Raw genomic sequence first — 104,394 nt, forward strand, 5'->3', positions numbered from 1 at the left:
CATCCTTCCCTCTTTCCTTCCTTCCTGCCTCCTTCTTTCTTTCCTGAGCTGTTCCAGAAAAGGATAGAACTGTGTTACACACTTTAGAATGGTGAAGAGAGTATAGATGTGGGCAACGCACACCTGCAATCCAAGCACTCAGTAAGCTGAGACAGGAGATCAGGAGTGTGAAACTAGCCAGAGCTACAGGACAATATCCTGTCTCAAAAACAGAAAGTTGGGGTTGGGGAGGTGGCTCAGTGGTAGAGTGCTTGCCGAGCATGCACGAAGCCCTGGGTTCCATTCTTTAGTGCCACATACACAGAAGAAGCCAGAAGTGGTGCTGTGTGGTTCAAGTGGTAAAGTGCTAGCCTTGAGCAAAAGATGCCAGGGATAGTGTGCAGGCCCTGAGTTCAAGCTGCAGGACTGGCAAAAGGAAGGAAGGAAGGAAGGAAGGAAAGAAGGAAGGGACGGAGGGAGGGAGGGAGGGAGGGAGGGAAGCAGAATTTTTTTATAATTTAAAGGCTAGGATGGTAGATTTTATTGTATGTACATTTTACCACAACTGAAAAATAAACACAATATATGTGTGCACACACGCACAGATACACATGTGTATGCCAGTACTAGAACTTGAACTCAAGACCTGGGTGCATTTTATTGTTGTTGTTCAAGGCTGGATCGACTTTACCACTTGGGCCACACCCCCACGTCTGGTTTTCTGGTGGTTCATTGCAGATAAGAGTCTCACGGACTTTCCTGCCCAGGCTGGCTTCAAACCTTGATCCTCAGATCTCAGCCTCCTGAGTGGCTGGGATGACAGGGGTGAGCCACGGGCGCCCAGTTCACAAAATACTTAATGCAAAAAAGAAAATACAAGCCCGTCTTATTGTTTTTCTGAAAAGCAGTGCACTAAGCACAAGTTTGCATTCGGGTTCTCTTCTGCACCGATGTGTGCGCCTTGGAGGCTGTCTGTGATGGCTTCGCATGGGAATCCCCCCTTGCATAGCACGCATCGTGGTGCAACGTGGGGCTGTGTGGCGCTTTGTGTCTGGGCCTCTCCTGCCAGGCCTGTGGTCAGCCGAGGTCCTTGGGGTCTAAGTGCAGCCATGACTAGCTCTTGCACTCATTGCCTCACACGTGTGCAAGGACTCTGCTCACAAAATGCCTCTGCCAAAAAAAGAGAAAAAAATCTGTGTATTTGTCATCGTGGCGAATGTGACCGAATTCATCCCCAGCATTCAGAAGAGCTGTGTCCACACCCTAGCTTGCTTCACACCCTAGCTCGCTTGCTTTCCTATAGCCCTTGTGACTCAAGTGTATTTTCCCCGTGTGTGTGTGTGTGTGTGTGTGTGTGTGTGTGTGCGTGCACGCGTGCTAGGCCTGGGCCTTGAACTCAGGAGTTGGGTGCTGGTGCCTTACCACTTGAGCCACAGCTCCACTGCCAGCTTTTTGCTGGTTCATTGGAGATAAGAGTCTCAGGGGTTTCCTGCACCGGCTGGCTTTGAACCATGATCCTCAGGTCTCAGCCTCCTAGGCTGACAGGGGTGAGCCACCAGCACCAGATATTTTCCCAAACTACAGGAGGAAAGGTAGTGTCCCAGTGAGGTTTGAACTTGCATTTGTCTTATTATGAGAGGGGTTGAACGTTTTCATAAGTAGCTTCATAGAATCTATAAAGAAATTGAGTGATTTAATGGAATTTTGTAACATTTAAAAATGAGAAATATTTGAGAATTAAAGATGAGTAATAAAGTTGATTTAGTAAATACTTAAAAAAAAGAAAGAAAGAAAGAAAGAAAACCAGCCAGGCACTCAAGCCCCAGGTGCTGGTGGCTCAGGCCTGTCATCCTAGCTACTCAGGAGGCTGAGATCTGAGGATCACGGTTCAAAGCCAGCCTGGGCAGGAAAGTCCCTGAGACTCTTATCTCCAATAAACCACCAGAAAACCGGAAGTGGCACTGTGGCTCAAGGGGTAGAGCGCTCGTCTTGAACTGAAGAGCTGAGGGACAGTGCCCAGGCCCAGAGTTCAAGCCCTTCAACTGACAGAAAAAAAAAAGCTGTGCTTCAATTGTGCGATCATTTTGCCTAAATATTTTTATTGCATTGTTGTTATTTTTATTAGTTCTTAGAAACCCTTTACATAGTAAGGAGACCAGAAGTCTAACCTCCTATTTTGAAGTTCAAACCTTTACTTCCCAATTTGTTTTTTTTGGGTTTTTTTTTGGGGGGGGGGGGGTCTGGTCGTGGGGCCTGAACTCTGGGCCTGGGCGCTGTCCCTCAGCTCTTCAGCTCAAGGCTAGCACTCTACCACTTGAGCTACAGCGCCACTTCCGGCTTTTTTTTTCCTTTTTGGTTATGTGGTGCTGAGGAATGGAACCCAGGGCCTCATGCATGCAAGGCAAGTGCTCTACCACTGAGCCACCTTCCCAGCCCCCAGTTTGCTTTTTTTTTTTTTTTACTTTTTGCTGGGGCTTGAATTTAGGCTCACTTGCTTACTGAGATAGCAACCTACTATTTGAGCCATGCTTCCAGTCCAGCTTTTTGCCAGTCATTGAAGATGGAATATCACTATGGCTGACCTCCTGGGCTCCAACAATCCTCCTGCCTCAGCCTCCAAAGTCGCTGGAACTACAGACGACACCACCACAGCCCACTGAGGCCTCATTCACTGAGATTCTCTGGTTTCTCCTATGTACCACCTCTTCCAGGAAGACTTCCTTGACTGCCACGCTAGATGAGCCATGCATCAGCTACATGATCCAGGCACATAAGGAATACTACTGTACACTTGGCACCCAAGGTGACTTGAATGTTTTCTCTGGGTCATCCACAGACTTAAACATTCTCCCTGCCAGCAGCCCTCCCTGGACCAGGAGGGCTCCAAAAGCAAGACTTCCAAAAGAAAACAAATGTGCTTGGCACCAGCGGCTCACACCTGTCATCCCAGCTACTCAAGAAGCTTGAGTTCTGAGGATCAAGGTTCAAAGTCAGCCCATGCAGGAAAGCCTGTGAGACTCCTACCTCCAATGAACCACCAAAAAGCCAGAAGTGGAGTTGCGGCTTTGAGTAGCAAAGCTCAGAGACAGGTCCCAGGGCTTGAGTTCAAGTCCGAGGACTAGCACACACACACACACACACACACACAATCCCTTGAAGCCTATGGCCAACAGCTCACATCTGTAATTCTATATACCCCTAAGGCTGAGATCCAGACGATTGTAATGCAAAGCCAGCAAAAACCTGGACTGGAAACGTGACTCAAGTGATAGCACACCAACTAGGCAAGCAAGCCCAGGAAATGTGAGGCCCTGAGGTCAAAACACACCAACTAGTACATCCTCCCCCCCAAAAAAGGCTGTGTGAGAAACTGGGCCCAACAGACGAGAACACCAGCAAGTCTCTGAGAAGTGGGTGAAAAGGTCCCTACTAAGCGCTGCTAGGTGTCTAATAAACACCTAAGACACGCTAGAATGTATTTAATTAAAAACAAAACCAGCCATTGGTTTATGAGTCGGGTTTTTGGTATCATCTTTGGGTCTCTTGAGGCCTAGCTCAGCCTTTTCCTAGGAAGTTCTGGGCTCCAAGCCCTGGGCGAGGTGGGAGACACCCCAGGCCACGCATCCCTGCAGGACGCTGGGAGCCAGCGGCCCCGCCCTCCCGCCGCTCGCATTCCAGCGGAAGGGGCCGCGCAGGAGCGGGCTCCCTGCGCGCCCTCTGGTGTCCAAGTGCGGAATGACACTTGACCTTGATCTTGAACAGCAGAGGCTGGGGGCCGGAACTCAGCTCCATCCTTAAACCACTGTGTGGCCCTGAGCAAGATCTCTCTGCGCCTTGGATTCTGAGGTGCAAAATCTGGAGCTAGAACACCTTCCCCCCGTTTTCTTTTTCTGTTTTGTCAGGCGCAGGGCTTGAACTCAGGGCCTGGGCTCTGTCTCTGAGCTTTTTTTTTTTTTTGCTCAAGGCTAGTGCTTTACCACTTTGAGCCACAGCATCACTTCTGGTTTTTCTGGTAGGTCACTAGAGATAACGGTCTTGTAGTCTTTCCTGCCTGGGCTGGCTTCGAACCATGGACCTCAGCTCTCAGCCTGAGTAGCTAGGATGACAGGTGTGTGCCACCAGCACCCAGTTCTCCTGGTTTTTGGGTTTTTCTGTTGTTGTTGTTGTTTTTGCCAGTCCTGGGGCTTGAACTCAGGGCCTGGGCGCTGTCCCTGTGCTTCTTTTGCTCAAGGCTAGTAGTCTATCACTTAAGCCACAGCGCCATTTCGGCTTTTTCTGTGTTTGTGGTACTGAGGAATGGAGTCCAGGGCTTTATGCATGCTAGGCAAGCACTCTACCACTAAGCCACATTCCCAGCCTCTTCTGTCTTCCTTATTTGCAAATTGACCCAAAAAATTTTAAAAGAGTTTTGTCTGTCCAGGTACTGGTGGCTCACGCCTGTAATCCGGGCTACTCAGGAAGCTGGGAACTGAGGATCCCTGTTCAAAGCCAGACAGGGCAGAAAAGTCTGTGAGACTCTTACCTCAAATGAACCACCAAAAAATAAGCCAGAAATGAAGATGTCGCTCAAGTGGTAAAGCATTAACCTTGAGTCAAAAAGCTCAGGAAAGCTGGGTGCTGGTGGCTCACGCCTGTAATCCTAGCCTATTCAGGAGGCTGAGATCTGAGGATCATGATTTAAAGCCAGCCTGGGCAGGAAAGTCCATGAGACTCTTTTTTTTGGGGGGGGGGCGGTCCGGTTGTGGGGCCTGAACTCTGGGCCTGGGCACTGTCCCTCAGCTCTTCAGCTCAAGGCTAGCAGTCTACCCCTTGAGCCACAGCGCCACTTCCGGCTTTTTTCTTTTTGCTTATGTGGTGCTGAGGAATTGAACCCAGGGCCTCAGGCATGCAAGGCATGCGCTCTACCACTGAGCCACCTTCCCAGCCCTCCATGAGACTCTTATCTCCAATGAACCACCGGAAAGTGACGCTGTGGCTAAAAGTGGTAGAGTGCTAGCCTTGAGCTGAAGAGCTCAGGGACAGCACCCAGGCCATGAGTTCAGGCCCCACAACTGACCGCAGATGCAAGCAAAGGGAAAGCTGGGTGCCGCTATGTCTGAAGACAGAAAGACCAGGAGCCTGAGCAGAGGGAAGGAGCCCTGGATGTCTCCACAGGCTGCCAGCTGGGCAGATCAGGGGTCCCAGAGGTCTGAGAGCCACGTGGCTTCTCACATGGAAAATTGGGAAAGGGGAAGAAACACCAGCTCTGGCCCTGCTGGAACAACTCTCCCGAGGGCAGGGAACATGCCATCCAACTAGGAGCCAGGGGCTGCTTTCTGCTTGTCCCTACCTACCAATCCCAAGGGCTGTCCAGGAGCTTTTTGGTTCAGTGCTCTACCACTTGAGCCACAACACTTCACTTCTGACTTTTTGGTGGATCACTGGAGATAAGAGTCTCACAGACTATTCTGCCCAGGCTGGCTGCAAACCATGATCCTCAGCAATCAGCCTCCTGAGTAGCTAGGATGACAGGCGGGAGCCACCAGTGCCCAGCCCATATATCAGTACCAGGGATCATGCGTCTCTCTGCCAGGAGATATGGGGTTCCCTCAGGAAAAGATTCCCTGTAGATTCATGGGAGTCTTGGAGACACCTGTATCCACAAGCCCCCTGCTTGGAGGAGCAGCCTCCCCACTGCTTCTCATTAGATAATTGGGGATCCCTCTTACTCCTTCCTGTTAGATTTAACCAGATCAGCACAGGTCAAGGGAAATGAACGTGGCTTAGTGGTAGAGATGTTTGCCTAGCATGCATGAACCCCAAGGTTTGATTCCCCAGTACCACATAAACAGAAAAAACTGGAAGTGGCACTGTGGGTCAAGTGGTAGAGTGCTAGCTTTGACCAAAAGAAGCTCAGGGACAGTGCGCAGGCCCTGAGTTCAAGCCCCCAGACTGGCAAAAAAAATAAATGTATAGTAGACAATAGGTCCTGGATTCAAGCCCCAATACTATCAAGAAAAGGAAAGTTCTAGCAAAGTGATCATATTTAAGGGTTCTCATTCCAGAGAGAGATGGAGAGGAAAGCAAGAGGAAAATGTGAGGCCACCAAAGGGAATATGGTGCTCGATTGGCCCTCTACCACTCAAGCCACAGCACCACTTCTGGTTTTCTGGTAGTTCATTGGAGATAAGAGTCTCATGGACTTTCCTGCCGGGGGCTGGCTTTGAACCACAATCCTCAGATCTTAGCCTCCTGAGTAGCTAGGATGACAGGCATGAGCCACCAGCGCTACGTTTTTTGGGGGGGCGGTCGGTCTTGGAGCTTGAACTCTGGGCCTGGGTGCTGTCCAGCTCTTCAGCTCAAGGCAAGTCCTCTACTACTTGAGCTACAGCACCACTTCCGGCTTTCTAATGGTTTATTGGAGATAAGAGTCTAGGGACTTTCCTGCCCAGGCTGGCTTTGCACCGTGATCCTCAGATCTCAGCCTCCTGAGTAGCTAGGTTTGCTGGCGTGAGCCACCGGTGCACTGATCCCTGGTACTTCTTCCTCTTGAGATTTGCACAGTGGATGTGGACTCTTAGAGCTTTGCAGGTATCGTTGGATTCAACTGGCCTTTAGAAGGAAGAAAAGGAGGGAGGGAAGAAAAAAGAAGGAAGGAAGGAAAAAAGAAAAGAGGAAAGGAGCCAGGCACCGGCTTACACCTGTCATCCTAGCTACTCAGGAGGCTGAGATCTGAGGATCACCGTTCAAAGCCAGCCCGGGCAGGAAAGTCCGTGAGACTCTGGTCTCCAATTAACCACTCGAAAACTGAAAGTGGTGCTGTGGCTCAAGTGGTAGAGTGCAGGCCTTGAGCAAAAGAAGCTCAGGGGAAGGGTCTGGGAAGGTGGCTCAGTGGTAGAGCGCTTGCCTTGCATGCATGAGGCCCTGGGTTCGATTCCCCAGCACCACATAAGCAAAAAGAAAAAAAGCCGGAAGTGGCACTGTGGCTCAAGTGGTAGAGCGCTAGCCGTGAGCTGAAGAGCTAAGGGACAGCATCCAGGCCCAGAGTTCAAGCCCCACGACTGGACCCAAAAAAAAAGAAGAAGAAGCTCAGGGGCAGTGCCCAGGCCCTGTGTTCAAGCCCCAGGACAGGCCAAAAAAAAAGAAAAAAGATGAGGAATAAAAGAAGAGTGGGAGAAAAAAAAAGAAAATAAGAAGGAGGGAAGGAAGTTAGGAAGGAGGAAAGGAGGGAAGGAGGGAAGGGAGGGAGGGAGGGATTCCAGATGTGAAAGGCCCTGGGCATTTCCTCATGGGGAGAGCGTGGTGTGGTGTGGTGGAGGGCGGTGAGGATCTGGTTACAGGCAGTCTCGGCTTCCCAGGCCCACCAAGACCCCACATCCCATCTTCTCTGTCCTCCAAAAGCCGTGAAGAACAGTGAAGCAGGAAGGAAAACCTACTTATCGTAGATTGGAAGGACTGCTTGATCCCTCAACACCCCATGTCTAAAAGCTTCCGAGTTTTGTCCTTTAGGCTGTTTATTTTGTTTGTTTGGTTTGATTTTCTGTCAGTTCTGGGGCTTGAACTCAGGGCCTGAGTGCTGTCCTTGAACCACTTTGTGCTCCAAAGCTAGTGCTCTACCACTTGAGCAAAGTGCCCCTTCTGGCTTTTCTTTTCTTTTCTTTTCTTTTTTTTTGAGTAATTTACTGGAGATAAGAGTCACAAAGGGCTGGGAAGTTGGCTCAGTGGTAGAGTGTTTGCCTAGCATGCATGAAGCCCTAGGTTCGATTCCTCAGTACCATATACACAGAAAAAATCAGAAGTGGTGCTGTGGTTCAAGTGGTAGACTGTTAGCTTTGAGCAAAAGAAGCTCAGGGACAGTGTCCAGGCCCTGAGTTCAAGCCTCAGGACTGGCAAAAAAAAGAGAGTCGCACAGGCTTTCCTCCCCAGGCTGGCTTTGAACTGTGATCCTCAGATCTCATCCTCCAGAGTAGCCAGGATTACAAGCATGAGCCACTGGTGCCCAGCGCTAGGGTGTTTTGTTTTGTCGTTTTTGAGTCAGTCTCTCCGTAGCTCAGGCTGATCTAGAACTCATGATCCTGTAGCCTCCCTCCAGAGATCTGGGACCACAGACCCGTGCCTCCACCTTGGCTTCCGTGCGTAATTTCGAGCTGTCCACCTTTGCAAAGATACTTCCTATAAAGTCTATGCAGCACAAAGCGCCTGACAGAGAAACGGGGCTGGGGAGCGGAGGATGACGAGGAGGAAGAGCTCGCTGCGGTGTCTCCTACAAAACCCACTGGCCGGGGGCGAGCTGGCCTCCCTGCCCGTGGCGGAGGCCCAGCCTATGCGCTCATGCAGAGAGAACATGGCTCAGCGGAGGCCTCAGCTTGTGGGGAGGCTTGGGGTCCACCCAGGTGAGCAGTGGAGCCTAGGGCCCCAGGGGCAGGGCGCTGTCCGTGGTGCTGAAGGGACTGGTGCTGCTGTCCGTGGTGCTGATTTTGGATTCTCTCTCTCTCTCTCTCTCTCTCTCTCTCTCTCTCTCTCTCTCTCTCTCTCTTTCTCTCTCTCTCTCTTTCTCTCTCTCTCTCTGAGGCAGAACTCCCCCTCGCCCACCCTCCATAGGATGCTGCAGGCTGAGTTCCTTCAGGCCACCCTGGTCATCGGACATCTGGGAGCCTTGTGAGCCAAGGTCTGGGCGCACAGAGGCCTGAGACCAGGGGACCAGGCCTTCAGGGGACAGGGCGGTGGCTGGACCTGGATGCTCATACAGGGCGTGGCCTGCCTGATGCTAAGTGGGCGTGGCCAGGAAACTGCAGAACCAATGGAGATTGAACTTGGCCTCCTGGCGTATGGAGCAGGACAAGAAGGGCGGAGCTTCCAAAGAGGTGGGGCCTGCCAAGGGTGCCTGGGCCGGCAGGGTGAGAACAGGGACAGGAAAAGGGGTCAGAGTCCACGAAGGAGGAGCCTGATAGGGGGTGGAGCCAGGAAGGGGCATGGCCAAAGCCTGGTGGGCGGGGCGATATAGAGGCATGGGACCAAGAAAGGGATAGGAATAGTCTGGAGGGGTGGAGCCTTCTGGAGGCGGGGCCAGTAGAGGGGCGGGGTCAGTAGAGGGGCGGGGTTAGCGTCAAAAGGTGGAGCCTGGAGAGATGGAGCTTGTTAGAGGCGGGGCCACAAAGGGGCAGGGCCAGAGTCTGAAGGGTGGGGCCTGTTGGGGGTGGGACCAGGAGAGCAGCCAGCTCCAGGAAGGCTGTGCCCAGCCAGTCTTGGGCACTCTGCCCACAGGCCCCAGGTTCAGTACTTTCCACAACTTGCCCAGCTAGTGATCTTCCCTGTGAAAGGTCTGCCACAAAGACATCTGCAGATGTGTCATGAGTGGGGTCAGGCCACAGGGCTGGGTGGGAGGGAGGTAGAGGGGGAGGCCAGGCTCGGGGTCCAAGAGATCTTGGCCACCTCTTGGCTGTCCTGGAGGCTGAACATGGACAGAAAGGCCAGGACAGAGATGGTGGAAAACACTGAGGGCCTACCAAAGATGAGAGAAGGAGACAAGTCCAGCCCACGATAATGGGAGCTCAACACCGGGAGGCTGAGGCAGGAGGTTCAAGATCCAGGAGGATCTCAGGTTCCAGGCAAATCTGGGCTACATAGGGGAGAGGGAGAGGAAGCCCACTTACCAGTTGAAAACATTGGTGGCCTTATACTTCTCCAGCCACTACAGCACGTATCTCCAAGCCATCATCAAGACTGATATGTGATGGGATGGTGGGGGGCCTGCCCTTGGGGGGGGTCATAGTGTAGTATCCCCTCCCACACTGAGTCTCTTCCATGGATGGGCAGTATTGTGCCCTTGGAGCAATGTGTCTTCTATGCCCCCTGCCTGTGACAGACATCCTGGGGTTATAAGAACAAGAGCTTTATCTCGGTTATGCACTGCACAACTAACTCCAGGAAATCTCATTCACAAGACTACGTGGGCATTTATTTATTTAAATATTCATTCATTCATTTTGGTCAGTACTGGGGCTTGAACTCAGGGCCTGGGTTCTGTCTCTTAGCTTTTCCCCTTAATGTTCGTGCTACACCATTTGAGCCACAGCTCCATTTCCAGATTTTTTTTTTTTCCAGTCCTGGGGCTTTAATTCTGGGCCTGAGAGCTGTCCCTGAGGTCTTTTGCTCAAGGCTAACACTGTACCACTTGAGCCACAGAGCCACTTCTGGCTTTCTCTGATTAATTGGAGGTAACAGTCTCATGGACTTTCCTTCCCGGGCTGGCTTTGAACCTTGATCCTCAGATTTCAGCCTCCTGGGTAGGTAGGATTATAGGAGTGAGCCACTGGTGTCAGGCTTCTGTGCGGATATTTATTATTACCTCTGTTTTCCAACAGAGGGCAGTAAAGAGTCTGGGAAAGGGACATTTTGATTTTTACTTTTTTTTTCCCCCTTAATCTCCAGAATGAGAGACTAGAAGACCAGAGAAGGACTTAAACTTGTGAACACTCCAAGCAGGCCACCAAGCAGGGCAGAGGGACACGGAGAGGAGGTCCCCCAGCGCCACAGATACCAGGCTCTCCTCACCCACTTACCTATCTCCTGTCCACAGTTCTCCCTGTGTCCTGGGCAAACAGAAAGGGAACATGGGCAAGGAAAACTTGGTGAAGCAGCTGAAGGAATTCTCAGACTACATAAGCAACCATGGCCGTGAGTCCTGAGACCCTAAGATCTCTGGGAAGGAATCTTTCAGAAGGCAAGGCTCCTGGGTTCATCCTCAGATAAAAGATACAGAATAACACAGCATAGTAGACCCCCAAATCTGGACATTCGTTCCTGCTCCAACTTTCAGCAGGGGCCCGTGAACAAACAACCTACCCGGATACCTGTCACTTTCTTACACAGTTCTGATCAGAACTCTCATTGGCCTCCTTTGTGCCTTTCCAGCACCCAAGTTGAGTCCTACACCAGGAACCTTTGCACTCACTGCCCCTCTACCAATTACACGCCTTCATTGAGTTATTTACTTTGGTGTTACTGGGGGTTGAACCCAGGGCATCCTGCTTGCTAGGCTGGAGCTCTACCAGTGAGCCACGCCCCCACCTCTAAGCCACGCCTCCAGGGCCCCCCCTCAGAGCCATGCCCCCACTGCTAAGCCAAGCCCGCTACTGCTTAGCCCCGCCCTTACATCTGAGCCACGCCCCCACCATTGAGCCAGGCCCACGGCTGAACCACACCTCCATGGTAAGCCACGCCCCTGCCACTAACCTATGACTGTACTGCAAGCCTTGCCGCCTACGGCTGAGCCACGCCCACTTCTTAGCCACGCCCCCACTGCTAAGCTAGCCTCTATTGCTGAGCCAAGTCTAAGACTCTTAACCACGCCCTCTACGGCTGAGCCACGCCCCCACCGCTGAGCCACACAGCCACCCAGAGTATGTATTTGGGACATTGCAATTTTCCCGGTTCATTGAATCCCAGACCTTAAATAGGTTTGTTTACTTTCGCACAGACCTGTATTCCTGGAAAAAATAGAATGCAGCAACTGATTTCACGAAGCTGGAACAATAGCGTTCTGTCCTGCAAGGAACGTTCCTCAGACGTCTGGGCTCCGAGGGGACGTTCTGTAACCAGCAAACCCAGCCCGCTTCTCAGCGTCTCGGCTGTCATCTCCGATCTGTTCCCAGAGGTTCACCCGTGTTATTGTCCTTTCAAAAAAAAGGGGGGGGGAATATGCAGTCGAGACAATAAAGGTGAGGGTGGAGGTTTACACAGCTCAAAAGCTGGGGCTGGGGGCGCGGCCTGATGCCGGGCTGCGACTGCGAGTCGGGGGCGTGGCTTGTGGGGGCGTGGCTCGTCACCCTTTGTGTTGGGCGTGGCTTATCTATAGTACCAAGAATTCAAACCCAACTTTAAAGGAGGAGGAGGCGAGAGGGAAGGAGGGAGGGAGAGAGAAGAGGGAGGAAAGGAAGGGTTGGTTCAGCAGCACTTTACTAACACCGCTAGGCTCTCATGCACACGCCAGTCTGTGTTTCATAGACATGAATGTGTATATGAATACATGTATGCATGTTATCAACCTTAATAATATACGTTCTATGCAATCTATACACATACACGTTGCAGTGCTGAGGAGGGAAACCAGGTCCTCATGCTAAACAAGTACTTTACCACTGACCTAAACATCTTTTAGTCTAGTTTACCTTTCTTTCTGTCTTGTATTTGTTTGTTTGTTTCTTCTGCAGTACTAGGAACTGATCTCAGGACCTTGTATTTGCCGGGCAGGTGCACTACTACCTGAGCCACGGCCTTCAGCCCCTTTTCTGTTGCTTATTTACTCATCACACAAAATAACGAAAAGATGGATCGAATCGATTCCATCTGTAACTCGGTCATACTGAAGTGTTATCGGCTGCCTTTCTTACTGGTGACTGCATTTACTCCATTCCACAGCTCCTTATAAAAATAGGTGAAGCTGGGTGCTGGTGGCTCACGCCTGTCATCCTAGCTACTCAGGAGGCTGAGATCTGAGGATCAGGGTTCAAAACCAGCCCAGGCAGGAAAGTCGTGAGTCTCTGATCTCCAATGAAACACCAGAAAACCGGAGTGGCGCTGTGGCTCAAGCGGAAGAGTGCTCGCCTTGAGCTGAACAGAATTCAAGCTCCAAGACCAAACAAAATGATATATAATAAAGATAGAAATTTACATATTACATATTACACTGACATTTTGGCATTATATATCATTGATCCTTTTAGTTGTAATTTTTTTTTTATTTTTCTCCCCCAGTATTGGGAGATTCAAGCCAGGGACTCTTGCATGCTAGGCGAGCATGTTACCACTGAGCCACGGGCTCGGCCCTGTTGTATTTCTATTTATTATTGATTATAAGGGCAGATGTTGTGAAGGCAACATCTGGCAGTGTATCAAGCCATGATCGTCCTGCCTCAGCCTCCTACATACTGGCATTCTAGCTATGTGCCCTTATGCCAAGCTTAAAAGTTATTATTCAGCCAGGGGCCTGTGGCTCTCACCTATAATCCTAGCTACTCAGGAGGCTGCGATCTGAGGATCATAGTTCAAAGCCAGCTCGGGAGACTCTGGTCTCCAATTAACCACCAGAAAACCGGAAGTGGCGCTGTGGCTCAAGTGGTAGAGCGCTCGCCTTGAGCTGAAGAGCTGAGGGACAGTGCCCAGGCCCAGAGTTCAAGCCCCCACAACCGACAAAAAAAAATAAATAGTGCTGAGGTCTGAATGCAGGGACTCATAATTGCTAAGCAGGTGCTCTATTACTTGGTCCCCTCTGCTGACCTCTTCGTCATTGATTACCTCCCCTCCCCCCATTCACCTTTACTTCTATCCTCTGATTTGTGCTTCTCAGATTCGCTGGGATGACAGACATGCTCCACTGTGCCCAGCCATTGGTTGAGGTGAAGTCTTTCAAACATTTTTTCTCTTTTGTCCAGTCTAGCCTCAACACTGATCCTAGATCTCTATTTCTCAAGTAGTTAGGATTGCAGGTGTGAGCCACCAGCAATGGGCTATTCTTAATGTATTTATTGTGTGGGTGCCAGTCCTAGGGCTTGAACTCAAGGCCTGGGAGCTCAAGACCAACGCTCTACCATTTGTGCCACGTCTAGCTTTTTGCTAGATAGCTGTAGATAAGAGCCTCACAGATTTGTCTGCTTAGGCTGCTTTCAAACTTAAGTAGCCAGGATTACAGGCGTCAGCTACTAGCACAGCAATAGCTTTCTTCTTCTTCCAGTGCTAAGACTTGAACTCAGAGCTTGGGCGCAGTCCCTGACCTTTTTTGCTCAAGGCTGGAGCTCTACCACTTAAGTCACAAACTCCACGTCTGGCTTTTTAATAGTTAATTGGAGATAAGTGACTTATTGATCAGGCTAGCTTTGAACTGTGATCTTCCGATCTCAGCCTCTGGAGTAGCTAAGATTACAAGTGTGAGCCACCAGTGCCCAGCTTTATTTTTTGGTACTTGACTTTAGTTCTCTCTCTCCCTCCCCCTGGCTCTCTCTCTCTCTTTTTTAGTCAGTTGTGGAGCTTGAACTCAGGGCCTGGGCGCTGTACCTGAGCTCTTCAGCTCAAGGCTAGCGCTCTGCCACTTGAGCCACAACACCACTTCCAGTTTTCTGGTGGTTGATTGGAGTCTCACAGACCTTCCTGCCCAGGCTGGCTTTGAACCATGATCCTCAGATCTCAGCCTCCTGAGTAGCTAGGATTTACAGGCATGAGCCACCAGTGCCCAGCTTAGCTCTCTTTTTGTATGTCACAAAATCCTACAGACATATGGTTACACTGTAATATGTTGATAGAAGTATACATTGTGTCATGATCAAAGTAGGCATTAGTGTCTCCATCTGCAACAAGCACCGTTTCTTCAAAACATGTATCATTTCTCTGTGCAGACACAATTTCAAACCTTCCCCTCTGGCTATGGCAAAATAGCACAGCACAGCCTTAACTAGTCACCTTATACTTTCCCAACCATACTACAGGACTTCCTGTCCCTTTCACTACTCTTTACTTCACTGAGCAGAACTTCTCAGTATGTGTGTGTGTACATGTGTGCACACATGTATGTGTTTTTGTGTCTACACACATGCACACACCAGTACTGAGGCTTGAATTCAGGATCTGGGTTCATCCCTGAGCTTTTGTGCTCAAGACTAGAACTCTACCATCTGAGCCACAGCTCCATTTTTTTATTTTAGGCTGGATAATTGAAGATAAGAGTCTTCTTCATGGAGGAAGTGGCACTGTGGCTCAAAGTGGTAGAGCACTATTAGACTCGAGCAAAAGAGCTCAGGGACAGTGCCCAGGCCCTGAGTTCAAGCCCCATGACCAACCAAAAATAAATAAGAAAGAAAAAAAACAAGCTGGCTTTGAACCACAATCCTCAGATCTCAGCCTCCTGAGTAAGTAGGCTTACAAACATGAGCCACCAGCACCTAGGGAGATTAACATTCTTAACTTCTACAAATAAGTGAGACCCTACGTTTTTTTGGCTTCTGGGGCTGGGTTTATTTCACTTGACTTAGTTACCACTCCAGTCTCATCCAGCTGGTTGCAAACAAGAGGATTTTTGCCTTTTCCTGGCTGAGTAGTATTCCCCTGTGTGTATGGTTTCCATTTTCTTAATCCATTCATCGGTTCATGGAGCCTGAAGTTGAATGAGCATCTGTTGGCAATTTTGAATAGTGTAGCAATAAACAGGCTTATCGATGTCTCTTCTACAGATTAATTTCCTTTTTATTGGGTATTCAACCCAATAATGATTGACCAGTTCCATTATTGGGTACATATGGTAATGTATTCTTGCTGTCTCAGTCTTCTGAGTTCAGGGATTACAGGCATGCACCACTGTGCTTGGGTCTGTTTTCAATTTTTTTTTTTTCATAAGAGTATCTATAGTATATGGACACCATCATTTTGAATATAGCTTTCAAATTATCTGGGAATGGGACTTTAGGGTTTGGGGTGTTTGTTTTGTTGTTGTTTTTTAATTGATAGGGGTACAACATTGGAGGAAAAAAATTAGATTCTTTTTCCTCAGTGGATTTGGCCACAACAGACGGCATTAGCAATGTCTGGAGACATTTTTTTTTGGTTGTCGTGACTGGGAGAAGGGACAGCATTGGGGGGTGGGGTGCAGTCCATCCCCCCTCTTACCCATCAGCCACAGGGCGCCAGCTGCAGGGCTCTGTCCCAAGCCCCCAGAGTCTCTCCTGCGTCCTTCCACCCTCTATTCTTCACACACACACACACACACACACACACACACACACACACACACACACCCCGCCACTAAAACCTCAGACTCCACGGCCTCTGCACAAACCTCCTCCTTGCCTCCAAGAAGCCATCTCCAGCTGTGCGCCACCCCCAGGCTGCACGCTGGCCATCATCTGCTGATCCCGGAATTCGGAGATTTGCCTCTTCTCCATCATCGCCAGCACCCCGGTCTGCCTGAGCTGCAGGTCCCATAACCATGAAGAATCGATTGGCAGCTGGGCTGGGTGCCTCATGTCTGTCCGTCCGTCGGTCTTCCCAGCTACTCAGGAGGCTGAGATCTGAGGATCGTGGTTTGAAACCGGCCCAGATCGGACTCCTTCTTTCCAATTAGGCAGCGAAGAGTCAAAAGTGGAGCTGTGGCTCAAGTGGTAGAGCGCCAGGCCTTCAGAAGGGGGAAAAACACACTCCAGAGGGACAGCGCTCGGGCCCTGAGTTCCAGCCCCGGGACCCCCCCCCAACCCCCGAAAAAAGAACGAACTTAATTAACCAAGGAGCACAGGATCCCAACCACGGGGTGGAGGGGAGTTCGTGACCCTGGCCAGCCCCTTTTTACAGGGCGGTAAACTGAGGCGCGGCAGTCCTGGTGAGGGGCTCAGAGCCTGAATGGGATGGGGGCGGGGCCGCGCTGGGGGGGGGTGTAGGGGGACCGGCGGGGGCGGGCAGCGGGGGTGAGGCGGGGGCGGGGCCGGGGCCACTCTCTGGGGTGGGGGGCGGGCAGCGGGGGCGGGGCCTCGCGCGGGGGCGGAGCCGGGCAGCGGGGGCGGGGCCTCGCGCGGGGCCAGGCCTGGGGGCGGACAGCGGGGGCGGGGCCTCGCGCGGGGGCGGAGCCGGGCAGCGGGGGCGGGGCCGCGCGGGGCGGGGCCTCGCCGGAGTGTCGGGGGCCGTTCCCACGCGTGGGGAAGGGGGGGTCGCGCGCCCCGGCCGCGGCGTCGCCGGGCGGCCCCGCCCCCACGCGGGACGCGGGGGTCACGTGACGGCTCGGCGCCCGAGCCGCGCGCGCCCCGCCGCCGCAGGGCGCGGACCCCGCATCCCCGGGGCCGGGCAGCGCCGGGCGCCCGTCTCCCCCTCCCCGTCTCTCTCTCTCGCTCTCTCTCTCTCTGCACCCCAGGAAACGAAAGCGAAAGGGGCCGCGGGCGGCGCGGGGCGGAGCCGCGGGGCGGGCGGAGCCGGGCCGGGCCCGCCCCAGCTGCGCGGCGCGGCGCTCCGAGGGCGCGGCCGGACCCGGGCCGCACCATGGCCCAGGACGGGGTGGAGGTAGGCCGAGCTCGGGCCGGGAGGGGGGACCCGCGCCCCCGCCCGCGCCCGCGCCCGCGCCGGCCCCGGGCGCGCTCCGCCCCCGCGCGCGCACCCCGCTTCCTCCCTCCGGAAAACAGCCCCGTCCCGCGGCCTCGGGGGACCCCTGCCCCCTCCCCGCAGGAAGAGCGGGGCGCGGGGCTCCGGGGGCCGCGCGTGGTCAGGATGCCCCCTCCCTCCTCGGACCCCCCCCCCCCGCACCCCCGGAGGCCGGGGCCGCCCCCCCACTCCGCGCCCCCCCACTCCGCGCCCGCCCCCCCACTCCGCGCCCGCCCCCCCACTCCGCGCCCCCCCCCATGCCCAGCCGGAAGACTTTGGCTTTTTCCAGGAAATGCCGCGCCGGGGTAGGAAGAGGGGGGGAGGGGGACCCCAGCAAGCCTGAGAGTCGAGTTCCAGCCGTCGGGGCGGGGGCGGGGCGGCCTCTCCCTCCCCCAGCCCCCCCACCCCCGCCTGCTCCCCCCGCAGTTGGAGAAGAGCGTCAGGCGCCTGCGGGAGAAGTTTCATGGCAAGGTGTCCCCCCAAAAGGCGGGGGCTTTGATGAAGAAATTTGGAAGCGATCATACGGGGGTGGGACGCTCCATCGTCTACGGTGAGCCCTTCAGGGGGACCCCCCCCAACACACACACCCCTCCATCCCGAGGGGGTGTGGCTTTGGAGGAAGTGGGGGAGGAGGAGGAAGACCCCCCCCACCTTCCAACTCCTATGCACCCTTCTAGAGCCCTTCACTTCTTCCCCCCAGGTGTGAAGCAGAAAGATGGACAGGAACTGAGTAAGGACCTGGATGCCCAGGTAACCTGACCCCTCTGCGTAAAGAAGGGGGGGAAGGGGCGCAAGGGCAGAGGGCACTCCGGCCAGCCACGGACCCCGAGGGCACAGCCCGCCCTCCCGCCCACCTGTGTACAGCTGATCAGCCGACCTCCTTGCTCTTTAACCTTTCCATCTGCTCCCAGCGTGAGGGGCCTGCAAACAGTAGGTGCTCATTACTGTGCTGATTGAACTAAGGCGGGAAGAAAGGAAACCAGAATGGCTTTTGAAGATCGCTTTCCACCCAGGCAAGGGGGGGCTCAGAGAACCACTTTGGTGGTTGGTGAACTGGATTTAGCCTGCCTGAAAAGCTCACCGCAGTTAATAATTAAATACTATAGCCAGACGCTTGTTGGCTCTCGCCTGTAATCCTAGCTACTCAGGAAGTTGAGATCCGAGGATCACGGTTTGAAACTAATCGGGACAGAAAAGTCTCTGAGACGCTTATCTCCAATCCGATGTGGAGCTGTGGCTCACAGTGTTAACAGTGATGTATAGTTTCGAGCAATAGACTTCAGGGACAGCGCCCAGGCCCTGGGTTCAAGCCCCAAGACGGACAAAAAATAAAAATAAAGAATATGATCAAGTATGTGTTAGAATAAGATTGTAAAAACAGACTGGGCTCCAGTGGCTCACATCTCTAATCCTAGCTACTCAGGAGACTGAGATCTGAGGATCACAGTTCAAAGCCAGGCTGCATAGGAAAGTGTGAGACGAAACCAGCAAAAATAAGTCAGAAGTGGAACTGTGGCTCAAGCGGTAGAGCGCCAGCCTTGCATGGGGATTAAAAAAAATCCAAATGAGAGATTGAGGTCCTGAGTTCAAGCCCCAGTACTAGCACACACAAAAAGGACCAAAGAAAGCATTGACTGAGCACTGTCACAGTTTGCTGGGACTCTGGGTAAACTGTTTGGTTTCCACCCCAGGACACACTCATGCAGACTGGGAAACTGAGGCCCAGGTCACTTCCTGAGGCAGGAGGTGATCAGAGCTGGGATTGGAACCTGGTCAGCCTGATTCCACATCCCAGCCCTCAGCTAAAAGCAGAAAGCTCCCAAGACGTGTGTCACATGTGGGCTTAGCCAGAGGGGAAAATGGGGTGCAGCTGCCCAACATCAGGGAGATCTCAGATTCAGAAATGGGGTACCTGGTGCCCACCTCTCAGGGCTGTTTGGATGGCTGGGGTCAGAAGCAAGTCCTGTTCTTTGGGAGAAGGGGGGAGCTCCTGGTGGTTTGGGGTCCATCCATTTCAGAGGGAGCTAGCTAGGGCCCCGTCTCCCCATTGGGAGCCCCACCAGCCTTCCTTGCAGAGGATCCTTCTTTTGGGAAACAGATCAGAAAACCATCTCCAAGCCAGCCTCTGTGGCTCACGCCTGTAAACTACTCAGGAGGCTGAGATCCAAGGATCACAGTTCAAAGCCAGCCCAGGCTGGCCACCTGAGAGGTGCTTATCTCCAGTGAACAGGCAAATGTGGGTCAAGTGGTAGAGTATCAGTCTTGAGCAAAATTAAAAAAAAGCTCAGGAACAGTTGCCTGGGCCTTAAGTTCAAGTGCCAGCCCTGGCACACGCACGCACACACAAGCTGACTCCACATTCTCTGCCCCCAGGACCCACCAGAGGACATGAAGCAGGACCGGGACATCCAGGTGTGTGGGTATTGGTGCTGGGGTGGCCAGAGTGCCAACTCAGAAAGGGGTGTGTGTGGTGGATTGAGGGGGTGACCCCCCCCCCTCATCCCCCCCTCCCCTTCCCGCAGGCAGTGGCCACGTCCCTCCTGCCGCTGACGGAAGCCAATCTGCGCATGTTCCAGCGCGCCCAGGACGACCTCATCCCCGCCGTGGACCGGCAGTTCGCCTGCTCCTCCTGTGATGATGTTTGGTGGCGCCGCGTACCCCAGCGGAAGGAGGTGACAGCTCCCAGCCTGACACCTCTGGGGGATGAGCCATTTGGGAAGGTGTCAGGGCGTAGGCCAGCTTGAGGGGGGAAAAAATTCAAGAGACCCCATGGCAACCAGTGAGCCCAGTGTGGCATCTCACTCCTGTATAACCCCAGGTGTGCAGGTGAACACACGTGTATAGCTGGCCAGGGGTTAAAGAGAAAGAAATGGCAAGATCCTATTTGAAGGATAACTAAAGCAAACAAGGCCGGGGCCGTGTGGGCTGAAGGCCAAGCCCAGTGCTGCCTAGCAAACACGAAGTCCTGCTCCAAGGCTGACCTTCAGTCCCCACCCCCACCCATCCACACGACCCCTGACCCCTGACCCCCACCCGAGCCCACCCCTGACCCTCGGCTGCGTGTGCCTTCCACTTACTTGGGAAGCCAAACTCTGTGCCCTGGCCTTTGATGGTCAGAAATCACACCTGACACCCACACGCCCAATCTGGCCTCTGAACCCGACCAGTGAGTGTGCTTCGGGTCAATGTCTAGCTCGTCCTTGGCAGGGAGCGGGGCGCAGCCCCGGTGTGGTGGGGTCGATCTTTACGGAAGGTGGGGGTGGGCAGCCCAAGCAGGACCCCAGACACCAGCCACGAGCACCCCGATCCCCACCCCAGGTCTCCAGATGCCGCAAGTGTCGCAAGCGCTACGATCCGGTGCCACCGGACAAGATGTGGGGCCTGGCCGAGTTCCACTGTCCCAAGTGTCGGCACAACTTCCGGTGAGGGCGCGGACCCCGCCCACCCGAGCCCCGCCCACCGCCCGACCACGCCCACCTCCAGGCCCCGCCCGCCTGCCACGCCCACCTCCAGGCCCCGCCCTCCCACCCGCCCCCTCCCCGCCTCGCACCCGCCCGCCCCCCTCGGCCCTCACCGCCCTGCCCGCCCCCCAGGGGCTGGGCACAAATGGGGTCCCCGTCCCCCTGCTACGGGTGTGGCTTCCCCGTGTATCCAACGCGGATCCTACCCCCGCGCTGGGACCGGAACATGGACCGGCGGAGCTCGCACACGCACTCCTGCTCGGCGGCGGACTGCTACAACCGGAGAGGTGAGGCCCGGGGAGCGGAGGCCGGGGAGGGGAGGCTAGACTCAGGGAGGCCAGGGAGGGGAGGCCCTGCCCAGGGAGGGAAGGCTGGGCTGGAGAGGTGAGGCCGCGGGGAGGCCACGGGGGCAAGAGGGGGGGCTGTGGAGGGGAGGCCAGGCCCGGAGGGGAGGCCTGCGGTGGTCCCTGCTGGGGGATCCTGTGTCCGGGCCTTCAAGGGCAGGGGGCTGGGAAGGCGGCTCTGGTAGCGCCGGCCTCGAGCTGAGGAGCCGGGACAGCGCCCAGGCCCCGAGTTCAGGCCCCAAAACAAAAAGGACAGCCGCCACACTGCGGCCGGCCCGTTGCACGGCCTCCGAGGCCTCGGAGGCCGCCTCGCCCGCCCGCGCGCCCGGGCCCGACCCCCGACCCCCGGCCCCCCAATCCCCGGCCCCCCGGCCCCCGGCCCCCAACCCCCGGCCCGCGTCTGCCGCCAGCCCTGCGGTGTGGGCGGGCCCGGCCCCGGCGCTCTGCCCCCTGGGCCGCGGCGCCCCTTCTGGCTTTCTGAGGGTTCGTTGGGGATCAGAGTCCCGCGAGGTTCCTGCCCAGGCTGGCCTCGCACCGCGATCCTCAGCCCGCAGCCTCCTGGGCCGCGCCGACCCCCGCCCCGACCCGACCCCCCCCCCCCCCGGCCTCGCCCGCCCCTGACCCCCCCCCCCGCCCGCCCGCCCTGACCCCCCCCCGGCCCCCCCCGGCCCGCCCTGACCCCCCCCCGCCTCGCGCCCCCGGCCCGCCCTGACCCCCCCCGTCCCCCCCCGGCCCGCCCTGACCCCCCCGTCCCCCCCCGGCCCCCCCGCCCTGACCCCCCCCCGCCCTGACCCGACCCCCCCCCGCCCGCCCGCCCTGACCCCCCCCCGGCCCCCCCCGGCCCGCCCTGACCCCCCCCGTCCCCCCCCGGCCCCCCCGCCCTGACCCCCCCCCCCGCCTCGCGCCCCCGGCCCGCCCTGACCCCCCCCGGCCCCCCCCCCGCCCGCCCGCCCTGACCCCCCCCCCCCCCGCCTCGCGCCCCCGCAGAGCCCCACGTGCCCGGGACGTCGTGCGCGCACCCCAAGAGCCGCAAACAGAACCATCTGCCCAAAGTCCTGCACCCCAGCGCCCCGCACGTCAGCAGCGGCTCCACCGTGGCCACCTGCCTGAGCCAGGGCGGGCTGCTGGACGACCTGGACCGCCTCATCCTGGAGGACCTGCAGGAGGAGGAGGAGGAGGGGGAGGGGGAGGGGGAGGGGGGCGGGGAGGGGGGGGCGGGCGGGGGCGCGCGCGCCTGACCCCGCCGGTGACCCCACGCCGGTGACCCCGCGCGCGCTCCTCCGCCTCGCGCTCCCCACGGACACAGATCCGCGCTCAGCCGGGACCGCGGGCGCCGTCCGAGCCGGGGCGCCCGGCCCCCCTTTTATTTTTGGTGGGTTTTCGTCTCTTTTTTTTTTTTCCTCTTTTGCTAACTCACACAAAAGGGACGGCGGCCGGGTGGCCGGGACGGCGGGGCCGGGTCCCCCCACCACACGCACAGCCCCCGCCGCGGCGTCACGGCCCCGCGGGCCGGAGGAGCATGGCGGCCTTGCGGAGCGAGTAGGCCCCTCCGCGGAACGCGGCCCAGTACACGCCGTCCTGGTAGCGGCTGCGGTAGTGGCCGCCCCGGTGCCACACGCCGTTGAGGTTGGAGTGCGCGCACGCGTGGTACCACCAGCCCCCGCGCTGGTACAGGGCGCAGTTACCTGGAGGGGCAGAGAGAGGCCGTGTTCTCCCACCAGAATACAAGCCCGCTTCCTAGCACTTTCAGGGGGGCAAAGGCTTTTCTTAGCCCGACCTCCCCCATTCCCCTCCTTCCCTCCCCCCCCCCCCCAGTTTGCAACCTGATGAAGCCTGGTCTCCCTCCATCTCCTCACCAAAATAAAAGCCCTCGTGGCCCACTTTTTCCTTCAGCGTACCAGCTTTCATGTTCCCTCTCTTCACCTGAGTCATGCCCTCTTCCCACCTTTTCTGCGGAGTAGGGGAGTCCTTCACTGTTCGTTAGGGAAATTAAATTTCGCACCACTTCCTAGAGAGCTAGCCTTGAGTGGGGGGGGGGAACCTTCGGAACAGCGCCCAGATATTGAGTTCAAACCCAAAGTACTCACGCACTATATGAATATACAGACATGTAGATGTGGATACTCCAGCCCCCGAGGTGGGGCTTGAACTCGGGGCCTGAGAACTGGCCCTGAGCTTTTTTTTTTTTTTTGCTCAAGGCTAGAACTCTACCACTTGAGCCACTGCACCACTTCCGGCTTTCTGGTGTGAACCTGGACTCCCAGTCCTTCATCTTACAAGGTCCCTGGCTCCCCACTGCTCTTCATTTTCCCCCACCAGAGTAAGCCCCACCTCCCCCGCCCTCCCACCAGAATAAAAGTCCTCCTTACCAGAATAGGAGTCTCGGTCTCTATCCACGGTGCTGAAGGGTTTGTCATTGTGCCAGGAAAGCGAGTCCCCGGCATCGCCCCGGTACTGGCCCAGCCGCAGGCGGTAGTGGTCGCTCTCGGGTTCCAGGGAGAAGCTGTCGTAGTGGGCGCGAGCCCCACGCCCCCCCCAGTCCTCCAGCAGCACCAGGAGCTCGTGGTCCCCGCGGCTGGTCAGCTGATAGATGGGCTCGAGGCCCAGCCAGTATTCCCCATCAGGCCGCCCAAAGCCCACCTTGTAGTGCTGCCAGGTAGTGAAGAAGTTGACGGAGCCATCCTGCCTGCGCTGGATCACCGTCCACCCGCCACCCTCCAGCTGCTGCTCACACCACGCTGCAAACCCGTGGCGGCCCGGCCGGAGCTCGTACACTCTGCTCTGCCTGTGTCCGGCCTCGTGGGCCTCTGCGCAGTCACGCCAGGGACCTATGGACACAGAGTTGGCGGTATGTCAGGACACCGGGACCAACCATTCCCTTGTTGGAATTAGAATTCAGGATGTATTGATCCCCTCATCCAAATAAGAGTACTGTCTCTTCACATCCCTCACCCTAAATAAGAGCACCAGCAGCCATTTCCTAACCTAAGGAAGATCTTCCAGTCTCTCTTCTCTCACCAGGGCAAATAGGAAGTCTGGGATTCTCAAACGACATCTGGGGTCTCCTTACCAGAGTAGAAGTCCTCTCTGAACCAACTCACCAGAGTAGCAGTCCTAAATCTTCTGTGCCCTCGCCGAAATAAGATTGACTCCTCGAATTCTTTTTTTTTTTTTAAACTATTCACACCCTAGAAACAAGTCTGATCTTTGTTGGGTGACTTGTACCACTCACCTGAAGTCCTAGCTATTCAAGAGTCTGGAGATCTGAGGATCAAAATTTGAAACTAGCCCAAACAGGAAAAAAAAAACCCATTTAACAGCAAAAACAAAAGCTGGATCCAGAGGCGTGGCCCAAGAGATAAAGTGCCGGCTGGTGGGAAAAGCCAAGTGAGTGCAAGGGCCTGAGTTCAAACCCCAGTACTGGTGTAGACGCAGAGAGCTTAGCTGTGTGTGTGTGTGTGTGTGTGTGTGTGTGTGTGTGCGCGCACGCGCATATGTGGTAATGAAGATGGAGCCAAGGCCTTGTGTACAGGCACTCTACCACGGTGCTGTATTACCAGCCTGGTCTGTTTATTTTTTCCCCCTTTTTATCAGAATAAGAGTGCCATCTTTTTGTCCCCCCATTAAAATAAGAGGCTCATTTCCTCAAATCCTCTCATGATGAGTGGAACCTCCCCTTAAAATTCGGACTTCCATTTCTTCCTACCCACAGTGAAGTCTAGGAATCTCCCAGAAGTCTCTAGACACTCCCCAACGCCCCCCCCCCCCCCATGTTACCTGCTGGTCTGGTGGGGGCAGCAGGGTTCCCTGCGGGCATGGGAGAGGCTGGGGGTCCCTGCAGTCTCAGACTGTCTTCTCTCCTGCTGAGGTTATTGGTACTGCCCACGAGACTCAGGGGTACCACAGGCACCAGGGGTGGCGGCAGGACCTGGGGTAAGGAAGAAAGCCAGACTGGAATCCGCCTCGGTGCCAGAGGCTGCGTCTCGGGGGCCCTGAACTAACATGCCTGATCTGGTGCTCAGAGCTTAACTGGCCTCTGCCTCAGTTTCCCTCTCTTCAAATAGGAATACTAGGAGACCTCATCCAGCGTTGACTATTAACTTACCAAATTCTCCCTCACCTACTCCTTAACGTAAGTAAGGACCAACAGCACAACAATCTCGAACCCGAAAGTTAGGAACAGGGGTGAGGTGCGGCTGTATGGTAGAACAGTGGCCTAGCATGTTCGAGGTGCTAGGTTCCAGCCCTGGCACTGCAGGAAGAAAGGAGGGGAACCCCAAAAACCTGGAGAATCATGTTACAGAATAGAACAGAAAAAATCCTGTCGGGCGCCTGTGGCTCACGCCTGTCATCTTAGTTACTCAGGAGGCTGAGATCTGAGGATCGTGGTTCAAAGCCAGCCCAGGCAGGAAAGTCCATGAGACTCATCTCCAATAAACCACCAGAAAACCAGAAGTGGCTCTGTGGCTCAAGTGGTAGAGCACTAGCCTTGAGCTGAAGAGTTGAGGGACAGCGCCCAGGCCCAGAGTTCAAGCCCCAGGACCAGAAAAAAAAAAGGAAAAGAAAAAAATATCCCATCTCCAAAGTAACCAGCAAAAAGCAGGGCTGGAGGTGTGGCTCCAGCGGCAGAGCACCATTAAAATCTTGACTGGTGTTCCTGTCTACCCACAAACTGAGCAAAGCTCAGCAAGTAAGTACGCAGAGGCCTTGAGTTCCACAACGCCGTTTAACAAGGCACAAAGAGACACTCCTTGGACTTTCTGTGGTGGTGATAATAATATGCCTGAATATTTACATCAAGAAGCCGCTCATATATATATATATATGTATACATATACATATATATACACATATGTACATATATACAAGTACATATATACATATATACTTATATATTTGTTATTGTATTATATGTAATATGCGTTACATTTATATATAGTTATATATGTATTTATAAGTATACATACTATACATATAAATATATATTTATATACACTATGTATATACTATATACTACTTATATATACCATATATTTATATATACTATATGTTTATATATTTATATACACTATATTTTATATATACTATATTCATATAATTACACTATATACCACATATGTGCTATATTGATATTTATATATTACATATTGTATACTATGTTTATACTATAGTTACATATTACATATGTACATATATATTTACATATGCTGTGGTTATATATGTTATAGTATATATGACATGTATGTATATATTAGTTATATATGTACTTATGTATTTATGTATTATATAGGTGTGTTTGTATGCCATATCATCTACCATTGTACTCTATATTACATAGACCATGTCCGCACATATGTGTGCAGACAGTTCATATTTACATTTATGCATTTACTTCTCTTTCGGATTTTGGAATTGCGGATAATGGACAGGGGTCTGGCTGCCCCCGTGGCCGGCTCCCAGGAAAGGCTCCAGGCGCTTACCTGCTGCTGCGCGGCGGCGCCCGCGGGGCACAGGCGCTCCAGGCGGGCGATGAGGCCGCCCTGCCGGCTCACCAGCTGGGCCAGCTCCCGGAAGCGGGCGTCCAGCAGGTGGAAGCGCGCGGCGGCGCGCTGCGCCTCGGCCGAGGCATTGAGCACGCGCTCGCCGAGCAGCTCCAGCGCGGCGGCAGGCTCCGCCCCGGGCTCCGCCCCCGACGCCGTCGGCCCCGCCCCCGGCGCCGCCTCGTCCTGCAGCTGCGCGCGCAGCTGGCCCAGGCGCGCGCTCAGGCCGCGGCTCTCCTTGCGCAGCGCGCGCACCTCGCCGGCCACGGCGCCGTCGGCGGCGGCCAATCGCTGCAGCTCGCGCAGCTGCTCCTCGTGGCGCCCCAGGCGCACGCGCAGCGCGGCCAGCTCGCCGGCGTTGGCGGCCTCGGCCGCCGGGCGCGCGGGGGCCGGGCCTCCGCTCCAGCACACGGCGCCCGTGAACTTGTGCGCGGGCAGCACGAAGGTGTAGCTGCAGCGCGGGGCGCTCGCCCGCGCGCACCACGCGCCCAGCGCGAGCAGCAGCTGCAGCCGGAGGAGCGTGCACACGGCCAGCCTGCAGGCAGAGAGGGAGGGGGGTGGTACCCCGACGTCCGCCTGCAGCCCCCCATCTGCGCCCACACGCGGGGGATGCCCTGGTGAGGCGCCTCCCCGTCCTCTTACGGGGACCCTGCCCTGGTCTTTTAGTCCTCTGGCTGCCCGGGGCTAAATTCATCAAGCTTTGGGGGAGGAGGTGTCAGTGCTGGGGCTCGAACTCGGGGCCTGGGCGCTGGTCCCCGAGCTCTTTTGCTTCCCCCCCACTTGAACCACGGCTCTCCTTCCGTCTTTTACTGGTGGTTCATTGGATTTTTCCTTCCCCGGGCTGGCTTCGAACCAGGATCCTCTCAGATCCCAGTGTCCTGGGAGCGGCTAAGATGAGAGGCGTGACCCCCCCTCCGCTTCTGCCATCTTCTTGCCCCAGCAGATCTAACCCCCCCCCCCCCAGGCCCCTCTCCTGGTTAGACCCCGATTCCCCCCTCTTCCCCCACCCCACCCCTCCCTCTCTCTCTCCCTTGCTCCAGGCGCCATCCGGATCTCCTTACAGCTGATGCCTCCCTGGTTTCCAACCTTTTGACCGCAGCCTCGGCCTAGTCCCCACCACCGCCACCGCCATAGCCGCCCGGCGGCCTGTGAGCGCCTCTAAGGCCCCGCACACCCCTCTGCTCAGAACCTTCTGGTGCCCGTGTTGGCCTGGTCCGCTGGCTCTGCCTTCCCAGACCTTTGTTGGTTTCCTGAGTCTGGAACATTCTCCCTAGACATTTATTTTCTGATGGATGGGACGCAGGGCCTCCCACAAGCCATGGAAGAGCTCATCTTTTTATATTTGAGATGGAGGGGTCTCACGATGGGAACCCCCACCCCCGACTGTCCTGGAACTCAAGATCCTCTTTGCCTCTGCCTCCTGATGGTGTGGCTGTGGCTACAGGCATGCACCACTATGCCCAGCCCCCCTGTCTATGCTTCCCGACACTTGGAACTCGCATGCACCCATCAGCCCCAGATGCTGCCACATTCAAACTCACGCGGCCTGCCAGGATCAGGGATCTGCCCCCCACCTCCTCCTGGGCCCCTCTCCCTCACCTCTCACCACCGAGACCCGCCATGATCCAGCGAGGTTCTCTGCAGACGCAGGAAGTCCCAGGAAGAGCGGAGGGTCCAGGAGCACCTCTGAGCTGGGGAATGGCTGAGGCGGGTAAGAGAGAAGGAGCAAGAGGGCTGAGAACCCCCCACCCCCAACCCAGCGCAGCAATTGTAAATATTTAGCATTTCCTCCATGAGAACTGAGGCCCAGCTGCCAGACTCTCCCAACCCAGGGCTCCAGAGCCTGATAAGACAGGTCACTGCCCCGGATGCCTCTTTCGCTTCTTTTCCTCCTAGCAGAAGGCAGAGAATCAGGCAGTTAGGAGCCTAGACTCCCCCACACCCACAGCACACACAGGGGGACCAGCGATGGGGACCTTCACCAGGCACCTGCTGCGTGGCAGGTCTCAGTAACCTGTACACCTTTTTTCATAACTAAAGTTCAGAGAGGGTGAACGACTTGACTATGGGTCACACAGCCAGAAAGAGAGGTGACAGAATTCATTCCAGGGAGCTTGGCTCCTGAATGCACAAAGTAACAGACAGGAAGACACATTCAGGAGGTTGCATGCAGGGCTCAGTGGTAGGGGTGCGGCTAGATGGAGAAGCAGGGCAAAAGTAGTGGAGGAGCCCAAGCTGGTTGTGGGTGTGGCTCAAATGTGGGGCGTGGCTAGGGTAGTAGGCGGTACACCTACATGGGGGGCATAGATCAGGACAGGACGGGACTGATGGTAGGGGCGTGGCTCAAAGAACGGGAGGTGTGGCTACCTGGTGGGCAGAAAGCAGAAGTGGGCGTGGCTCAAGTAAGATGTAGCTGCAAGTGTAGAACGGGTGGGCGTGGTTCAGGGGTGGGCGTGGCTAAAATCGTAGGTGCAGCTATGTGATAGGACATGGGAGGGGGGTGGGCCTGGCTCAGATGCAGGGCGGGGCTAAAGTAATAGGAGGTGTGGTCACATGGGCACAAAAACAGAGTGGGCGGGGCCCGGGGCGGGGCTTGGAGGTATGGGCGGGGCTAGAGTGGGAGGTGCAGCTACTTGGTGGGGCAAAGGACTGGTGGGCGTGGCTCCCTAGTGGGGCGTGGCTTGAAGGTAGGGGCGTGGCTCCAAGAAGAGTTGTTGCAGGCCTGTGGCATCTATGCCCAGCAAACCCCCCCCCCCCACACACACACAAACGGAAGCGTGATACGCATTCAGGAGCAATGAAGAACATCATGGCAACCCTCCATAGGACACCTCAATATTTAAGAGAAAAATACCACACACACACACACACACACACACACACACACACACACGGAGTCCAACTTGGAGATACTCCACGGTTCGAGCGTCTAGATCTGTGTTGCACACTTACGATCGGTGATCCACACACCCAGCAACACCCATCAGCCCCTGGCTGCTTGTTCCAGATATCTTTCTTTCACACACCCGGCCACAGAGTCCCACCAGGCTCAGCCCACAGGGACGGAACGGGAAGGAAGACTCCTGCGGCCCATTTCTCACCGATCATGCAGAACCCCTGGTCCCCCACCCCGTCCCCAAGGCCAAAGCCAGGTTCCCCAACCTGTGTGAGGAGCTGCTGAGCTCAGGCGCTAGTCCTTCCTCCTCCTTTCCACCGTCTTGAACTGGGGAGTAACCCGAGTGCACTCCAGGGCTCAGAGAGGAAATGGTCGTCCCGGATTTGAGGGGAGAAAGGCTGCCAGGCTGGGCTTCAGGCCTGAGGCGGGCCTCCCCCCCTTCAGCCCCCTTCCCAGCCCCCTCCGGCTTCCTCATTGGCAGAGAAAGGAGAGATGGGGGACATAGAGATCTGCCAGGAGAGCCTGGGAGCTGGGTGGATGGGGACAGGGACCAGAGGGCGATGTCAGCTTGCAGCAGATGAAAAGGATGATGGGTGAAATTGGGGAGGGGGGGAGTTTCAGACAGGGAGGGGGCAGAGAGGTAGAACTGGAGGAGAGGAGAGGGAATTGGGGAGAACGCATGGTGGAGGGGGGACTGGTGGGAGGGGATAGAGATGTTCAACCCAGCGAGGGGTGTCCCTCCCCCACCTCCTCTCCCCCCACCACAAGGTTTTGGGGAGGAAGCCAACCATCTTGAGGCCAAGTCAGGGGCTTGGAGTGGAAAGAAAGAGGAGGTGAGTTATTCACCGAGTGTCTGGCTTGCCCAGAGTTGCCAGGAGGTGATGTGGACTTTCCATGTCTCGCCTCATGAACAGACAGGGCCCTGGACAGAAGAGGAAAAAGAGGCAGTGGCTTCAGGCCCCGTCTGGTCTGTATCTGGCTGCATTGAGCATTGCCTTTTGGTCTCTTTATTTGCAAATAAATAAAGTCATGGAGACACCCCCACAATATGGGTTTTGTTATCAGCCTCCAAGCCACAAAACGGCAGAAGCAGAGGCAGAAGGATGGTGAGTTCATATTCAAAGCCAAGCCAGTACAAGCTAATAGAGAGGCGTCATCTCAGAGACAGAGAGAGAGCTGGGTAGGTTATTTCTGCGGGAAATATGGTACATGCATATCTGAAATGCCATGTAAAAAACCTTGGTGCGGTGGGCACTTACAAAAAATAATATAGGAGCCAGGAAAGTGGCTCAGTGGTAGAGTGCTTGCCTCGCATGCTTGAGGCCCTGGGTTGGATTCCTCAACACCACATAAAGCAGAAAAAGCTGGAAGTGACACTGTGGCTCAAGTGGTACAGCGCTCACCTTGAGCTGAAGAACTGAGGGACAGAGCCCAGGCCCAGAGTTCAAGCCAACGACTGACTACTACTACTACTAATAATAATAGAAATTCTAGCTACACAGAGGCTGAGATCTAAGGATCACAGTACAAAGCCAGCTCAGCCAGGAAAGTCCACAAGACTCTTATCTCCAATTAACCACCAGAAAACCAGAAGTGGTACTGTGGCTTAGTCATAGAGCACTAGCCTTGAGTGAAAAAGTTCAGGGACAGCAACCAAGCCCTGAGTTCAAGACCTGTGACCAAAAAAAAAAGTGATGGACTGGTTGGTGGCTCACACCTGTAATCCTAACTACTCAGGAGGCTGAGATCTAAGGATCACAAGTCAAAGCCAGTCAGGGTGGGAAAGTTTATGAGACTATTTTTGTTGTTGTTGGTCCTGGGGCTTGAACTCAGGGCCTGGGCACTGTCCCTGAGCTTTTTCAAAAGCTTAAGGCTAATACACTACTACTTTGAGCCCTTATCACTTCCAGTTTTTATATGGTTAGAGATAAGAGTCTCAGGTACTTTCCTGCCTGAGTCTCAGGTACTTTCCTGCCTGGGCTGGTTTCAAACTGTGATTCTCAGATCTCACTTTCCTGAGTACCTAGGATTTACAGGCATGAGCCACCAGTGCTGGCTCATACATCTGCTATTTTTATTTTTTATTATCTTTTTGGTCATGGGGCTTGAACTCAGGGCCTGGGCCGTGTCCCAGAGCTGTCTTTGCTGAAGGCCAGCACTCTACCACTTTGAACCACAGCGCCACTGAGACCAATCTCTAACCACCAAAAACCCAGAAGTAGAGGTGTTTCTCAAGTTGTAGAGTACTAACTAGCCTTGATCAGAAAAAGAAAGAGAAAAAAGAAGGAATGAAAAAGAAAAGGGAAAAAAAGAACAAAAAGTTCAAGGACAGGAGATAGTGCACGCGCACTCGTACACACACACACACAGAATGACAAAGTAAAATAGGCTGGAGGGAGGAGCTAGCAATGAAGAGGTACAGGAATGAATATGACGTGAAAATAGGACGTAAGGTGGCTCAGTGGTAGAGCGCTTGCCTTGCATGCTCAAGGCCCTGGGTTCAATTCCTCAGCACCACATAAGCAAAAAGAAAAAAAGCCAGAAGTGGCGCTGTGGCTCAAGTGGTAGAGTGCTAGCCTTGAGCTGAAGAGCTGAGGGACAGCGCCCAGGCCCAGAGTTCAGGCCCCACGACCGGACCCAAAAAAAAAAGAAACTAGGACGTGAGGCCTGTTGAAATTGTTTTGGAGTGGGAGTGCGGAGCTGTTAGGAAGAGTGACGGAGTTTCATCAGGAAAAATAAAAATTTAGCAGGTAAAAAACAGTTTCAGCTGGGCGCCAGTGACTCAGGCCTATAGTCCTAGCTACCCAGGAGGCTGAGGTCTGAGGATCATGGTTCAAAGCCAGCCCTGGGGGTGGCTCAGTGGTAGAGCGCTTGCCTTGCATGCTCGAGGCCCTGGGTTCAATTCCTCAGCACCACATAAGCAGAAAAAGCCAGAAGTGGCGCTGTGGCTCAAGTGGTAGAGCGCTAGCCTTGAGCTGAAGAGCTGAGGGACAGCGCCCAGGCCCAGAGTTCAGGACCACGACTGGACCCTCCTCAAAGCCAGCCCGGGCAGAAAAAGCTCTTGTGAGACTCTGATCCCCAATGAACCACTCAAAACAACAACAACAACAAAAACCCTGGAAGGGGTGCTGTGGCTCAAATGGTAGAGCACTAACTTTGAGCACACACAGGTTCAAGGACCGTGCCCAGGCTCTTGGTTCAAGCCCTGAATTGGCCAAGAACTAAAAAAGTTTTTCAATGGTAGAGCTGGAGGAAATGGACCGAGGAGGGATTCGAACCCGTGTACCAGATTCTCTGACCGTCTCTGGCAGCAGAGCCCCGCCCCGGTTTCCTTAGAAACAGGCACGCCCACCATCTCCATAGCAACGCTTCCCATCGATTTCCCTCCTTCCCCCGCCCCGCCCCGCGCGCGCGCGCGGTGACGTCACCGGAAGGGCGCCGGAAGCGAGCCTCCCGGCGCCGGAAGCGGTCGCGGAAGCGGCCTCGTGGAGGAGAAGGCAGCATGGGGCAGTCGGGGAAGGTGAGTCCGGGCTCCCGGGCTGGGGGAGGGGGCGTGGGGCGGGGTCCCCGCCGGCTCACCCGCGTCTGTCCCCCGGCTCTGTCCGTCTCCGCAGTCCCGGCACCAGAAGCGCGCGCGCGCCCAGGCGCAGCAGCGCAACCTCGAGGCCTACGCCGCGCAGCCGCACTCGTTCGTGTTCACCCGGGGCCGCGCGGGCCGCGGCGTGCGGCAGCTCAGCCTGGACCTGCGGCGCGTCGTGGAGCCGCTCACCGCCAGCCGCCTGCAGGTGCGCGGGCCGCGGGGAGCGGGAGAGGCCGCGGGGAGAGGCCGGGGGGAGCGGGAGAGGCCGCGGGGAGCGGGAGAGGCCGCGGGGAGAGGCCGCGGGGAGCGGGAGAGGCCGCGGGGAGAGGGGCCCCGGAGCCCCGGAGGCAGGGCCGCGGGGAGAGGGGCTCCGGGATGGCTCCTTCCCTGCGTCCAGCCTGGGATCTGCTCCACGCGCGCTACGAAGTTCTCTCCCAGGAAGAGCCTGAATTAGCCGTGGAGCCCGGCCCCCGCGGCTCCATGTTATTAGTTACTCAGGAGACGCGGAGTGTCGCGGTTCCCATCTGAAATGACCTCTGCTCGATGTGGGATCTGCTCAGTATTGATCCCTTTCCCTTTTTCACAACGTGTAGGTTCGCAAGAAAAATTCCCTGAAGGACTGTGTGGCAGTGGCCGGGCCCCTGGGGGTCACACACTTCCTGATTTTGAGCAAAACGGACACCAGCGTATACTTTGTGAGTGGGCTCTCTTCATGTTTTGTTTCCCCACTAACTCCTCCCCCAACCCCTCACCCCCCCATCCCCAGGCGGCCTCCTCCCATCTCTCATGATGAACCCCTATGCCTCTGAGCTGCCATGATTCTGGCTTCAAAGTAAACGCTCTGAAGAGATGGGACAGTGGTCCCACAGCCCAGGCCCCTGCCACCCGGCTGGATCCTGCCACATTACTCACCCCCTGTTTTCCTGCAGAAGCTGATGCGCCTTCCTGGAGGCCCGACACTGACTTTCCAGGTCAATAAGGTAAGGAGCAGCAGTGGGGGAGAAGGAGGGCTTGGGGACACAGCCCTAGGCCCAGGTCACCTACTCACCTCCTTGCCCTGCAGTACACGCTGGTGCGTGACGTGGTCTCCTCGCTGCGCCGGCACCGCATGCACGAGCAGCAGTTTGCCCACCCGCCCCTCCTGGTCCTCAACAGCTTCGGCCCCCACGGCATGCATGTGAAGCTCATGGCCACCATGTTCCAGAACCTGTTCCCCTCCATCAACGTGCACAAGGTGGGTCAGGCATCTTGTGGGCACAGGGTGGGGTGGAGGTATCAGGTCTCACGGAGGGGCTGGGACAGTGGCTCAGTGGTAGAGCACTTGCCTCGAATGCCTGAGGCCCTGGGTTCAATTCCTCACCACCACATAAGCAAAAAAAAAGCCAGAAGTGGCGCTGGGGCTCAAGTGATAGAGCGCTAGCCTTGAGCTGAAATGCTGAGGGATAGCGCCCAGGCCCAGAGTTCAGGCCCCACAACCGGACCCCCGTCCCCCCCCCCCCCCCAAAAAAAAAAAAAATCTCACGGACTTTCCTGCCCAGGCTGGCTTTGAGCCGTGATCCTCAGATCTCATTTTCCATTTTCCTGAGTAACTAAGATTAGAGGCATGTGCTACCAGGTTCCAACTGAGCTTGTTTTTTGTTTTGAGGCTCCGTTGTTTAACCCAGTCCCGCTTTGAGCTCAGAGGCTTCTTACCAAGTGATGAAGTCAGGAGCCCCAGCTTCCACCCCATGACACTGTGGGTGTTGGGTTAGCTGTGTAACGAGCTGGGGCTTGGTAGAAATCTGATCTGTGCGTCCTTGGTAAAGTGCAGAACCAGTGGGCACTGCCCACAGAGGCCCGGCCTCCCCCCCCCCCCCCCCCCACCGCCTGTGAACCCTCACCGGTGTGTGCTTGATTGACCCTGGTTCCCGTGGCCCTGCCGCCTTTCCCTTGCAGGTGAACCTGAACACCATCAAGCGCTGCCTGCTCATCAACTACAACCCTGACTCCCAGGAGCTGGACTTCCGCCATTAGTGAGTGCTGCTGGGGGGGGGGGGGAGGGCAGGGCAGTGGTGCGGTTGGCCCAGAGGTGCGGCTGATGACGCTGATGCTGCTGAGACCCCGTGATGGCTCAGCCTCAAAGTAAACGCGCTGACGCACTGTGGGGAGGGGGGGAGGAGTGGGGGGGTCTGCCGTGCCCTCTGATCGCAGCCCTGACCGCCCCCCCCTGCAGCAGCATCAAAGTGGTCCCCGTGGGCGCCAGCCGCGGGATGAAGAAGCTGCTGCAGGAGAAGTTCCCCAACATGAGCCGCCTGCAGGACATCAGCGAGCTGCTGGCCACGTGAGCAGGGCGCGGCCGCGGGGTGCTGCGGTGCCCGGGGCTCCAGCTCCGGGGTCGCCCGGCTCAGTCCTGCCTGTCCCCCCCCCCCCCCCCCGCAGGGGTGCTGGGCTGTCGGAAAGTGAGGCGGAGCCGGACGGGGAGCACAACGTCACGGAGCTGCCCCAGGCCATCGCGGGCCGCGGCAACATGCGCGCCCAGCAGAGCGCAGTGCGCCTCACGGAGGTGAGGGGGGGCGTGGGGCTGCCCCCCCCCCCGCTGCCCCCAGCCTTGCATAAGGGCTGATTTTCCTGTCCCCCCAGATCGGTCCCCGGATGACCCTGCAGCTCATTAAGATCCAGGAGGGCGTGGGCGCTGGCAATGTGCTGTTCCACAGTTTCGGTGAGGCGCGGCGGGCTTGGGGGGCCCGGCGGGGAGCGGCGCCCCGCCGCGGGGACCCCCCGTAAGCCGGTGCCCTCCCCCCTGGCAGTGCACAAGACGGAGGAGGAGCTGCAGGCCATCCTGGCCGCCAAGGAGGAGAAGCTGCGGCTCAAGGCGCAGCGGCGGGAAAAGCAGGCGGAGGACGTGCTGCGCAAGCGCGAGCGCCGCGAGGCCGACAAGTCCGTCCTTGGCCGGGCGCGGGGCGGGGCGGGGCGCGGGGCCGGCAGCGGGCTGACCCTGCCCTGCCCTGTCCTCCAGGAAGAAGAGCCTGGCCGGCATGAAGCGGGCCCGGCTGGGGGCCGGCGGCGACAGCGATGCGGAGGACCCCGGGGCGCCCCCGGAGGAGGCGGAGGAGGAGGATGAAGCCGAGTACTTCCGCCAGGCCGTGGGCGAGGAGCCAGACGAGGGTGTGCGCCTGCGCGGGCGGGGGGGGGGGGGCCGCGGGCCGCCCCCGGGCCTGACCCACCCCGTCTCCCCGCAGACATGTTCCCGACAGCGGCCAAGCGCAGGCGGCCGGGGCCTCCCGGCGGGAAGCGGCAGCGGCAGCATCGGCGGCCGGGGCCGGGCCGGGGCGCAGCGCGGAGGCCGCCCGAGCCCCGGGGGGCGCGGGCCAGGCCGGGGCCCAAGGCTGCCGGCCGGGGCGGAAGCCGGGCCCCGAGGAGAGGCTCCTGAGCGAGCGCCGCCGCACGGCGGAACGCCCCACATTGGGGCCCGGGCGCCCCGGTTTCCTTTCATAAAGGAGCTGTCCCTCATCTGCTGCCAATAAACGCTGGAACCGGCTCGTCCGCCTCGGGCACTGCCGCCGCCGCCGCCCGCTGACGCGGGGCCGGGGGAGCTGGGGGAACCCGGGGCCGGGGCCGGGGGATCGGAGCTCGCTGTGTGCGCCGCTGTGTGCGCCGCCCCGCCCCCGGCCGTAGGGGAGGATGCGGAAGGAAGCGGGGGCGGGGCGGGGCGGGGCGGCCCTGCCGGCGAGGCTGGAGCCGAGCGCGGGGAACCAGAGCGGGGCCATGGCAGCCGCAGGCCCAGGTGAGGGCGGGCTCCGTGCGTGGTGGGGACGCCTGGGCGGGTGGTGGCTGTGGGGCCAAAGGTCAGGTTGACCAGGGGCTGGATAGAACCTTCCAGGATGCGGGCAGTGGCAGTAGAGCGGCCCAGAGGCGGGCGCGGGGAGGCCCAGCAAGGCACCGTGTTGAGCAGCGCCGTGCCAAGGCCCTGGGGCGGGGCGGCCGGGGCCGGGGCGGTCGCTGCCGGGCTGTAACCGCAGGCTTTGGGCTCCCACGGTGCGGTGCCACTGCCCCCCCTCCCAGCTTTACCGAAGCAGGGCACGGAAGGAAGGAGGGGCGAGTGACGGGGGCCACAGATTGAGGAAGCGAGGCAGCGGGCACGGCTGGCGGGGCGCGCGCCGCGGCTCAGCCGTCCCCCGTCCCCCCAGGCGCCAGGCCCTGCCCGGCCAACTTCTCGGCCGCCGCCGCCCGCCACCTGGCGGGCTTCCAGGAGGCCTACCTGTGGCCCATCCTGGTGGCCGAGTTCCTGGTGGCCGTGGCGGGCAACGGCCTGGCCCTGTACCGCTTCAGCCGCCGGGAGCGGCGGCCGTGGCCGCCCGCCGTGGTGTTCTCCGCGCAGCTGGCCGCCAGCAACCTGCTGTCCGCGCTGGCGCTGCCCCCGATGGCCGCCTACTTCTACCCGCCCAAGAGCTGGCGCTACGGGCTGGCGGCCTGCCGCCTGGAGCGCTTCCTGTCGGCGTGGAACCTGCTGGGCGGCGTCCTCTTCATCACCTGCATCAGCCTGGCGCGCTACCTGGGGGTGGCGCACCCCTTCCTCACCCGCAGCCGCCTGCGGCCCAGGCACGCGTGGGCCCTGAGCGCCTCGGCCTGGGCGCTGGCCGCGCTGCTGGCCGCGCCCTCCCTCGGCTTCGCCCACCTCGAGGGGCCGGAGGGGCCGGCGCGGGCGGCGTGCGGCGCGGCCAGGCCCCAGGCCTGCGTCCGGTGTCTGGGCGCAGGGGCGGCCAGCCAGCTCCCCGCCTTCAGAGCCTACAGCCTGGCGCTGGCGGCGCTGGGGGGCGCGCTGCCCCTGCTGCTCACGCTGCTGGCCTTCGGCGCCCTGGGCCGCGCCGTGCTGCGCAGCCACAGCATGTCGGCCGCCGAGAAGCTGCGCGTGGCCTTGCTGGTGGCCGCGGGGGTGGCGGTGTACGCCAGCTCCTACGTGCCCTACCTGGTCCTGCGCGTGCTCAACGCGGCCGCCCGGCAGCGCTGGCTGGCCCGCTGCCCCAGCTTCGCGGACGAGGCCCAGGCGGTGCGGGCGCTGGAGCTGGGGCCCTACCTGGGCTTCCAGGTGACGCGGGGCCTGGTGCCCCTTGCCATGTGCACCCACCCGCTGCTCTACATGGCCGTGGTGCCCAGCCTGGGCTGCCCAGCCTGCAGGGCGGGGCGGGACCAGCGTCCCGGCCAAGACCAGCCTCTCCCCGCGCTGGCCAGCCCCGAAGCCCGGCCCAGCCTGCTGCTCACCACAGGCCCCTGCGACAGTGACACCGCAGGGTGACAGGCCCTGGGCCCTGACGTCGCCCTTCAGCCACTTCCTCCCCAAGACAACCAGAGCACCCCCCCCACCCCATGCTCAGACCCCTGGGCTGGGACGGGGGCAGGGAAGGCCACACCTGTCAGCCACTCAGGCTGAGGACGAAGGCTCACAGCCAGCTGGGGAAAGGAAAGCTCGAGACAACTATCTCCAATTAATGACCAGAAAGCCGAAGTGTGGAGCTGTGACTCAGACGGCAGAAGCGCCAGCCTCGTGCAAAACAGCTCAAGGACAACACCAGGCTCTGGGTTCGAGCCCCAGCAGGACTGGCACACCACCCCACCCTGCACCCCCACACAATAAAGCCAAACACACACAAGCTGCTTTGTGCCTTCTTTACTGCCCTCGGTGACCGCACGTGCGCAGGCTTTCTCATCCAGGGTCCAGCGGAGCCGTGCCTCAGTTGGTGGATGGCCTGGAGGAGGGAAGGATGAGATGTGGGGTCAGAACCCCTCAAGCTCCCCCATTGCGGGGCTCCGTGGACCCCAAATAGGCAGTGTGGTGACCAAGGGCACAGGGGGAGCCGGGCCACGTCCCAGGCAAGGACCCGGGAATCTGGGACAAGCAGGTTTGGCGGCTGTTAAGAGCTGGGAGGTTCAAGGCGTGCAGTGGCAGGAGATTGACGGGAGGGGCGTGGCCCGGAGGCGTGGCGCGCACGGCCAGGGGCGGAGCCGCCGAAGGGACTGCGAGGGGGCGTGGCGGCGCCTGCGGGGGGGGGGGGGGGGGCGGGGGGCGCCAGAGGGCGGGGCACGCGGGCTATAGGCTGAGCAGCGGCGGAAGGGGCGGGGCGGGGCTTACTTGGCCCACTCCACGTTGAGGATGAGGTGGTCGTAGCCGAAGCCGGACACCCCGGCGATGGCGCGGGCCGCGTCCTCCCGGCGGTGGAAGCTGATGAAGGCGAAGCCCTGGAGGGGGCGGGGGGAGGCGGGGTGAGGGGCGGGCGCGGGCCCGCTGCCCGGCTCGCCCGCTGCCCGGCCCGGGCGGCCCGCGCACCTTGGACTGGCCGGTGGTCTTGTCCTTGGCCAGGTAGATGCGGGAGATGGAGCCGAAGGGCCGGAAGAGCTCCTGCAGGTCCGTCTCCCGCGTGTCCTCCGACAGGTTGGTGACGCGGATGGTGGCGTTGTCGTCGGCTGCGGGGGGGGGGGGGTGATGGTGGGGGGGCGGGCCTGGGGTTCCCCCCCGCCCCGTGCCCGCCAGCCCCGGGGCGCCGGGCCTCACCTCTGCGGTTGGGCTGCATGGACTCCCCGCGGCGGCTGGCCCCGTCACGCAGGCTGGGCGGCACGTACTTCCCCGTCTTGTTCTGCGCGGCCTGCACCGGCTCCAGCTCTGCCAACCAGACGCCCCACAGGGCCCGCTCAGCCCCCCCGGGCCAGGGCGCCCCACAAACCCCGGCGACCCCAAGGACAGAAGAGGCGCTCGAGCCCTCGCTGGCAGAGCAAGAGCCGCGGGACAGACGCCCCCCCATCCCACAGAGCCATGACCCGGGCAACACCTGCCGCGCGACCCCCAGGAAGCCCGGGTCCCCAAGCATGGCAGGTGACACAACGCAGCTAGCAGACAGCTCTAAGGACGGAGGCCGCCACTGGGGCTGCAGGCGCGCATGCGCAGACAGGCCACACACTGCACCCTCAACTCCCAATGCTTAGCCACCAGAGGAATGGTGGCAAAACAGAGGCACGACTGTCCCCAGCAGCACTCAGGCCGTGGCCCAGGCCAGTGTCCTGCTGTGTCTCAGCGCGCATGCGCAGCCAACAGCAAGGGACCAGACAGGAGCCAGGCGCTGGCCAGCAACCTGGGGGGGGGGGACAGGAGAGGAGAGCCACAGGCACCCTGCCCCGGAGAGCCACGCACCTCCAGGCAGCTTCTCCTTCTCGCCGGTGGACAGGCCCAGCTGCTCGGCCAGCTCCTTCTGCATGGGCCCCAGGGTGTCCTTGTAGGGGCAGCGGGTGGTCCAGTGGTCACCCTTGCAGATGCGGCAGGACACGATCTTCTGGCCCTTGAGCTTGTTCATCGGGTCCTCCTCCTCCTGGCAGTTCAGGTCCTGGTGGGGAGCAGGAGTGTGGGGTGAGGGCTCAGGGACCCTGCCACCCCGCCTCCACCCCCCCCAACCCCGCACAGCCCCACCCCCAAGCCACCACCTCCCCCCCTTACCTCTTTGCTGGTGATGAACGTCATGGAGACGTCATCGCTGACTGTGGTGGTGGCCACGTTGGGCCCTGGAGGGTCAAACTCTGAGTTTCCAAACTTCTTCCAGTTCTGGGTTCAGGGACAGGCAAGGGACAGGGAGGGGGAGGGGGTGGGGAAGAGTTACAGGTCAGAAGCTGGGTGCTGGTGGCTCACGCCTGCCATCCTAACTACTCAGGAAGGTGAAATGTGAGGATCTTGGTTGGAAGCCAGCTTGGGCGGGGAAAGTCTGCCAGTGAGCCACCCGAAATGCCAGAATTGGAGCTGCGGCTCAAGTAGTAGAGCACTAGCCTTGAACACAAAAGCTCGCTTTGAGCTTTAGGACCAACACAAAAACAGAACAAAACAAAGTTTCAAGTTAGAAAAAGGAGACTTAGAATAGGGCAGAGGTCACAACGGCCGGCCTGCCAACAACTCTGGCACTGTGCAGGTGGCAGTGCTCAGGGCATGGGTCTAGGTGAGTCAGCTGAGGAATTCCAGCTTCACTACCTCCTCGAAAACAGGGACTACATCCGTCCCCCTCACCCTACACCCCAACCCCAGGCCACTATGGAGGTCACCAGTCACAGCTCCAGCAAATGCCTGGTGTGAAGCCTGGCACGATGTGTGCCACTGAGACTCTTCCAGAAGCCCTGTGTGGGTGAATACAAGTTGCTTCCTCTGCCTCAAGGGAAGATTTGGTTCTATTTCACCAAGCAGACAAGCCAAAAGGACTAAAATCTAAACCAGCCTTGACTACAGCCCAGCTCTCAGAGGCATGCCTGTACTCCTGGCACTCGGGAGGCACAGGCTGTGGGGGCTACATAATAAAACCTTGTCGCAAGAACATAAAAACAACCAGGCCAGGCTTTGGTGGCTCATGCCCGTAATCCTACTCAGGAGGCTGAGATCTGAGGATCATGGTTCAAAGCTAGCCTGGACAGGAAAGTCCGTGAGACTCCCATTTCCAAAGAACCACAAAATGCCAGAAGTGGTGTTGTGGCTCAAAGTGGTAGAGCCCTAGCCTTGAGTGAAAAGAGCTCAGGGACAGCACTCAGGCCCTGAGTTCAAGCCCAATCAGCGACTGAAAACAAATAAGATGAACAAATAAATACATCTGTAACAGTGAGCTGAACTTCTATCTCAAACTTTCCCAATTCTTGTGTCCCAGTCCTGGATGAGCCCCACAAACAGGCAAAAGAGGGTCTCACCTTCCTTCTTGCAACGGCTTTGGACGCCTTCCGGGTCTCGATTCTAAAGGTGCGGACGATCTGCGGATGGGAGGAAGACAGGCCAGGCTTCCTGGGACCAGCAGCCCTTCCTGGTCCACCCCTGAGTCCCCACAGCGCCGCCCCCGCCTCACCTTGAACTTCTTGCCATCCTCGTCTATCTTGTACTCCGTCACCGTCTTTATGTCTCCATTGATGACCTCCTTCGGAGGTGGCAATGGTGCTGAAAAAGAGCAGGGAAACTGAGTCCCGGAGGAGAGGGCTCCCCGGAGGCCAGGGGACGGGGTGAGGAGGCAGCCACTCACCTCCAGGTACCAGCTCAGGCTCGGGGCTGGTGTCGCCAGTGGCCAGAGGAATCCCTTTGAGAAGCTCGCTGGTGACACATTTATCTGCCGGGGGCAGCCATGGAGAGGAAGGGGGGGTCAGCTGGAGGGAATGGAGGGGCCCGGGGTGGGGGGTGGGGGTTGACACCCCCACCAGGAACTGGGGGAAAGAGAGACAGAGAGCGATCGGGGCGACCTGGAGCACTGGGCAAGGCTGGGGGGACCCCATGCATGAAGGGGGGGGTCAAGCCACGAAGCCATCTTGGGGTGTCAGGAGTTCCTTCCTCCAGGGGCCTGTGGGAAGGGGGGTGGGGAGGGGCCCGGACGCTGACAATGCAACAGGTTGGCGCCAGGACGGCGTGGGGCGCAGGGGAGGGGACCCCCAGATCATCGGGCACGAGCAGGCAGCCGGAGGCGGCAGGGCGCCGGCGCGACTCACCATCCTCTCCCTCCTCCTCCACCTGGTCGGCCCAGCTGGGCTTCGAACTGCGGAGAGAGGGGCGAAGGAAGGGCTGGGGCGGGCGAGGCCCGGCCCCGGGGAGCCCCGGGCCTGCCACTCACCCCCAGACCCGCAGGTCGCCCCTGCAGGCCCCCCGCGGCCCCCCGCGCTCACTCGAAGTCGCCGGTCGGCATCGTGCAGGCCTCTCCACGCAGCCCCAGCCAGGGCCGAGAGAGCGGAAGTGGGCGGAGAACGAGACTTCCGGCGACGCCGCCGCCGCGGCCCAGAGCGGCCCTGCCGCGCTGCTCGCGCGCGCCCCGTGGCGGCAGGAGGCGGACACGCAGCCTGTGGCGCCCGCCTTCCCAGCGTGGGGAGCTCGGGAGCAGCTCAGAATATATTCTGTATGTCTGTCTGTACTTGTCCCAGAATCCCAGGACTCGAACTCGGCGCCTGACACTGCTGCTCATGGGCTGGCGCCTGCGCCACGCCTTCAACCGCTCGGAAACTATTTTCTGACTTTTTTTAAATCATCCTGAGACAAAGTCTTGCTCCATCTGCGCAAGGCGGGCCAGGGACGCAGGTCTTGTCGTAAGCTCGCCATCGCTAGGACTCCAGGAATCCACCCTGGGTGGCTCCCACCTGCAATCCTAGCTAATGAGGGGGCTGAGATCTGAGGATCAAGGTTCAAAGTCAGCCTGGGCAGGAAAGGCTGTGAGATTCTTTATCTCCAATTCACTAGCAAAAAGCCAGAAGTGGAGCTGTGGCTCAAGTGGTAGAGCACCAACCTTCAGAGAAAAAAAAAAAACAAACTCAGGAAGAGCACCTAGGTTCTGAGTTCGAGCCCCAGGACTGGCACATAAACACACAGAGAACAATTCTTTCATGACTGGTCACTTCTAAAATAGCAAATGTTGTTGTCCTTTCTCGTTTCTTTTTGTGCCAGTACCAAGGCTTCAACTAATGGCTGCATGCTCTCATTTAGCCTGGAATGGGTTCCAGGCCAGCACTCGACTCCTGAGCCACACTTTCTGTTCTTGAACTCAGGGCCTGGGTGTTGTCCTTGCGTCTCTCTGGGCTCCAGGCTAGCACTCTACCACTGAGTCACAGCCCTCCAGCTGTGACTTCCAGCCCTCCAGCTTTTTCTGAGTAGTTTATTGCTATTAAGAGTCTCCTAAGCCAGTGCCAGTGGCTCACGCCTGTCATTCTACCTACTTGGGAGGCTGAGATCTGAGGATCATGGTTGAGTACCAGCCTGGTACTGAGATTCTTATCTCCAATGAACCACCAGAAAGCAGGAAGTGGCGCTGTGGCTCAAGTGGTAGAGCACTTGCCTTGAGCTGAAGAGCTGAGGAACAGCACCACGTAGGCCAGAGTTCAAGCCCCACAACCAACAAGAGTCTCATGGACTTTTCCTGCCCTGGCTGAGTTTAACCATGATCCTCAGATCTCAGCCTCCTGAGTAGCTAAGATGACAGGGGTGAGCCACCAGCACGTGGTCAGTTCTCATTCTTTCAAGCCAGCATTTTATATAGTCCAGGCTGGCAGCTGGGATGAGCCTAATTTTTTTTTTTTTTTTTGTTGGTCGTGGGGCTTGAACTCTGGGCCTGGGCGCCGTCCCTCAGCTCTTCAGCTCAAGGCGAGCGCTCTACCACTTGAGCTACAGCGCCACTTCCGGTTTTCTGGTGGTTTATTGGAGATAGGAGTCTCACGGTCTCTCCTGCCCGGGCTGGCTTTGAACCGCGATCCTCAGATCTCAGCCTCCTGAGTAGCTAGGATTACAGGCGTGAGCCACCAGCGCCCGGCTGGATGAGCCTAATTTTACCTATCGAAGTCACTTGACTTAACATCAGGGGTGAGGCGTGGCTTAGTAATAGGGCATGCACTAAGCTTGTGCAAAGGCCCTGGGTTCACTGCCAGGCTCCTCCTCCCTCCCCCTACAAATATATAAAGTTCTAGCCTAACAGACAACAAAAAAGATAAGAGGGTGGCTGGGGATGTGGCTCAGTGGTAGAGTGCTTGCCTCGCATGCATTAGGCCCTGGGGTCGATTCCTCAGCACCACGTAAGCAGAAAATGCCAGAAGTGGTGCTGTGGCTCAAGCGGTAGTGCTAGCCTTGAGCAAAAAGCAGCTCAGGGACAGTGTCCGGCCCTGAGTTCAAGCCCCAGGACTGGCAAAAAAAACAAAACAGAGGGTGGCTGATGATCCATTTGACATGAAATTATTCAGATCAGGCACTCCACTTTCAACCTTTTTTTCTTTGGGGGGGGGGGCAGTCGTGAGGCCTGAACTCTGGGCCTGGGCGCTGTCCCTCAGCTCTTCAGCTCAAGGCTAGCGCTCTACCACTTGAGCCACAGCGCCACTCCCGGCTTTTTTCTTACATGGTGCTGAGAAATCAAACCCAGGGCCTCAGGCATGCAAGGCAAGCGCTCTACCACTGAGTTACCTTCCCAGCCCCCTCAACCTTTTGTGTGTGTGCTGATCCTGGGCTTATACTTAGGGTCTAGGCACTGTCCCTGAGCTTTTAGGCTCAAGATTGGCACTCTATCACTTGAGCCACAGTTCCACTTCCAGTTTTTCATAGCATATTGGAGACTTCCCTGCTTGGGGTTGGCTTCGAATCATGATCCTCAGATCTCAGCCTCCTGAGAAGCTGGGATTCCAGGTGTAAGCCACCAGCCCCAGGCTCATATTAAAGGAATGTATAAATTGTGTATTCCAGCAGGTTACAGTAGTTCATGCCTGTAATCCCAGCACTCAGGAGTAGAGGCAGGAAGACTTGGATTCAAGGCCAGCCTGGGTTACATAACAAGACCCTGAACAACTCTCAACCTCTCCCGCACCCCACCCCCAAAGTCCAAGAAGAGTTGTTTGCGAGAGCTGATGGCAATCACAAGAACTAAGTATCTGCCGATCACGGGGCAGAGTCCATTCAAGTGCTGCAGTGTCGAAATCCACCACTGAACACCGGGTATTCTCGGACGAAAGCACGTGATGTAAACCCCAAGTTATGGTGACCATAAGGAAACCTGGGCCTGAGCTGGACACCAGTGGCTCACAGCTGTCATCCTAGCTACTCAGGAGGCTGAGAGCTGAGGATCGAAGTTCAAAGCCAGCCTGGGTAGGAAAGTCTGTGAGACTCTTATCTCTAATAAGCCACCAGGAAACCAGAAGTGGTGCTGTGGCTCAAGTGGTAGAGGGCTTGCCTTGAGCAAAAGAACTCAAGACAGGGACCAGGCCCCAAATTCCAGCCCTGCAGCTAGAAAAAGAGAAAAAGTCAGGCTCAGTGGGTAAAAGGGAAGTTTATTCTCTTGCAGTTCTGGAGGCCTCGGTGCGGAATTCGGAGTCAGTAAGCAAGTCTTCTGCGTCTCTCCTTAGCAACCTCTTCTGAATCCTCATGACATTTGAGCTTTGTACTTGTCAGCTGTAATCCCTCCAAGGACACCTGTCACACTGGATTAGGACTCACCTTAATGACCTTGTTTAAATCCAACTATTTTTTTTTACTTTTGTGTGCTGATCCTGGGGCTGGAACTTAGGGCTGAGCACACCTGTCCCTGAGTTTTTGTGCTCAAGGCTAGTGCTCTACCACTTGAGCCACAGCTCCATTCAAGCTTTTGAGTGGTTCACTGGAGCCTAGAGTCTCATACACCTTTCTGTCCAGGCTGGTTTTGAACCATCATCCTCAGATCTCAGCCTCCTGACTAGCTAGGATTGCAGGTGTGAGCTATTAGCACCAAACAATACTGAGCAATTTGAAAGTAAAACCCTGGGCTGGGCACGTGGCTTAGAGGTAGACTTGCCTAGTATGCATGAGGCCCTGGGTTCGATTTCTAGGTACCACATACACAGAAGCCAGAAGTGGAGCTGTGGCTCAAATGGTAGAGCACCAGCCAAGCCGGAGCACAGGGTGTCAAGTTTAAATCAAGCCAAGAAGAAAAACCAACACAGTGTGGGTGCACCCAAGGTAGCTCAGATAAGCAAATCCAGAAACCAAGTAGGGGGGGGCAGTGATGGAGCTGATAGAAAATAAATAGAAGTACGTACTGGGGATCAGTGCACAAGCCCTGGGCTGCTTTGGCTCCGGAAGCCCCACCGGCTGGCCCAGCCTGTGATCCTCCACCCCGCTCCGTGCTGGGATTCATTCCAGGCCGCATTCCCTTGGGTACTTCGCGGGTCTCAGGGCCCGGTTGAGGACAGGGGGCTAGGGCGCCCTCTAGTGGTCACCCACAGAAGCGCACCTACGGCCGCCAGGGTGGGCGTTTCCCACTTCTGTGGCCTTCTGGGTGATTGACACGGAGTGGCTTTTTAAAATTTTGCTGTCCAGTCTTGGGGCTTGAACTTGGGGCCTGGGCGCTGCCCCTGAGCTGCTTTTGCTCAAGGGTAGCGCTCTACCACTTGAGCCACAGCACCACTTCCAGCTTTTTCTGTGTATGTGGTCCTGAGGAATCGAACCCAGGGCTTCATGCATGCGAGGCGAGCACTCTACCACTGAGCCACCTTCCCAGCCACTTCAGTTTTTAAAAGCACTTCCTAGTAAATCCTTTCACAGATGAACTACATTAGTTAGGGTTTGTGGTAGAATCTAGAGCGCTTGTCAAGCTGGGTTGACTGCCAAGCCCAAATAAGCCTTTTCCCCTTTGCCAGTCCTGGGATTTGAACCCACGGCCTGCGCACTGTCCCTTAGCCCTTTATGCTCAAGGTTAGTCCTCCTACCGCTTTGACCCCCAACACCACTTGACTTTTGGCTAATTGGAGATAAGGGTCTCCAGACTCTCTCCTATCCCAATTAGCTTTCAAACTGATCCTCAGATCTCAGCTTCCTACGGAATTAGGGTTACAGGTGTAAGCCACTTGCACCCAATTTCATCTAACAGTCTTAAGCTGGAGAGGCCCATAGCTCGGCAGTGAGTTCTTGTCCCGTGATCCTCTGCCAGTCCCCATGGTCACAAGACAGCTGCTGTATCACCAGGCATCACAATTCCATTCCAGACCAAATAAAAGCAAAAAACATCCCGGAAGCCACATTTCTAAGTTCCATTTGCACCTCAGTGGCCAGAACCAGAAGTCCCAGGAGTTAAAACCCGCGCCCCACACAAGGCCAGCTAGCTGAGCGGGGCTCAGTTCAGCCCCGAGTCAATCAGTCCGGTAGTTTCGATGCTTTATCGGAGATTTATTTGAAGAAATATTACAACATACAAAAACTACATAAAGTCTTGATTTCCACCCGGGAAGTGGTCGCTTGGATATAATGCCATTGTAAAAAAGTTCCTTTTTTTAAAATTGAGAGGGTGATCACTGCTTTGCTAAGTCGTGGAGAAGCAAAAAAAAAAAAACAAAAAAACAAAAACGAAGGGAAAGAAAGTCACAGGAAGAACTCAGCTCCGCCAGGGCGCCCAGGGCGCCGCGTGGACACCATCCAACTGACACAGACATGTCAAAAGCACAACACCGGCAGCGGGCGCGGGCTCCTGGCGGCAGGACGGGCACGCGGCCGGGCGGCCTAGCCCTGGGTGGCTTTCTCCTCCTCTTCCTCTTTCACTTGCGCTGCGGGCGAGGAGGAGGCTTTGCTAGGGACGGCGTCCACCCAGCACGGGCCCGCCACGCACGCGCGACCGGGCCCTCGCCGCCCCGGCTCGGAGGAGCCCAGGCGGCCTTAGGTGCGAAGGTCCGCGACTTGCCAAGCAAGTTGAACAGGAAACGGATCCCGTGCTCACAGGGCAGCCGGGCTGTGACCCCCTCCCCCAGCCCCGACATGGGTCCGGGAACCCGGTCCCCGATCCCCGCCACCCGAGCATGCGCGGCCCGCGTACCTGAGGCGCTCTCTCGAGCCTTGGCCAACAAGCACTGCTTGATCTCCAGGCCGATGGCTTTGGCCAGGGGCGGCGGGACCGCGTTCCCCACCTGGGGGCCGGGAGGTGGTGCGTGAGGGCGCAGCCCCGCCCTGCCGTGACCACGCCCTCGCCAACCATGTTCCCAGTGGACCAGCCCTTCCGTGACCACGCCCCCCGAGACCGCGGGCACGCCCCGCCGTGACCACGCCCCCGCCAAGACAGACACGCCCACCCCGCCCCCGCCCCCGCCCCGAGCCCCCGCCGCGCCCTGACCTGGCGGTGCCGGTCCAGGATGTTGCCGAACAGCCGGTAGGTGTCGGGGAAGCCTTGGGAGCGCGCGCACTCCCGCACGCTGACCACGCGGTGCTGCTCGGGGTGCAGCACGCGGCCCTGGGTGGAGGCAGGCGTGGGGTGAGCGCGGGGTGAGCGCGGGGGGGGAGGGGGGGCGGGTGCTGGGTCCCCAGCGCCCCCAGCGCCCCGGGACGCACCTGCTTGCCCATGGGCTCGGGGTTGGTGACGGTGGTGCTGAAGAAGCCGTCCCACTCCAGCCGCCCGTACAGCCCGGCCCAGTGGTTGTGGCGGTTCCCGGTGTGCGGCAGGCACCAGGGGATGAGCGTGTTGAACTGCCGCGCCAGCGGGTCGCAGGGGGTGCCGGCTGCGAGAGGGGGCGCTGAGCGGCGGGGCGCTGAGCGGGGGGCCCCGGCGGCGGGACCCCGATCGCTCACACACTGCCCGCGGGGACCCCCCACCCCCGGCCCCGGGGACCCCGATCGCCGTACCCTGCACGCAGGAGCACGCGCCCCGCGGGGACCCCCACCCCCGGGGACCCCGATCGCCGTACCCTGCACGCAGGAGCACACGCCCCGCAGCGCCCCCGAGCGGCTGCGGCCGTGCTTGCGGTCGTGGTAGTTGTAGCGCAGCTTCTTGGTGATGGTGTTGTCCGACAGCCGCACCTCGATGTTGGGCAGGTCCCGCCAGTCCGAGCCGGGCGCCAGCGGGATGTGGCGCATGCGCGCGGCCACCAGGGGGCTCATGTCCTGCAGGCGGTGCGGGGTCAGCCCGGGCCGCCAGAGGCCCCCGAGGGGGGGCCGCACCCCACCAGGGGCCCCAGGGGGAAGGGCACGGGGGCGGGACGGCAGGGGGGAGCCGCAGGCCGGCGCTACCTTGCAGATGTGGTCTCTGAGGATGGGCTGGTAGTGGGAGCCCCGGAGCTGCCGCTGGAACCAGGACTGGGGCTCCCCGTTGTAGGAGATCTCGGAGGCCGACGCGCCGTTCTGGATCTCGGGGAGGTCGGACATGGTGTCCCGCACGGTGATGGTGCGGTAGGGGCCGGAGCTCAACCTGCAGCACGGCGGGGAGCCTGAGTGCCGGGGGGACCCCGCGACCGGCCGCACCCCGGGGGGGGGGGGGGGCTTCCTACCTCGTGATGTTGCTGACAAACTTCTTGTCGTCCACCACGACGCTCAACTGGCAGGCCCGGGGCGCGAACACGTGCAGGGGCTCGGGGAACAGGGGCAGCTGCTCCCCGGGGGCCGCCGCCAGGATGATAGCGCGCCTGCGCGTCTGGGCCACGCCGTACTGCCCCGCCTGCGCCGGGGAGGGCCGCACCCCACGATCAGACACCCCAAACCCCGCACCCGCCTGACGCTGGGAGCGGGAGGGGGGCTCCACACAGATGGGGGAGAGGGTCCACCCCTCCCCCACTGCCGCCGCAGTCCAGAGCCAACATTTCACCAGAGGCGCCCCGATTCCCTCTGGTCACCCCAGCCCCCTTCCTGCCAGGCCCCCGACACCCCCACTTTGACAGGCTGAGCAGTGGGCAACCCTGTGCCCTGGCCTGCCCAGCCCTCTCTGGACGGGAATGAGTGGGGGGGGGGGGCACATCAGGACAGGGTGAAGCACACACCTGCAGCACCCCAAAAGTGCACTGGTAGCCCATGCGGACCAGGCAGCGCAGCGTGAGCTTCAGCACCATGGAGCGTTTGAAGGACACGAAGTTGCGCACGTTCTCCAGGAGGAAGAAGCGGGGACGGTAGTAGTCACAGTAGCTACAGGGGAGGAGACGTGGGATGAGGGACCTTGGCGGGAGAGCGGGCAGGGGCCCTTCTGCCCCCGTCCAGCATGGGGGGGGGGCAGCCGGGCACCCCGCTCCCCTCCGACCCGTGACTACCTGAGGAAGGAGACCACCAGCGAGTTCTTGAACTTGGAGTAGGTGCGGGAGTTGAAGCGGTTCATGCCGCTGAAGCCCTGGCAGGGCGGCCCGCCGCACAGCATCTCCACGTCGCCCTTCTGGGGGAGCCGCTGGCCCAGGGCGTTGGCCACCTCCCCGGCCATGACCAGCTTCAGCAGCACGTTGCAGTCCTCGGTGAACACGGTGGACGCGGGGTTGTTCAGGCGGAACGCCTGCGCCGCCGGCTCCCACATCTCGATGGCCCACAGCGTCTCCGAGATGCCTGCGTGGGGGGGACGGCATGGGAGGGGGGGACGGCATGGGAGGGGGGGACGGCATGGGAGGGGGGGACGGCATGGGAGGGGGGGACGGCATGGGAGGGGGACGGCATGGGAGGGGGGGACGGCATGGGAGGGGGGGGACGGCATGGGAGGGGGGGACGGCATGGGAGGGGGGGACGGCATGGGAGGGGGGGACGGCATGGGAGGGGGGGACGGCATGGGAGGGGGGGACGGCATGGGGGGCACCGGGGGGGTCAGGGGGGCATCGGGGGGGTCAGGACGGCATGGGGGGGAGACGGCATGGGGGGGAGACGGCATGGGGGGCACCGGGGGTCAGGACGGCATGGGGGGCATCGGGGGAGGCAGGAGGACGGCATGGGGGGCACCGGGGGTCAGGACGGCATGGGGGACATGGGGCAGGAGGACGGCATGGGGGGCACCGGGGGGTCAGGACGGCATGGGGGGCACCGGGGGTCAGGACGGCATGGGGGGCGGCCAGCGTCCCCCCAAGCAGCCCCCTACTCCCCACGACTGCCCCCTCCCCGATGGCGCCTACCGGCCTGGTGGAATCCCTCGGACAAGCCCCCGCAGCCCGAGAACACGTCGAGGGTGCGCAGCTTGGGCAGCCTCCCGGCCTCCGGCTCGCTGGGCTCCGGCGCCGGCGCCGCCTTCGCCTTGCTTTTCCCTGGAGGCCACACAGCAAAGCTGGAGGCCGCGCGCAGGCGCAGTGCGCACCAACCAAGGGGGCGGGAAAAGGGGGACTTCCCGTCACTCCGCAGCGCAGGGGGCTCCCGCCTATCACCCTAGCTACTCGGGAGGCTGAGATCTGAGGATCGCGGTTCAAGGCCAGCCCAGGCCAGGAGAGGCCATCAGACTCTGATCTCCAATAAACCACCAGAAAACCAGAAGTGGCGCTGTGGCTCAAGGGGTAGAGCGCCCGCCTTGAGCTGAAGAGTGGAGGGACAGCGCCCAGGCCGAGTTCAAGCCCCATGCCCCAGGGGTGCACCTCCACACCCCAAGGTGGGAAGAGGTCTTTTTACCTTTGCCTTTTCCTTTCCCTTTATTCCCGGGGCTGCGGGCATGGTTTGGGGGGTCTTCGAAGCTTTTGCTCTTTGCATTGTAGGCCTGGAAAGAAGCGGCCGTGAGGCTCGGGGGGGACGCGGCCCTCGGTCCCCGCCCCGGCACACTTCTAGGGAAGTTCATTTGGGATGGGCACCCGTGGCTCCTGCCTGTAATCCCAGCTTCAAGATTGGAGGATGGCAGTTCGAAGCCAGCCTGGCAGGAAAAGTCTGTGAGACTATTTCCCGTGGTTCACTCAAAAACCGAAGTGGAGCTATGAGTCTTAGTGGTGGAGGGCTAGCCTTGAGCAAAAGAGCTCTGGGACAGTGCCCAGGCCCTGAGTTCAAGACCCACCATAAAGAAAGTTAGCTAACTTGTCGCTAGAATCATAGCTAATCGGCTGCCAGTATGGTGTAATTGTTTTTTAACCACACTGCAAAATGCCAAACCAAATCCCACTCCTTTGTGTTCTGTGTGCGCTATTACTGGGACTTGAACTCAGGACCAGGGGCTCGTCCCTTACAGCACCAGCCACGAGTGAAAAATCCATCACTGGCGCCACAGCTCCACTAGCAGTTTTGGAGATTTATAATAATAGTCTCATGGACTTTTATGTTGGCCAGGGCTGGCTTTGAACCACCTATCTCAGCCTCCCAAGTGGCTGGGATTACAGGTGTGCGCTACCGGTGCCTGACTTCCCACTTTTCCTTGGAACGCCAGAGATGACCGCCAGCCCCATGGGGCGGCAGTTGGGGGGGGGGGGGGGCGGCGCGTGCCGTGGGGGCCGCACCTGGATGGAGTAGAAGCGATCGGGGCAGTTGGGGGGGGGGGGGGGCGCACCTCAATGAAGTAGAAGCGGTCGGGGCCGCGGGCCGAGTACTCCTGCACGCACTCGGGCAGGTCCTCCCCGTACTCCACCGTGCAGCGGCCCTGCGCCGCCTTGAAGTCCACCACCGCCTCCTCGTCGCTCCAGTACAGCATGTTGATGTCTGCGTGGTAGCTGGCGGGCGTGGCCTTGTGCGTGTTCTCCGGCCTGTGCGGGGAGGATGCTTGCTTGGCGGGGGAGCTCCCAAGGAATCACAACATGCAGCACCCCCTTACCCACAAGGAGGGCCACTGGAAGGAAGCGTTTCCCAGTTTGGGGGACACTGGGGTGTTGGCCATGTCATGCAAGATCTTGGGGGGCTGGGGAGCGGGGTTCAGGTGTTATATGGCTCGGCAAAGGCAGTAGGGATCCACTGAGCTCAAAGAGCCAGGCCCCGTGTGGTGGCTGATGCCTGTAATCCCAGCTACTCAGGAGGCTGAGAACTGAGGATCGTGGTTCAAAACTAATCAGGGCAAGAAGTTCTATGAAGACTCATCTCCAATGAACTACCAGAAAATCAGAAGTGGCGCTGTGCCTCGCAGTGGTAGAGCACCAGCCTTGAGCAAGAGTTCAGGGACTGCACACCCAGGACCCAAGTTCAAGTCTCATGACCAAAAACAAAACCCCAAAAAGCAAGACACATTTCAAACAGCTCTCAACATCTGTTTTTGGCAGCACTCCATCGAACCCCGCGTCCCTGGCCCTTTTGTAGGGTCTGGCATTCGTGTCCAAGCTAGCCTGAACCAAGATCCAACTGAGGCCTCGTTCAGAGCTGGGATGACAGGAGCACCTCACCCCACCTGGCCGACTGGTACACACGGGGTCTCAACACGCTGGTCCATGGGGATGGCTGGGGAATGCAGCCGCCCCATCCCTGCTTCCTGACCGGCTGTAGTCACAACCAAGACTAGAAAACCAGCACTGGTAGAAGCTTCTGGAAGGGGATCCGCCCACCTACCTGTAGAACTTGTTGACGCGGATCTTGATGTCTGCTTCGTTGGGCTTGCCGTTGCTCTTCTTGGTGCAGAAAATCTCCTTGATGCGGCCAATGCGGTAGGGCTCGGGGGCGTCCAGGTTGCTCCCTTTAATGTAGTCCGAGTACTTCCGGTAGTGCTCGGGATACAGGTGCTCGTTCACAGGCTCCTTCTTCGGGCGCTTCACAGGGCTGGACAGCTTGATGCTGCGGAGAAGTGGGGGTCAGGCCACGTGACCCTGAGGCTACCGTGTGTGTGTGTGTGTGTGTGTGTGTGCGCGCACATGCACCAGTCCTAGGATTTGAACTCGGGCCTGGGACGCTGAGCAGAGGCTGGAGCTCCACCACTTGAGCCACAGTCCCACATCTAAGCTTATTGGTTCATTAGAAATGAAGCTGTCTCAAGACTTGGCTGCCCGGGCTGGCTTTGAACCCTCAACCCTCCAACCTCAGCCTACGGAGCAGCTGGGATTACATGCATGATCACCACGCTCGGCTCCCGCATTCTGCAGCAACATGGGGCAGCTGGCAGCCCAGCAGGATCAGCCCTCACCCACTGGCTACCTCGTCATGGGTCTGGCACAGAGCTCAAGTGTGATCTGAGGGGCACAGAAGTTGGGGGGCCCGCTGGCAGGGAACAAGGGGGCTCACTTGAATGCGAAGGCCTCGGGGGGCAGGTACACCCCGTCGCCCACGCGGTACACAACGCCATTCTTGGTGGCCGAGCTGTAGAAGAACCGGTTGTCCAGCTCGTCCACCTGCTCCAAGACCCTGGGAATCTCCTTCTGTCTCATCTCCGCCAGCCGGGCACAGCTCACGCAGAACCTGCAGGAAGCAAGCACAGACCCAAGGCACTGAAGACTGCCGCCACCCCCCCAAAGGCCATCCCCCACCCCCCCCAAATACCCAAAGACAGAACCCAAGAAGACAAAGCCAGCCATAGGAATGTGGCTGAGAAGAGCTCAGCATGGTGGCTCACACCTGTAATCCCAGCACTAGAGAGGCTGAGGCAGGAGGATTGAAGTGTGAGGCCAGCCTATGCTATAGACAAACACCAGACCTCAAAGAACGAAGAGCTAGGCCAAGCTCGGTGGAGTGTACCCGAATAGCAGCTACGCAAAAAGTGGAGGTGGGAAAGACTGGGCTAGGCTAACCCGAGCCAGAAACATAAAACCCTGTCTGAAAAGTGACTAGAGAGCAAACACCAAGCCATCCCAGCTACTCAGGAGGCTGAGAGCTGAGGATCGCGGTTCAAAGCCAGCCCGGGCAGGAAAGTCCGTGAGACTCATCTCCAATGAACCACCAGAAAACCGGAAGTGGAGCTGTGGCTCAAGTGGTAGAGCGCTGGCCTTGAGCTGAGGGACAGCGCCCAGGCCCAGAGTTCAGGCCCCACAACCAACCAAAAAAACGCCACAAAGCTGGTATGGCAGAGACACCTATAGTACCAGCTACGTGGGAAGCAAAACTGAAGCAAGAAGACCCCCTAACCCAAGGAGCTCCAGCCCGGGAGATCCTGGCCCACCGCTTTTCCTACTGCTGGGTGCGGGCAGTGCACACGTGCAATCCTGATGCTCAGGATGCGCAGGGCAGAGGAGCCAAACCGTCCCAAAACACCTCTAACTCACCAGCCTAAACCCTGGAAGTGAAGGCATGGCTCAAGTGGTAGATCACCAGCCATGAGCGTGAGAAAGCCAGGTGGGAATACATGGCCCTAAGGTCAAGCCCTACTACTAACTCTCTCCCCGCCCCAAGACTTCTCATATCCACCAAGTCAGCAAAGGGCATGAGTGGGAGAGGCAGTAAGCGAGAGCGGAGGCCCGCGAGCGGAGGCCCGCGAGCGGAGGCCCGCTCCTGACACTCACTTGTGCTTGTTTTCCTCGGTGGGCTGCATCTTGGGCGGGGACTCAAACCTGGCGTAGTCCTGGTCGTACCACAGCTGGTAGAAGTAGGTCTTGCCATCATTGACTTCGCCCAGTAGCATGTCCTCGGGCTCCAGGCCTCCCTTGGGGGACAAAGGTGCGGGGGGGGGGGGGGGGGGGGTCAGCCTCTGCCCTGAGCCTGGGGTGGTGGGGTGGGGGCACCGCGCACGCTCACCTCCATGGCCCAGTTGGGCGACGGCGGCTTGTGGATCACCGTGACCTTGCTGTGCACGTACGACAGCTGCATGTCCTCGCACTCGTCCACGAGGAACAGCTCCCGCGGGTCCGACGTGGCGCCCAGGACCGTGTCCGACCCCGCGCAGAACCAGTGTGCGTGGAACATCTTCCCGCTGCCGTCCTCCCACAGCGCCGTGGCCCTGCGGGCAGCGACAGGACAGCGGGTGTGTGACACGCGGGCGTGACGCTGCGGCCGCAGGAGGCGCATGCGGGAGGTTTGGTTTTGGAGCCCGACGTCTCTGCTCGGGGCCGGCGCTCTACCCAGAAGCCACAGCGCCACTTCGGGCTTCTGTGATTCATTGGCAAGAAGAGGCTCCCAACCTTCCCGCCCAGGCTGGCTTTGAACCACGAGGGTCCCCTCGCAGCCTCCGGAGTGGCTGGGATGACAGGCGTGAGCCACCTCACCCAGCACAGGTGTTGGGCCACGCACCTCGCGAGGTAGAGCGGCTTGGAGGAGTCATCAGGGATGACGGAGACGCAGTCGCCCACCTCCAGGGTCTCCTCGTCGATGCACACCTTCTGGTAGAAAGTCTTCTTCCCTTCAGCCTGAAACAGGTGACAATGGGGAGCGGCCCAGGGCGATGGTCCCTAAATTCATGTATCATCCCTTGTGACGGGACCAAGACCTGAGGATCGAGGTTCAAGGACAGCGTAGGCCAAAAAAAAAAAAGAAGGCCAGGCACCGGTGACTCACGCCTTTAATCCTAGCTACTCAGGAGGCTGAGATCTGAGGATCGCGGTTCAAAGCCAGTCTGGACAGGAAAGGCCGTGAAACTTATTGCCAATGAAACACCAGAAAACCGGAAGTGGCGCTGTGGCTCAGGTGGTAGAGCGCTCGCCTTGAGCTGAAGAGCTGAGGGACAGCGCCCAGACCCAAGAGTCCAAGCCTCATGACCAATAAAAACAAAAAAAAAACGGCCAGAAGCTCTACCATTAAGAAACCAGCAAAATGCTGGGCTGTAGGTATGGCTCAAGCAGTTAAGATCCAAAAAAAAAAAGCTAAGTCAGAATTCAAGCCACAGTATCAGCTAAGAAAAAAATTAAAAGTAAAAATGATGTGGCTGGGAAGGTGGCTCAGTGGTACAGTGCTTGCCTCCCATGCATGAGGCCCTGGGTTCAATTCCTCAGCACCACATAAGCAGAAAAAGCCGGAAGTGGCTCTGTGGCTCGAACCGTAAAGCACTGGCCTTGAATAAAAGAAATTAATGAACAAAAAAACCAAACTCGGGCTGGGAAGGTGGCCCAGTGGTAGAGCGCTTGCCTTGCATGCCTAAGGCCCTGGGTTCGATTCCTCAGCACCACATAAGCAAAAAGGAAAAAGCCAGAAGTGGTGCTGTGGCTCAAGTGGTAGAGTGCTAGCCTTGAGCTGAAGAGCTGAGGGACAGCGCCCAGGCCCAGAGTTCAGGCCCCACGACTGGACCCAAAACAAAACAAAACAAAAAAAAACTCAGCCCTCAGGCCCCGAGTTCAAGGCCCCTCCGGACTGGAACCAAAAAACAAAACCAAAAGTCACCCAGCTGTCTGTCAGGCCCTGGGCCAAGCTCACCTTGATGGCTGGACCAACCCAGGAGATCCGCGCCTTGTTCTGCTTCTTCTTCTTGGCCTGGTGCATCTTCTTGGGCGAGGGCATTTCCGGGATGTTGTCGTCCACCTCCTCATCTTCCTCGGCCTCCTTCATGGCCAGGTTGGGACACCTGTGCGCCCACGGGGCAGAAAACGTGTCCACCGGCAGGGCCCCGCTAGCCCAGGCCGCGGAGGCCACGCGGGTCCTGTGCTCTGCCGCCCGGCCGGCAGGGGGCGCTTGCCACCTACCTGCGCTGCACGCACGCCTGCTTGCTCCGCCCACTCCCGCCAAACTTGACCATGTCCATGCACGCCCTGCACACGCCACACTCGGGCTGCTGGCACACCTTCAAAGGAAAGCCCAGGGCACCTCAAGTAGCCATCCTTGGCGGGGTGCTGGGTGTGTGTGTGCCAATAGTGGGGCTTGATCAGGCCTGGGCTGCTATCTCTTAGCTTTTTCCACTCAGGGTGGTGCTCTACCATGTAGACCACACCATGTAGACCACACCTTCACTTCTGGCTTTGTGCTGAGCGCAGGAGATGGGGCTCATGGATTTGCCCTGCCCGGGCTGGATTTGCGTTCTTGAGCCTCCGATCTCAGTCGCCTCAGTAGCTTGGATAACAGGTGTGAATGAGTGCAAGTACCTGGCTGTACTTTTCGTTTTGGGGGTGGACTCGTTTGAACTCAAGGCCTCAGCCACTGGGCATGCCTGCAGCACTCCCCTTTTGTTTTTACAGTTTTTATGCTGTTCCTGGGGTTTGAACTCAGGGCCTGCTATCCCTGAGGTTTTTAGCTCCAGCCACAGCTCCACCTCCGGCCTTTGGGCAGTTTAGTGCAAGCAAGAGTCTCATGGACTTTCCTGTCCGGGCTGGCCTAGAACCCACACTCAGATCTCAGGCTCCCGAGTAGCTGGCATGCCACCGGCAAAACAGCTCGCACTGGACTGCGATCCACCTACTTCAAGGGACCTTGTCATGGCTGGCGTGACAGGCGCTTGCCCAGGTGCTGAGAGACAGGGCGTGGCGGGGATGCCCAGGCTGACCTGGAACCCACAGCCCTGCGGGTAAACGCGGGGCCACTTACCCAGAGCCATCTGTCCCCAGCTACAGAGCCAACAGGCGGCTGGCAGGGGGTGTGGCTGGGGCAGGATGAGAGGTGGGCGTGGCGGGAGGGGGCGTGGCTACCTCGCAGACACCACAGCGGCGGCGTTTGGAATTATTCTCCTTGTCCTCCCGGTCGGCCCTCTCATCCTTCTCGATCTGTTCGGCAAAGAAGGTGTCGAAGATCTGGTAGACCAGCTTGGTGGTGGTGGCCTTCGTGGGGCCCTTGTCTTTGTCCTTGGCAGGGGGTTTCATGGAGCGGCTGCTCACGGCTCGTCTGAGGGCAAAAGAAGGGGCAACCATCTTAGGGGGGAGCGGACACAGAGGATAACGGTCAGTTGTGGGGCTTGAACTCAGGGCCTGGGCGCTGTCCCTGGGCTTTCATTTCACTCCAGGCTAGCGCGCTACCACTGAGTCACAGCGCCACTTCCTGTTTGTAGGGGATTCATTCGAGATCAGAGTCTCTTGGACTTCCCTGCCCGAGCTGGCCTCAAACTGCGATCCTCAGATCCCAGCCTCCTGACCCAGCTGGGGTGACAGCCATGGATGAGCCGCCAGCGCCCGCTATGGAGGCCGCGTGGGCCTTCCCGGCTGCGGGGGTCCCTACCTCTGCCCCAGCGTCACGCCGCACAGCTTGATGAGGGCCCTCATGCAGGGGCTCAGGTAGATGGGCTCCTCGTCCGTGTCCTTGGCCCTGTCGTAGCTCTCCACCTGTCCCACCACGAACTGCGCGTGGCGCAGGAGCGAGTCCTCCGTGAAGTGGTTCAGGTTCAGGCCGGAAGGAGGCACTGTGGTCTTTGGGCAGGAATTTTAAAAAAAAAGTGAAATTACAAAACACAAGGCGGTAAAGCGTTTGCCTGGCATGTACAAAGGTCCTGGGTTCCATCCCCAAGTAATAAAACAAAACACAAAAAACCGGTGTTTCCTATATTCTGTGTTTGCCCTGAGGTGTGGGATGGAGACCCGGCAGTCTTGCTCAGTTTTGTTGTTTTGGGGGGGGGCTGGTGCTCTACCACTTGAACCACGGCTCCAGTCAAGCATTTCGGTCACCAACTGGAGGTGGGGAGTCTCTAAGGGCATTTCCTGGCAAGGCTGGCTTGAAATTCTTGGTCCTCAGCCACTTGAGGATCTGATAGGTGTAAGCCACTGGTGACTGGATTACCTTACTTATGTATTCCATCTGTATCTGTTTTTGGGGTAGTACTGGGGCTTGAACTCCGTGTCTGGGCCTTGCCCTGCAGTTTTAGTTTTTCTCAAGGCTGGTGCTCTACCACTTGAGCCATACGACCACTTGCAGCTTTGTGCTGGCTCCTGGGAGCTAGCACAGGTCACCTCACCTCAATCTTGTTGATGAGGTCTTCATACGTGGCGTCAGGGTTCCCCAGGAGGAATTCCACCACTATCTTGCTGATGTACACCTTCTCCTGCATCTGCCCAAATATGGGGGCGTACTCTGGGCTGGGGTCCATGAGGATGTATTCAGCAAACGCTGAGGGAACACAGCTATTAGAAAACGGCACCTGCCTTTTTTTTTTTTCTTTTCTTGCCGGTCCTGGGGCTTGAACTCAGGGCCTGAGCACTGTGAGCTTTTTCACTCAAAGCTGTCATTCTATCCCTTGAGCCTCGGCTCTATTTCCAGCTTTTTGGTGGTTATTTGCAGACTAACATCTCAGGCTTTTCCTGGTGGGTCTGGCTGTGAACTGCGATCCTCAGATCTCAGCTTCTTGAGAGGAGCTTGGATTACAGGCGTGAGGCACCAAGCTCTGCCTTGACCGACTCAAACATGAGGCTCAGTGCCACGGCCATTCCTAACTACCACGGAGCCTGGGTCCCATGCGTCACCCTAGAAGCCCTTCCCCCGCACCAGGGCCCCGACTGCTCCGTTACCGGTGCTGAAGCCCATGAGCACTTTCTCCCCGCCGTCAAAGCCTGTGATCCACCACTCGTTGATGGGACCCAGGTGTTTGCCGTTCACGCCACCTGTGCGCAGAGACAGGAACCAGCTTGGCCCCAGGATGGAACATACACAGAGTATTTTCCCCAACTGGGTTGGTTTGGAAACCAGCTCCCCCCAAGATCCCCTTCTGGAACTTTCCACGTACCTTCAAGAGATGGGTTGTCCTCATAGATGGCTTTGGCCGACCCAGAAAAGAAGAGCTCCACGTTCTTCTCGATCAGGCCGGTGTCGATGGGACACAGGTGGCCGCGCTTGCAATACACACTAGACAGACGGTCAGGGGACATTTTACAGCTGAGCCACCGTGGCAGGTCTCCATGCACAGAGAGGCCCAGGCCCACGCGATGACAAAGCCCCAGGCCCGTGCCGGGCACTGTCACCCAGGCCGTGAGCGCGGCCTTCCAGAACCGTCTGCCAGCTGGGCTACCTCATCAATGGTCAGCCCGCTTTGAAAGCTGGCCAGAGCCAGGGCAGGTGGGGAAGCGATTGCTTTTCTAGGCAAGCGAGAGAAGCATGGTGAGGGCTACTGGAAAGTTCCATGCCGACCTCACGTGGACAGGGAGCCGAGGCCAGGCACAGGCGGCCGACAACAAGAGACCCTATTATAGAGCAGGTCTGTGATGAATGTGATGGGAAACTATTTCAGGACAATTAGATACATACCAAGGGGGGGGGAGGAGGGGGGAGGGGAAGGGCTGGTTCCCAGCTAGCCCAGGGAAAAGAAGTCTGGGAGACGCTGCTCTCCAATAAACCAAAAAAGCCGGAAGTGGCGCTGTGGCTCAAGTGGTAGAGTGCTCGCCTTGAGCGGAAGAGCTGAGGGACAGCGCCCAGGCCCGGAGTTCAGGCCCCACAACCGACCAAAAAGGAAATAAAAAAGCCAGGTGTCAGTGGCTCACGCCTGTCATCCTAGCTACTCAGGAGGCTGAGATCTGAGGATCGTGGTTTGAAGCCAGCCCAGGCAAGAAAGTCTGTGAGACTCTTATCTCCAATTAATCATGGAAAAAGCTAGAAGTGGTGTTGTGGCTCAAGTGGTAGAGTGCCTAGTGTTAAGGCAAAGTAGCTTGAAGACAAGGTTGGGGCCCAGAGTTCAAGCACACACACACACACACCCTCATGTGTTTAGGGCCCAGAGTTCAAGCACACACACACACACACCCTCATGTGTTTAGGGCCCAGAGTTCAAGCACACACACACACACACCCTCATGTGTTTAGGGCCCAGAGTTCAAGCACACACACACACACACACACACACACACACACCCTCATGTGTTTAGGGCCCAGAGTTCAAGCACACACACACACACACACACACACACACACACACACACACACACACACACACACACACACACACACACACACACACACACACACACACACACACACACACACACACACACACACACACACACACACACACACACACACACACACACACACACACCCTCATGTGTTTAGGGCCCAGTATCCAGACTTGGGCAAGGTTTGCAATGTGATCAAAGTGTCAAAACAACTACAGCCACCAAGATGGTGCCACTCAGCTTTAGCGGAGGTCCAGGATGCCCGCATGGGGGCAGGGATGCGGGTGGCAGCTGGCTGGTGGTGGCTGTGGCGATCGAGGCCCGAGCCCAGCCCATGCCCGTGGGCGTGGCTTACCTGAAGCCCCAGCCCAGCCCATGCCCGCGTGGGCGTGGCTTACCTGAAGCCCCAGCCCAGCCCATGCCTGTGGGCGTGGCTTACCTGAAGCCCCAGCCCAGCCCATGCCTGTGGGCGTGGCTTACCTGAAGCCCCAGCCCAGCCCATGCCTGTGGGCGTGGCTTACCTGAAGCCCGTCAGCTTGTGCTGGGGTAAAGCCTCATAACTCTCGAAGCCCGATTCGTTGGTGTCATCGAAGATGGAGAGTTTCTCGTTGGTCAACATCTGGGGCTCCTCCAGCTGAGGGACCAGGGTCCATGTGAGGCAGAGGCACTGGAGGGGGGGGGGGGGGAGGCCACGGGATGGGAAGGCAGGACCGGAGAGCTGGCACTTACGGCATCGTGGGGGTGCTGCTCATACTTGAGGTCCAGGTCGTCCAGGTACTGCCCACACTCCGAACACCTGGGCTCCTGTGGCTGTGGGGGGCAGGGGCATCAGCGGGGCGCATGCGCAGGGCTCCCTCTCTCCAGCCTCCTCCCTGCGCATGCGTAGTTTACCTTGAGGTTCAGCATCGCTTTGGTCCCGGTCTCTTTTTTCTCAGTTCTGCGCAAAGAACACAAGGTTGTTTGTCAACTGGGAACGGTGTCACAGACCCCAGCGGACCAGTGTCCCCCCCATCCACACAGGAGATGGCAGTTTATGAGGACGCCCCCAGGGCCCCGAGTTCAAGTGCCAGCACTGGCACAACAACCATGACAACAGAGTTCTTACATTTCTTTGGTTTTGCTTCTTTTCTCATCCTAGAGGAAAAGAGGAATAGTACGTTAAGAAAGTTAAGTCAATACTCTGCATCCAGACCAAGAAACCAAAGGTGATCAACCCACACAGCAACACTGTCAAGAGGCGGGATCTGACCCAGCACCAAAAATCCCACACTCCTCCATTTTATGCCCAAGTGGGGCATGGTAGTACATGCCTGCAGTCCCAGCACTCAGAAGGCTGAGGCAGGAGGAGGGAGAGTTCCAGGAAAGTGTGGGATGTAGGTAAGATCCTATCTCAAAAGTTTTATGGCCCAACACCCCAGAGTTTTACAAGGAGCACTGGGCGCCGGTGACTCACGCCTGTAATCCTTGCTACTCAGGAGCCTTAGATCTGAGGATAAGAGTTCAAAGCTAGCCCAGGCAGGAAAAAAGTCATGAGATTGATCTTCAATTAACTACCAAAAAATCCAAAATGGTACTCTGGCTCAAGTGGCAGAACACCAGCCTCGAGTGAAACAGCACCCAGGCCCCAAGTTCAAATCCCACAACTGACCATCCCCATCCAAAAACAAGTTTCACAAAGGCTAGAGACATGGCTCAAATGGTACACCACCCCTAGCAACTTTGAGGCCCCGAGTTCAAATCCCAGTCCCACAAACATGAAGGTTCACAGCAGGCCAGGGGAAATCAAGCGTTACCTTTAGGAAAAGCCAGTGAGCTTGGAAGGCGGGTGCACAGCAAGCCGTGCCCCAGTACAGATAAATGTCCACACAAGCCCTCGGTCCCCATCTCTCTAATGGGCACAGGGATCCTGAAGGCCATGCCAGTGTGTCCAACAGCTGGGACATTCTCGTGAGGGGAGCCCCCGGGAAGATAAAGAGGGGACGGCCATCTGGGGTCCCACCTGCCTCGTAAGAAAGTAACCAGGAGGTCATTGTGAAGAGATCAGGGACATGAATCTTCCCTGAATGCCGGTCCATGGGGACTGGGCATACCGACGCGCAGGGACAGCGACATTCACAGTGAGCCAATTCTAATGAAGTACTGTGCAGAAGGAATTGTCCACTTAATGAGGGCTGGGTGGGGCTCAGTGGTAAAGCACTTGCCTAGCATGTGCAAAGGGCCTGGGGTCTTCGAGAAAAGAACTCAACCAAGTGAGATCAGGCAGGTGAGCTGATCAAGCAGATGGCAGGCGAGGGTGGGAGCCATGTTAATACAACAGAGACTCTCAGGTCTCCTATGAAAACCGATCACCTCCAGAGTTCTCTAGAAAATACTCACCCCCAATCCCACCACCTCACCCAACCCTACAAGAGACAGAACCGAAGGCGGGGAAGACCAGGCAAAATGGAGAACAGAAAATAAAAGCGCCTTGCACAAGCTAGAGATCTGGGCTGCCTAGTGGTGTTTGGGTCACCAATGAACCCCATATGTGACAATGTGACATTCATGTGATGGTCACACTCACTGTGCTCGTGTAAAAGCCAGCCACAATAACCAGCTCATAGAAAACTCGTTTCCCAGAACATGTTCCTAGGTTTAAACACATGACCATACATTTATCTAGATCTTGTGCAGGGCTCGATTCAAAGGAAAGCCAGGGGAAGCCGTGCACAGTAGTGTATGCCTGTAATCCCAGCTACATGCAAGGCAGTGGTGGAATAAACCATGTCGGAAACCAGGCCAGGCTCTCTTATCAGAAGCGAAAGCACGAAGGGCTGAGTGTGAGGTTCACGGGGCAGAGCACTTTTCTACTAAGTCCAAAAGGCCCGAGTTCAAATCCCTATGCTGCCAAGATTAAAAAAAAGAATCAAGAATGTTGCCTTACACTCTCACGGGTGGCTCTTGATGCAGATGTGTGTGGAGTTGGTCGCTTTTCCGGTCTCGTTTTCCGTTTGGGAGTCCTGTCCAAGTGAGCAAATACTTAACTATCTCGCTATCAACAAGCAAAGCAATTGGGACTGGGACTGTGGCTCAGTGGTAGAGTGCCGGCCTTGCATGCATGAAGCCCTGGGTTCCATTCCTCAGCACCACAGACAGAAAAAGCCGAAGGTGGCGCTGTGGCTCAAGCAGTAGAGTGCTCGCCTTGAGCAAAAGCAGCTCAGGGACAGCGTCCAGGCCCTGAGTTCAAGCCCCAGGACTGGTGAAAAAAAAAAAATAGAGCAACTCGCTGGGGAGGTGAGGGTGGCTCACGTCTGTAATTGGACCCAATCAGAAGGCTGAGCTCAGAGGATGGAAGTTCAAAGCCAGGCTGGGGCAGAAAAACTGGGACTTCATCTCCCAAAATAACCAGCCAAAAGCCGGACCGAAGTGTGGCTCACGTGGCGGAACATCCAGCAAGCGAGCCAAGCCAAGCTCAAGGCTTAGTTCCAACCCTGGTAACTGCACAACCCATTCCCTCCGCCCCCAAAATACGTATGGTCTTTCCGGCACCCTCCCAGACGTGGAGAAAAGAGGGTCCTCGGGTTGCGGCACCCTCGTGACTGCGCAGGCGTGGAGGGAGCAGGCGCGAGTACCGCTCGGTCCTGCTTCACCCTCACAGCACTACCGTCATTCCCAGAAAACTCCCATCGCCCCACATTTCCAGAACGCCAAACAGAGCAGCCCGATCACTTACACGTCCCTGAGTTGACTCTTAGGCTTCTTTTCATCCTGCCAGGGGAAAAGGGAGGTGGAGACAGAGGAAAAGGTCAGATTCCAACACAGCGGAGAACTGGAGGCAAGGAGAGCAGAGGCCTGGGAGCCTCCGGCTGAGCACCGGGCTCCCCAACGCCCTCCATTAGTCTCCGACCCAAAAAGCAACTAGAACCTTCCACGATCTCCAACACTGCCAAGAAGTATTAGTTTATTGCCAGTCCTGGGGATTGAACTCAGGACCTGGGTGCTGTCCCTGAGCTTTTGCTCAAGGTTAGTGCCACTTCCAGCTTTTTCTGTGTATGTGGTACTGAGGAATCGAACCCAGCCAGGAAGTTTTTAAGAGTTCTGCGCTGGGCACTGGTGGCTCTCATCTAATCCTAGCTATGGAGGAGTCAGACCTGAAGATCACAGTTCAAAGCCAGCCAGGGCCCCAAGTCTGTTAAGATTCACTGGGCACTGGTGGCTCACGCCTGTATCTTAGCTACTCAGGAGGCTAAGATTTGAGGATCGCAGTTTGAAGTCAGCCAGGGCAAGAAAGATCACGAGACTAACCACCAGAAAACAGGAAGTAGTGCTCAAGGGGGTAGAGTGGCTCAAGGGGGTAGAGTGCTAGCCTTGAGCAAGAGAGATCAGGGACAGTGACCAGGCCCTGAGTTCAAATCCCATAGCCAACAACCACCACCAACAAAAAAAAAACTGAATGCATTTACGAAATTAAAAGTCAATGGTAGGCAAAAGGCCAAGATGGACGCTCACAGTCCTCCACCGCGAGACAGGACTACCAGCTGCATCGATGGCCCCCAGATGTACCAGCTGTGGCCGGAGCCCAAAGCCTCCCCAGCCTTGGGGGAGAGGCTTAGAACCCTGGAGAGGCCTCCGGCTCTGTCCTCTTCATGCTACCAGCTGAAGACCACGGGGAGCAGGGGGCGTAAGAGAGCAGAACCCCCCGGCTCTGAGGCCGCTAGGGCTGCGAGCTGACCACACTAGGTACGTGGGGCACCGACACCCACAGGACGGTCCCCAGTGACCCCGGGGGACATCAGGTGAACCATGTCTACAGCTGCCACCACAGTGTACGGGGCTAGAGGTGAACACAGAACCCTGCCCTACAACTTTTTTTTCCTCCCAGTCAAGTAAGAATCTCTATAAAGCAGAGGGAAGGGAAAACAAAAGCCTCCAACCTTGACATCCGGGTCATCTTCCTCCATCTGTGCGTCTGTTCCTGGACTCGCTTCTCGGTCTGGCTCCTCCAATTTAGGCGTTCTGCAGAAACCAAGAACACGAGGCAGCGAGTGACTCAGTGGGCTCCTTCCTCATCCATCTCGTCCAAGGAAGCCCTCGAGCTCTCTTGTATTACGACTCCATCATAGAGATCACAGGATGATTAGTGTGGTGCTGGGTTGTTTGTTCTGCCAGTCCAGGACTTGAATTCAGGACCCGGGCGCTGTCCCTTAGTTTTGTGCTCAAGGCCAGCAATCTACCACTTGAGCCACAACACTTCTGTTCTTGGGTGGTTCAGTGGAGGTAAGTCTTACAGGCTTTCCTGCTCAGGCTGGCTTTGAACCAGGGTCCTCAGATCTCAGCCTCCTGAGTAGGATTACAGGCATGAGACACTGTCACCTGCCTAGAGCCCCAATATTGCTTCAGCCAGTTTTAACAGAGGCTCAAAAATACATGTGTAGGCTGAGGTGGCGGCTCAGTGGTAGAGCGCTTGCCTTGCATGCATGAGGCCCTGGGTTTGATTCCTCAGCACCACATGAGCAGAAAAGGTCAGAAGTGGTGCTGTGGCTCAAGTGGTAGAGCGCTAGCCTTGAACTGAAGAGCTGAGGGACAGCGCCCAGGCCCAGAGTTCAGGCCCCACGACTGACAAAAGAAAAAGGAGATAGTGGCATAGTGGCGCAGGCATCATGGTGCACCCCTGTAATCCCAGCACACAGGCGGCGAAGCAAGGAAGATCGCCCTAGCTCACCTCAGACACAGTGCTTCCATCTACAGCCACTCATGTGGCTGGGATGACAGGCATGCTCCACTACCTAGTCCAGCCAGTTTTGGTTGAGATGGTTGAGATTTGCCCCAGCTGGCCTCAGAACCACACTCCTTCCAATCTGCCTCCAAGTAGCTGGGTTACAAGTGTGAGCCCCGACTCCTCCCCCTTCTCCCCCCCCCCAGGGGCTGCTTAGAACCCACCCATCATTTTATCACGTTAGCAATGAAACCTCCACAAAGCACAATGCTAAGCCAAGTGCTGGGGGCTCCCGCCTGTAACCCCAGCGGCTCACGAGGCTGAGATCTTAGATCTGAGAACAGCAGCGTGAAGCCAACCTGGCTAAGAAAAGTCCACGAGACTCAGCTCCACGACCTACGCCAAAAAAAAGCTGCAAGTGGAGCTGCGGCTCAAGTGGCAAAGTGCCAGCCTTGAGCAAAAAAGTTTAGGGACAACACACAGGCCCTGAGTTCAAGCCCTAGGACAGACACAGACCGCGGACAGACCCGCGGACCGCGGACAGACCCGCGGACAGACCCGCGGAAGTAGGTTAACTAGACTTACAGCTGTTGGACAGGACTTTCAAGGCTTTCCTCCTAGGAGAAAAGAAAAGGCTAGATAAGTTTCTTCCATTGCCAAACTGACCCATGGAAACAGGACCCAAGTGTCCCTGTCCTCTTGCTGGCAGTCAGGACTAACTGCCACAAGACAATCTTTTTTTTTTTTTGGGTCCAGTCGTGAGGCCTGAGCTCTGGGCCTGGGCGCTGTCCCTCAGCTCTTCAGCTCAAGGCTAGCTCTCTACCACTTGAGCCACAGCGCCACTTCCGGCTTTTTTCTTTTTGCTTATGTGGTGGCTGAGGAATGGAACCCAGAGCCTCAGGCATGCAAGGTAAGCGCTCTACCACTGAGCCACCTTCCCAGCCCCACAATCCTCTTTTTTTGGTGGGGTGAAATGGACAATTAAAAATATTCTTAGATGGCTAGAAGCTGGTGGCTTCCGCCTCTCATCCTAGCTGCTCAGGAGGCTGAGATTTGAGGAACTCGGTTCAAAGGCAGCCTGGGCAGGAACGCCCTTGAGATTCATCTCCAATGAGCCAGAGAAAACTGGAAGTGGCGCTGTGGCTCAAGTGGTAGAGCGCTAGCCTTGAGCTGAAGAATTCAGGGACAGCGCCCAGGCCTGGAGTTCAAGCCCCATGAATGACCCAAAATAAAGAAAAGAAAACCTGACTTTGCCCCTGGTGACCTTGAATGGCCATCTGACCCAGTCATACACCATTCCCAGCCATCCTGAAGGTCACTTCCTCCCACCCTTACTCCAACAGCCCAAGGGGGCATGGAGGACACTCAGGTGGGGTGGACAGCACTTGGGGGCCAGGCTTTACTTTGATGCTCATCTCCGGGTCCCCGGCGGCTTCTGGAACAGTCTCCGCTTCTGCTGCAGCACTCTCAGCGCCTCTGAACACAAAGCACCAAGCACTTGTCACACTTAGAGCACCCCCAGAAAATGCACCCCATCTCTTCCCAGCGGTCATCCCAGACCCCCCTCCCCTCCCCAGGAGTCTCAGGGCTCGTATGCAGCAACCGTTCACTACCCTCGGCCACCTCGCTTCTGACCACACATTCCCCTGGGACACAACTCCTGCTTTGCAACCAAGGGGAGGAATGTGACCCCAAAACTCAGCTTATTAGCAGGCCTACGATGGAGAAACTCCCTAGCAACCCTCGCAAACTGTCCAGAACATTTCCATACCCAAAATGATACAATGCACAAAATGAAAACAAAACAGCCAAAGAAAAGGAATGATCCTTACGATTCCACGGATGTAACTCTACGCCTCTTCTCCTCCTGTGCAGAGGGGGAGGGAGGAGGGAGGGGAGGGGAGGAAAAACAGAAAAGAAATTGATTTTAAAGGAAGAGCAGGGCCAAAAGCAGGAGTTGAATGTAAACGAAGCTGGAAGCTGGGCAGAGTAGTGCATGCCTTTAATCCCAGCACGCAAGAGGCGGAAGGAAGGTAGGAAAATCATTTGGAAGCCAATCTGAACTGATCCAACGACTATTCAGGGAATACACATCATGAGGTTAGGAACATGGAGAGGAGGGGTGTGTATACACTAAAGCTATCAGCCTGGGTTTTACTCATTTTTTTTGGTGTTTTTGGTTGCTTTTTTTGAAGGTGGTTCATGGGGCTTGAACTTGGGACCTGGACGCTGGCTCTGAGCTTTGGTGCTCAAGGCTAGTGCTCTACCAACTTGAACCACAGCTCAACTTCTTGTTTTTAGAGTTCACTGGAGACAAAGAATTTCCTGGCCTTTCCTGCCTAGGGTGGCTTCAAACCAGTGACCCTCCGATCTACAGATGTGAGCATCAGTGCCCAAACTTCCCTCAGAGTCTTGACCTCGGGTGTCCTGGGTGAACTCATGGGTAAAGCTGAGTGGGAGCTCAGTGGTTGGGCACATACTTAGCACACACAAGCTGCTGGGCTTCAATTCCCAGAACCCCAATAAACAAGCACTGTTATGAAGAGCCAGAGCAATCCTAGGCTGGGGGCGCAGCTCCAGCAAATGAGCAGCGACTATCAGGTGGGAGGCCAGGAGTTCAAGCCCCAGGATCACCACGAGAATAAAGGGGAAGCCGGGCGCTGGTGGCTCACGCCTGTAATCCCAGCTACTCAGGAGGCTGAGATCTGAGGATCCAGGTTCAAAGCCAGCCCGGGCAGTAAAGACTGTGAGACTCTTATCTCCAATAAACCACTCAAAACCCGAAGTGGCGCTGTGGCTCGTGACTCAGGGACAGTGCCCAGGCCCTGAGTTCAAGTCTCATAACCTACCAAAAAAAAAAATTTTTCAATTGGTCCTTCAGACTGAGCTATGCCAGCACTCAGCTCTCCCTGGCCCCAGTTCAAGCATCCAGGTCTGCCTTGTGCACCGAGCCCGTCCACTCCCCAGAATGCCTTCTCTGCACATACCCCCAGATGCACATGCGCGCCCCGCGCTGCCCTCCCTGGGGAAAGCGACCGCATGCTGGCCTCCTGGCCAGACCCCGCACAAGAAGCACCCCGAGTGGACAAGGACAGCGCACCTGATCGTGTTCCTCTTCTTCCATTGACTCGGGTTCTGATTTCAGACTTTCAGATTCCTCCAGGGGTTTCCGCTTGGTGGGGCTGTGGCAAATGTGCAGTGATGAGCTCAGAAACCCCAGCCCTCCACTGAGCCCCACCACCAACCCCCAAACCCATGTCCTGAGCCTCTGTCAGCACGTGCAACACGCCTAGTTAACCCTTCAACGGCAGGCTCGCTACCATCGCCGTGTCCCAAGTGCCCAAGTGAGCGTGATAAAGACCTCGTGGGAGCTCATGCCTTAAATCCTAGCTACACAGGAGGCTCAGATCTGAGGATCATGGATTCAAAGCCAGCCTGGGTAGAAAAGCCTGGCACTAGTATCTGCTATAAACTACTAAGAAGCCTGAAGGGCAGGTGGGGCTCAAATGGCAGAACGCCAGCCTTGAGTGAAAAGGCTAAAAAGAATAGCAGGAAGGGAGCACCAGCGGCTCACATCTGTCATCCTAGCTACTCAGATGAGATCTGAGGATCGCGGTTCAAAGCCAGCCCCAGCAAGAAAGTCCATGAGACTAGTCTCCTATGAACCACCAGAAAACCCGAAGTGACGCTGTGGCTCAAAGTGGTAGAGCACTCTCCTTGAGCAAAAAGAGCTCAGAGACAGCTCCCAGGCCCCGAGTTCAAGCCCCACGACCAACATGAAAAATATAGATGAGCTGGGACTGTGGCTTAGTGGTAGAGTGCTTAGCAGCATGCACAAAGCCCTGGGTTCGATTCCTCAGCACTACATAAACAGAAAAGGCCAGATATGGTGCTGTGGTCCAAGTGGTAGAATGCTAACCTTGAGCAGAAAAAAAATGCTCAGGGACAATGCCCAGGCCCTGAGTTCAAGTCCCAGGACTGGCAAGAAAGTCTCAGATAGCATCTAGGCCCCTAGTTCAAACTCCAATACAAGCACGCAGCATGCACACATGCACACACACACACACACACACCACCCACACAGAAATTCTGCACAGTATGGAAGTCATCCATGCTGATTACATCCAACAAGGCCTAAGCAATCAATGCCCCATTCAATCAATACTGACGCCTTTGAGAAATGAGATGTGATCGAGGTCTGCCTGGTAGTCCTCCTTGTAACCACGGAGCTGGATGGGGTTTCCGCTATGTAAAAGAACGCAAGGAAGAAGACACCGTTAGGAACAGACAAGTGCACAGGCATGGGCTACTTCAAGACCAAGCTACTGCAGAAAACCAGGAACCTGGCCAATAAGCGGTCTGAAGAGTTAGGTTTTGTGTTTTTAAGATTAAGGGTCACAGTGTGGCCCAGGCTGGCTTTAAATTTGTGATCCTCCTGCCTTAGCTTCCCAAGTGCTGGGATTACAGGCATGTGCCACCAAGCCCGGCATACCCTTCCATCCCTACCCCACCCCCACTTCTAGCAATCAGTTTACCAATTCCTGAGCTGAAATTCACTAACCCTGGGTCTTCCCTACGCCCATCCTTATCCTCTACCACCCAGAGTCATTCATCCCAGGCTGACTGTCCGCTCTGAGCCGTAGCCTGCGAGGGCAAGAACAGGTCAAGTCCTTACGCTTCGTCTCCAAATCGGTCTTGCTTCTACGGGGTGTCCGAGCTTTAGAAGTGGGAGTTGGGGGCGTATTTGGCTCAGTCATTCCCCTTCTCCGGCCTTCTCGATTCCGATTTTCTAGATAGCCATTCGTTTGTCGACTGAATGTGTGAGCTCCGTTCTCCAAGGACAAATCTTTATTTAAAAGGGATTTGACTTTAGCCAGGTAGCCCTCCTACGGCGGGAAAGGATAATTTAGCAGTGAATGCAAACAAGCGACGTCACGAGGAGACACCTCGCTCCCTTAGAATTCGCCGGTAGCGGGGCGAGCGCGGCGCTTTCTGCCTGTCTTGGTTTTGGGTCAGTCATAGGGTGTCATCTCAGGGCCTGGGCGCTGTCCCTGAGCTTTTGTTCAAGGCTAGCACTCTACCGCTTTCAGCCATGGCCCCACTTCCGGTTTTCTGGTGGTTAATAGAGATAGGAGTCTCACAGACTTTCCTGCCCAGGCTGGCTTCGAACCTTGATCCTCAGATCTCAGCCTCCTGAGTAGCTTAGAGGTGTGAGCTACCCAGTACCTGGCCAGGGAGAGCTCTTGGTGGAAGCCAGGGCCCAGAACACACTCTTACCTCAGATAATTCTTCCTTATGCAATTTGGTTTCCAAATCACACAGCTGATTCTTTATTTCGGTTTGCAGAAATTCGTGCAAGAGACTCAATTTCTCCTTCACGCACTCCTAAGGGAAGGACACAGGTGTGAGCAGTCCTCAACTGCTAACAAATCCTTGAACAAGATGCATACGCAAGAAACTAAGCTGCCTTCAAGGCCAGTGACCTAACAGGAGTTAACATCGTGTCAGCCACAAAATCCAATGCAGGCCCAGCAACGGTGGCTCACACCTGTAATCCTAGCTACTCAAGATTAGATCTGAACATGGCAGTTCAAAGCCAGCCCCAGTAGGAAAGTCCGTAAAGCTTATTTCCAATTATCAACAAAAAGCCACACTTGAATCTGTGGTTCAAGTGGTACAACTCCAGCTTTGAGCAAAATAGCCAAGGAAAAGGGGTCAGGCCCCAAGTTCAAGCCCCGGTACAGGCACATGCACACACACGTGCACACATACACACACTCAGCCCCTGGAAGAACAACCAACTCATATGCAAAATAGTCTAAAAATTGTGTTTGTATTCCAAGTTTTCTGGTCCTGGAGCTTGAACTCGGGGCCAGGGTGCTGTTCCTGAGCTCCTTTTGCTCAAGGCTAGCACGTCACTTGAGCTACAGTGCCACTTCCAGCTTTTCTGTGATTAATTGGCGATTAGAGTCTCAAGAACTTTCCTGCCTAGGCTGGCTTCCACCTGTGATCCTTAGACTTCAGCCTCCCAAGTTAGCTAGAATTACAGACGTGAGCCATCGACTCCTAGCCTAAGTGTCTGGGTGCTGCTTAACGTTTTTTGCTCAAGACTAGTGCTCTACCACTTAGAGCCACGGCACCACTGCCCTAAGTCTTTTTCTTGTCCTTATTCCCTAAAACCACAGCAGAAAGGGACATGAAATTTCCATTATACGGTGTGTTTAAGCAATCACCTAGAGATGAGTTTTTTAAAGTATACAGGAAAAAGGGCAAGTATGGCCAAAATAGAATGTTCCTATTTTCACATATGTTGACAATGAGCCCAGTGCTGTGGGCTCATGCCTGTAATCCCAGACACTTAGGAGGCTGAGATCTGAGGATCAAGGTTTGGAGCCAGTTTGATCAACAAAGTCCATGAGAATTCACTTAACTAGCAAGAAGCTAGAAGGAGAGCTGTAGCCTAGAGTGGGTGCCAGCAATGAGCTAAAAAACAGCAAGAACACGAGACCCGGAGTTCCAGCCCCAGTGTTGGCAAAAGAAAAAAAGAAAATGTATGGGGCTGGGAAGGTGGCTCCGTGGTAGAGTGCTTGCCTTGCATGCATAAGGCCCTGGGTTCGATTCCTCAGTACCACATACACAGAAAAAGCCAGAAGTGGTGCTGTGGCTCAAGTGGTAGAGCGCTCGCCTTGAGCGGAAGAGCTGAGGGCCCAGAGTTCAGACCCCACGACTGACAAAAAATAAGTAAGTAATTTTTTTTAAAAAATAGCTTACCTTTTCTGTTAAGCTGTCTCTTTCCAAGTCTTTGAGCCTGGGGGAAAGGAAATGGAAAAACACTGGTTACCAACTTCATTTATCTTTGAGAATCAATACTACAACTTTCAAGACTTTCCTGGTTTTGGAAGAGGGGTACATCCCACTGTTGGGGTCCTTCTACCAGTGGATATCAATCCGACCTACTGCGGCTTTTTCCTGTTAGGTCTGATAAGCATGCAAAAGGCTGTGGCTAGTGTTACGAGTGCACTAGCGCCACCCTGAGGGGATGGAAGGAACTGACAGCTGACCGCGGCAGAACCACAAGTATTGAGATGGGCAAGTCAGGCCTCTAGGGCCAGCAGTTGGGTATGCCGACGCACAGGGGAGCAGGAGATGAAGTTACAAAAGGTGGCTTGCGCCTGTCATCCTAGCTACTCAGGAGGCTGAGGTCCGAGGATCGCAGTTCAAAGCCAGCCCAGGCAGGAAAGTCCATGACTCTTACCTCCACCAGAAATCTGCAAGTAGTGCTGTGGCTCAAAGTGGTAGAGCGCTAGCCTTGAGCCAAAGAGCTCAGGAACAGCGCCCAGGACTTGAGTTCAAGCCCCCTAACCAACAACAAAAAGAAAAAAGGTGGTTTGCTAGATCTGAGGGCAGGAATATAGCCCAGTGGTAGTGACTTGCTTGCAATCACAGGCCACAAACCCCTATCCCTGCTGGGGATGGATTGAATAGCTAGCTTCTCAGTAAAGGCTCATCTTTTGGTTTGTACCTAATCAAAGCTGTTTCCTGTGGGTGGCTCACACTTGTAATCCTAGTTACTCAGGCCCAGACCTGGAGGACTGAGATTAAAAGCCTGCCTGATCAGGGAAAAAAAAAATTCTAAAAGCTATTCCATCTTAGCCAGGTACCTGTGACTCACGCCTGTAATCCTAGCTACTCAAGAGGCTGAGATCTAAGGATTGCAGTTCAAAGCCAGCCCGGGCAGGAAAGTCCATGAGATTCTTATCTCCAGTGAACCACTAGAAAACCAGAAGTGGTACTGTGGCTCAAGTGGTTGAGCGCTAGCCTTGAGCTGAAGAGCTGAGGGACCATGCCCGGGCCCAGATTCAAGCCCCATGACAAAAAAAAAAAAAAAAAGAGATTCTATCTCCAAAGCATCTGAAGGTATGGGTTCAAGGGGTTGAGAATCTGCCTAGGAAGCTTGACTCAGAACCACCCAAAAAAATAAGCCAGGCACTGGTGGCTCACACCTGTAATCCCAGCTACTCAGGAGGCGGAGATCTGAGGATCACAGTTCAAAGCCAGCTAAGGAAGGAGAAGTCCATGAGACTCTGATCTCCAATGAACCACCAAAAGCCAGAAGGGGAGCTGTGTATCAAAGTGGTAGGGTGCTAGCCTTGAGTGAAAACGCTCAAGGACAATACCTAGGCCCTGAGTTCAAGTCCTGGTGGGGAGGGAATCAATGCAGTGTTTTTAGTTAGATTTGATTTGTAAGGGAAAAATAGAGAAGGGGCAGACAATGAGGAAGAGACATAGGAAATGGCAGAAGCTGCCTGCAGACAGTGCAGCAAACAAGTCTAACCAGCTGGATTGGTGTCTGGTGTTTGGAATGAAGGTGCCCTGGGCAGGGACCAGGCTAGTGACATCTCTGGATCTAGGGCCCAGCAGCCACACAGACCAGGAGCTCAGTGATCTTTTGCTGAAGGGCAGCGAGCTCTGGCTGGCCTTTGTAGACGATTAAGCACCATCGGCCAGGTCAGCCTGGCACCTGAGGAAGCCCAGGGTCCGTGCCAGGCCAGCGTCACAGCGCGGACCCAGCTTCCTACTTCCTACTCACATTTGTGCCCGTCTACCGTGTGCCCGGTCGTTTCAGACGGCAGGCTGGGAGGCCGGATGTGGTGCCACCAGGAAGGGACCTTCTAACTTGCTGGGTGGCTGGAGAAATAGTCAACTATAAACCACGTGATTACCTAGACTGCGTATCCTGGAGTCCGGAAGCCCCACAGCGACTTCCAAGAGTAGGAGTGCTGGGGGCCGCGCCCCCCAGGGGTAGAGAGCTGACCTCATGTCCCAGGCTCAGATCCTGGGCTCCATCCCCAACACCCAGGAGGAAGGGGGGAAAAAATGTTAAAAAAACAACTGCAAGAAGGACCTGGAGCACGTGGCTGGCAAAAAGTCATCGCAGCCCTGCGGCGAGCCTGGAAGAACAGCTGCACCACGCCACCCCTCCAGCCAGGGGCATGTCAGACTGAAATCCCACGCAGAGCAGAGCGGCTGGCGGGGTGTGCGCACGCGCAGTGCTGAGCCTCAGCACAGCCCTGCCTCTCAGGGCAGGGCTCCGAGGCGAAGCCACGCCCCCTTGCCTCCAGGCCACGCCCACCAAGGTGGGGTAGGCCGGCCGGCCACAGCTTCTCCCTTAAGTGCCTAAACAGTGCTTGGGGATCACCAAGTTCCCCCCCACAAAGGTCAAGTCCACTCCTCTCCCAGTGAGATTTCCGTCCTCCACCTCATGCCCAGGAGTATTAGCGGCGGAACAAAGAGAAGGATCAAATACGGGACAACATGAAAACAACCTCAGCTCTCTCCACAGGGCCTGAGACCTCATGACTCAATACTTCCTCAGACATTATTAGTCATTTAAGAGGTGAGATAAATAGGTATAAATGGGGGGGGGGGGGCGTGAAGGGGGCTGGGAATGAGGCTTAGTGATAGTGTTTGTGAAGCCCTGGGTTCAATTCCTCACCACCACATACACAGAAAGAGCTGGAAGTGGTGCTGTGGCTCAAGTGGTAGAGTGCTAGCCTTGAGCTTGGGACAGTGCCCAAGCCCCAACCAAGCCCCAGGGCTGGCCCAAAAATGAATATACCTAGGCGGGCACTGGTGGAGCACACCTATCATCCTAGCTACTCAGGAAGCTGAGATCTGAGGATGGGAGGTTTGAAATGAGGTCAGGCAGCAAAGTCTCCAACAAGACTCTAATCTCCAAATGAGCCAGCAAAACGCTGAAAGTGAAGGTTGTGGCTCAAGTGGTAGAGCACCAGTCTTGAGCCAAAAGGCTAAGGGGCAGGCCCTGAGTTCAAGCCCAGGACCAGCAAACAAAAAGTTGTGTATATATGTCTGTGTGCACATGCGCAGACATATATACACACAAAAATTGGTAATTTACAGTTAAAGGCTGCCCAAAACAAAGGGCAATGTGACAAAAGGCACAGGGCAGAGACAACCACGTAGGCATACCCCAGTGCAGAAGCTGGCCCAAGAAGCAGATGCAAGCACCGAAGGCGGGACAGCAAGGCCAGAGACAGGGAGAGGGCGACAGGCTGAAGCATAGGCTTGATAGTCTGGGGTTTGTTCCACAGCCAACAAGCCAACAACAGCATCCTGCTTTAGGGAAATTAATCTGGCCAAAGCATATAGTATTAGATAGGAACAGATTACAAAATGGCAAGTCAACTCTTAACACCCTTAAAGCCAGCAGTACAGCTTTGAAATGTAGTCTGAGAACGGGATGGAAACCAGCGTCTCTGGCAAGCTAAGTGCAGGTTCTAACATTGAGCTGTACACGTCCATTCTCAACCCCTGCTTAAGTCTGGCTGCCAGACTTGGGGCTTGATGCAAACGGTAGAGGACCTACCTAGAAAGCTGAAGGCCCTGGTTGAAATTCCAGTGCTTACCAAAAAAAAAAAAAAAAAGGTCCAGGTGCCAGTGGCTCACGCCTGTCATCCTAGCTACTCAGGAGGCTGAGATCTGAGGATCTCGGTTCAAAGCCAACCCAAGCAGGAAAATCTGATGCTTACTTCAATAAACTACTCCAAAAGCAAGTAGTGCTGTGGATCAAGTGGTAAAGCGCTAGCCTTGAACACAAAGAGGCTCGGGGACAGTGCCTAGTCCCTGAGTTAAAGCCCCAGGACCAGCAAAAAACATTCTAGAGGCATTTCAAAAGAAATACAAGTGTGTAGTAAAGATGGAGCAGTGTGGGCTGAGAAGGTGGCTCAGTGGTAGAGCGCTTGCCTTGCATGCATGAAGCCCTGGGTTCAATTCCTCAGCACTACATAAACAAAAAGAAAAAAGCCGGAAGTGGCGCTGTGGCTCAAGTGGTAGAGCGCTAGCCTTGAGCTGAAGAGCTGAGGGACAGCGCCCAGGCCCAGAGTTCAGGCCCCACAACTGGACCCAAAAAAATAAAAAAGATGGAGCAGTGTGTAGTTGAAAGGTGGAGGAAGGGGAGAAAAAAACCTTCCCAAAGCCAGGACCAGTTCTCAGCTTTAATCAACAAGAGATGAGACCAGAGCTTCCAGTCATTGCCAGAATCCTGCTCACACCCGGAGAGAACAAAAAACACCCTGTTTTTTGCCGGTCCAGGCTAGCCCTGAGCTTTTGCTCAAGGCTGGCTCCACTTCAGCTTTTTTGTTACTTCATTGGAGATAGTGTCTCAGGACTTTCCTGCCAGGGCTGGCTTTGAACCATGATCCTCAGCCTCCTGATTAGCCAGGATTAAAGGTGTGAGCCAATCATGCCTTGGAAGAGACATTCTTTCTAGGGTCTCTGCAAAGGAATGAAACCTGCAGACACTTCTATTCAGCTGCTGAGACCCACGGAGGATTCCTGACACAACTGTAAGGTAACAAATACACATGATTATTTCCGAGTAGAGGGTATGGCTCCCTGGTAGAGTATTTGAGTAGTATCTCATCATCCTCAATGCCCCCCCCACCAACACACACAGACAGGTATGGCAATGTTGATCTACAATCCAGTATTAGGGAGGCTGAGGCAGGAGGACCAATTTAGAGCCAGCCTGAGCAACAGAGTGAGACCCTTCTCAAAGAGAAAAATCAAACAGTAATGTACACCTCTGCTCAACACCGTAACAGTAGAATTATACTAAAAAAAAAATTTTTAAATGCCGGGCCCTGGTGGCTCACACTTATCCTAGCTACTGAGGCGGCTGAGATCGAAGGATTCCAGTTCAAAGCCAGCCTGTCAACCTGGGCAGGAATGGTCTTGAGACTAATCTCTAATGAACCACCAGAAAACCAGAAGTGGCACTGTGGCTCAAGTGGTAGAGTGCTCTCCTTGAGCTGAAGAGCACAGGGACAGCGCCCAGGACCCGAATTCAAGCCCCACTACAGACAGAAGAAATAAATAATGAGTAAAAGGGCTGTGAAGGTGGCTCAGTGGTAGAATACTTGCCTAGCATGCATGAAGCCCTAGGTTTGATTCCTCAGTACCACATACACAGAAAAAGAAGTAGAACTGTGGCTCGAGTGGTAGAGTGCTAGCCCTAGCAAAAAAAAAAAAAGGAAGAAGCCGGGTGCCAACGGCTCACGCCTATAATCCTAGCTACCGAGCAGGCCTAGATCTGAGGATCATGGTTCAAAACCAGCCTGGGCAGGAAAGCCTGGGAGAATCATCTCCAATGAAGCACCAAAAGAAAAGTCAGTAGTAGGGCTATGGTTCAAGTGGTAGAGCACAAGCCTTGAGCACAAACGCTTAGGGACAGGGCCCAGACCCTGAGTTTTAAGCCCTAGGATTATCACACACAAAAGAAAAAGGACTAACATACCTGGACACAAAAGCTAAGGAAATGAGCCAGGTGCTGGTGGCTCATGACTGTAATCCTAGCCACTCAGTTGGCTGAGATGTGAATTCAGCCTCGGCACCACTGGAAAACCAGAAGTGGCGCTGTGGCTCAAAGTGGTAGGTCATTAACCTGGAACACAAAGAGCTCAGGGACAGTACCCAGGCCCTGAGTTCAAGCTCCATGACTGGCAAAAAAAGAACAGAACAGAAAATGGCAGGCCTCGGTGGCTCACACCTGCCATCCTAGCTACTCAGGAGGCTGAGATCTGAGGATCGAGGTTCAAAGCCAGACTGGGCTTGGGAAAGTCCATAAGACTCTTATCTCCAATAAACCACTCAGAAAACAGTGGCACTGTAGCTCAAGTGGTAGAGCGCTGGCCTTGAGCTGAAGAGCTGAGGGACAGCGTCCAGGCCCAGAGTTCAAGCCCCAGGACCAACAAAAAAAAAAAATACACCGCTGACCATGAGGTTGCAGGTGATGACTTCTGTTCAGGGCAGATGGGGACAGTCGGGCACTAACGGGGACACTGGATGGGGTCACTATCCCGGCGGTGCAACCAGGTGGTCCAGGCCATTGATGGGCATCTAGAGGCAACAGGCACAACAGAACCGGTTACAGGCAGCTCAGGATTTCATCTGCAGTGACTGTGGTCCTCTAACCGCTACCTCGGAGGGTAAAGGTAGAGAAAGTCAAGTCAGCTTTGCCCTATTCCACACCCACTCTAGTGGCAGGAGAGGTAGAGTGCAAGGCTTTTGAGACCCAGCTTAAATCTCACAGAATGACAAGAAAGCTGTAATAATCGCAAAGGTTAAATCAGCTGTATAGAAAAGACAGTAATAAGCAGGGTAGTAATAAGCCCGGTACTAGTGGCGCACACCTGTAATTCTAGCCACTCAGGAGACTGAGGATCAGAGGATTGCCGTTTGAAGCCAGCCCAAGGAGAAAAGTCCCTGTGAGGACTGCAAATGTGGCTTAGTGGTAGAGTGCTTGCCCAGCATGCATGAAGCCCTGGGTTCAATTCCTTAGTACCACATCAACAGAAAAAGCCGGAAGTGGCGTTGTGGCTCAAGTGGTAGAGTGCTAGCCTTGAGCAAAAGCTCAGGGACAGTGCCTAGCCCCTGAGTTCAAGCCCAAGAATGGAGAAAGAAAAAAAAAGCCTAATGGGCCGGGGGGTGTAACTCAGTGTCAGAGTGGACACCTTCAAAAGACTCCATTTCAAGATTAAGAGGAAATAAAAAGATCTGGCCAGGCACTGGTGGCTCATTTCTGTAATTCTAGCTATTCAGGAAGCTGAGATATGAGGATCACAGTTCAAAGCCAGTCTGGGCAGGAAAATCCATGAGACTCTTATCTCCAGCTCACCACCAAAAAAACCAGAAGTGGTGCTGTGGCTCAAGCGGTAGAGCAGAGCACTAGCTTTAAGAAAGGCTCAGGACAAAAAAAAAAAAAATCTCCTGTGTAGCTTGGTGCTATAATGCTTGCCTGGCGTGGACCAGGCTCTCGGTCAGAACCACAGTATGTTAAGAAAAAAAGTTTAAACCAAAATACCATCCCCACCCCCACTTCATTCCCCAAGGCCCAAACCAGAGCTAGCCTGGCACAAAGACAGCCACCATCAAACTTAGGAAAAGGGTAGAAAATAGGTGCGGTAAGTACGGTGCAGGGCTATCCAGACCCAGGCAGGACTCTGACTAATGCACCAGGCTCTGGCAAAACAAGTCTCTAGGACTGATTTGTAAGGACAGGCCAGATCCATCTTCCCGCCAACTCTTCGGCCCAGAAAACCCCCCACAGAAACCACACTTGCTAAGAATTCGAAGTGGGGGGGCGCGGGGGGGCGGGAGAGGAAGCCATGATGGTGGAGGGCACCCTCTCCCCCTCGATCTGCCCACTGAGAACATACTGAACAACAGCTGCTGGTTCTCACAGGTTTGGCTTCCTTGGGATCCCAAGGAACGTGGGCCCCCATTGACTAGAAGGGCCACTGGGCCTGCAAGCACCATGCACCGTGCATGCACCGTGCCTGCTCCAGGCACAACCCTGCTCCCCTGGAAGGGGTGCAAAGATCGCTGTGCCATGGGGGTACAAGGAACCCCACCCCTCCCACACACGCTGCCCCGGGGTGTGGGGGGGAGCCAGGCCAGGCACCGGAAGTGGAAGCCCCGAGGATGGGGGCTCCAGGGGACTGCAGAGCTGCCCACTTCCTGCGCGTCGGGGCAGGCGAGCCCGCACGGCAAGCAAATCCCCTCTCCCACACCCCCAGTCCCACGGCAACCAGGTGCCCGTGTTTATGTTCTTTTTGTTGTTTTGCTTTTTTGGCGCCAAATGGCCAGGGAGGGAAAAACGGCGGGACCGGAAGCTCCATCCAGCGCGCCGCCAACCGCTGCGCGCCTCGCAGCGCCACTCTGCGCATGCGTGCCCGCCTGTCAGCGGAGGCCGCCGGCCGCGGGGAAGGGGGGGGAGAAGACCCCCCCTTACACCGCACCCCGGCCCGGCCTCGGCCTCTTCCCGTCTCCGCGTCCCCTCGACCCCCCTTTTCTTTCTCCCCTGCCGATCACCTACCGCCTACGGACATCTTCGGGGAGTGAGATGGCCGGGGTGGCCAAGGCGGGCACTCGGGCCGGGGCGGTTCGGGCCGGCATCTTCTCCGAAGCTGCAGGGACGCGACAGCAGCGGCGGCGGCGGCGGCGGCAACAGCGCTGGAGGCCTGAGCTTTTTTCGCGCGGAAACCAACTGGGAGGGGCGGCGAGCGGAGGCCGCCTGTACCACCCGGGCCCCGAGCGCGGGGGGGACGGCCGGACGTACCACGCCGGAGCCGCGCGCTGTACTACATAGGGACTGACTGGGAGCGGAGTCGTGCGCATGCGCCGAATGGGCGCGACTCCCCCTTCCCAGCGCAGCGCCTTGGTTTCGCCCAAGCTGTGCCAACACTGTTGTCTATGGGAAGGGGAGGGGGGCGGGGAGACACACGCCTGGGCCGCCTGAGACATTCATTCATTCCTTTGCTCCTTCTAAACCTAATACTGGAAGCCCCAGCCGCTGGGGAGGGGAGGAGGTAGCCTCCAAAGCCCTCAGTTCCAATCCACCTTCAGCCTCTGTGTTCAGCATCTGACCTTGAGCAGGTCCTTGGCACTGTGTAAAAATCTAGCCTGTTAAATAGAACCTCCACCAGAAAAGAGATGGATCTCGCCCTGCAGGGGAAGCCGGGGACCACGCTCACGGTCAGTGGGTCGAGTTTCACGTTAGAACGGGAGATATGCATCACTTCCAATACAAAACTGCATATTCGGATTGAGCGCTGTAGGTCCTGTCTGTAATCCTAGCTACTCAGGAGGCTGAGATAGCAGGATTGTTGTTCAAATTGTGTGGTGGTGGGGATCCGAGATTCTCATCTCCAGTTAGCCACCAGAAAGCTGCAAGTAGGGCATGGTTCAAGTGATGAAGAGCTAATAATTGAGCAAAAAAAAGGGACATTGCCCAGGCCCTCGATTCCAGACCCTAGACCATCATAACAAAACCATACTATCCAATTCTTTTTTTGGGGGGGATGGGGGGAGTAGTCTGGTCGTGGGGCCTGAACTCTGGGCCTGGGCACTGTCCCTCCACTCTTCGGCTCAAGGCTAGCACTCTACCACTTGAGCCACAGCGCCACTTCCGGCTTTTTTCTTATGTGGTGCTGAGGAATCGAACCCAGGGCCTCGAGCATGCAAGGCAAGTGCTCTACCACTGAGCCACCTTCCCAGCCCCTATCCAATTCTTTTAAACATACATTCCTCAGCCCAGTCGGAAGAAAAAAATCCCCTCTACCCTACCCACACCATTCTGCTTACCTTGTGGCTCTATAGCATTCACTAATGTCCAAGGTCCTTTTTGGTATGTGAGCCAGTACAGGGGCTTGAACTCAGGGCCTCATACAGAGCCCTTAGCTGTTTTACCTCTTGAACCACACCTCTCCTTCCAGTTTTTTGTTTTGTTTTGGGCTGATTTATCAGAAATAAGTGTGTCAAGGACTTTCCTGCCTAGGCTGACTTCCAACCAAGCTGGGTCATATCTCAGCATACTGAGTAGCTAGGATTATAAGCCTGAGCCACCAGCACTTAGCTCCAAGACTCTTTCATCCACTCTTTTTATCCTGGTACGGAGGAAGACAGACTTGCTGCAGAAGACCAGACAACCATCTCAAGCTATGACTTTCAATAAAACTTTATTAACTAAAAGCCAGATGTAGTTAGTTACCAGTTCAATTACTATCTGAGCATGGAAAGGGCCTGATACTGGTGAGTTAATAAAGCTGTTCTCTCTAGCTGGGAAGGTGGCTCAGTGGTAGAGTGCTTGCCTTGCATGCATGAGGCCCTGGGTTCCATTCCCCAGCACCACGTAAGCAGAAAAAGCTGGAAGTGGTGCTGTGGCTCAAGTGGTAGAGCGCTAGCCTTGAGCTGCAGAGCGGAGGGACAGTGCCCAGGCCCAGAGTTCAGGCCCCACGACTGGCAAAAAAAAAAAAAAAGCTGTTCTCTGCCTCCACCATAGTGTCATTTCTCTTCTACATAGGGAAACTGAGGCCCAAGTGGATCAGGTTGCAAAAGTAGGTCTGTCTTCAGTCCCTGTGTTGCCTGCCTTAGTTCATTCATCTGACCAGTAGAAATTCCAAAGGTAAGAATAAAACTCCATGGTAGGGGCATATCTCAGTGGTAGAGAACTTGCCCTGCAGACCAGAGGCCCAGAGTTCTAACCCCAGCATCCTAAGACCATAGGTGTGGGAGAAGAGGGGAAGGGGAAGGAGAGAAAGGAGGGGAAGGGGGAAGAAAGGGGGGAGGAGGGCGGAGGGGGAGGGGGAAAGAAAGCAATGCAATAGAGACAAACATTCAAACACTGGCAGACCCAGAGAAAGGCAAAGGAAGAGAGTCAATAAGAAAACAAGGGCCTGGGACATCATGGTTCAAGTGGTACAACACTTTTCTACAGAATGGGAAGTCCTGAGTTCAAATCATTTAAAAAAGAAAAAGCAGAAGTGACAGTCCCAAGTTAATGGCTCACACCGGTAGTCTTAGCTACTCATGCAGCTGAGATGTGAGAATTGTGCTTTGAAGGCAGGATGGACAAGCCAAGCCTGTGAATAATCTTCCAATTCACCAACAACCAAAAAGCCACAAGTGACGCCAGGTGCTGGTGGCTCACGCTTGTAATCCTAGCTGCTCAGGAGGCTGAGATCTGAGGATCATGGTTCAAAGCCAGCCTGGGCAGGAAAGCCCTTGAGACTCGTATCTCCAATAAACCACCAGAAAATCAGAAGTGGCGCTGTGGCTCAAGTGGTAGAGCGCTCGCCTTGAGCCGAAAAGCTGAAGGACAGTGTCCATGCCCAGAGTTCAAGCCCCATGACCGACCAAAAAAAAAAAAACACAGAAGTGGAGCTGTGGCTGCAGTGGTAGAGCGCCAGCTTTGAACAAAGCTCAACGACAGTGTGCAGATCCTGAGTTCAAGCTCCAGGACCAGCTGGGGCATGCGTGTACACACACACACACACACACACACACACACACACACACACACACACACACACACACACACACACACACACACACACACACACGAGGTGGGGAGGAGAGAAGCTAGAAGAGAAAGGAAGGGAGGCGAGGGCAGTGTAAGTGCAGCCATGTTTGTCTTCTGGCATAATTGTCTCAGCCAGCTACCCCTCCCCACCATAGCTAGGACCCACCCTTCACAGACATGACTAGAACCTGCGCGATTACCACCAGCACCCTTTGTAGGCATTCACTGCTCCACCTGACCTGCAATCCCCCCCCTCCTCCCCCCCCCATTACTGCTTCCAGCTAGATCCCCAGCTGACTGAAGTCCAGGCTCCCCAAATTAGGGATTGAGAGCTGACAGAAGGCTGGCCACGTGTCCTGAGCCCCAAGCAGGCCAGGTGATCCGTGGCTGTAGCTCAATCAGCTACTAGCTGGTCTCTAGTACCCCAGGTAAGGCTTGTCATGGCCCTGGAAGCGAGGTCCAGCACCAAGGCCCTCCCCGCCCCCCGCATTTGGGTCTGACTCAACCATCTTCTACTTCATCTCTAACCCTTCAGCTGTACCCCAGAAGTTCCCCCAGGCTCAGCTGGACACCTTGTAAATCTGGCCTACCTACACAGGAGGCCGAGATAGGAGGATCATGTTCCAAGCCCGCTTGAGCAGCCAAGTCTGAGACTCTGCATCTCCCCTCAATCACTTAAAAGCCAGTGGCAATAGGGCTCAAGTGATAGAATGCTAGCCTTGAGCACAAAGAAGTTCAGGGACAGCACCCAGGCTCTGAGCTCAAATCAAGGCCCAGGTCAAACACACACACACTCTGAGCTCAAATCAAGGCCCAGGTCAAACACACACACACAAACCTCCATACTCCCAAACTCAAGTGCCTTGCCCAAGCCACAAATTCAAGTTAGGGAACCCCCAACTCCTCTGCAGTATGCTGGGCACAGCCAGAGCTTTGTGGGGCCTTTGAGCCAGCCTAGGGCCCCCCATAACCACAATGGATGGTAGAGAGCCCGTAAGTGTCCCCTTCAATGTCCAGGCCCAAGGCTCACAGCCCTTCCCCTGAACCAGCCCTGCCTCCTTCCCAAATTCCCACCTTCTTCCTCCCGAGATCCTCCACTCCTCCTCCTCTTTACATCTCACGAGGACCCCTCCCTCCTTCCATCACCCCCACAGTGCCCCCTAGATGACTGCTAGATGGCTCCCCCAGAGCCTAACAAGGAACCCACACCTACCAGACACAAAAGAGCTTCCTTCCTTTGCTACAAGGCCCTGAAATCCCTATGGCTATTCGGTGGACAAAGGAGTTGACAAGACACTTAACCAAAAAGGAATGAAGTGAGCCAGCCTGTCTGGAAAACGGCTCAAGTTCCTTAGTCAGAGGGGAAATGCGGAAAGAAAGCCTCAATTCCCCCCCTTTCCCTACACACACACCCAATTCCCCGCCCCCAGCTCCCAGGCTTGTGACCATGCCGGCCCCACCCCAGGCCTCTTGTTTTTTAGTTTTTTAGATAAGGTCTAATAGGGGTATAAGATCTAGTGGTTATTATGTTTTTGCTTTGGGGTGTTTGTATGTGTACAAGGGCTTCAACTCCGGACCTGGATGCCTACCCTCAGCTTTTTCCACTAAAGGCTGGTGCTCAACCCCTTAAGCCACGCCTCCCCTTGTAACATTTTGGTGGTTAATTGGTGAGTAAGTGTTCCATTGACTTTAATTGGTGATTAAGAGTTCCATTGATTTATCTGCCCCACTTGGCTTGGAACCTCCACCCTCACATCTCAGCCTCCTGAGTAGCTAGGATTACTGAGCTCCTGGTCTCTTTTTTCAGGGCTGATCTCAAACCACGACTTTCCTATCTCCTCCTAAGCAGAAGCAATTACAGGAATATGCCACCATGTTTGGCCTTTTTTGCTTTGAGATAGTAACATCTCCCTAAGTAATCTAGGCTGGCCAGGAATTCTGGATCTTCCTGCTTTTATTTTTTTTCCTTTTTCTTTTATTTTGTCGGTTGTGGGGCTTGGACTCTAGGCCTGGGCACTGTCCCTCAGCTCTTCAGCTCAAGGCTAGCGCTCTACCACTTGAGCCACTGCACCACTTCTAACCTTTTCTGTTTATGTGGTGTTGAGAAATCCAACCCAGGGCCTCAGGCATGCAAGGCAAGCGCTCTACCACTGAGCCACCTTCTCAGACCACCACTTCTAGTTGGTTTTTTTTTTTTTTTTTTGCCAGTCGTGGGGCCTGAACACTGTCCCTCAGCTCTTCACCTCAAGGCTAATGCTCTACCACTTGAGCCACAGCCCCACTTTTGGGTTTTTTCTTTTTGCTTATGTGGTGCTGAGGAATGGAACCCAGGGCCTCATGCATGCAAGGCAAGCCCTCTACCACTGAACCATCTTCCCAACCCACCACTTCTAGTTTTTTAAGTCATTACTTGAAGGTAAGAGTCCCACAGGGACTTTTCTGCCCTGGCTGGCTTCAAACTGTGATCCTCCGATCTCAGCCTCCTGAGTAGCTGGGATTACAAGTGTGAGCCACCAGCACTCAGCTCTCCTGCGTCTTTAGAAGTGTGTACCACCACACTCAACTCACGCTTATAGTATTCACTGTTGTGAATACTACATACAAGGCTTTTGCTGTAAAAAAGAAGAAATCCAGAAAGTAAACATGTTTTTACAATTTGTTGGCCCTCCAAGCAACCACTGAAAGATAGCTGAGTGGGCTCATGTATACTAATAAAACTGTACTAATATGTACTAATGCTCATGTATACTAATAAAACTGAGCATCGGGGGCTGGGAAGTTGGCTCAATGGTAGAGCGCTTGCCTTGCATGCCTGAGGACCTGGGTTTGATTCCTCAGCACCACATAAGCAAAAAGAAAAAAAAATAAAATAAAACTGAGCATCGGTGCTCACGCCTATAGTCCTAGCTACTCAGGAGGCTGAGATCTGAGGATCATGGTCTGAAGCCAGGCCTGGCTAGAAACCCTGGGACACGATCTTCAGTTAAGCAGCAAATGCTGGCAGGGAAAATTGTGGCTCACGGGTCAAAAGCACCAGCCTTGAATAAAAAAGTTAATTGACGGAGGCTGCAATGCTTGGTAAGAAATGTATGCATTATCCTGCCCATGTAATTGTAACCCCTCTGTACAGTATGTTCTCAAATAAAATAAAATAAAATTTAAAAAAAAAAAAAAAAAAAGTTAATTGACAATGCTCAGGCCTGACACACACACACACACACACACACACACACACACACACACACACACACACACACACACACACACACACACACACACACACACACACACACTACTGCATAATACCATTTATAGAGGTTATTATCTCTCCCCACTTTCCTTCTCCATTTCGGGGAAGGGGCTCCTCTCCTCTTCCCAAATCCCTTGTACAGATAGTCTGCCTCTAGGTCTGCTCAGACCCGGGGTCCCCCAACCATCGCCCACAGTGGCCCTAGAGAAAGCCAGTGGTTACACTCAGAAAGGAAAAAGTTAAACAGAAGAAATTACCTACCTTCCAGGAAAACAAAGTGAAGTTACGACATTCACTTCTGAAACTGCCCAAAGGGAAAGTGTCAGTTCCCCGCCCCAGGGGGGTAGAAATACAAGCTGGGCCCACCCACATCATTAAACCCCAAAGGGTTTCACCTGAGATACCTCCAAATTGACGCCCCCCGCAAACACACACACCCAATGAACCACAACTGAGTCTCCAACAAGCAATCTCCAAGTTATTCAGATTACCTGGGAAAGCTAGAGGCTCAATCTTGATTCAGGGCATGTGGGGATGTTTCTAGAACTTTCCATCACCTTCCCAGAACCTAGACTGGGAACTCAGGATCATGGGAATGGAGAGATAGAGACAGAAAGAGATCCAATTTTCATTTTCTGCTTAGCCTGGGGCCTGTTGACAATAAGAGTTGAATTTGAGGGCTGGGAAACCGTGGCTCAGTGGTAGAGTGCTTGCCTAGCACGCATGAAGCCCTGGGTTCCATTCCTCAGCACCACACACACACAGAAAACCTGGAAATGATGCTTTGGCTCAAGTAGGAGAGTGCTAGCCATGAGCAAAAGAAGCTCAGGGACAGTGCCCAGGCCCACAGTTCAAGCCCCATGACCAACAACGACAACCAAAAAAAGAGTTGAATTTGAATTCTCTTTGGTCAGGGGGAGGCTTTTGCTGTGCATTGTGGGAGGAGCATCCCTACCTCTGATCACAGGTGCCATAGCAACCTTCCCCCACCCCCACAGGACCACTAGAAATGTCTGCAGGCATCACCAAATGTCCCCTGGGCAAGGGAGCAGAATTGCTTTAACTATGTGGAAATGTCATTATATAAAGTATCCAAGGCTTACGCAAGCCACATTCCCTTTGCATACCTCACCCAAAGCGCTTTCAAAACAGCACTTGGAGGGGCTGGGATGGGGAGGGCAGTTCCTCATGCCTGCTCAGGAGGCTGAGGATCTGAGGATCGTGGTTCAAAGCCAGCCTGAGCAGCAAAGTCTGTGTGACTTCATGTCCAGTTGTTGTTGTTGTTGTTGTTGTGTGCGTGTTTGCAGCAAAAAAAAGTTTGTGGGTTGGAGACATGGCTCAGCTGATAGAGTGCTAGCCAATGAACAAAAGCATCCAGTACTGAGCTCAAAATCCCAGTCTCAGACCTTACAAAAAAAAAGAGGGCTGAGAAGATAGAGCGCTTGCTTCACACGCATGAGGCCCTGGGTTCAATTCCTCAGCACCACATAAACAGAAAAAGCCGGAAGAGGCGCTGTGGCTTAAGTGGTAGAGCGCTTGTCTTGAGCTAAAGAGCTAAGGGACAGCACCCAGACCTGAGTTCAAGCCCCACGACCAACACAACAACAACAACAAAAAGAATAGAGAAAATATAAGGGTGGGTTGGTTTGTTTTAGTTACTGGAATTTGCTAGAAAGGCACTCTACTGCTTGAGCCATACCAACCAGTCTTTTTTCTCTGGTTATTGTTGAGATAGGGTCTCTCTTTTTCTCCCAGGCTGACCTGGTAGACCTTTTTTCGCTGTTGCTAATTATTGTTGGCCATTAGGCTTGAACTCAGGACCTGGGCACTGTCTTTCAAGGCTAGCACTCTACCATTTTAAGCCATTGTGTCCCTTCTGAGTACTTTATTGGAGTTTGGAGTCTCATGGATTTTCCTGCCTGGGCTGGCTTTGAACCATGATCCTCAGGTCTCAGCCTCTTGAGTAGCTAGGATTACAGGTGTGAGCCACCAGCACCGGCCTTTGATCCTCTTATTGACATAGCTAAAGAGGCCGGTGTGAATCACTAGATCTAGCTTTTTCTGTTGAGATTGGGTCTCAAGAACTGTTGAGGGTTCTTTGGTTTTTGTTTTGTTCAAGCTGGCCTCAAATTGCAATCCTCACAATCTCTGCCTCACAAGTAACTGGGATGACAAACTTGAGCCACCTGCACTCAGCTTTTCTCCCTCCAGCTTTCTTCCTCCTCCTTCTCCTCCCCTTCCCCTTCTCGTTCTTTTTCTCCTCTTCCTCTTTATCCTCCTTCTCCTTCTCTTCCCTCACCTCCTTTTCTTTCAGCCTCCTTCTCCCCCTTCCTTTGGTACCAGTCCTGGAGCTTGAACTCAGGGCCTAAGAAGTGTCCCTCAGCTTTTGCGCTCAAGGCTAGCACTACACCACTTTGAATGACAACTCCAATTCTGACTCTTTGGTGGTTCATTGGAGATGAGAGTCTCGTGAACTATACTCCTGCCTGGGCTGGCTTCGAATCTCAGTCTTCAGATCTCAGCCTCCTAAATATCTAGGATTACAAGCAAGTGGCTCTCCTCCTCCTCCTCCTCCTCCTCCTTCTTCTTTTAAATAATGGGTTAAGTGCAATGATCAGGGGGTCTTGTGTGGGAGGATGCTTTGTTCCTCTTCATGGCTACATATTACTTCATTGTAGGTTCCATGTTTTTCTGGTCTAAGTGAATAAACATCTGAATTGTTTCTACTTTGGAGCTATTATGAATTCACCTGAGATCTCCGTGGAGACATACATTCCTCTTAGGAAGATGGCCCTGGAGGCAAATTGATGGGTCTTCTGGTAAGATTATAATTGCCTTTGAATAATACTTCCAAGGCAATGTCCAAAGAGGTGCTATTTTTTGCAATCAAGATTGGATTTTTTTTTAAATATTTGTAGTCCTGGGGATTTGAACTCAGGACCTCGTGCTTGTTAAGCAGGTGCAGTGCTATACCCACAGCTGTACAACTTGAGCCATGTCCCCAGACCTTTTTTGCTTCCGTTATTTATTTATATTCACCAGTCCTGAGATTTGAACTCAGGGCCTTGTCCCTGAGTTGTTTTTGCTCAAGGCTAATGCTCTACCACTTGAGCCACAGAGCTACTTCTGGCTTTTTCTGAGTATGTGATACTGAGGAATCGAACCCAGGGCCTCATGCATGCTAGGCAAGCACTCTACCACTGAGCCACCTTTCCAGCCAGACCCACTTCAGTTACTTTTCTGGTGGTTGTCGTGGGGCTTGAACTCTGGGCCTGGGCGCTGTCCCTCAGCTCTTCGGCTCAAGGCTTGTGCTCTGCCACTTGAACCACAGCACCGCTTCTGGTTTTCTGGTGGTTAATTGGGAATAAGAGTCTCATAGACTTTCCTGCCTGGGCTGGCTTTGAACTGGGAAGGCAGGCATGAGCCTGAGGCCTGGCTTCAGCTACTTTTTCAAGCAGGGTCTTATGTTCTCCTTTCAGACCAGCCTTGGATCGAAATCCACCTATCATGTCCGCCATCCAGATGGGCGACAAGTCACACACCACTCCCACCTGGCTTATTGATTGAGATCAGGGCCTTGCTAACTTTTTCCACAGGGGATTGGCATCAAACTAATCCTTCGGATCTCTTTCCTCGTGAGTAGGTGGGACTTGTAGACATGCCCCATGCCCCTGGTACCTGATGGTGAACATCTGGGCGTGGAAGCCAGTCCCAGAGCTTGAACGCGGGACCCCCATTTGCTCAGCTTTTTCAGCTTGCTTCTTCCTTCCCTCCTTCCTTCCTTCCCTCCCTCTCTCCTCTCTCCTCTCTTCTCTCTCTTTCTTTTTTCTTGTTGGTGTTGGGATTTGAACTCAGGGCCCAGGTACTGTCCCTGAGCTCTTCTGCTCAAGGCTACCACTCTGCCACTTGGAGCCAGAGCGCCGCATCTCAGATTTTTTTTTTTTCTTTTTCTTTTTGGTGGTTCATTAGAGAGAAGAGTCTCATGGACTTTCCTGCCCGGACTGGCTTTGAACTGTGATCCTCAGAGCCCAGCCTCCTGAGTAGCTAAGCTTATAGGTATGAACTACTAACGCTGGCTTTGTTGTTGGTTTGTTTTTGCTTTTGTAAGTGTGGCGGTCTCACAGATAGAAAGTAGAACAACTGCAGATGAAATGATTTGGGGAGATCTCAGATTTGCATCAAAATATCCAGTGAGTCATAACTTAACTGAGCAAAAAGAATGAAAGTCTGCTGAATAGTAAGATGAAGAGTTAAAATACTTCCCCCATAACTACTTAATCATTACAAAAGAGGAAATATTGGGGAAGATAAGGGGTGAGCAAAGAAATGGAGGGACAAAAAGTGAACAAATGCAGCCGTGGTATTCACACTAGACACTGTTGAAAATGAACCATACAATTTCGGGTTGGGGACAGGAGGGGAAAAACTGGGAGAGAGGAAGGGAAAGAGGTGACACTATTGTCAAAAAGAAATGTACTGGGAGGCTGGGAAGGTGGCTCAGGGGTAGAGCGCTTGCCTTGCATGCAGGAAACCCTGGGTTCCATTCCTCAGCACCACATAAGCAGAAAAAGCCAGAAGTGGCGCTGTGGCTCAAGTGGTAGAAGAACTAAGGGAGAGCGCCCAGGCCCAGAGTTCAGGCCCCACGACTGACAAAAAGAAAAGAAAAGAAAAGAAAGGTACTTATTCCTTGACTAATATAACTGTAACTCCTCTGTACATCACCTTTCTAATAACAAATTTTAAAGAAAAAGCAAGCCGAGTGGCTCACACCTGTCATCCTAGCTACTCAGGAGGCTGAGATCTGAGGATCATGATTCAAAGCCAGCCCGGGCAGGAAAGTCTATGAGACTCTTATCTCCAATAAACCACCAGAAAACCAGAAGTGGGGGTGGCGGGGGGGGGGGGGGGGGGAGGGGGAGGTTGGGAAGGGATGTGAAGGGTAAACAAAGGAGGAGGCTGCAATGCTTGATAAGAAATGTACGCATTATCCTGCCCATGTAATTGTAACCCCTCTGTACAGTATGTTCACAAAAAAAAATAAAATTTAAAAAAAAAACGGAAGTGGCACTATGGCTAAAGCATAGAGCGCTCGCCTTGAGCTGAAGAGCTGAGGGACAGCACCCAAGCCCAGAGTTCAAGCCCCACAGCCTACAAAAAAAAAAAAAGCAGAAGAAATAATTATTTTATGCTGGTCCTGGGGCTTGAACTCAGTGCCCAAACACTGCCCTGAACTAGTGCTCCTACCCCTTGAGCTACAACTCCACTTCCAAAACTCTTTGGTAGTTTATTGGCAATAAGAGTCCCACAGACTTTCCTGCCTAGGCTGGCTTTGAACCTTGATCCTCAGCTCTGAGCCTCCTGAGTAGCTAAGATTACAAATTCAAGCCACCAAACTCCGGTGAAAGTAGTAACTGTAACCAGAGAAAACTTATAGATACCGCCTTAGCCAAGGGAATCAAACAAAATAGGCTTTCCTGGTGCTAGGATTTCCAAGTGATGAAAAACAAATTCAGTAATGAAACTAATTGTCTTCAGGTGACTCTGGTAAGATTCACAGAAAAGGATTCAAATGCCTTTTGAGGATCTTCCAGCCAAAAATGCACTCTTTTTTTTTTTCTTTTGGGGGGGTGGTCAGTCATGGGGCTTGAACTCAGGACCTCGATGCTGTCTGTGAGATTTTCTTTTTTTTTTGGTCCAGTCGTGGGGCCAGAACTCTGGGCCTGGGCGCTGTCCCTCAGCTCTTCAGCTCAAGGCTAGCGCTCTACCACTTGCGCCACAGCGCCACTTCCAGCTTTTTTCTTTTTGCTTATGTGGTGCTGAGGAATCGAACCCAGGGCCTCAGGTATGCAAGGCAAGCGCTCTGCCACTGAGCCACCTTCCCAGCCCTGTCTGTGAGATTTTCTGTTCAAGGCTGGCATTCTACCACTTGAGCCACAGCACCACTTCCAGCTTTTTCTGTGTATGTGGTACTGAGGAATTGAACCCAGGGCTTCATGCATGCGAGGCAAGCACTCTACCACCAAGCCACCTTCCCAACCCATCCTTGAGATTTTCTTTCTTTTTCTTTTCTTTTTTTTGTTGGTCATGGGGCTTGAACTCTGGGCTTGGGCACTGTCCCTCAGCTCTTCAGCTCAAGGTGAGCACTCTACCGCTTGAGCCACAGCACCACTTCCGGTTTTCTAGTGTGGGAGGGGGATTGGAGTTCATTGGAGTTCATTGGAGATAAGAGTCTCACGGACTTTCCTTCCCTGGGCTGGCTTTGAACCTCGATCCTCAGATCTCAGCCTCCTGAGTAGCTAGGATTATAGGTGTGAGCCACCGGCGCCTGGTTATCCTTGAGATTTTCTGTTCAAGGCTAGCACTCTAACACTTTGAGCCACAACTCCACTTGTTTTTTGTTGTTGTTGTTGTTGTTTATTTTTTTGTTTTTTTTGTCAGTCATGGGGCTTGAACTCAGGGCCTGGGTGCTGTCCCTGTGCTCTTCAGCTCAAGGTTAGCACTCTACCACTTGAGCCACAGCACCACTTCCGGTTTTCTGGTGGTTTATTGGAAATAAGTCTCAAAGACTTTCCTGCCTGGGCTGGCTTTGAAGGGCGATCCTCAGATCTCAGCCTCCTGAGTAGCTAGGATTATAGGCGTGAGCCATCAGCGCCTGGCTCACGTCTGCTTTTCTGGTGGTTTACTGGAGAAAAGAGGCTCACAGACTCTTGCTCAGGCTGGCTTTGAACTGCAGTCCTCAGATCTCGGCCTCCTGAGTAGTTAGAATGATACGCAGGAGCTACCAGCAACAGGCCAAAAATCACTCTGGAGTCCAGTGGGAGGGAGCTACAGAGAATCCTATTAAAGGACACTCTAGCAAATAACTAATCTCCATGGTTCAGGAACTCTGGGCTGTAAGAGACACAGGATCAGAACATACAGTGGATAAAGACTCGATTTGAGCTGGTGGGTAATGAGCTCATTGGTGAAATCTGATTGAGATCTGGAGCCTTCATGCTTCTGCTAGTTTTTCATTTTGCTTTTATCTTCTAATAGGTTCCTTGAGGTTATATAAAAGAAGGACTTTCCCTGGAGAAATTCGCTGAGCAATTTAGATGAATGGATGGAGATGGATGAATGGGGTGAGTAAGTGAATAAAAACAATGAATGGACAGATGAATGGATGTGGGTGGATGGATGATGAATGGATGGCAGGATGGATGAATGGAGGGTAGGATGGATGAATGGAGGTTAGGATGAATGGATGGCAGGGTGAGTGGGTGGATGGATGAATGGATGGATGGCAGGGTGAGCGGGTGGATGGATGAATGGATGGATGGCAGGGTGAGCGGGTGGATGGATGAATGGATGGATGGCAGGGTGAGCGGGTGGATGGATGGCAGGGTGAGCGGGTGGATGGATGAATGGGTGGATGGCAGGGTGAGCGGGTGGATGGATGAATGGATGGATGGCAGGGTGAGCGGGTGGATGGATGGCAGGGTGAGTGGGTGGATGGATGGATGAATAGATGGTAGGATGAGTGGGTGGTTGGTTGGCTGTGTTAGCATTCCCTCCACTTCAGGTCCTCAGCCCCTCCTACTTCACTTCTGGCCCACCAGCTGCATCAGCAAAATGTCCCCAGCTAGGGACAGGTGCCATTTTGCTCCCTCTCCCGCAGGGGAGATAGCCATGTTAGCCCCTCTGATAAACCTCCTTCTCCTGTACATGACTGTGTCCGTGTGGCCTTCTGGGATGGCCGCTTACAGGATGGATGAGTGGGTGGTAGATGGATGGACAGATCATGGGAAAGTAAAGAAATGGATCATTTCATGGACAGATGGATGGACAGATAGGAGCCCAAAGGGCTCGCAATTGGGCATCTGTCCTTCTGGCCCTAGACAAATCTCTGAAAGCTTTTTTTCTACCACTTGAGCCATAGTTCCGATTCTTTTTTTTTTGGATCAGTTGTGGGGCTTGAACTCAGAGCCTGGGCACTGTCTCAAGGTGAGCGCTCTACCGGTTGAGCCACAGCACCACTTTGGTTTTCTGGTGGTTCATTGGAGGTAAGAGTCTCACAGACTTTGCTGCCCTGGCTGGCTTTGAACCATGATCCTCAGATTTCAGCCTCCTGAGTAGCTAGGATGACAGGCGTGAGCCACCAGTGCCCGGCTTCCATTCTGCTTTTTGAAACGAGGTAAGTCTCATGGGCTTTCCCACCCATGCTGGTTTTGAACCAAGATCCTCAGATCTCAGCCTCTCGAATAGCTAGGATTATAGGTGAGAGCCATTGCTCCTAGGCCTTGTTTTTTTGAGCCATACTTGGGCTTGAACCCAGGGCTTCTCTTGTTTGCCATTCTGGCTTACAGAGGGTGCTGTACACCTGAACATCACCTCCAGATAAGCTTTTTTGCTGGTTAATTGGAGTACATGGACTCTCTTGCTCAGGCTGGCTTTGAACTAAGATCTTCTGGATCTCAGCTTCCCAAGTGTGAGCTACCAGGGCCCAGCTGTGATGATGGCCTTTCAGATGAGCATCTCTGGGCTGGGAAGGTGGTTCAGTGGTAGAGCACTTGCCTTGCATGCTTGAGGCCCTGGGTTCGATTCCTTAGCACCACATAAGCAAGAAGAAAAAAGCCGGAAGTGGCACTGTGGCTCAAGTGGTAGAGTGCTAGCCTTGAACTGAAGAGCTGAGGGACAGGGCCCAGGCCCAGAGTTCAGGCCCCACCACCAGACCCAAAAAAAAAAAAACCAGATGAGCACCCTTCAAACACAGGCCTCTCCTCACACATGCTACTTGACCTAGAGCAGCTTACTTGAGGTCTATGGCTCAGTTTCCTTACCAATCATACAGCTGACAATAACACCTACTCTATAGGGTTGTTTCAAATAGTCAGTTCATGGATATAATATTCTTCTGACAGCTGGGCACTGGTGGCTCACGCCTGTCATCCTAGCTACTCAGGAGGCTGAAATATGAGGATCATCGTTCAAAGCCAACCCGGGCAGGAAGGTCCATGAGACTCTTATCTCCTATGAACTACCAGAAAACCGGAAGTGACGCTGTGGCTCAAGTGGTAGAGCGCTCGCCTTGAGCTGAAGAGCTGAGGGGACAGCGCCCAGGCCCAGAGTTCAAGCCCCACGACCGACAAAACGAAACAAAAATTCTTCTGACAATTACAACTTAGGGCCTGGGCGCTGTCCCTGAGCTCTTGTACTCAAGGCTAGCCCTCTATCACTTGAGCCACAGCTCTACTTCCAGTATTTTCTGCCGGTTGATTGGACATAACAGTCTCATGGATTTTCCTGCCCAGGCTGGCCTTGAACCTCAATCCTCAGATCTCAGCCTCTGAGTAGTTAGGATTAGAGGGGTGAGCCACCAGTGCTGGCCAGTTTTTACTATTATAATTAGCTTGCATCACTTTCGCATCACTTTGGCTGAGAGCAGGCCTCTGTGCAAGGCCCCGAGTTCAAATCCCAATACTGCTAATAATAGTAATAGTAATTATTATCACTGTACTATATATTACTACAATATATGACATATAATTAAATGTAATACTATATTATAATAAGGCATTACAGATCATATAATAATAATTACTATTATTAAATTATTATTAGCCATTTGTCCAAACAACTAGCCAATGAATGTGCTGTATAACTTGTCCAGAGATTTTCTCTGGCCTGACTATTTAAAATAGCCAAAAATATCTTTTTTTCTATTTAATTTATTTTGTGCTAGAACTGGGGCTTGAACTCAGGGGTTTAGCCCTAAGTATTTTTGTCCAAGGCTCTACCACTTGAGCCATATTTCCACTTCTGGCTTTTTACTAGTTAATTGGAGATAAAAGTCTCAGGGAGGGGCGGGAAAGTGGCTCAGTGGCAGAGTGCTTGCCTTGCATGCCTGAGGCCCTGGGTTCGATTCCTCAGCACCACATAAACAAAAAGAAGAGCCGGAAATGGTGCTGTGGCTCAAGTGGTAGAGCACTAGCCTTGAGCTGAAGAGCAGAGGGACACCCAGGCCCAGAGTTCAGGCCCCACAACCGGACCCCCCCCCCCGCAAAAAAAAAAAAGTCTCAGGGACTTTGCTGAGCTATATCCGCAACCCCCTAATTTGTACTAAACACTCACCAAAAACAACCACTATTTGCCTTTGCTTTTTTCATTCAGCACTGATTAAGCACCTACTGTATTTAAGTCCAGGAAGAGGAGACAGAAGTTGCAAAGGTCCTGGGGTAGAAACCCATGAAGTAGTCTTCCTTCCTTCCTTTCCTTCCTTCTTCCTTCTTGTTCTCTTCAGCATTATGAATCAAACCCAGGACCATGTGCCCAGCAGGTGCGCACACTAGCACTCACCCACCCCTCCTTATTTTCTCCCCAGAATTGTTCAAGGTTTTAGATACACATGGGTGAACAAAACAAGTTAAGTCCTATCCTTAAGTTTTTTGGTTCTTTTTTTTGGTCAGTTGTGGGGCTTGAACTCTGGGTCTGGGTGCTGTACCTCAGTTCTTCAACTCAAGGCTAGTGCTTTGCATCTTGATCCACAGCACCACTTCTGGTTTTCTGGTGGTTTACTGGAGGTGGCCTCATTTGCACCAGGCCTGGAGGAGGAGACAGAAGTGTGTTTGGGTTGTGTGTTTGGGAGAATTGCATGGACTTGGGCCCATGGTATTTCCCCAACCCACACTAACCGCTACCCCGGAGCTAGCTTCCAGTGGGGCCTCGTGTCCACACAGGGGACTTCCAGTGGGAGCTGGAGGCTTCTGTCTCTGCCTCTTCTTGCTGGCCCTTTGCTGGCCTTCCTGGGAGCAGCTCCAGTTTGGAGGGGGGCTGGAATCCCCCCCCCCGTTCTTTTTTTTTAATCATGGGATTACACTGAGGACCTGGGGCTGTCTCTGAGCGCTTCAGCTCAAGGCTAGCGCTCTACCACTTTGAGCCACAGCGCCACTTCGAGTTTTCTAGTGGTTCACGTGGAGATAAGAGTCTCGCAGGGATTTTTCTGCCCGGGCTGGCTTTGAACTGCGATCCTCAGGATCCTCAGCCTCCTGAGTAGCTAGGATTAGAGATGTGAGCCACCGGCGCCCGGCTCAGATTTGTCCCTGAAGAAGCCACCAGGCTCTGATCTCAGGGCCTGAGGAGAGTATCTTCCAAGGAACACAGTTAGGGCCCGAAAACCCAGCTAATGCTGCCTCATCCCGCTTCTAGGGGAAGACTTGTAACCCCCTTCCCAAGCACGGAGGGACTGGAGGGGGCTTCTGTGCCGCCTGGTAGGAGTGGAGCCTGTGGGAGGATCTGGAGTCATCTTGCTAGGTTTCCAATCTGGCAATTTTCTGACCTGGAGCTGTGTGACCCTGCACAGCTCACTCAACCTCTCTGAACTCATCTTTCCCCCACTCCTCCCCAGCAAGAGTTTAAATTTGGTTCTACCAGCAGAAGAGTTCAGGCCTGGAAGGTGTTTGACAAAGGTGAAGTCTTCCTTGGGTTGGGGGGTGGGGGTAGTGAGATGGGGGGAGAGTATCTGGACCTACAGAGGAGCACCCCCCCACACACACAATAACCCTCTAGGTTCTCTCTTTGAAGTAATGCAGGCGCCCCGCAAACTCCCCTAGCAGCTCAGGGAAAAGATCAAGGTTGCTGGTATTTTCTCAGAAGCAGCTGAACGCCCAGCTCAGACAAGGGGGCGGGGCAGGGGCGGGGCCTGAGGGTGGGGGAGGAGCCAGCAGAAAGCTTGGGGCGGGGCGGGGGCAGGAGGCGGGGCCCCACTGGCAGAGGGCTGGCCAATGAGCGAGAACGTGCTCAGGTACCAGTTTGAGTTCCCTTCTTGGACCTAAAATAATAATAATAGTAATAAGTAAAGCTGGGCCAGGCACTGGCCTAGTCATCCTAGCTACTCAGGAGGCTGAGATCTGAGGATGGCAGTTCAAAGCCAGCCCAGGCAGGAAAGTCCATAAGACTCATCGCCAATAAACCACCAGAAAACTGGAAGTGGCGCTGTGGCTCAAGTGGTAGCGCACTCGCCTTGAGCTGCAGAGCTGAGAGACAGCGCCCAGGCCCTGAGTTCAAGCCCCACGACCAAACAAAAACAAAACAAAGCTAAATAAATAAAGCTGGGGGTGTCTAAGCACCCTAAAAGACACAACCACTACCAGAAAGAAAAAAATGGAACCGTTTATTAGGCCGGCTCTGGGTCTCCAAGGTGGGGCTGAGGGGTGACATCTGGGAAGCTGTATGAGGGGAGCTGAGCTCCCAATTGGCTCCTTGCACCCCCAAAGCCCCCCCCTCCCCAGCCTTTGCATTCACAAGAAGTTACTCAGCGTGGGCACACACACATGTAGAGACGCGGAACATCGATGGGGGGAGCAGGAAGGAGGAACAGCACACACCACACACAGACACATAAATAGTTTGTACCGTAACTGCCCTACAATTTATCCACATGATGTTTTGCAAAGTCTTTGTTTTGTTTTTTTTAAATTGTGCCCGTCCCGGGGCTTGAACTCAGGTCCTGAGCGCTGTCCCTGAGCTTTTGTACTCAAAGCTAGCGCGCTACCACTGGAGCCACAACTCTATTTCTGGCTTTTATGTTTGCTCTGCTAGTTCATTAGAGATAAGAAGTCTTATGGACTTTCCTGCCCAGGCTGGCTTTGAACCTGGATCCTCAGACCTCAGCCTCCTGAATGGCTGGGATTCCAGGTGGGAGGCACGGTGGTGGGTGCGGGCTTGCAGAGTCTTTGTGGGGCAACAAAAGGCCCATGTCCTTGTGCACCCCTCTCCCATGCTGTGTTCTAAAACAGCCTACAGGGTGCTCGGTGGGTTCGAGGCTTCTCTGCTTGGGGGACCCTCGGCTGGGAGGAAAGTATAAAAATGGGACTTACTGCGCGAGCTGCTGCTACATTGTCCCCCCCCCCAGAACATTCTCAAGTATTCCCTCGCTCTTCGAAGAGGCCCAAAGCCTTTCCCCAAGCAGGTTTTTCCAGTCTTTGGCAATTCCTCTGCACCCCAATAGTGCAATTGTCTGGTCTGAGAATGGGGAATGGGGCTCAGTCACCCCCCAAGCGCGCCCCCCCATGATTGGCATCGGAGAGGGAAGGGGAGGAGGAGGCTGGCGAGGAGGAGGAGACCGGGCAGACAGAGGATCCGGGCTCAGGAAGCAAGAAAGCAGCTCCCTACGCCTGCCTCAGGTGATTCAGAGACATTTCTAGAAGGGAGCTGGGGGCAGGGGAGACCGTCAGGCAGGAAGATGGTGAAATCCTTTTTTTTTTTTTAATCAGTGGGGAACTATTTCTGCTTAGTCCTCCGTCACCCTAGACTTGGCTAAGTGCTCTACCGCTTTGAGCCACAGCGCCACGTCACTCTTTGGTGGTTCATTGGAGTTAGATTCAGAGTCTCACAAACTCCGATCTTCAGCCCTCCTGAGTAGCCGGGATTACAGGCGTGAGCACCGACGCCCGGCATCACCTGGTCATTTTGAGTCTCACACGGTCTCATCCTTGCCTTGGGACTGGCCGGTGGCTTCCAAAAGTCGCCCCAGGCTGTGGATGAGTGATGTTCCTTCTGACCCAGTTCTGCAGAATTGGGGGGGAGGGGGCTTCTGGCTGGACAGCCCCCCCCCCACACACACCTCGTTCCCCGGAATAGGCGTGTTGGTGGTGACCCGCTGTGGCCTGAGCATCGGTCAGACCACAGTGTTGCTTTCGAAGAACGTGGGGGACGTGGGCGCGTGCATTGCTCTCTCCAGAGAGCTGGAGCTGCGTAAGGGAAGCAGGCGATGGCCCGGGGTCCCCCCTCGCCGTCCTGTGACCCCCGTGGCCCGACGCCAGCACTGGAAGGGGCGCAGCACCTCCCGCCGAAGATCCCGGCTGCGCCAGGTATAGATGACTGGGTTGAGCAGGGAGTTGAGGGTGGCGAAGGCAAAGAAATAGTGGGCTTTGTAGAGGACGGGACAGGCGCGCACGGGGCAGGCATAATCCAAAAGGAGAATACTAAAGGCGGGCAGCCAGCAGATGATGAACACACCCAGCACGATGGTGACCGTCTTGAGCAAAGCCAGGGTCTGAGGACCAGCCACGTCCGCGTGGCTGGACCGGACCACGCAATAGATGCGAATGTACAAGGCCACGATGGCCAGCAAGATCACGGAGAAGATCGTGACCACACACAGCACGTAAGGCTTCGCGTAGAGGGGCAGCACCGTGGAACAGGCCTCCAGGTGCCCCAGACAGTTCCAGCCAAGGATGGGCAAGCCCCCCAGGATGAGCGAGATGAGCCACGACGCCCCGATGAGCAACAGCATCCGGCAGCTCTTGTCGCTGCCGTACACCTTGACCTTGGCGATGGCCACGTGTCGTTCAATGGCGATCGCCAGCAGGCTGAAGACGGACGCCGACAGCGTGATAAAAGCAGAGCCCTCCCGGGCGAACCACTGGACGGGCGTCAGCCACAGGGTGACGGGACCCGAGAGCAAGGTGTTGGCCACAAACGCCACCCCGGCCAGGAGATCGGAGGCGGCCAGATTCCCCAGGAACAAATACATGGCCGAATGGAACTTGCTGTTGCGGGCCACGGCGATGAGGACCAACAGATTCTCCACCACGATGGCGCAGCAGAGGACGATGATGAAGGCGGAGGCTACCTGGCGGGACGGCGTCTCCTGCGTGTCCAGCGTCTCTTTGGTGTAGTTGTAATGGTCCACCACTTTGTTGGGATTGAGGTATTCAGAATAGTAGCTGCCCATGGTCTCAGTGGCCGGCTGGGGCCATGAGGCTGTTAGAACTGCCAGACAGGACAGACAGGACAGACAATAGGTTAGAACTATGACTGCAGCGGTGGGACGGTTTTCTTTTTTGTCAGTCGAGGGGCTTGAACTCAGGGCCTGAGCGCTGTCCCTCAGCTCTTCAGCTCAAGGCCAGCGCTCTACCACTTGAGCCACAGCGCCACTTCCAGTTTTCTGGTGGTTCATTGGACATAAGAGTTTCACAGCTTTTCCTTCCCCGGGCTGGCTTTGAACTGTGATCCTCAGATCTCAGCCTCCTGAGTAGCTAGGATGACAGGCCTGAGCCATTGGTGCCCGGCTGTTTTGTTGTTGTTTTTTTTTCTTGCCGATCCTGGGGTTGAACTCAGGGCCTGGGCGCTGTCCCTGAGCCTCCTTATGCTCAAGACTAGTGTTCTACCACTTGAGCCGCAGCACCACTTCTGGTTTTTTGAGTAGTTGATTGGAAAACGAGTCTCACGGGCCGGGTGCTGGTGGTTCATGCCTGTAATCCTAGCTATTCAAGAGGCTGAGATCTGAGGATCACAGTTCAAAGTCAGCCCAGGCAGGAAAGTCCGTGAGACTCTTATCTCCAATAAACCACTAGAAAACCGGAAGTGGCGCTGTGGCTCAAGCGGTAGAGCACCAGCCTTGAGCTGAAGAGCTGAGGGACAGCGCCCAGGCCCAGAGTTCAAGCCCCACAACCGACCAAAAAAAAAAAAAAAGAGTCTCACGGGGACTTTTCTGCCCGGGCTGGCTTTGAACCATGATTGTCAGATCTCAGCCTCTTGAGTAGCTAGGATTACAGGTGTGAGCCACCAGCGCCCTGCTGGGTTAAGATGCCAATCATGGATGGTAGAGGTTTCGATTCCAGCTCTGTGACTCATTGGCTGTGAAATCAGATGTACCCTCGCCCCCACTTTACAAATGGGGTAACCCAAAAGGTCAATTCACTTTAAAATGTATTCATTTTTTCCTGTCGGTCGTGGGACTTGAACTCTGAGCTTGGGCACTGTCCCTGCGCTCTTTAGCTCAAGGTGCGCGCTCTGCCGCTTGAGCCACAGCACCACTTCCGGTTTTCTAGTGGTTTTTATTGGAGATAAGAGTCTCACGGATGCCCGGGCTGGCTTTGAGAGCCTCGATCCTCAGATCTCAGCCTCCTGAGTAGCTAAGATGACAGGTATAAGCCACCGGCACCTGGCTTCCTGGTGGGTTTTGAAATACAACCCT

General features: G+C 55.4%; 7 protein-coding genes and 2 non-coding genes across 10 annotated transcripts in view; 5 read left to right on the forward strand and 4 right to left on the reverse strand.

Annotated features, from left to right (window-relative positions):
- Nucleotides 1-16,916: 16,916 nt before the first annotated feature.
- Shfl (shiftless antiviral inhibitor of ribosomal frameshifting) lies at nt 16,917-22,068 on the forward strand (the record flags this gene model as incomplete). Its single annotated transcript, XM_042693592.1, has 8 exons — nt 16,917-16,989; nt 17,494-17,617; nt 17,768-17,817; nt 19,441-19,479; nt 19,590-19,739; nt 20,386-20,489; nt 20,661-20,815; nt 21,860-22,068. Coding segments are annotated over exons 1-8 (852 nt in total), but the record flags the coding sequence as incomplete, so codon positions are not given.
- Nucleotides 22,069-22,109: 41 nt separating this feature from the next.
- Nucleotides 22,110-32,812, reverse strand: Angptl6 (angiopoietin like 6). Its single transcript, XM_042693640.1, has 8 exons — nt 32,737-32,812; nt 30,155-30,230; nt 28,241-28,304; nt 28,012-28,114; nt 26,353-27,002; nt 24,650-24,800; nt 23,242-23,700; nt 22,110-22,557 (listed from the first exon to the last, which is right to left on the reverse strand). The coding sequence occupies exons 1-8, from the start codon at nt 32,810-32,812 to the stop codon at nt 22,367-22,369; spliced, it is 1,770 nt and encodes a 589-aa protein (XP_042549574.1). The 3' UTR covers nt 22,110-22,366.
- LOC122119575 (suppressor of SWI4 1 homolog) lies at nt 32,774-36,404 on the forward strand. The gene is made up of 12 exons (XM_042693589.1): nt 32,774-32,828; nt 32,923-33,093; nt 33,482-33,583; nt 33,818-33,868; nt 33,952-34,122; nt 34,824-34,900; nt 35,101-35,208; nt 35,307-35,430; nt 35,508-35,586; nt 35,675-35,804; nt 35,884-36,032; nt 36,107-36,404. The coding sequence occupies exons 1-12, from the start codon at nt 32,811-32,813 to the stop codon at nt 36,295-36,297; spliced, it is 1,371 nt and encodes a 456-aa protein (XP_042549523.1). The 5' UTR covers nt 32,774-32,810; the 3' UTR covers nt 36,298-36,404.
- LOC122120032 lies at nt 33,663-33,743 on the forward strand. The gene has a single exon (XR_006149654.1). It is a non-coding gene; the product is annotated as a small nucleolar RNA SNORD105 (small nucleolar RNA).
- LOC122120034 lies at nt 34,953-35,032 on the forward strand. Its single transcript, XR_006149656.1, has one exon. It is a non-coding gene; the product is annotated as a small nucleolar RNA U105B (small nucleolar RNA).
- Nucleotides 36,405-36,584: 180 nt separating the features above from the next.
- P2ry11 (purinergic receptor P2Y11) lies at nt 36,585-38,436 on the forward strand. The gene is made up of 2 exons (XM_042693590.1): nt 36,585-36,651; nt 37,055-38,436. Exons 1-2 carry the CDS (start codon nt 36,633-36,635, stop codon nt 38,158-38,160), a joined length of 1,125 nt encoding a protein of 374 aa, XP_042549524.1. The 5' UTR covers nt 36,585-36,632; the 3' UTR covers nt 38,161-38,436.
- An 81-nt stretch (nt 38,437-38,517) lies between these two features.
- On the reverse strand, nt 38,518-42,601 carry Eif3g (eukaryotic translation initiation factor 3 subunit G). The gene is made up of 11 exons (XM_042693591.1): nt 42,525-42,601; nt 42,351-42,397; nt 41,894-41,977; nt 41,723-41,811; nt 41,571-41,630; nt 40,348-40,452; nt 40,048-40,237; nt 39,415-39,522; nt 39,190-39,326; nt 38,995-39,101; nt 38,518-38,611 (listed from the first exon to the last, which is right to left on the reverse strand). Exons 1-11 carry the CDS (start codon nt 42,542-42,544, stop codon nt 38,596-38,598), a joined length of 963 nt encoding a protein of 320 aa, XP_042549525.1. The 5' UTR covers nt 42,545-42,601; the 3' UTR covers nt 38,518-38,595.
- A 4,898-nt stretch (nt 42,602-47,499) lies between these two features.
- Nucleotides 47,500-82,341, reverse strand: Dnmt1 (DNA methyltransferase 1). 2 transcript variants are annotated; one of them, XM_042693779.1, is made up of 40 exons: nt 82,202-82,341; nt 74,077-74,113; nt 72,583-72,690; nt 71,981-72,191; nt 71,475-71,550; nt 70,406-70,487; nt 69,138-69,172; nt 68,709-68,781; nt 67,891-67,922; nt 66,524-66,605; nt 65,323-65,357; nt 64,534-64,609; nt 62,716-62,744; nt 62,502-62,547; nt 62,340-62,420; nt 62,132-62,244; nt 60,452-60,570; nt 60,237-60,329; nt 59,687-59,838; nt 58,957-59,144; nt 58,434-58,626; nt 57,498-57,595; nt 57,232-57,379; nt 56,116-56,231; nt 55,624-55,825; nt 55,392-55,531; nt 54,181-54,354; nt 53,515-53,736; nt 52,532-52,724; nt 51,673-51,757; nt 51,189-51,317; nt 50,352-50,634; nt 50,088-50,229; nt 49,602-49,768; nt 49,345-49,522; nt 49,023-49,218; nt 48,670-48,836; nt 48,455-48,571; nt 48,161-48,251; nt 47,500-47,894 (listed from the first exon to the last, which is right to left on the reverse strand). In XM_042693779.1, the coding sequence occupies exons 1-40, from the start codon at nt 82,279-82,281 to the stop codon at nt 47,851-47,853; spliced, it is 4,833 nt and encodes a 1,610-aa protein (XP_042549713.1). In that variant the 5' UTR covers nt 82,282-82,341; the 3' UTR covers nt 47,500-47,850. The 2 variants fall into 2 exon arrangements, with proteins under 2 accessions (XP_042549713.1, XP_042549714.1); XM_042693780.1 differs by lacking the exon at nt 72,583-72,690.
- An 18,690-nt stretch (nt 82,342-101,031) lies between these two features.
- S1pr2 (sphingosine-1-phosphate receptor 2) overlaps nt 101,032-104,394 on the reverse strand; it is a 10,990-nt gene continuing 7,627 nt past the window's right edge. The window contains exon 2 of the mRNA XM_042693804.1: nt 101,032-103,187. Coding sequence (XP_042549738.1) covers nt 102,091-103,149 — 1,059 coding nt within the window. The 5' untranslated portion in view covers nt 103,150-103,187 and the 3' untranslated portion in view covers nt 101,032-102,090. The remainder of the gene's footprint in view (nt 103,188-104,394) is intronic.

Source organism: Dipodomys spectabilis, unplaced genomic scaffold, assembly GCF_019054845.1.
Source record: "Dipodomys spectabilis isolate Male_0828 unplaced genomic scaffold, ASM1905484v1 ptg000173l, whole genome shotgun sequence".
In the NCBI taxonomy this organism is placed as follows: domain Eukaryota; kingdom Metazoa; phylum Chordata; class Mammalia; order Rodentia; family Heteromyidae; genus Dipodomys; species Dipodomys spectabilis.

Excerpts from the sequence above, each read along its gene's own strand:
- LOC122119575 (XM_042693589.1), top strand. Across the intron at positions 35,587-35,674 it reads TGTGCTGTTCCACAGTTTCG|TGCACAAGACGGAGGAGGAG; the intron begins GTGAGGCGCGGC and ends CCCCCCTGGCAG. Across the intron at positions 36,033-36,106 it reads GGGCGAGGAGCCAGACGAGG|ACATGTTCCCGACAGCGGCC; the intron begins GTGTGCGCCTGC and ends GTCTCCCCGCAG.
- Eif3g (XM_042693591.1), bottom strand. The coding sequence starts at position 42,544 with ATGCCGACCGGCGACTTCGA. Across the intron at positions 41,631-41,722 it reads AGGATGGCAAGAAGTTCAAG|ATCGTCCGCACCTTTAGAAT; the intron begins GTGAGGCGGGGG and ends TCCCATCCGCAG. Across the intron at positions 40,453-41,570 it reads AAGCCGTTGCAAGAAGGAAG|AACTGGAAGAAGTTTGGAAA; the intron begins GTGAGACCCTCT and ends CCCTGAACCCAG.
- Angptl6 (XM_042693640.1), bottom strand. The coding sequence starts at position 32,812 with ATGCTGCCTTCTCCTCCACGAGGCCGCTTCCGCGACCGCTTCCGGCGC. Across the intron at positions 23,701-24,649 it reads TGCCCCCACCAGACCAGCAG|GTCCCTGGCGTGACTGCGCA; the intron begins GTAACATGGGGG and ends CTGTGTCCATAG. Across the intron at positions 22,558-23,241 it reads AGACCGAGACTCCTATTCTG|GTAACTGCGCCCTGTACCAG; the intron begins GTAAGGAGGACT and ends CTGCCCCTCCAG.
- Dnmt1 (XM_042693779.1), bottom strand. The coding sequence starts at position 82,281 with ATGCCGGCCCGAACCGCCCCGGCCCGAGTGCCCGCCTTGGCCACCCCG. Across the intron at positions 68,782-69,137 it reads AGAGTTACATCCGTGGAATC|AGGCGCTGAGAGTGCTGCAG; the intron begins GTAAGGATCATT and ends CTTTGTGTTCAG. Across the intron at positions 59,839-60,236 it reads GCTCATGGGCTTCAGCACCG|CGTTTGCTGAATACATCCTC; the intron begins GTAACGGAGCAG and ends GTGTTCCCTCAG.